Source organism: Macrotis lagotis, chromosome 4 (genome assembly GCF_037893015.1).
Source record: "Macrotis lagotis isolate mMagLag1 chromosome 4, bilby.v1.9.chrom.fasta, whole genome shotgun sequence".
Taxonomy (NCBI): Eukaryota; Metazoa; Chordata; class Mammalia; order Peramelemorphia; family Peramelidae; genus Macrotis; species Macrotis lagotis.
In genome coordinates, this window is record NC_133661.1 from 125,154,547 (window position 1) to 125,268,476 (window position 113,930).

Here is a 113,930-nt window from a genome sequence, read left to right on the forward strand (position 1 = left end):
TTTTCTAAATCTCAACTCCCTATCCTATGTAGTTTTCCTCCTAGGAAAACACCTCCAGTCATACATTATGGAGAAAAGGGAGGCTACCTATCTGCATCTCAAAATTCCTCATTATCCTCCATCCTTTCCTTCTTGCCATAGTCTTGGAGAAAGAGTTTGTTCTTCTCTCAAGGTCAACCCTTCTACTTGTATCTTTGTTCCTATCCTTTCCACCTCTATTGGGAGCTAGCCTACCTTCTCTTTTGCTAATCTGTATTCCCCGCCCCCCCCTCCTTCCTAGCTGTCTCTCCTATGCTTAAAAACAAAACAAAAAGCTTTAGTCTTGACCCTTCTGTCTTCTCAAGGTATTGCCACAGAGTTACACAATCACAGAATCTGAAAGTTGGAAGGGACTTTGGTCACTCTCTGGTCCAAGTCACAATCTAAAGTAGTGACCTCCAAATTTTTTGATCACATATGCCATCCGTTAAAATTTTTGATCTTGCAATTTCAATTTGTTTTTATTTACTTATTTGTAAATTAATTATACACATCAATTTCTAAACTAATAATTATATACATTAGAAAATATACATGAGGCAGAAATGTTATTTATCTTTAAATTTATTTTTGAAAAGTTAGTTTTCAACATTTTTTTCTGTAAGATTTTGAGTTACACATTTTTCTCCCTCCTTTTTTCCATGACAAGTAATCTGATATAAGTTATACATGTATAACTATATTAAACCTATTTCTGTATTAGTCATGTTGTAAAAGACGAATCAGAACAAAACCATGAGAAGGTAAAAATAACATCATAGAGCATAAAACAAATTTTTAAATGGAAAAGAGTATACTTTGATCAGCATTCAGATTTCATGGTTCTTTATTAAGAGACAGAAATTTTAATAAGATAATGTATAGATGAAGTAATACTTAGCCTTAGACCTGCACTTTAGGAAAATCAGTCTGGCAGCTGTGTGAAGGATGATCGGTAGAATCTAGAGTTGAGGCAGGGAGGCTAATTAGGAAATCATTGAAATTATCTTGATGAGAAGTGAGAAGAGTATGAAATACCAGGGTTTCTGTGTAAGTAGAGGAGACAAGATGCAGATAGAAACCACAGCACTGGCAATTTACTGCATCTGTGAGGTGAGTGATAATGAGAAGTGGAGGATGAATCTGAATGACTAGAAGAATGGTGATAGATTTGACAGAAATAAGGAAGTTCCAGAGAGGGGTGAGTTGGGGAAGATAATGTAATGAGATCTGAGAAACAAATCACAAACATTCCATGCCTATTCATCTTGTGAGACCCATTCTGTTCTAATCAAAAGGAAGGGTGCTTGTTTCTGACCAACCTTTGGGAACTTGACTGAACTCCTGTGACAGAAGGGGATAAGACTGGGAATTTTTATAGCTAAAGGCCTGAAAAAGTCTACTACACCCTCTCTCACTTGAGGTACATAGTACCCTAGGGGAGAGATAGATGATAGCATGTGTCAGGCAAGTCAAATCACCACAACCTTGAGGACTGACTTCCTTTGGACCTCAAGATAGTCCCTTACCCCAAAAGCCTGAGAATGGTACTCTCCCTCCTCCCCCGCCCCAGTCATATTTCTGTCTTGGCTCTCACAGTCATCTTTGAGGGGACTAGTCTCTATGAAGACCACCTTCCTCATGACCACCAAGTGGAAGAACTGCTACCAACTGGCTGTTGGAAGTTAGTCCAAGAGTCAAGGAGTTTAGAATCACACAGACCACCAGTTTTCCTTTCAGCCCGGGCTCCACAGCCAGCCATCATCAGGGAAGGAGCTCCTTGTGGGTAAAGGGTTGGCCAGCCATTCCCATGAGTCACCACCTTTGGGACAGGCAAGCCAGTCTAGCTAAAGCAGCAAGGCTCCTGAGGGAGAAAAATGAGGCCCCATGCACCAGACAAGTGAAACCGCCACCAGCATCTTGACCACCATCTTTTTTCAGACCCAGAGAGTGAGCTGGGACCCTGAATCCAAGAGCACCCATCGGTAATAGCAATGTTTCTTAGCTCAGAACCCACATTCTTCATCTGGGGAAACAAATCCTGTGGAAATTCAGTCTGTCGATTGTTTTTGTGGGTGACAGCTTCACCTATTGGAAGACCCAGAAGACAAAGTTCTTGACTCCAGAGTCCTTGGTACTGTCAAATGGTTCAGTGTTAGAAACCAATATATTTTATCAGTGGAAATGATATTAAAAGAGGAGGCATTACCATCTGCTTGACCACTACAGCTTATAGACTGAGGGGACCTTTCTGTCTCACAAGTGAAACTTTCCAAGTATTGCCTCCCCCATCAGGAGGTGAGACCCTCAAGAGCAGGAACTGTATTACTTTTTCTGTTTGTACATAGGAAGCATTTAATAGATTTTTCATTCATTCTTCCTTTTCCTGCTACTCACTTCTCAGCCTCATCATTTGGTTTCTTCACCACCCAAATAAAGTTATGCTATCTAATGTTACTATTGTGTTTAAAAAAATTAAACACTTCTATCATATTGCTCTCTGTCTGGAGGAGGGGAGAGGGAAGGGGCGGGAGGAAGAAAAATTGTAAAACTCAAAACCTTGCAAAAGAAATGACTGGCAGGAACTACCACTGTATGTAGTTGGAAAAGCAAATGACATAGTGATATAATAAAGTAAACAGAAATTTAAAAAGCAATACTTTTTATTGATAGTTTGCTTTTACATCTGTTCCCCCAGAGTTACCTCTTAAAACAAGTTTTTTTTTTCAAGAGGAAGAAAAAGAATCAGTAAAATTAAGCAAAATATTAAAAAAAATCTGATGTTATATGCAATGTTCTATACTCTGCAAAGGCACAAGAGGAAATGTTTTCTCATATATCTTCTTTGGAGCCAAGCTTGGTCTTTATACTTGTGCAAAATTAAGTGTCAAATGGTGTATTCTTAATTTTTTCTATTTGTGTTATTATAGTCATTGTGATTTTGGTTTTCCTGGCTCTGTTTATTTCACTTTGCATTGTTTCAAGATTTTCATGCTTCTCTATAGTCTTTAAGTATTTCTGACTACATAGTAATATTCCATTACTTTCATGTACTACAATTTGTTTAGTTCTTCCTGAATCAATGGCCATTCTCTGTTTCTGGTTCTTCATTATTATGGAAAGTCTGCCATAAATGTTTTGGAGGATATAGATCCAAGTCAGGTAATACCATTTATTAGATGCATACCATGTAGCATGTTTTATGATAAGTACTGAGGTTACAAAGAAAAGCAAAAACACAGTCCTCGTTCTCAAGAAACCTAGAGTCTAATAACAGAGACAATCTGCAAAAGAGCAATGGCCTTTTCTCAGTTCTCATTCTTTTTTTTTTTTTTAGTTTTTGAAAGGCAATGGGGTTAAGTGGCTTGCCTAAGACCACACAACTAGGTAATTATAAGTGTCTGAGGCCACATTTGAACTCAGGTACTCCTGACTCCAGGGCTGGTGCCCTATCCACTGCGCCACCTAGCAGCCCCTCATTTTTTTTTTTTTTTTGCACTAGGTAAGGAAGACCCGAGTTCAAACTTGCCTCCATGAATTTTATGGTGCTGGGCAAGTTACTTAACCTCTCAGTCTCAGAAAAGAGTAATAAAAACTACTTCATGGGGCTCTTCTGAGGATCAAGTGAGGTTAACATCTAAAGTATCTTATAAACCTTAAATGATTGTTAATCTGCTTTGTAGCATTTTTGTAACCTTTTTGTAGCATTTTACACTGTCAATAACTCCCTTCCCAATATTCTTTCCTCCCTAGATTTTTAGGACACCACTTGTGTGATCTTTCAATCTTTTTTGTTGGTCAATCAATTAACGAGCGCTTAGATCTCTGTGCTTGGCCCTGGGGATACCAAAGTAAAGTGAAACACAGTCCTTCCCCTTGAAAAATTTACATAGATAGGGGATAGACAACATAGACATGTTTATTATTCAAAATAAATATGAAGCAATTTTGAAGGGGAGAGGTTTAGTAGCTGGAAGGATCAAGAAAGATTTCTCTATGAGAGATGTTCCAAAGCACTAATAGTAAGAAAAATGTAAACAAAAGGCAATTCAGTTATTGGCTCATCCCCAACAATTTGGCAAAGACAATTAAAAAAAATGGAAAGAGGATATGTTAGAGAGGTTTCAAAATCCTGCATATAAAGTATTGGAGAAACTGTGAATTGGTCTAACTATTCTCAAAAACAATTTGAAATTGCACTGAAAATGACAAAAATAGTAATAGCTTTTGACATGAAGATTCTATTGCCAATGTATGAACCACAATGAGGTAAAAGACATAAAAAGTCCCATATATACCCAAATATTCATAGCAAAACTTTTTGTAACCAAAAAGAGGGGAAACTAAGTTAAGTGTCTCTAGACTGGAGAATAACTAAATAAAATATGGCATGGAAATGGATTATATTCAACTATATGCAATAATAAATATGCAGAATTCAGAGAATAATTTGAAAACATCAATTGATTCAGAATACAGTAAGCAGAATCAGGAAAGCAACATAAACAACTACAACAATCAGAGAGAGAGAGAGAGAGAGAGAGAGAGAAGAGGCTTAGAGGCTTGTTGTTTAGTTATATCTGATTCTTTATAACCCTATTCTCCCAGCTCATTTTACAGATGAGGAAATTAAAGCTAATAGGGTTAAGTAACTTGGCCAGGATCACATGCTTACCCAGAAAGTATCTGAAGTCAAATTTGAACTGACTCTAGGGCTAGCACTCTGTCATCTGTGCCACCTAGCTACCTTATTTACATCCATCTAAACATAAAGCATAGTAAAACAAAAATCTGAACATTGTTCAAACTTGGCCCTCAAGAAGAGCTAAGAAAATGTACCCCCTTTACCTTCTTTTTAGAGACAGAGGATCTTGAGTAGAGGAATTATTACCTATGCTACTAGACTTGATTGAAATGTTGGTTGATTTTGTTAAATGCTTTTTTCCCCTTTAAAAATAGTTTTCACGAAGGATGACTTGCTAGATAACAAAAGGGGAGAGAAATATTTCTAAGTGAACATGATGGAGCAATGAAAGGCATCAGCAATAATTTAGCAAAAGAAAAATTAAAAAAAGGTTTATCAAAGGAGATGAGACATAAGCTAAGCCAGGAAGGAAGGAAAAAGGAAGAAAAAGATTCAGGAACAGAGGTGTGGAAAGAGTGCTGGTTTAGGAGCCAGAGAACCTGCATTCAACTCCTGACCCTGTCACTTTACATGTGTGACCTTGGGCAAGTACCTCAACTTCTCAAAGTCTCAGTTTCTTCATTTGTAAAATTAAGGGGGTTGGCTTGCTAGATTTCTAAAATAGCAGCGTTGGAGAAAGCAGCTTTGTAAACTGAATCATAAAATTAGTACCTTTTTCAAAACATTTAAAGGTAGATAATATGATGGCAAAATTACAATAACCAGAGGAAGAACCAGGGCTATAGGTCATATTTCTGTAGGATATGTGTATGATGCTTCCATATCCAGAGACTCATTTCCTTATGATCTTAGATCTCTGGAACCATACCACTTTTTATAGCTGCTTTATAGAAATAAGGTTTCTGTTTCTCCCACTAGGTTAAACCATGATAATAAGATAAGTTAGCAATCTGTCCTTTGAACCCTGCTCTAGTCAATCCCTGCCCCCCCACCCCATATTTCATATCTCTACTTAATGAGCTCTGAACACATCGGAAGGCTGGCCAGGGCTTTGTAGTTTCTCCCTCTGTTGCTAGTGATATGAGCAGTACCATTTTTCTACACATTTAACTATGAAATGAAATTCTAAGTTGGAAATCATTGTATCAAGGAAGCTAAGTAGCCACCAATAAAATAAAACTTTTTTCCTAACACTTTTCTGAGGCTTCTGACATTTCACCTGAGAAGATACAAATGGGACACCTGGTAACCCAGGGAGAGGAAAAGAATTCTGGTAACCCAGGGAGAGGAAAAGAATTCTGGGATCCCCAGTTTACACGGGGGGGGGGGGGCTATTAACCTCAAATACTCTCAAAGTGCTCTGATCCAGAGTAAAATCTGATGGCTGCCCCCTGGTCTGAGAACTGCAAGCTTTTGACATGGGTGTGGGTAAAAGTGACAACAGAATGTTGGACTTAATCTCTACTGGCCAGCTGCGAAGCTCTTTGGCCTGAAGCTTTTGGCCTGTGTTCTTGGCCTGGTGACTCCTCTGGAACCTCCAGTGAGATTCTGCTCTGCACCTGTGGTCTAAGGCTTCTTTTTGTTGCAGGCTCCTCACCTTTGAGCACTGCTCCTGTTGGTCCCGTCCTTAGTCCTATGTGACTAGTTCTGTGATCCAGAACTGGTATGGTGACAAAGCAGCCAGTTGACACCTGTCTCCCCATACTGTTGGAGGTCCAGATGGCCTGATAGGGGTCTTTTGCTCCTACTGCTCAGCCTCTCCCTGAGCTGGAGGGTTCTATGTGCTGCAGATTCTGCCTCTAGTATTCAGACTTCTCTGTCTGACCATGGTGACTTGGGCTGGAGAAATGATTCACTGTGAATTTTTCTTGGATTTCCCAATGGGGAAAATGCCTTGACTGGTGCATTTTCTAGATCTGTTCGAAGGAGTTTTTGGGTGAGAACACCAAATTTCTTCCTGAGGCTCCATCATCTTGACTTCAAATCCAACCTTCCATTCAGATAAGATTCATGATTCATTCAAACTAGATTCATTTTATGATTACTATGCCAAAAGTTATATTTTGGGAGAGAATCATTGGCTTTTCTGATGTCACCATGAACAAATCAGAGAAGATACTTTGTGCATGGTAAAATAAATTGCTGTTCCCGAGTGTGTATGTTATTCCATCTTTGAGCCAATTTTGATGAGAGTAAGGTTCAAGTGCTCCATCCTACCACTCATCTTCCCCTCCACTGTAAAAGCTCTTTTGTACCTCTTTTATGTGAGATAATTTACCCATTCTACCTCTCCCCCTTCTCTCAGTACATTTCTTTCTCACTCTTTAATTTTATTATTTTTAGATATCACCCCACCATATTCAACTCATACGTGTATTCTCTGTTTACTATACTCTTCTAAATTGCCTAATAATCAAAATTCTTAGGAGTTATAAGTATCATCTTTCCATGTAGGATTACAAACAGTAACCTTTTTCAATCCCTTATGATTTCTCTTTCCTGTATGTTTCTCTCTTGTCTTACATTTGAAGGGCAGATTTTATATTCAGTTCTGGTCTTTTCAACAGGAATGCTTCATTGAATATCCATTTTTCTCCCTGAAGAATTGTACTCAGTTTTTCTGGGTAGGAGATTCTTGGTGTAAGGCCAAGAGACTCCTACAGCAGCCAGACCATCTCTAATAGTCCTGTTTCCTATTAATCAGACTATGGGGTGGAATGATTCTGGTAAAGGCAAGTGAGGATACCTGGCACAGTATACCCCTCACTATATTAAATATAATTGTACAATTCATGCCACTAATCACTTGGTTGATCAGTAGTATTGAAGCAGAATTCACCCTACAGAATATCATATTCCAAACTCTTGGATCCTTCAATCTAGAAACTGCTAAATCTTGTGTGGCTGACTGTGGTTCAATAATACTTGAATTGTTTCCTTCTGGCTGCTTCTCCTTGACCTCAGAGCTCTGGAATTTGGTTATAATACTCCTCAGAGTTTTCATTTTGGGATGTCTTTCAGGAGGTGAATGGTTGCTTCTTTCCATTTATATTTTACCCTCTGGTTGTAGAATATCAGTTTTTCTTGATAATTTCTTGAAAGATGATGCCTAAGCTCCTTTTTTGATCATCTCTAATCAATCTCAGGTCAGCTGTTTTTTAATGAGATATTTCATATTTCCTTCTATTTTTCAATATTTGATTTTATTGTTTCTTGATTTTCCATAAAATCATTAGCTTCCACTTATCCAACTTTAATTTTTAAGGAATTAATTTTTTTTTAGTGAACTTTTGTACCTCCTTTTCCATTTGACCAATTCTACTTTTTTTTTTAGGATTTTGCAAGGCAAATGGGGGGTTAAGTGGCTTGCTTAAGGCCACCCAGCTAGGTAAATTATTAAGTGTCTGAGGTCAGATTTGAACTCAGGTACTCCTGATTCCAGGGCCGGTGCTCTATCCACTGCACAATTCTACTTTTTTTTTCAAAAAAATTTTATTTATTCATTTTTTAATTTTACAGCTTTTCCCCTAATCTTTCTCCCCCCCCCACAGAAGGCAGTCTGTTAGTCTTTACATTGTTTCTATGCTATACATTGATCTAAGTTGAATGTGTTGAGAGCAAAATCATATCCTTAAGGAAAAAATATAAAATATAAGAGATAGCAAAATTACCTAAGTTATTTTTGAATTATAAAGATTTTATTTATTTTGATTTTTATAATTTTCCCCCTAATCTTACTCCCCCCCCCCCCACAGAAGGCAATTTGCCAGTCTTTACAATGAATAACAGTTTTTTTTAAAAAATTAAAGGTAATAGTCTTTGGTCTTTATTCAAACTCAGCAACTCTTTCTCTGGATACAGATGGTATTCTTGATTGCAGGTACCCCAATACTGTCCCTGATTGTCGCACTGATGGAATGAGCAAGTCCATTAACATTTATCATCAGCCCTATGTTGCTATTAGGGTGTAAATGTTCTTCTGGTTCTCTCATCTCACTCATCCATCAGTTCATTCAAATCTTTCCAGGCTTCTCTGAATTCCCATCCCTCCTGGCTTCTAATAGAACAATAGTGTTCCATGACAAACATACCACAATTTGTTCAGCCATTCCCCAATTGATGGACATTCACTCAATTTCCAATTCTTTGCCACCACAAACAGGGCTGCTATGAATATTTTTGTACAAGTGATGTTTTTACCCTTTTTCATGATCTCTTCAGGGTACAGACCCAGGAGTGGTATTGCTGGATCAAAGGGTATGCAATTTTTGTTGCCCTATAGGTCTAATTACAAATAGCTCTCCGGAAAGGTTAGATGAATTCACAGTTCCATCAACAATGTATTAGTGTCCCAGATTTCCCACATCCCTTCCAACATTGATCATTGTCCTTTCTGGTCATACTGGCCAGTCTGAGAAGTATGAGGTGGTACCTCAGAGATGCTTTAATTTGCATTTCTCTAAGAAGTAATGATTTAGAGCATTTTTTTCATATGACTATGGATCACTTTGATTTCCTCATCTGTAAATTGCCTTTGCATATCATTTGACCATTTGTCAATTGGGGAAGTGCATTGTTTCTTTATAAATTTGACTCAGTTCTCTACATATTTTAGAAATGAGTCCTTTGTCAGATATATTAGTTGTAAAAATTGTTTCCCAATTTACTACATTTTTTCTTCTCTTGTTACAGTGGTTTTGTCTGTGCAAAATCCTTTTAATTTAATGTAATCAAAATTACCTAATTTGTTTTTAATGATGTTCACCACCTCTTCCTTGGTCATAAACTACTTCCCTTTCCATAGATCTGACAGGTAAACTATTCCTTGATCTCCTAGTTTGCTTATAATATTGTCTTTTATGTCTAAATCCTGTATCTATGTTGATCTTATCTTGGTAAAGAGTGTGAGGTATTGGTCTAATCCAAGTTTCTGCCATACTAACTTCCAATTCTACTTTTTTTTTTTTTTAGGTTTTTGGCAAGGCAAATGGGGTTAAGTGGCTTGCCCAAGGCCACAAGCTAGGTAATTATTAAGTGTCTGAGACCGGATTTGAACCCAGGTACTCCTGACTCCAAGGCCGGTGCTTTATCCACTATGCCACCTAGCTGCCCCCAATTCTACATTTTAAAGAGTTTTTTTCTTCCATTAATTTTTTGACATCTTTTTCCATATGAAGTCAATTCTGATTTTTTAAAGTTCTTCTCTTTAGCTAAATTTTAGTAAGTTTTTCCATTTGATTAATTCTATTTCTTAGGATATTTTTCCTCATCAGTGGATTTCTCTTTTACCCTTTGACTAATTCTGTTTTATTTTCTCCATATTTTTGTGCCTCCTTTTACATCAAGCTGTGGACACTTTTTTTCATGATTTTCTTGCATCACTGTCATTTATTTTCCAAATTTTTCTTCAATCTCTCATTTCATTTTAGAAATTCTTTTTGAGCTCCTCCAAGAATCCTTTTTGGAGCCTGTGATCTATTTACAGTTTTCTTTGAGGTTTTGGATGTAGTAGTTTTGACTTTGTTGTCTCCTTCTGAATTTGTGTTTTGATCTTCTCTGTCACCACAATAACTTTCTGTGGTCAGGTTCTTTTGTTGTTTGCTCATTTCCAGTCTATCTTTTTGACTTTTAACTTTATGTTAAAAGTTGGGATTTGGTCCTGGGAAGGATGGACCACTGCTTCAGGATTTTTTTTTTGAGCAGCTGTTTTCAGAGGTAGTTCTGAGTGTCTGTAAGTTTTCAGTTCTTCCAAAGTAGTATGACCTAAGGAGAGATGTCTTTACTACTCTCATGGACTAAGCTCTGGTCTGTGATGACCACAAGCACTCTGTTCTGCCCTGGAAGCCACAAGCTCTGATGTACTAGTGCTCCTCATTGTCCTGAGACTGCAGTCTAGAACAGACCCAGCTCTGGGAATGGGCAATGCCAGCAAAGGATCTCCCATCATCTCTTTCCAAGTTATCTTACTTTTTACTGTCTGTGGCTGAGGGTTCTGGAGTCGTAGTGGCTGTCAATTCAGAGCCTATCAAGGCCTCTACTTCACCCTGGTGCAACAGACCTTTCCTGCCTACCTTCTAAGTTGTCTTGGGCTGGGAAATTGTTTTACCTCATCCTTTTGTGAATTCTGCTACTCAAGAATTCATTTTAAGAAATTTATTTCATTTTTAATTTTTTAAGGCATTAAAGTTGTTTGAAGGAGAATTTGAGAGAGGAGCTCAGGCAAATCCCTACCTTTCCTTTGCCATGTTGGTTCCATCCCTAGGAATATACCATCAAATATTCTATTGCTCCTAATAACCTATTTATTACTCTATCATTTATATATTTCATTTTTTGTAGTTTACATTTTTTAGTATGCACAAAAAGATAAGAACCTAGAATTCTATGAATCTTTTAGTCTTAGTATTTGTCCTAAATTTGTCCCTTCAACACTGATTTGGTGAACAAGTCTCTATACCTAATGATTTTGTAGAATTTATTGTCCTGAGAATACAAATCTTTTTTTTCTGTTTTATTTATTTATTTTTATAATACTACAATAGTTTTGCTGCAAAAGTAAACATAATCTCCCCTCCCCTGGTAAAGATAGAGGAATCACAAGAAAAATAAAGTGATATAAAATACTTCAGCCTGTGTTCAGATCAGCTCTGACTCTGAGATGAAGCACAGAGAATACAAATCTTTTAAATCTAACCTAATGCAGGAGCCTCTCTTGATCATTTAGCTTTTTTTTAAAGAAGTCACTTTTCTAGTAAGCCTTTCAAGAATTATAATTACCCAAATTGTACCAGAAGGTGGAAGTATGTTCTCTCTTGTATTAATATCTTTTCTATTGGTATACAGCATTTGTGTTGGCTTATTTGTCTGAAGGAGTGCACAGAAGATTGATGTCTTGACTTAGATACTGATTTATCTTCTCTCCAATCCAAACAAGAACCAAATCCAATTTGACAAGTGTCTTGATGACTATGAATTGAGGGTTTTTAATTAGTGTTGTGAAAAAATATAGTTATATCTCCAAAGAATTCTGTAGAATCCAATACTGTTAGGGTTTGCTTTTGATTTTGGACAAGAATTTACAAACCAAACAACATTTGGTGACTAGAAAATAAATTGCTCTTTATTTGTTTGACTGAGTTTATTTTCAGTACAATCTGTATAGATTAGAGAAGGAAGACCTAGCAGTTAGAGTCACTATAAGTAGTTTTTTACATTCTAATTGCTTCTACTTGTTGTGTCAGACTGATGTCCTAAAACTAATTTTTGGGAAAAATGTTCCTCATCTCCCGAGTACCATGCTAAATAAAATGTTAGCCTTTTGATATCATATTCTTTCAGCAATGAAGTCCTTCAGTAAGCAACTGTTTGTGGTGAGATAGTTAAATCATAAAAATAAAAAACAAAGTCTCTTGACTATGAAACCAATAAATTTCTGTCTAGGTGACCTACTGGGAACTATACAGCTGTAGTACCTTTCTCATAGGACCTTGAAGAGCAGGCGATCACCTCACTTTCTGCGGCTTTCTTTCTCTAGAATCATGGAGCTTTGCCGTAGTTGATGCCAGTAGTCTGACCTACGCTCCTGGCTATTTTCAGTTTTCTTAAGTCTGCCAACAATAGAACCATGGAAATGTGAGACAATTTCTTTATGTTTATATGCTAAATTTTGCTCATTCTGCAAGGTGATTATAAATTGGTAAACTGAATCTCTAATTCAGGCACCAGATGAAGATAGTCTTCAATAAGGTATGACACAAGTCAAAATCTATCAAATGTGAATGGATTCACATTTACAATGATACCCAAATTTTATTTTTTTCTATTTAAAAATACTAATAATTTTTTAAATTTTATAATTTTTTTTAACAAAAGTTGCTGAGTGGGTGGAACACTTTTAGGCAATTCAGGAAAATATTCAAGTTTGAAATTTTGACTGACACTATCTCCTACAATTCAATTCCCTTAAAAATTCACCTACTTTAGCCTGAAATGAAGTTATTTTAGACTTCAGGAACAAGGGAAAGCAAAAGATGGAAATGAAAACACACTGAGTCCCAAGAGAGTAGGTATGTACAAAATTTCCTCATGTGATAATGTACATTACTAATTTTCTCAAAGGAAACTAATGAAAAAATGAGGGACAAAGGTGAGAGAAATTAAGGCAATTTGTTGATCAAGGCCAAGGAAATGTTATTAGAAGGCATCAAGAATTAGAATCTATAATAAAGACTGGAGGTTGAAGGTAGTCAGTGGCACATATACATGTAATCTTTGACCCACAAATTAACTTCACTCTTCCAAGGCCCTTATCTTCCCAGCTGGCACTGAGAGACCTACAGCTAGGAGATCCCCTGCACCCCAGGCAGAAGGGCCTATTGCAGAGATTCTGTACTAATGGTGACAAGAGAAACAGTTATGGGGCACATAAATGTGTAAAGAACTCTGGATGGGGTCTAATAGCTTTCAACTCTCATCTGGGTATCTTCAATAGGACAGTATCTTAAATGGCCTAGTAAAGCCAATGTACTCCAAGGCAGTATCTGCAAGGCTTCCTAGGACTCTCAAAGAAGTTTATTGTAAAGTTTCACAGCTCCCTTGAAACAGCCCCATTAGCAGTTCTTCTAAGCCCAGGAACATTATGATCACATCTGAAATTTAGGAGAGAGGAAAAGGGAAGGACTAGAGTTATGTGGGCTAAACAGAGGTCTGGCCTCAGATACTTACTAGCTGGTTGAATCTGGGCAAGTGTATGCCTTAGCTTCCTCTATTACAAAATGGGAATAATTATTGTACCTACTTCTCAGGGTTGTTGTGAAGGTCAGGAGACATTTGTTTTAAAAGAAAAAGTTATAGAGGCAGCTAGGTTGTGCAGTGGATAGAGCACTGGCCCTGGAGTCAGGAGGACCTGAGTTCAAATCCAGCCTCAGACTCTTAATAATTACCTAGCCGTGTGACCTTGGGCAAGTCACATTTAAACCCATTGCCTTGAAAAAAATAAAGCAAAAAAAAGTTATTAGCACAATGAAGTCATATTGTAAAAGCTGTAGAAACATACCCTTCAGCCTTCTTCCTCTTTTTCCCCTTCCACCCCATTTGGGAACCTAATTATTTGTGATTTTGTTTGTGTGGAAAAAAATGTATTCTTAAATCAGTAAGACCCACTAATGATCCTGAGATGGACAGGGCAAGTTCATGACCGAGCAGCACAAAGGAGCCCTGGCTCAGCTCTGCCATTTTGTGCCCAGGTCTCTGGTTCCTCATGTCAAAAGTGAGAAGGGTGGGGAAGATGCTCTCTACAAGTCTCTCCCAGGTCTGGTGTTCCAGAGACCACAACCTCCTAGTATGAAATAAGATGAGCCACATGAAGGCTACCTGGCACCATCTACTGGCTGCATTGAGAAGGTCTGTATTGGGGCTGATTGGGACTCATGGGCAAGAGTCCACTTAGGGACAGAAATCTGTGCAGTCATTCTGGCAAGGTGATCAATTAGTTGACAAATGTGTAGATAGCTTATAGCGGAGTCTCTTAACCTTTTTTTTTTTGCGTCTCCTGAAAGGGAGAAGAGCGAGGGAGTCTTATAATTATCTCCATTTTATATTTGAGGAAATCAAATAAAAAAAGGTAAAGTGATTTGCCCTGGGCCACACAGCTAGAAAGTGTCTGAAATCAGACCTCAGAACTCTACTTAGCCTAGTCCATATCTGAACCAACAAACTTGATATATTAGGATTAGTCTTCTTTTTTCCTCTCTCAAGCTTTAGCCTTGATTATGGCTCTCTTTGAAGAGCTGCTCCTGGGGTTTATTTCCAAGGGGCCTGTGAGGCTTTATATTTACAAAAGTTTTTATGGGAATCGTAGGGGACTCAGAGAGCTCGATTCTGGTGGAGCCTTTTGTCAGAATAAAAAATGAATATAGAAGATTTCAATTTATATTGAAATACAATTATCAAATAATTTTTTAAAAGAAGGCCCCAAGGATAAGGACCATGGTTTAGATAATGGAAACAAATATTTTCTGAAGTTCCTGAAATAGGCCGTAGAATATTTTTCTTTAGAGGTTTTGAAAATAAACTTAATAAAGTTCTTTTTTTCCCCTATGATTGAATTGCATACAGCTTGGAAACTTTTTGAACTGGATCATAGGATCATAGATTTGGAGCTGAAAGGGACCTTAGAAGCGGTTTAGTCTTTTATCTTCATTTCGCAGATGAAGAAACTGAAGTTCAGAGAGGTCATGTAACTTGCTCTGGGTCACAACTCTGGGTCATAAGGGTATGAACAGGGTTTAAACCCATGTCTTACTGACTCTCAAGGATCTATTCTTTTGATTCTGTGAAAAATCAAGGAAGAAATCCTTAATAGGGAAGACTACTGTTAACATGCCATTTATGAAGCTCACAGAGTTGAGTCTGATTTTGAGGAAAATGTCAGCACAACTAAAGATATTCATTTTCTCTAAATTATTAAAAAGCGCTCTCGGATCATTCTCTTTAAAAATGTATAGCTCTGACTGGGGGCAGAACCAAGATGGTGGCATGAAGGCAGGAATTCCTAGAAACTCATCCCCCCCAAAACTCCAATAGTTGTCAAATTATGACTCCAGTCAAAATTCAGAGGGGCAAAACCCACAGAAAGACCAAATGATACAATTTCCCAGTTCAAGACAACTTAGGTTGGGAAAGGTCTATTTCACCAGGACTGGGGGTTGGAAAGAGCCACTGTGAGTGAAGTTGCAGTCAGGCCAAGTGCCTAGATCCCTGGTGGTGCCTGGGTCTGTAGCAGAGGGGACAGTTTCCAGACCTCCTGGCCCAGGGATCACTGGGAACAGTTTGAAGGGGTGGTGAGAGAACTTTGCTGCACTGCGCCAGGCTCAGAGCAGCCCTGCAGTGAGAATGTGTAACAGGAATAGAGGAAGCTAGCCCGTACCTACCACAGCTCACAGATGGTAAGGGGGTCAGGGACTGCAGAGGTTCCTCTGCTCTCCCTGGAGCAGGAGTCAGTTGTTTGATCACACCCAAATCCAGGTTGCAGTTTGGGCTTCCACACCACCATAGCTGAGTAGGGACCCCCTTCTCAGCTCCAGGGCACAGGGGAGGGCCTGTGGTCTTCCACATACCAAAGCACAGGCAAGAGAGCAGTCAAAGCTTCTCATAAGACCTTGGAGGAATTAAGGTCCCAGTGGGGTATCCCAAAAATGTCCCCAAAACCCTCCAAAGCCTTGGAAGCGTGGTAAATCAGTCATAGGCTGAGGAAATGAGCAAACACTTGATCACAGAAAATTATTTTGGTCCCATGAAAGATTCAGACCATGACAAAATTGAAGCTTCTGTACTAAAATCTCCAAGAGAAATAGAAAATGGGCTCTGGCTATGTATGAGCTCAAAAAAGACTTTGAAAAGAAATTAAGGGAGGTAGAGGAAGAATTGGGAGGAGAAATGAGAGCAATGCAGATAAATCATGAAAACCAAGTCAGCAGTTTGGTGAAAGAAACAGAAAAAATACTGAAGAAAACAATATGTTAAAAACCAATAAAGAACAAATGGAAAAAGCAACACACAAGGCAAATGAGGAGAAGAATGTCTTAAAAAGCAGAATTGGTCAGCTGGAAAAGGAAATAAAAAAGCTCTCTAAAGAAAATAACTCCTTCAAATGCAGAATGGAACTAAAGGAAGCTGATGACTTTGCGAGAACCCTGAAATAAATAAAACCATTCCAAACACTCCCCCCCAAAAAATTAATTCATTTTTTCAAGAAACAATACAGCAAAATTGCCCTGAGATCCTAGAAGCAGAGGGTAAAAATAGAAATTGAAGGAATTCACCAATCACCTCCTGAAAGAGATCCCAAAAGAAAAACTTCCAGGAATATTATAGCTAAACTATCAAACTCTCAAGTCAAAGAGAAAATACTAAAAACTGACTGAAACAAACAACTCAACTACTATGGCTCTAGAGTCAGGATTACACAGGATCTGGCAACATCTACATTAAGGACTCATATTGGAATATGATATTCCAGGAGGCCAAAGGTAACTACCCAGCCAAACTGAACATCCTCTTTCAGGGGAAAAGATGGACTTTCAATCAAACAGGGGACTTTCAAATTTTCCTATTGAAACAACCAGAGTTGAACAGAAAGTTTGATCTCCAAGTAAAAGACTCTGGGAAACCATAGAAAGGGTTGGCAAGAAGGACTAACTATGAGGAACTTAATGATGTTGAACTGTTTGTCTTCCTGCATGGGAAGAAGATACTGATAATTCATGAACTTTCTCATTTATAAGAGCTGTTAGAAGGAGCATATATAGACAGGACATAGGAAGGAGCAGAATATAATGGTATAATATAGTAAAAAGATGTAGTCCATGGGTGATAAAGGAAAAGTACTAGGAGGAAGGGAAAGGAGATGAAGAAGAAGCTAAGAAATTTCACATAAGAGTCAAGAAAAAGCTTTTTCAATGGAGTGGGAAGGGGGAAGGCAAGGGGGAATGAGTGAGCCTTCATTCTCATCAGAAATGACTCAGAGAGGAAATAATGTACACACTTAATAAGTATAGAAATCTATCCTATCCTAGAGAAAAATGAGAAGAAAGGGATTGGATAAGGGGGAATGGGGGGAGGGAAGGAGGGAATAGGTGATAGAAGAGAGGGAAGATCATGGGAAGGGTACTTAGATACAACCCACTTCTGAGTAGGTACAGGATGAAAGGAGAGAGAATGGAATAAATGAAGTGAGAAGGAATAGAGTAGCGCTAGTAATAGCAACTGTGGGGAAAATATTGAAGCAACTTTTTTGGTGGACTTATAATAAAGAAGGCAACTCATTCCAGAGACAGTCATTGGAATTTGAGCACAGACTGAAGTACATTTTTTTCCTCTCACTATTCTTGAGGTTTCTCATCTTTTTTGGGGGGAGTGGGGCTTACTCTCACAACAAATTTATTGTAATAATATAAAATAAATAAACCAAAAAAACCCCTGCATAGCTCCCTCAAAGAACATTTAAAAGATGAGAGAATATAAGAGATAAGGGGTGGGGGAGAAAAGTCCTTCACTTATACTCATTCTTTTTTTTTTTAGGTTTTTTTTTTTTTTTTGCAAGGCAAATGGGGTTAAGTGGCTTGCGCAAGGCAATTATTAAGTGTCTGAGACCGGATTTGAACCCAGGTACTCCTGACTCCAAGGCAGGTGCTTTATTCACTACGCCACCTAGCCACCCCCACTTATACTCATTCTTAATACTCTCTATTCACTAACCTAACATACACAAGATATGAGAATAAGAGTATAGAGTTGGGGCCTGGAGGGAACTGGTGATATGCTGAAAATGCTCCTCCCCTCATACAATGTTTAAATACATTGTAAGTTCAGGCTATCGCTATGAGGAGATAGAAGGATGTTACTTTGGAATTATTTACCGGTTCTGGAGGAAAATTTCACATCTCTTATCCAAGGGAAAGTTCTGGGAAATGTTGATAATTTCTGATGAAGAAGGTTGAGAAGATTCATCTTTAGATAAGGAAGGCTTTAATAGTTGGTAGGAAGCCAATTTAAAAACAAAAATGCAGTAGTTTTCCTTCGGATGTAGAGCACGATCTTGTTTGTCTCCTGGAAAAAAAAAAAGAACAAAGGAAGACCATGTTGTCTAAGATATACTATAAGGTCTTTGCAATGAAAGACATATAGGTGGGACACCAGCAGGCACACATGGTCCCTCTTCTAGCAGGGGTTTGGTTCTCCTCTGGGACTTTTTCATTCTGCTTGTCAAGATATGGTTAGCTGTGTTTCTTGCCTCTGAGGGCCTGGTTTATGCAGAATAGAATGACTCAAGAGTTGCTATGGGCAGCAGTGGTACAGGGTACAGAGCACCAGTCCTAGAGTCAGGAGGACCCAAGTTTAAATCCAGCCTCAGAGACTTACTTCATGCCTGTGTGACCCTGGGCAAGTCACTTACCCTGGACAGTCTCCTCCCCCAAAAAATAAAGGGGGAAAAAAAAAGAAAAAGTTACTGTGAGATATCCCAAATTTTAAAAAAAATTTAAAATTTCATCAGGAAAGACATTAGGAGATGGTCTAGTGACTAGAGAGCTACTTGACGATCAGCATCAAGTTGATACAAGGTAGGTAGATATTATTAAATAGATTGTCCTGGGCTTTTGTTTCCTCGTGTCTTGTTGTAAGTATGTGTTCAGTCTATTAAGTAAATTAAGTTTTGTTTTTTCCCCATGGAAACAGAAATCCTAGTGTCTGAATTATCTGGAGGTAAGAAAAAAAAGGTGAAATAAATTAGGCAGATCTCATTAAATGATTTCTTTTTTTTTTTAATTCTTACCCAATTTTATGTTCAGTTTCAGATGTTCTCCCTCCCTGCATCCTTTCTCTATTTATTGTTAAGGCAAGAAATACAAAATTCATCCCTCCCTGCATCCTTTCTCTATTCATTGTTAAGGCAAGAAATACAAAATTCATTACAGATTTTTAAGTTACACAAAACAAACTTCCATATTAGTTATATTAAAAAATAAAAAAAGAAAAAGGCAGCTAGGATGGAGTGCTAGGCCTGGAGTGGGAAGATTCATCTTCATGAGTTCAAATTTGTTCTCAGATACTAGCTGAGTGACCTTGGGGAAATCATTAACTTTGTTTGCCTCAGTTTCATCATTTGTCAAATGAAATGGAGAAGGAAATGACAAATCACTTCAGTATCTTTGCCAAGAAAATCCCACATAGGGTCACAAAAAACCGGATACAACTTAAATGATTGACCAAAAAAAATAATGATAAAAAAAGAAAAAGAAAAAATTCTTCAATCTGCACTCTGAATTCATTGGTTCTTTATCTGTAAGTGGAGAGCATTTTTCATCATCAAACTATGGTAGGTATTAGATTTCGATCTTACAAATAAGGAGTTTGCCACAAATAGTTAGTTACTAGGACTAGCCAAAGAATCACCTGAAGGAGAATAAAGGATTGTAGAACTTATTTTAAGCATTATGTAGTGAAGAGGTTGTTTCTGCTAATATTAATTAACACAATTAATTGACTTGTGCAACACAAAAGTTCAAGTTGGTTTCCAACTTCAAGAGGAAAGTGAAAGGACTGAAAGTGCACATCCCCTTTCTACAGGTTATCAAGGAGAATGAAGATTTCCTTGAAAGAATGGAGATATTTCAAGGAGGAAGCAAAGAAGAAAAAGAATGTGAAGAAGTTGGGGGTGGGGATGGAGAAGGGGGAGAAGGCATTATCTGCTGAGATATAGAAGGATAATAGAATATGACTCAGACAAGGAAGTGAATGAAGCCACTAAACTTTTGAATTATGTAGCAGGTAATTAAAAAATAATAGCAGCCCACTTTTGTACAGTGGTTTAAGGCTTGCAAAGCACTTTATAGACATTATACCATTTAATCAAAATACAATTATGAGGTTCCTTTCTAGTGATGTGGGAACTGGAGCTTCCTTTTCAACAGGAATTTATGATGTTGATCCACAGGTTGGCTGCCACCATGAAGAATGGATAAAGAATAGACAGGGATAAGTTGGCAATTCCCTGCTAAAACAAACTGAGATAGTTATAGTTATTTTTCTACCTAATTTCTTTTTTTTTTCCCCCTACCTCAGTCTTCCTGGTCCGGAATCTTCCTGGAGCATGCATCTGGTACATAACACAACACCTGAGACTTGTCAGACTTGACTACCACTACCTGCTTCTGGCAATTCATGAAGGAACTCAACAACTAGACTAAAGACTATTGAATCCTAGAAGGAAACTGAAGATCTTAGAGAGCATATTATTTTCTTTTAGCCAATGCACACAGCTGGCTGAGAAGATGGTACTTAAGGAGACATGGATTTCTGAAATGTAGCTTAAAAATATGGAAAGGATGAGTTTTTAACTAAGGATGGAGTACACCTAAGTAGAATTTTTAAAGTAAGAGTATTCATAATTTAATAAAGAAGGCTTTAAACTGAGAAGGGATGGAAAGGAATAAAATTATCCACCTCAGTTGAACACAACAGATTCTATATAGAACAGCAACAGGAGGAAGAAGAGCAGATTCATAGAAGATAATATCTAAGGATAATATCTAATAATTTTAACTCAGGTACTGCCATAAATATGCACAGAGTAGGAGCAAGGAACCATTAGTCCCCAAGATCCTCATGCAAGAAGACAAAATTAATCTTGATGGGATCATTCAAATGAGGTGAGATAGAATTCATGATGGGGCTATGTTTCTCTGAAAGGTATACTTTAATCAAAATGTACAAAACAGATAAAATGGATATATGTTAGCATGGAATTATATATTAAAAAGATTCACATGAGGAAAAATCCTGTAATTCATGGGGGAACATTTAGTAATAAGTACTGGGGAGGCCCAACGGAGGGGAAAAAGGAGGAGTGATTTTGTTGTGAGATTGAATTAAAAGCCACTTAGAAGGATGAATTAGACAACAAGTTAAGAAACATCATAAACTTAGTACAGAAACAGAATATTTTAGTGATGTAGAACTGCACTATTTGTATTATGCTAAAGTTTTCCTTCTCTGTCAAAAGCAGAGATACTTGACCCATTTGTGTTTTATTGTGGTGAAAATTTCATTCTTTAAAAGCAATGGAAAAAAAAACAGCAGTCTGACTCAGATTCTGACTAACAGCTAAACATTTTCGTGTTGGGATTGGGCACAGGATTTAAAATTTAAGAAAACCAGTTCAAATTCACCCCAAATACTTACTAGTTGAGTGACCCTGGACAAGTCACACAATTTTTTTGTTCTCAATTTTCTCACCTATAAAATAAAGGATTTGGATTCAGTGGTCTCTAAGATCTCTTCTAGCTCTAAATCTGTAATCATCTCATTTTTGGTGAACTGGAAGTGAATATTCATAACATAGATTCATGACAGAGAAGGACAAAAAAAGCCAGTCAGTCTGACCTGTTCCTTAGATTTTGTGATAGCAGATTTCAAAAGAGTCAAATAAATGATAAGTGGGAACTGATGGGCTCATATTTTACATGAAAAGTAGGTCCAAGAGAGATAGGAAGCTCTTTCAAGAATGAAATTCAAGAATTATTCCAAAAGGAGGAAAAAGACAGAGCTATCTAAACAGATCATTGTTGCTCCTAAGGGAACTCAATAGAGAAGTTAAATTTTTAAAAGATATAGACAGGAGATATAGGAATACAGTCTCTGTAGAAATGATCACTGGTATGTTATAGTATGTGTATGAGCAGGCTGGAACAAATAACCAATGAGCAAATGAGGAATTTCAAAGAATGAGAGTAAAAGATGTCATCAATGACCAAAGGGCAATAAAACTCTGCATACTTTTTTTTTTTTAAGGTATCAGGATTAAACTTGCCTATGGTCACACAGCTAGGTAATTATTAAATATCTGAGGCCTTGAACTCAGATCCTACTGATTCCAAGGCCGGTGCTCTATCCACTGCACCACCTAGCTGCCCTGTGTACACCCTTTGATCAACAATATTACTACTGGGTCTGTATCCTAAAGAGGTTTTACCCCTAAAGGGTAAAAATCTCAGAAGTGAAAACATATTCACAGCAGCTCTTTTTGTAGTGGCAAAGACTTGGAAATTGAGGGGATGCCCATCAGTTGGGGAGTGGCTGAACAGAGTGTGATATATGTATGTGATGGAATATTATTGTTCTATAAGAAATCATGAGGGATGGGATTTCAGAAAAACCTGGAAAGATTTGCATGGATTGATGCTGAGATAAGCAGAACCAGAAGGACATTATACACACTAACAACGACATAGGTATTGATTAACCATGATGGACAATAGTCCATAATCAAAGGCAATTTTACAAGACTTGTGATGGAAAATACCATCTGTATCCAGAGAAGAAATTGTGAAGTTTAAATGCAGACCAAAGCTTATTATCTTAAAGTTATTTTATGTATTATGTCATTTTTTTCTCTCTTATGTTTTCTTCCATTTTAATCTGATTTTGCTCACAACATTATCAGTAAGGATCTATGTTTATTATGGATTATATATGTAGAACTTATATCAGATTTCTGATGGGAGAGGGGAGAGGGAAGGAGGGAAAAAATGTAAAATTCAAAAGTTTACAAAAAACTACTGTTTCATATAATTGGAAAAATAAATGAACAAAATAAGAATAAAAAAAGATGACATCAAGGAATTCTATGAACAGAAGAAAAAAATGGGCTAGTCAAGAAGTAACAACAAGGAATAACAGGTGACTGTTCCCTCATGGGAGGAAGTAGGCGAATGTTGTTTTGGACCAGCAGTGTGGATGGCTTATCCTTTACATTATTGGAGGAAACATTCAATTCAATGAGATCCCAGTTGCATTATTCATTCCCTTCACTAAATGTCTGCAAGCAAAGGCTACAGTGACTGCTAGTTGAGTATGTTGCAGAAGGGATTGCTGGCTAGCTAGGGTTTGTACTAGATTGTCTCAAGGTTCCTTTCCATTTATGACATCCTGTGATTCAGTGAATGTTAAAAAGAGAAGAGGAATTCATGAGGGGCTTATAAACATAGAGGCACACCTTCTTTACGAATGGAACTACAAGCTAAAAAGAGGATCAATGTGGCCATAATGCTTGGGTTTTCAAGCTATCTCCTTTCCTTAACTGTCCTTAGTAGAACAAAAAATTTTCCTTTTTTACCCCGTATGAACACTTGCTGACCATCTGAAGACAGTGCAAACACAGGCTGCCAGGGATTTCCCAAACAATAAGTAGGAGAAGGACCCAATTCACAGATGATCTGAGACTTGGTCATATCCATGATATACACTGATCCATCCCAAATAAAGAGAAGTATCTGGGGAAGCAAATAGATTTTGAAGTTATTAGAGGATTGTAGATTATATTGCCAGTGTTCTTCACTCACAGAAAGAACTCTGGGGACTATGCAGTGAAAATAATTGGGAATCCTAGGATAGAATAATGGTAACCATTGGATAACAATCATATCAAAGAAAAGCTTATATTGCTACTCCTCATCCAGTACCTTGAACCAACAAGAGCTTTAAATTAAAACAAGAAAAATAGAAAACAGTCCATTAAATAGTTTGTTTGCTGAAGAATTATTTGTTAACTCATGATATTTGTTAACAATGAAAGGGGCCGTGATTTCAGGCCCCAGTCCTAAGCTAGGAATCATTTACATCCTAACAGAGGCCCAGGACCAGGACTAAATTAACCCATTGAGATTTTAGAAGAGTCCTCCAAAAGGATGAGCTCTTTTCCTATAGTCTTTGCTTATTTGGGGTGTTTACCAAATTTGAAAATTGAAAGTTACTTACCATAGAAGGTAAAAATGGGATGGGAGCCAGAGTACAAACAGTTTCATTTGGATTCTTTACAGGTCTATTAAAAAAAAAAGATATTGTGGGTCTTGAGAAATTCACTAAGGAATAATGACAATTGGAAGAACCCTGCAGTTAATAGGCAGAGACCTGTAGGCATCTGCTTTAGTCAGTTATGAAATTCCACATGCCCTAAAAGGGTGCTTGCCATTGTACATACCTGTATGAAAGAAAGTACATGCACACTGGCCTGAGCACATTATTCCATTTCCATTTATATTTTTATCAGAAATAATAACAAGAATACCATGCAGAAGATATTATGTTGCAGTTGCTTTTTTTTTAGGAAAACAGTAAAACACAAAAAATGTTTGTCATAAAATATAAACATGTTTCTCCAAATCCTTAAAATACACAGACACAACAAATTTTGTTTAGCTCACTAACCTCTCCATGACCACACTGATGCTTGGATTCTTCGATTTTTCACCTTTCACCAGATGAAGAGACCCATCGGTGCACAACACCAGAACCTGCACTTCACTGGAGTATCCAACTTGTGGAAATAGGCATTCGTTGGGGCTTCCAATATTTTTCAAGAAGTGAATACTTTTGCATGAACATCCCTCTGGGAGGGAGACCACACCAAGTAGGAATCCTGGAAAAGCAAATACCCATAGTCTAGTCAAAAAAGAGCTTGTACAGAATGGAAGATTCTTTATAAGAGAATCAGAGGGGGCAGCTAGATGACCCAGTGGATAGACTACTGATCCTGAAGTCAGGAAGACCTGAGTTCAAATCCGATCTCAGACACTTAAGAGTTACTTAGCTGTGTGATCTTAGGAAAGTCACTTAATTCCATTGACTTGCAAAAACAAAAACAAACCAAAAAAAAAAAGACAATCAGGATAAACACCATATAGAAGGCAGTGCTTGAGAGAAATTATGAAAGAAATATAAAAGATAGGTCTTGATTAATGCAGATTTAAATAATGTGAAATTGGTTTAGTGTGAGTTATAAAATGATACCAGGTCACATAAAATGTGAGTCAAAGATATGAGAAAAATACCTATTAGTAAATCAGGGTATACTAGACTAAGGAAGAAATATGTCTAACTATCTTAAGAGAGCTTTTAGGACTAAAGAAGGGGTTGTGACCTCATTCATCAGTCAATCAGTAAATAAGAATTTATTAAGTGCCTCTTTTAAGTCAAGTGCTGAGCCAGGCACTGCAGACACAGAGACAAAAATGAAACCATTTCTGTTCTTAAGGTATTTAAAGTCTTCCAAGGGAGAACACATGGACCTCTATCACCATATGCAGAAAAAATTTTTTTAAAAAGGTTATTTAGGAAGGGAAGGAACTAGTAATAAGGAGAACCAGGATAAGCTTCATGTAGAAGGAAGCAGTGCTCGAACTAAATCTTTTTTTTAGGTTGTATTTTTTTTTTTGCAAGGCAAATGGGGTTAAGTGGCTTGCCCAAGGACACACAGCTAGGTAATTATTAAGTGTCTGAGACCGGATTTGAACCTAGGTACTCCTGACTCCAGGGCCAGTGCTTTATCCACTGTGCCACCTAGCCACCTAGTGCTTGAACTAAATCTTGAAGGAAATAGAGATAGGTCCAATATTCATGCAGGTATTAATAATGTGAAATTTGATTTAGTATATAAATGTGACCCAAAATTCAGTGAATGAGATGCCTGCAAACTAAGGAAAAGTTTTAATATGCTACTGTTTCTTCAGACTATACTTGCCTATTGTGACCATATTGCCATATGTGAACGAGACATCCTGGACATCAGATTGCTAAAACTTAAATGAATTTTTTTTAAAAGAGCCCTTAATAAAATGAACAAAAAGAATAATACTTCAGCTGGAAACACTAACAGTTGAAAAAAGATTAGAACCAAAAAACCCTGATATTATTGAGTGGAATAAATGTGGTTATCGTAACTCTAAAAATAGAATATGGCAGAAAGATTATTATAAAACATGCAGGTAAAAAAAGCATTGTGTTTTTTTGTGGTTTGCAAACAATTATTAGGAAGAATATTCTTTCCCTGTTCTTGGAGCTGTGAACTCATCCATCCTTTCTGGAGAGCAGTTTGGAATTATGCCCAAAAGGCAACAAAAATGTGCATATCCTTTGAGCCTGCAATACCACTACTGGGGCTATACTCTGAAGAGATTATGAAAAAAGGTAAAAACATCACTTGTACAAAAATATTCATAGCAGCTCTGTTTGTGGTAGCAAAAATTGGAAATTGAGGGGATGTACATCAATAAACTATGGTGTGTGTGTGTGTGTGTGTGTGTGTGTGTGTGTGTGTGTGTGTGTCTGATGGAATATTATTGTTCTATTAGAAACCAGAAGGGATGGGAATTCAGGGAAGCCTGGAGGGATTTGTATGAATTGATGCTGACGAGATGAGCAGAACCAGAAGAACATTCCACACCCTAAGACCAACATAGGAGTGATGATCAACATTAATGGACTTGCTCATACCAACAGGACAACAATCAGGCACAATTTTGGGGTATCTGTGATGGAAAATGCCATCTGTATCCTGAGAAAGAATTGTGGAATTTGAACAAAGACCAAAGCCTATTACCTTTAATTTTATTAAAGATATTATGTAAGTTTTACAATTTTTCCCCCAATCTTACTTCCCTCCTCCCACCCCCCCATGGAAAGCAATCTGTCAGTCTTTACTTTGTTTCCATGTTGTACATCGATTCAAATTATTACCTTTAATTTTTAAAAAAATGTTATCTTATTATATAATTCTGCTATATCTCATACTTTATGTTTCTTCCTTAAGGATATGATTTCTTCTCATCACATTCAACTTAGATCAATGCATACCATGGAAACAATATAAAGACTAACAGACTACCTTCTGTGGGGGTTGGGGGAAGGGAAGTAAGATTGGGGAAAAAAATTGTAAAATTCAAAATAAATAAAATCTCACAAAAAAGAGGAAAAACTACCATTGCATGTAGTTGGAAAAATGAATAAAATATTAGGAGAAGGAAAAAAATATTCTTTCCCTGTTCTAATCTACCCTTCACATAACTGGTAAAGTGATCCTCAAAGTAAAGGTTTGACCACATCACTTCTCCCTACTCCATAAACTCCATTGGCTCCTTATCACTTCCAAGTTATAAAATATTCTGCTTGATGAATTCAAAGCCCTTCCTAACTTGGCCCTCTCCTAACTTTCCAGTGCTTCTATACTTAACCTACTTCATTGCTCTCTTGAGATCCAATGGGACAGGTCTCCTAATTGTCCTCAAATAAGAAACTCTTCCAAATTCATCCTTTTTTTTCTGGCTGACCACTCTGCTTGTAATTCTTTCCCTCCTCATCTTGACCTCCTGACTTCCCTGGCTTCAGGTCCAAGCTGAAATCTCATTTTTTTTTTTTTAGGTTTTTGCAAGGCAAATGGGGTTAAGTGGCTTGCCCAAGGCTACACAACTAGGTAACTATTAAGTGTCTGAGGCCGGATTTGAACTCAGGTACTCCTGATTCCAGGGCTGGTGCTCTATCCACTGCACCACCTAGCCGTCCCTGAAATCTCATTTTCTATGGGAAGTTCCCTTTAATTTTAGTTCCTTACCACTATTGATTATTTCCAATTTATTTCATTTATAGTTGGTTTGTACATAATTGCTTGCAAGCTGGTTCATCATTAGACTGTCTTTATATCTCTAGTGTATTTAGGAAAATATTTGACACATTGTATTTAATAAATGTTTACTGATTGAACTGATTAATAGTATTGGAAATGTATTCTCTTTTTACTGGATAGATTGAGAATCACAAACCCATAATCCAAGCCCCCCCAAATACCAACCCTATTACTTTACCTAGCAGAGCAGCTACTTAAAGAAAAAGTTTATTCAAGTTTACAGTATCGAGTTTGTCAGTTTCACAGCATGGATAGTGAAGTAAAATAGAAATAAAGCACACAGCGAAGAAATTTTTACTGCAAGAAGCAGTTGGTACATTAAACATTGAGGTTAGTGGCATAATGTTAAAATTATTGGAGAGGTGGCTAGTGCAGACAAGGATGTTTTGCAGAAAATAAAGAAAGTAGACACAGGATCAACACATTTTGATGTGACTGAAATGGACTTATTCTAGAGCTTACATTTCTTTTTAAAAAAAATTTTATTTTTTCCAATTACTGGTAAAGATAGTTTTCAACATACTTTTTTTGGTAAGATTTTTAAGTTCTACATTTTTTTTCCCTCCTTTCCTTCCCTCCTCCTCCCCTTGACAGCTAATAATCTGATGTTATCTACTATCATGTTAAATGTATTTTCCTATTAGTCATGTTGTGAAAGTAGAATCAGAACAAAAAGGAAAAAAAATGTGAGAAAGAAAAAAACACAATAAATTTTAAAAAGTGAAAATAGTATGCTAGGATTTGCATTTAGGCTTTATAGTATTTTCTCTGAATGTCATTTGGTATATTCCATCACAAGCCTTTAGAATTGTCTTTGGTCATTGTTATTGCTGAGAAAACTAAGTCTTAGTGGATCATCACATAATGTTGCAGTTAAGGCATACAATGATCTCCTGGTTCCACTACCTTTACTCAGCATTAATTCATGTAACTGGTTCCGCTACCTTCACTCAGCATTAATTCATGTAAGTTTGCATTTATAAGAAAGAAAAAATTCAACCTATATTTAAAGTGTCCAAGGATTGATCACCTGCCCATTTTTTAAAGAGTTGTAGTGCATTAGATCCTAAAGCCCATCCTCACTGGTTTCCAAATTCTCTTGCTCAAAGAGGTGAGGCTCCAACTATCCATTCTTTGGAGAACAAATAAGGAGGTTGGATGACTAAAGCTGTTTTCAAAGTCTGGTTTCCAAGTTATTTTAGGACAGCTGTTGAAGAACATTTCAAGGATAACAATGTGGCATTTGAAGCATTACTGATTTTAGAAAATGCTCTAGGTCAGGGATCAGCAAATTATGATTTGAAGGTCAAATCTGGTCTGTTGTCTGGTTTTTATATTTAAAAGTAAAAGTTTTATTTTATTTAATATAAAAACCATTCTTAGCTGGGGGTGCATAAAGGTAAGTGTGTAAAAGCAGCAGGGGCAAGATATGATTCTCCAGATCCTAGTTTGCTCAACTCCTCCATTGCTAGTACCCAAATACTCTTGGGTGATTTTGTGAAAATGTTAGCATGTGAATTCTTTGAGATGTGGATAAACCTTTCAGTATTTATCAGTATATGTTTGAAAATTTAAAGAAAAAAATACTTCATTCTATGCAGCTAAAATATTTTAAATGAATTTTGATATTTTCGTCATAATGACATTTTCACCATATTGTCTGTGAAGGTTTATCTTTAGGTACCATATTCAGCAAGTAAAAAAAATAATAATTTTGCTTTTTTATAGACTCATTACTTTGTTATAAACTGAATCAGAAATATATATTTAGCTGTTATTAATAGATAAACTTTTTTGTAAAAAAACTTATTGTATATTTCGACTGGGCTAGAACCAACAGTCATATTTTAATATGACTGTTAGCTGTGAAAAGTGTGATTTCACATGATGCTATGACTTCATGGGCTTTATTATTCACACCAACGGGGACCTAGCTTTAAGTTATTCTATAAGGAAGAAAAGCATTTCCAGTATGGATGATGATATGGATTGGCATGCATAAGGAAAAAAGCAAGAACAGATTTAATTAGATTGTAGATGCAGGAAGAGAATTAATGTATAATAGGGCTAAAAATTAGGTTGGAACTAGATTCTGAAGAATTTTAAATTTAAAAATTTAAATTTAAATTTAAAAAGAGGCAATAAGGAATCATTAGAGTTTATTGAGTAGAGAAATGACAATGGTCAAGTCTATGCTTACAAAAAACAATTTTTAATTAAATTTTTCTCAGTAAGCAAAAATCTGACCTCTCCCTTGCTCTCTACTTCCCCTACCACCCTCTTTTGAAAAAAAAAAAGAAAAACAAACTTGCTATTACAAATATGTAAAAACAAAACAATTTCTGCATTGGCTATATCCAATAAATCAATAAATGTGTGTGTGTGTGTGTGTGTGTATAAATGTCTCATTCTCTACTCTTTTTTTTTGCTATCAAAAGGTGGTTAGAATTTTTTTTTATCACTAGTTCTCTGTAGTCTTAGTTGGTCATTACTCTGATTAGAGTACCTAAGTCTTTCGAAGTTTCTTTTTTTTTTTTAAGTTTCCATAATCACACTAAGAGGAATGTTACTGTTTATTCTTGTTATTAATCAGATACAATTGTAGCAAAGCTCCAGTCTTTTAAACTCTAATATCTATAGATGTAGGAAATTAAAATAACATTTCAGGGAAATCTTAACACATGAAATAGTTAACCATCCATTTATACTTTTTTTATTTGGAAATGTTCATATTGATGCAGAGAAATTGGATTTTAGAGACACAAGATATCCATTTATTATAAAACAAGAGACCTGGAAATTATTTACATGATGAAACAAAGATTTCAGAACTTCAGTGGGATGGGCAACTTTTAGAGGCCACTTCATTAGTGATTTCAGTCCACATATTTCCCCAGAATGTCACTATCTCTAAATAACAAATAGTCCTTGTCCTCTATAACTACTTTGGTGCCACTGTATTCTGGAAGAAGAACTTTGTCTCCAACTTTCACACTAACTGGCTGAATCTCTCCACTCTTTCCTTTGGATCCTGATCCAACAGCCACTACTGTGGCTTGTAATACTTTTCCTTGAGACTTCTCTGGAAGCATGATACCTCCCCCTTGGTAACAGTCTCAGCAGCACTCCTTTCCACCAAAACTCGGTCAAGGAGGGGAAGAAACTTTCTAAAAGCCTGCCCTTCCATGACTCCCACCGGGGCCTGCAGCTCACTGTCCGGCTCGGTGTGTCTGCTCCGTCCCAAAGTTTCTTTAAAATAATGTTATATAAATTGTTTTCCCAGTTCTGTGCTCACTTAAACTGCAAGTCTTCCCAGATTTCTCAGAAATCATTCCCTTCATCCTTTCCTGTCCACAAGAGTTATTCTTTTAATTGAAGAATATTGTAAAGATAAACTTGTTGAGACAAGTGTTCCCTCTGAACCCTAATACTCTTTTTGGTCATGACTTTCAGTTACTTCAATCATTCTAAAACTTTCTCTTTTCAGATTGCTTGACAGACTAGATGTTTCTGTTATACAATACTTTACATTTTCTTCTATTTTTCACTCTTTTTTGACTTTGTTTAAATATTTCTTGTTGTCTTATGGAATCATTAATTTCTATTTGGTTCATTCTGATTTTCAGGGAGTTTGTTGATTGAGCAAAGTTCTGTATCTCTTGTGCTAATCTGTTAATTCTCTTTCTAATACTTTCTTCCACAGCTATCACTTTCCATTTTTCTTCCTTCTAGCACTCTCATTTCACTTATTAAAAAAAAACTTTTTTATTAAGATATCTTTTTTTTATTAAGATATCTTTTTTTTTTTTGCAAGGCAAATGGGGTTAAGTGGCTTGCCCAAGGCCACACAGCTATTAAGTATCTGAGACTGGATTTGAACCCAGGTACTCCTGACTCCAGGGCCGGTGCTTTGTCCACTGTGCCACCTAGCTGCCCCTAAAAAACTTTTTTAAAAAACTCTTTTCCTTTAAACTCTAGCTTCACCTCTTACAAGAATTCTAGTTGAATTTGTGCCCAAGATGTGCTTTCCTTTAAGGCTTTGCTTGTAGTGGTTATGGGAAATGAAGTGAAAGTAATGAATATGGACAGACTTTTTCTAAAACTTTAACTATGAAAGAGAAGAAACAATGGAATGATTATCTTGATTGATGGTAGGATCTAGCAAAGATTTTTTTAAGAATGGAGGAGACTTGGGGCAGCTAGGTGGCAAAGTGGATAGAACAGTGGCCTTGGAGTCAGGAGGACCTGAGTTCAAATCTGACTTCAGACACTTAATAATTACTCAGCTGTGTGGCCTTGGGCAAGTCACTTAACCCCATTGCCTTGCAAAACAAAACAAAACAAAAAAAAGAATGGAGGAGATGAGCATAATTTAGGCAGCAAGGAAGAGAAACCATAGAATAAGAGATTAAGGATTAGAAGAGGGATGACTGAAGAGGCAATCTACTGGAGAAGGGGGGATAGGATCAAAGGCAAAAAACCCCTATATATCTATGGGTATAGATGAATTGATCTATCTATCTATCTAGGGAATGATATGGAGAAGGATTATCTTATTAGAGACTGATGTAAAGGAGGAGAGAGTAGAGGAATAATGTCAAGGGGTTTTGAGATGATGAGAAGGGGAGAAAAGGGTTCTTGAATTGCCTCTATTTATTTAGTAATATACAAAGCAAAGCCTTCAACTGAGATCACAGAGGAAAGGTGAGTTAAGTCAGGTTTGAGGAGAGGTGAGAGGATCTGGAGCAGCCCCTTGTAGAATGCAGAATAAAGAATCAACTAGGGAGGGGTGAGGGAATTGCCTTGCCAGTCAAGAGGGGGGCCCATTTAAAGTCAGATAATAATGTGCATTAATGGTGGACCTGGTCAGCTTGGTTATATGACCTCTAGATCTGTTCAGCAGCATGTGAGTGGGAGAGAAGGGACAGAATGTGGAAGTAATCCAGAGCTGGATTCAGGCTTGGTAAAGGGGTCAAGGATTCAAGAAGAGATAACAGTGTGAAGTTGAACTGGATAACTACAAGATAGAAACTAAGAAAGGTATAGGTGTAGTGTTTGTCCTTTGTTCTCAAAGAAGATCTCAGCATCAAGGAGTGATGTCATGACAAGCACATGAATTGGATTTGAGTGAGAGAAGCTGGGCTAATTCACCAATCTCACTTTCTTCTCTGGAATCATTTGGGTCCAGGGGCCAGATATGAATCAGGACAACTGGAGGTTGCCAGGATACAAGGCAATCAGTATTATGTGACTTGCCCAAGGTCACAAAAGTAGTGTCACATAAGTGGCAAGTGTCTGGGGCCACATTTGAACTCCTGTCCTCCTGTCCAAGGCTAGTGCTCTATTCACTGCATCACCTGGCTGCCCTAGGAAGGGAGTAATGTGAATTGAGAATAGGGTCCATGGCTTGAGAAAATATTGATGTATAGAAGGCCTGGTGGTCATGATAAGGAAGGAGAATAGGTTTAGGAGGGATATGTTATAGGAAGAGATAGAATGATAGGAGTAATGATATACTGGGGGAAAAACAGGAATGACCACATGGCATACTTTTAAGTTAAATCTGTATATTAACATTTTCTCCATTACTTCTTTAGTTTGGATAAAGAATAAAACAATAAATCAAGTCCTGATTTTATAGTTTGCCAATTTCTGGGGTATAAATGCTCACATTGAAAATTTAACAATTGGTTCTTATGAGCTGGTTTGCACCAGCTCCAGCATAAGAAGTTATGACCAGCTAGAGAAATGTCCATTTTTTTTTTTCATCACAGGAGTGAAACATTTATGGGTGATGATGTCTGGGACATAGTTAGCTTTGTGTATGGCTTAGGTGTAGATGAAGGAACTGAGAGCTTAAGGTGTTTGAAGGAAGCATCAATCTGTAGGTTGATGTCCCCCAGGATTAGGGCAGGTTGATCTCCCCCCAGGAATTGGGAGGAGAGGACGAAAGTGATCCAGGTACTGAACTCCTTGAGAATGGAAACTATTTCTCAACTGATATATGGCCAAAGAATTTGTATAGAAAGTTTTAAAGGAAGAAATGGAAACTATCAACAATCAACAATAAGGAAAAATGTTCTAAATAACAAATAATGAGAGAACTGAAAGTAAAAGCAACTCTAACATTCCATCTCACACTCAAGAGAATGTAAAAGTTGACAGAAAGGGAAAATGACAAATGTTAGAGGAGTTGTAGGCATACAGGCACAATAATGTAGTTTTGTGGAGCTATGGATTAATCTAGGCATTCTGGAAAGAAGTTTGAAACTAAACACCCCCAAAATGATTAAACTGTGCCTACACTTTGATCCAGTGATACAAATAAGAGGTATCAAAGAAAGAGAAAAAGAACTTAAATATATGAAAGTATTTATAGAAGCTCTTTTTGATAGAGCCCCCCCCCCAAAAAAAAACCCCAGAAAACTAAGCAGGTAACCATTTATTGGAGAATTGTAATGGAATACTAGTGGACCATAAGAAGTGCTAAAAAGAATGGTTTCAGAGAACCTGGAAGGATTTGTAGGAACAAATGCAGAATAAAGGGAGTAGAACTAGAAAAACAATTTATATAGAAATAACAGCATTGAAAAGACAATTGACTTTGAAAAACACAAGAACTCTGACAGATGCAATGTTGACCAATTCCAAAGGATAAAGATAAAGCATGCAACCTGCTTCCTGACAGTTTATGGTAACCATTATTTATTTCTTTATTAAATATTTTTTATTTGCTTTTTCAACAACATGAAGAGGTCATTTCCACCAGTCTTTTTTTTTTTTGGCAAGGTCTTGAATTTTACATTCTTCTCCCTTTCTTCCTTCCCTTCCCCTCACTCTGACAAAAAGCAATATAATAGAGATAGGTTCTAAATATGTAATTATGCTAAACAGAGTATGGTGACTATTATCAAAGGGCCTCCAAGCTCCTCCTACTTAAATGTAATTTTATTTTACTTTTTAAAAATGAACAACCATTTATTTTTCTCTCTTTCATACAACCCTTCCAAATGAAAAAAGAACCCTTGTAACAAACATAAGAATTGAGAGAGAAGTTTTATTAAGTAAAAACATTTACATAGTGAAATAAGATTTGCTTTTTTTATTCTTAAATTTTAAACTTTAATATAACAATGAGAAAAGAAAAAATATTGCCACGCACTCAGTAGAATGCAAGAGAGAATTCAATATAAAACAATGAAGTTCCTTTTCAAGAAAATCTATATAATAACTACTACATACTTTTTTCAAAGCTACCTAGCTTTTCTTAGCTTCCTTGAAGGTTTTCTTTTGTTTTCTGCTGTACACTTTTTTACTTTATTTTTCACTCCCTTAATTCCCCCCTCCCCCAAGGAAAGCAAAATTAAGCATGGATATATATGTGTGTGTGTGTGTGTGTGTGTGTGTGTGTGTGTGTGTGTGTGTGTGTGTGTGTATCTGTAAACCTACACATATATGACAAATATATACTCTCATAAACATTTATATAAGCTTGTACTATGCTTATTTCTACTTGTCATTTTTTCTCTTAAGTTGGACAGCATCTTTCTTCATATATGCCATTTTTTGCCTGTTTTTCTAAATTGACCAGCTTGTCATTTCCTTCACCATAACAATATTTCAAAGCAATCACATTCTATCTGAGAGATTGTCTGTGGAAGTTTTTTCCAATTTTCTACATTCTTTCTATTCTTAGCTGCATAAATTTTATTTATACAAGAAAATTTTAACCTAAAATAATTAAAACTACCCATTTTATGCTTCAACAATGCTCTCACCAATAATAGACTTAAGGTTTGATATTATGGAATTTGTTTTCCTTCATCTTTTTTCCCCTGGTTTCTTTGAAGTTCCAGACCTTTTGTTTTCCAAATGAACTTTGTTATTATTTTTTCTAACTTGGTAAGATAACTTTTTAGTAATTTGAGATGGCACTAAATAAATAAGATTAGTTAGATCAAATTATTATATTAGCTTTATTTTTCTATAAACAATAAATATTACTTCAATTATTTAGATCTAACTTTGCATAAAGATGTATTTTATGTTTATGGTCATATAGGTCCTATGTCTGTTTTGGCTGGTACACTCTCAGGTATTTTATACTATCTATTTCAAATAGTCTAAAACAATATTCAATAATTTTACTGACACAGTGTAGTTTCCCTATTTTTCTTTTGATTAAATCTAGTTTAGCTTTAACTTTGTCTGAGATCATGATTATTGCCCCTGCTTTGTTTACATAATAAATTTTACTCCTGACCTTTTTTCTTTTTTTAAGTTTTTGCAAGGCAATGAGGTTAAGTGGCTCGCCCAAGGCCACACAGCTAGGTAATTAAATGTCTGAGGCCTGATTTGAACGCAGGTACTCCTGACTCTGGGGTGGAGTGGTGCTCTATCCACTGTGCCACCTAGCTGCCCCCTACTCCTGACCTTTTTAAAAAATCTTTGTGTGGATCTCTCATTTTTATGGCACTCTTTGAAAGCATCATATTTTGAATTCAAATTTTTTAATCTGCTATCAGTTTCCGTTTTATGAGTAAATTCATCCTATTCACATTCTAAGCTATAGATGATATAAGGTTTGTAAAGTACTTGATTTCATTTGATCCTCTCAACAATCCTACAAAGGGGGGGTGCTTATTATCTCCATTTTACAGATGAGAAGGAAGCAGATGGGTAAAGAGACTTGTCAAGGGTCAAACAGCCTGTAAGAATCTGAGGTAGAATTTGAATTCAGATATTATTAGGTCCAAGTACATCACTCTATCCACTGCTACCACATAGTTGCCCCAATTCTGAACTTCAAAGAGGGAGAGATTTCTGAGTGATGGAATCAAAAGGAAAAATGAGGAGTATTACAATGCTCTCTTCAGGACCAATGTGATGAGTATAGAGAGGTATGAAAGAAAGTGCTGTTGAAGATGGCCAGGAAAATAGTCTTGTGGAAGATAGATCTCTATGAGTACTAGAGATGGAAGGATCATAAGAGGAAAAGATACAAAATGAGGAGTTTTGGAACAGGAATTTCAGAGAATAGAATTTCAGAGGGTGGGCAGAGAGGAAATAGGATGTGGTTATAGGAAATGAGATATAGAGTTGAAGAGGATAAAAATAAAAGAAAGAAGTAGGGATTAAGGATAGAGATGATTTATCATTACAGGGATTGGGGGAGTTAACAAGTGATTGGTATTATGGTAGCCTTTGGGAATAGGAGGGAAGTAGAAATAACTTTTGAAGATAGCAGAAGTATTAGAGAATACTACTTAATGGCAATTGATTGATTCTCTCCCTTTTCATACATTGCTGTCCCCTTTTTAAATGTCTTAATTGTTTTTGAATTCACTGGTCATTCCCTTAAAATAGATGACAATGTTTAAGCAAGATTTATAAAAATTCATGACTGAAAGCCTATTTGACATTGCTTTCCTGCAGATACCCATTTCTCTAAGGAGAGGGGGTTATAAGAACATTACTTTATTAAGACAATCCTAAAGGCATGTATTCTATTTCAAATAATATTTTATTTTTCCAATGATATGTAAAAACAATTTTAAAAATCTTTTCTTAAGCAATCTTTTTTTAAATTTTAAGTTCTAAATTCTCTCATTCTTTCACTCTTTTCCCTGAGATAGCAAGCAATTTGATATAGGTTACACCTATGCAATCATGCAAACATATTTCCATATAAGTTAAAGGTATTTATTCTAGCACCTGGCAAATAAGTATATACAGGTGTTTGATAAATATTTGCTAAATAAAGATGAATAAGTGAATAGTGGGATAGCTTGATTGGCTCAGGATGGTAGTAGCAAAAAATAGTGTGGAAAGAAGGCTGGATTTAGAATCAAAAGACTTTAGTTCAAACTTACTCCTTGTGTGGTCTAAGACAAGCCACTTTACTCTCTGGGCCTCAGGTTCCTCAAGAGGGTTGGACTGACCCCCTTCTATCTAAAAATCTATGACCCTGTGATCTTAATAAAGGTCAAGTTCCATTAGTAAGCTAGCACCAATTAGCTTTCAGTAATTTTTAAGAATATTCAGATCTTTTCAATGTATATCATGGAAACAATGTAAAGACTAACAGACTGCCTTCTGTGGGGGTTGGGGGGAGGGAGGCAAGAATAGTGGGAAAATTGTAAAACTCAAAATAAATAAAATCTTTCTTTAAGGAAAAAAAAGACCATGGCAGCTAGGTGGTACAGTGGATAGCCACTTAACCCCATTTGTCTTGCAAAAACCTTAAAAAAAAAAAAAGACCATTCAGATCTTGGGGTAGCTAGGTGGTACAGTGGATAAAGCACTGGCCCTGGAGTCAGGAGGACCTGAGTTCAAATCGGACCCCAGACACTTTTTAATTACCTAGCTGTATGACCTTGGGCAAGTCACTTAATCCCATTGCCTTAAATAAATAAAAATTAAAAAAAAGAATATTCAGATCTTTTCATTTTGAGGCTTTCTCACATATCACTATGACAAATATCACCGAGAGCCCCCAGAATGGCTACTGTCTTTGGTAATAGGATGGAAACTTAAAAATGAAAAACTCACCGTTGGCTCGATCCCACAACATAAGCACTCCATCCTCACAAGCCAGCAGCAGGTAGGATGTGCAGGGGCTGAAGGCCGAGTTGGTAATTGGAGCTGCAGTTGGCCACACTCCATCAGGTTTCTGATCAAAATCTAAGGGAAGAGATGCTCCATTTACTTCAAATATTCATTACTAACAGTTTCTCTAATTTTTCAGTCCTTGTATGATAAATTTTTAAAAATTCAGCATTCTGGGATTTGTTCTGAATTTAGGTAAATTCAAACATATTGTCCTGAACAGGTAGTATTGAATGATAGGGTTAAACAAGTAGATACCAAGTGATAAGGGCAGTAGGGATCTGATGAAAATAAAGTTTCAAAAGTTTGGACCTTTCAAGCTCAATTGTTTTGATAATCTCTCAAGAATGGTCCACTTTTCATTGGTCATTTCCATGAAGACTTGGCCTAGTCCCTACACCTCTTGTGCCTTCTGAACAGATGGAGGTAATAGAAGGGCTTCTTCAGAAAAATCTCCATCAACTAGTTACAAGAATTATCAGAAGAAAGGGGCTCTGTGAACCAACCCTGTTAATTGGTCTTAGCTTCAAGAAACATCTCATTTTGCCATCCATCTGCCCTGCTAGTGATCCACTTAGGTCCAGAGAGCAAATCCCACCCACTTCCTAAGGAGTTAAAATCTCCTCAGTTTTGGAATTCTGCCAGAGGGTTGAGCTGTCCTGATTGGTCAAGGAGTGAAAAATCCTCACTTCCCCAGATGAGGTTTATATCCTATCCAATTATCCCCCAGGGAAACCAGGGTCTTCTTCAGGCATTTTGCTCTCTACCTTAAGTACTACCTCATTCCTTGTCCCTAAAAACAACAAAAATGAAATCCCATTTTTCCTGACAAGGGTGACAATCAGCTGCCTATGACTCCCCAGAGATCAACATTCCCTTCTCTTGACCACCATTCCTCATTTGTTGTTTTTGTTGTCCTTCATTGTCCCCATGGGGACTAATGCCATCATGAGTGATGTCTTGACTTGCATATAAATTTGATTTACATGAGTCAGCTTCACTCTCTTCCAGAGTCATCAAAATCCAATAGCAAGACAAAAATCACAATGATTGGCAATAGCTCGCCCAGGATAAGTGGGTCTTTGATATCTGACCAAGCTCCTTCATGGCTATTACAACAAACTGTTCTCATCTACCCAATCCCTAGGGGAAGACTTTATATGCTTGGGGTGATTCTAAATCAACAATAGCTTAAATGGGCAGCTAGGTGGCACAGTGGATAGAGCACTAGTCTTGGGAGTCAGGAGGATGGGAATGCAAATTAAATCCCAGATACTTGCCACTTAGTAGCTGTGTGATCTTGGGCAAGTCACTTGACCCTGACTGCCTCACATCCAGGGCCATCTCCAGTCATCCTGATTCATATCTGGCCACTGGACCCAGATGGCTCTGGAGGAAAAAGGGAGATGAGTGACTTAGCCCAGCCCCCCCCCCAAATCTAATTCACGTGCTTGTCATGGCATCACCTTCCAGATGTCATGGTCTTCTTAGAGAATGAAGTACAAAAACATCAATGGGTTTAAGGTCTGTCAGTTACCTTCAACCTGGTTTAGTCTGCATGTTGAGATGGTTTTACTGGATGGTGGCCACTGATCACACCACAGCTTTTTGGAGCCACAAGTGAGAGTCGGGTGATAGGTAGATACCAAAAGGGTATGACCAGCCCTGAAAAGGTTCAGCAAGACTCATAGCAGTGGGGCTAGACCTTCCTGAATACACCATAAATCTATGTGTAGTTTTCTCCTATTAGAATGTAATCTTCTCAAGGACAACTAACTGTTTTTGTATTTCTTGCCTATCATGTATAGTATGGTATAATGCTTTTATATTCATGATGATACAAGGCCAAACATGTTCTACCCAGCCACAGATGGCCCTAATTACTATTCCTAAGAATTTTAAATGATAACTGGAAGTTAAACATCTAATAAGACACTAAAATTCAAAGAGAAATTAGTTTAGATTTAAGCTTCTTCTCAGCAGCAAATTATCTTACCCATTTTCTCTTTGTCTTTGCCTTTCTCAGTCTCTTTTTCTTTTGGAGATCGGAAAAGTGAATAGAGGAAGAAATTATTATTTCCAGGCCAGTGTATACCTAGAGTATAGCACATATCTGAGAAATGCAAATGGGAAAAGGATGTTAAAGCTGGCTCTCATTTCCCTTGATGACAGTTAAGTTTTTACCCTTATTTAAAATAAGTGGTAGCTCATTCTAATAAATACTGCCTATCCTGCTTATGAAGATGAGCCAGATAGTATCTTGAGTATTGAAGCATAAACTCTCTCAGGTGGAGTATGCTGAACTTGTGTTTAGTTTGTTGGTCATTTCTGTACTTCATGCTGCTCTTGAATCTTTCTATTATGTAATTCCCAAGGAATATTTATTTTGGATTAATTTTTCTCAAAATATTTTCTTATGCTTTCAGTTTGCATCTTATATATCTCTGGAAAGTACATTATTTTCTAGGTTTAGAAAATATATAGCATGTGGTAATGTACTACTATGACAGCACATCTCTCTATGAGACCTGATGCTGAATCTTAAGTTCTGAGTCCTTGGTCCTTTTTCTTCTTATATAAAAGAGACAACGAGAGATGCCTGCTCTTTTATATGGAGGTACTTAGACAATATTTTGGCACAAGGCTCAATGTCCTTATTAGGTGGGTAAAGAGTTAACACTAGAAAGGAGGAACCTAGAACAGCTGGTATTTTGTTAGTGATACAAGTATAAGATGAAATTAAGAATGTAGAAAAAGAGGGAGCAGCTAGGTGGTGTAGTGGTCCCTGGAATCACAAGGACCTGAGTTCAAATATGACCCCAGAAACTTAATAATTACCTACCTGTGAGGCCTTGGGCAAGTCACTTAACCCCATTGCCTTGTCAAAAAAAAAACAAAAAAACAAAAATATAGAAAAAGAATAACTGAGGAAGCCCAAGTAGAAGAGATTAAGTCAGTGTTATACCATGCACTGCCCAGGCTGTTCATCCTTTTGAGAGTGGGAAACATATAAAATATTTCACCTTAAAGCAAGTACACAGATTTGTCTTCAGTTGTTATATTAACCAACCAGCAGGATGTTTTAGTATTACAGAGAAATAATCTAATCAGTCTATATCTATTCTAATCAGTAGCTATAGAATAATCATGTTATTTCTGTAGTTTTGGCTCAAAAAAAATGTATAACACAGGATATTCATCTTTAAATAGAGAGCTCATTCTCTTTTTCTTTTATATTTATTTAAGGCAATGGGATTAAGTGATTTGCCCAAGGTCACAGGGTTAGGCGATTATTAAGTGTCTGAGACTGGATTTGAACCAGATCCTCCCTCTTCACTCCAGGACTGGTGTTCTATCCACTGCACCACCTAGCTGCCCTTGGGAGCTCATTTTCAAAGAGCAGAGGGTAAAGATGTTAAGTTCCACTTTTCAAGGAATACAATGAACAAATGGGAACTATGTTAACAAAGTTAGTATTGTTATCTAGAAGCTGTGCTTCTCAAGGAAGTTCTTCTGCAGCACTGATCAACAATAGTAGGAACTAATAGGGAATCTTTCTGAAAAGGAAAGCTTAGAAGATTTTGAGTATCTGAACCCAATGTTGGCAGAGTTTGAGCTTTATACAAATAAAGTCAGATTTAAATAACTGGAGAAATATTTATTGTTCATGGGTGGATCAAGCTAATATAATAAGAATGTTAATTTTATCAATCTACTTATTCAATGCCACCCCAATTAAACCACCAAAAATTACTGAGTTGGAAAAGATAATAACAAAATTAATTTGGAAGGGCAAAAGCTAAAGAATATAAAGGAAATTAGTGGAAAAAAGTGAATGGAGGTATAGTAGTACCAGATCTTAAACTGTATTATAAACAGTAATCATCAAAACTATCTGATACTAAGAAATAGAACGGAGGATCAGTCTAATAGAGATGTACAATACACAGTAGTAAATGAATATGTAATCTTCTGTCTGATAAAAACAAATCTCTAAGCTTTTGGAATAAGGACTCACTATTTGGTGAAAATTGGAATGCAATCTGGCAGAAAATTGATATAGACTAAAATCTTATATTGCTTACCAAGATAAGATAAAAATGGATACATGACCTAGACATAAAGGGAAATATAAGTAAATTAGAGAAGTATGGAGCATATTACTATCAAATTTATGGGTAAAAGAAGAATTTATGAACAAGAGATAGATTATGGGTTATAAAATGGATAATTTTGATTATATTAAATTTAAAAGATTTTTGTACAAATAAAACCAATGTAGCCAAGATTAGAAGGAAAGCAGAAAGTTTGGGGAAAGATTTTATAGTCAGTTTCTTTTATAAAGGGTATCATATCTCAAAATTATAGAGAATTGAGTTAAATTTAAAGAATATGAGTCATTTCCCAAATGAAAAATGATCAAAGATATGGAAACAGGTTTTTAGAAGGAAAAAATCAATTATATAGTTATCTAATTATAGATAGTTGTACATATTTTTATGTTATATAAAATATTCTAAATCATTTTTATTAGAAAAATGCAAATTAAAACAACTCTGAGCTATTATTTCACACTTAGCAGATTAGCTAAAATGATAGAAAAAGAAAATGACAGTGCTGGAGGGGATGTGGAAAAATTGGGACACTAGTGGAATTGCAAACTGATCCAACATTTTGAAAAGCAATTTGATATTAAGACCAAAGAGTTATAACTGTGACTACCTTTTGACTACCTCTATTAGGTCTGTTTCCCAAAGAGACAGGGAGAAAGAAAAAAGAAAATGATTGACAGTTTTTTTGTGGTAGCAAAGAAATGGAAATTAAGGGCTATCTAACAGTTGGGGAATGATTGAGTAAGTTGTGGTATAAGATGGCGGCAGAGTACTGCTGTACTATAAGAAATGACTAGCAGATTGGTTTTAGAAAACAGAGAGATCAAGAAAGAAATAATAGAGTGAAACTAACAGAACCAAAGGAACATTATATACAGTAATAGCAATATTGTTTGAAGAGTAACTATGAATGATTAAGGATATTTTAAGTAATATATCATTCAAATCAACTACATGTCTTATGAAGGAAAATGCTATTGATGTCCAGAGCACAAACAGGTATGCTGGTTTTCTTAACATGTGGGGTTTGGAAAGGAAGATGAACTGAGACTCAAAACGTAACAAAAATAAGTGAATGAATTAATGGATTTTTGTTTCTTGTTTTTTTTTTTTAATTTAAAGGAAAGGTTGGAAGATCTCAAGTATCTGAAACCAATGCTGGCAGAGTCTGAATGGTGGATATGACCTCTATGGCGTTTGTAACAGTATTAGTTGGGAATGAGCTTGACATTTGATTCCCAAAACTAACATAAATTTATACAGTTTTAAGACCCCAAGATGACTGATTAATAGACTCTAAACTACTAGAGATATCATGGAAAGAAGCTAGGGTTCTCTTCTGAGTTGCCCTATCCCTGATTTTCTTATACTGCTTTTCTCACCAAAAATGAGCCCTCAAGGAAAATTCTTTATTCAGTCTTTGTTCATTCTCTAAAGTAGAATCCACAGCTTTAGAATATGAAACATAATCTAGCTTTAGAGGTAGCTGACTGATGTCAACTTGTAATAATAATAATAATAATAATAATAATAATAATAATACCAAAAGGGTAAATAGTACAAACAGTATTATTAGTAGAACAAATTTTATTATTACCACCATTTTTGAAATAGGGATATTAGGAAATTAAGGAATATGAAGAATTAAGACTTAGGGAGTTGAAAATTATTTGCTCAAAATCACACAGAGATAGTAAATGTAGGATTATTTAAATCTTATTATTCCAAATCCAATGATCTCTGCTCTACAACTTGTTTCTTCTCCCTAGGTCCTACCACTTCTCATTTCTCCTTCTTCTGAGAGACATGATCTTTAAAGGAGGCATTCAATTGCAATTTTGTCCCTCAATCTCTTGCTGCTTTTGAAGCAGCTTATCTCATAACTCAAGGTATTTTTTCCCTTTATGCTTAATGGATTCTTTGTTCTGAAGTTAAAGAGACACTTCTGATCCACCCCACCCCTGCCCAAGTTGATAAATCAATGCCAACAATTGACTCATTTCCATTTTTTCTTCTTTCCTTTTCAAGAAAGGAAGGTACTTGCAATACTTAGCCAGGATAGTGGGGCTGCAAATATAAAGTCCCTTTTCACTGATTCGCTTAAGTGATTGTTCAAAGTTGCAACTTCTACAAAATAATTATCTATATTTAATTTACCTGTAGAAGCCTTGGTTTCAATTGGCAACATCATCATACGTCCAGGTAGAAGAAAATGGAACATTGCAATACTAAGGAGAGAAAAGTAATCAACAATGAGCCTTGGCAGACTACCTGGCAAAGATAAAATTTTCTTTTTTAGGCATAGGGATGGATCATGGATAGAAGAGATTTCAAGGCTCTATCTAGAGATGTGAGAGCTAGGCAAATTATGCTGTGTACCTTGGCAATGACAAGGAAATTTATGAGCTGATTTGTATGTATTCATATTAATTTCAGCTGTCAGTCACTCATATTGAAGACTAAAAATGATGTCAAATGGTATTCCCTTTTGCAGAATGGGATTCCCTTTGCAATCTTCAGAAAGAATGCCTATATTACTGAAGGAATTTATATAATTGAATAATAATAGAATACAATAATTGAAACATCTTTTTTTCCTTTGTACTAATCTAAACTCATTCATGTTCCATCAGGAGACAATTGTGATCTTAATAATGGCTCAGCCCTATGGGTTGGCATTCCGAATAAACCAGGGAAAAATTCAAATTCAAGGTTTCTGTATAGTAGGCAAGGAAGTATTTGGTTTCAAATATGAATATTAAAGTGATCTTGTGATCTAGCTGTTTGAGTACCAAGTGAGTTTTCTGTCAAAGATATGTCAAATGACTTAAGCCTAAATTTTTTCAACCATAAGATGAAATTGCCTCTGTTTGTGCTGATATGGACCAATGACTTCATTTTAACATGAATTTAATAGAATTTAGTTGCTAGATGACTTAGCCCAAGTCACTGGTCCCATCCTATAGTTACTGAAACACAGAAAGTTACTCAATAAACATTTAAATGCTTAATCCAGGTACAGATAGATACAAAGAAACGCAAAAGACAAAAGTTCCTGTTCTCAAGGAACCTAATGTCTAACATGGGAGACATGATGTTAATAACTATCTTCAAACAAGATAGACACACAACATAAATGCATATGATTAAACTAGAGATAATCAACAGAGGAAAGGTACTAACATTAAAGGAAACCAGGAAAGACGTCTTCCAGAAAATAAAATTTTACCTGGGAATTAAAGGAAATTTTGGAATTAAGAAGGCAGAGATGAGAAGGGAGAGAATCCCAACATGAGGAACAGTCATTGAAAATGTATGAAATTGGGAGTATCTTGTTAAAGAAACTGCAAGGAAGCCAGTTCACTGTACTTCAAGGTACAAGAGGATGAATAAAGTACCAAGACTGGAAAAGGGGGAGGGAGGGAAGGATAGTTATGAATTCTCCAAATGCAGAATTTTATAGTTAATCCTGGAGGTGATAGGAAGCCAGTAGAGTTTACTGAAAGAGGAGGATGACATGGTCAGACCCATGCTTTAAGACATACACTGTTAGCAGGTATGACCAGGAAAATGATCAGCCAAGGAGACTGAGAAGAATGGTTAGAAAAAGTAGAACTAGAACAGAGAAGAGTCATGAAAATCTAGAGGGAAGAGAACAATCCACAATATCAAAAACTAAATATAGATCAAGAAAGAGCACTGGACCTGTCCTTGGAGAGAGCAATTTCAGTTCAACAGTGAGTATGGAAGCCAGGTTGTAGAGAGAAGAAAGGAAATGAAGGCATCAAATATAGACACCTTTCTCAAGTTTAGTCACAAAAAGGAGGAGAGATATGGAACAATAATTAGTGAGGGTAGATGGATTAGGTGGAGTTATTTGGTGGAGGAGGGAGATGGTAACATGTTGGCAGTCAGTAGGAAAGTATGTTAGAAGACAGGGAAAGATTGAAGACAAGTGAAAGAGGGGGAATGATAGAGGGGACAGGAGAAGACAGAATGGAATAGGACTATTAGTAATTATAAAGATTCCCTCCCTTGCCCACCCCAAGCCTACTCCCACAAATACATACTGAAGTGGAGCAAAGGCAAGACATTAAAGTACAATGTAAATGAGGTCCACTTATGGGATACATCTCTGGAATGGCAGGTCATTATGTCCCTTCATTAAGAGTCCTCATGAGGTTCACTAAAGATGGGGGGGGTCTTTCAAGATGAGTTAGCTTCTCAAAGGGCTGGCCCAGCTGAACTCATATAGGAGACAGATCCATACTGGATGGAGCCAAGGAGCTTGCTCAGCTACTGGAATGGCCCCTCTTTGGGCTGAACCAAGTAAGATGCTCAGCTTCTAGGCTCTACTGGTGCTGGGCTGAGTCAGGCAAGACTACTCCAACACTCCTCCTAATGTGCAAAGTCTCTACTACATGATCTCTTTGAACTTGCTCTTTGATGGACAGCTTCAGTCTTCACCACTCCAGGTTCGAGATCTATGGAGGGTTGCAATGTGTTACTCTAAGCCTAAGACTAGTAGAAGCTTCTTCTCTTTGACTCCCTAAAAGCCAGAGTTCTGAGCTCATTATCTTCCAAAAGGAAGGAGAGATATAGTTTCTGGTTAGATCAGGATTACATTAGTGAGGGACTCTACCTTTACTTAGAGACCAGCCCAGTTTTATTTCTGATTCTGTTGGTTCTTATGCAGACAGAGGCTGAGGATAAAGGTATGGAAGAAATCTGTGTCCTAGAGTCAAGTTCATTGTTTCTGCTGGTATTTTCATATTGAGTTGAGCTATTTAAGCCTCAGACCCTTTCTAAACTTGTCCTTCATGCTCAAAAAGGATCAGAATGTCATTACTATGTTGGAGTGAAGGTTCAGTGTATCTGATTGTGGTTGATCATACCAATACAAGTCTGGAAGGCTCTACCACAGGCCAGGCACAAATAGTTCATAATGTCCTTATGAATTTGCACAGTTTATGTTTTTGTAATGAATACAGCACCTTTTTTGATGTGGATACTCCATGCAAGGTGGGCCTGTGCCAAGTGTTTCCTAGGTCTCAAAACCAATTCCAAAGTTCTTTAAAGCGATTTTGAGAATGTTCTTGTAGTGCCTCTTCAAACCTCTAAATGTGAGTTCTCCATAAGACAGTCTTTTAGGTAAGCATACATTTGACATTCAAACAACATGGTCAGTCCATCAAAGCTGTGATCTCTGTAGTAGAATCTGAATGTTTGGCAGTCCAGTTCAAGAAAAAGCTCAGTGTCTGATACCTAATATTGCAAGGTAACCTTCAGAATCTTTTTAAGACAAATCAAATGGTAGCAATTCAGTTTCCTGGCATAGCACTCACTGGTAGACTATTCAGGTTTCACAGGCATACAACAATGAGGTCAGCATAATAGCTTTGTAGATCTTTAATGTGGGAGGTAGCTTAATACCTCTTTCTCTCCCACATTTTTTTCTTCAGAGTCTTCCAAACCCTGAATTAGTTCTGGCAATACATGCATCAATCTCATCATCCATGTATAGATCCCTGGAAAGTATACTGTCAAGGTAAGTGAACTTATCCACAGTATTCAAAACTTCTTCATCTACTGTAAACAATGGTTCCATGAATGGATGGTCTAGTGCTGGCTGGTACGTGTTTTCTTGGTTTTAATTGTCAGGCCAAAATTATCACCAGCAGCAGAGAATCGATCCATATTCTGTTTCACCTCAGCCCCAGAGCTTGCATGATCATCCTGCCAACAAACAGTCATGCATCAACTCTCCCTTCACTTTAAACAAGTCGTCAGTGTGGTAGCTGACTTGATGCCATTTTCATCCTCGTTAAAGGGATTTCACAACATTGCTGAAAACATCATTCTAAAAAGCACAGGAGCAAACACACAGTCCTGCTTCACTTAATTGATGACTGGGAAAGCCTGAGGATAACATCTGTTCTACACAGCCTGGGTAAACAAGCACCATGAACCTGATGAGTTTCTCCAGGCCACCCAATTTTGCATGATCTTCCACAAGTCCTTATGAACGACAGCATAACAGGTCTTGATCAAATCGATGAATACTGTGGACAGACCTCTGTTCTGCTTCTTCCATTTCCCTTGTTGCAGGGCAAGCAAACACCATATTGACCATTCCTTGGCCCTTTTCAGAAGCCACACTGGCCCTCAGATAGGTGACCATCTTTCAGGTAAAGGCTCAGTCTATTAAGGATGACCCCTTATGACAGTCCACCTATTTTCTTTTCCAAAGGAAAGGGAGTCCCCTTTACATTTCAATATGTTTCTGTCTTTTGTTTGGGCCAACCTTCAACTTTGCTGAAGGTCAAGGAGGAAAACCCCAGCACTTATTGGTGCACATGGAATGTATATAGTATGATATATATGTGGCAAACTTGGTATTCCCTGAGAAGAATGTAAGATTCCTGAGAATAGAGGCTGTTTCAGATTTGTCTCAGCTTAATATAGCTCTCACCATATAGGTACCTAATAAATGCTTTTTTGTCATGATATTCATCAATTAGATGCTAGGTAAAATCCTACCTTGTTTCTTATTTAGTAATCAATTAGTGATCAAGTTTTCTAAATTTTTTATTTTTATTTTTAGGGGAACAAGGACAAAGTCTGAACTTCTATTTTCATGAGTTCAGAGACCTTCTGGGTGAGAAGACACCTTTTACTCATTTATTCATGTAGGAATATATGGACACATTCACTCATACATTAATTTGTAAGACAGGATGGATCTCTCTCAGCCTGGAAGAACAGGAACCAATCCTAGGCCAGTGCCACTGTGAGTCACCTGAACTTAGGCAACCTGGAGGTCTCTAGGTGTCACTGTATCAAGGCCAGATTTGCATAGCTCAAGAGCTCCCAAGTCCAAGAGATTCATCAGCCATAGTTACCCTCCTCTAAACTGGGATTATAGGGGCATGCCCCCATATTCTGTGAAATTCCTTCTACCAATGCTGGTCAGTATCTTCTCATTATCTTCTCATCTCTGCAAAACATATAAAACACTCTCTTTTCCTCCTGTGCCACTGCCACCATCCTGTAACAGACCCTCATCATCCAGGCCATTCACCACTCAGTTATCAAAATGATGTCCCTTAAGTGTAGGTCTAACCCTTCCCCTTTCCTATATCCAATTCAACATATGCCGATAATTTCCTATTATCTCCAGGATAAAATATCAAATTCTCTCTTTGGCTCCTGAAGTCCTTTGTCACCTGGCCTCTTAAAGTTTTCCCATTTTTATTACAATGTACTTATCTCCACATCTTCTATAATCCAGCATCTTCTGGATGTTCTTCACATTCATTGGCTACTCTCAGGCCTGAAACTCCATCCTTATCTTCACCTCCAAGATTCCCTGGCTTTCTTCAAGTCACAGTTAATGTGCCACCTTCTGCAAGAAGCCTTTCCTGATCTTCCTTAAGGATAATACCTTCCCTTTGTGGAATATTTTCATTTGATCCTAGTTTTTTTTTTTTGTACATAGTTTTTGAAATTGTGTGTCCCACATTAGATTGGGAGAAAAGACTATCTTTTACCTTTCTTTTTATCTCCAGCACTAAGCTACAAATCATTACTGAATTCCTTGCTGATTAAGTTTAATACTCTCCAATTGCACTGGAAACAGTTGCCCTTCTCAGGATCCTCCTTGACAGTGACCCTAAAGTATACTGACAGGACTCCTCTAAGCCAATCTTCATATTGCTCCTAGAACAGTTTTTCTAAAGCATAGATCTGACTACATCACTTTTAAGACTGAAATCAAAGACTTTCAGTAGTTTCCCATTATGTTAGATGAATATATGTACCTTAGTTTTATATTCAAGGCAAAATTTAGCTCTCTTCTGCTTTTCTAATATATTTCCTGAGAGCCCCACCAACACTCTTTACACTCTACCCAAGCTGGACTTCATATCTCTTCCCAATTTTGTCCTACCTTCAAAGCCCATCCCAGGTACCATCAACAAAATGATACATTCCCCCATTTCCCCAGTTAGAAGTTGAATTCTCAAGCCCCTCTAATTTAACCTCTCCAATGCATTTAATCCTTTAACTAACAAGTACATGTTCTGTCCATTTGCTATGGGGTAAACTACTTGGGAAAAGACTTATATTTTATCTTTGATTACATGATACTCCAGTCAATGTCTTTATACATAGTGACTATTTAACAAATTCTGGCTGAAATGAATAAGATTAAGGGGCGGCTAGGTGGTGCAGTAGATGGAGCACCAGCCCTGGAGTCTGGAGTACCTGAGTTCAAATCTGGCTTCAGACACTTAATAATTACCTAGCTGTGCAGCCTTGGGCAAGCCACTTAACCCCACTGCCTTGCAACCCCCCCCCCCAAAAAAAAACCCACTTAATAATTACCTAGCTATATGGCCTTGGGCAAGCCACTTAACCCCATTGCCTTGCAACCCCCCCCCCCCAAAAAAAAGAATGAAAAGAAATGAATAACATTTCTAAGCCATGGAAGATGATTAGAAATCTTATTTATGTAAAGTTTCTAGAAATTATTAAAACCCTTGTAATTTTCTTCTTCATCTCACCTTGATTTTTTCTCTGGGCATTCCACATGCACAAACTTTTTAAATAAAATTTCAAAGACTGCTGTCTGCTGCTCCAATTGACTATCTTTAATCAAGTGGTTTTGCCCAGAGCCCAGCCCAAATCTATCATCCATCTTTTGAAAGAATTCCAATGGGCTTTTAAATGGAGTACCTGGGTTGAAGAAAAAAACATTATTTGCACCATCTAACTTTATTTAACAGTTTGAGGACTAGATTAGCTATACTCTTCCCCTCTTCTACACTTCTCTTTTTTTTCTTTTGCCTAGATTTCTAATAAACCTTCCTTTTTTTGTCACTTTTATTTTCCTGAAATTTCATGAATATTGTATATTTTATACCTTGAATTTTTTTTATTGGTTTTGAATTTTACAATTTTTCCCCCAATCTCACTTCCCTCCCCCACCCCCTACAAAAGGCAGTCTGATAGTCTTTACATTGTTTCCATGCTATGCATTGATCAAAATTAAATGTGTTGAGAGAGAAATCATATCCTTAAGGAAAAAAATAAAATAGAAGAGATAGCAAAATTACATAAGATAACTTTTTAAAAATTCAAGGTAATAGTCTTTGGTCTTTGTTTTAACTACACAGTTCTTTTTTTTGGATACAGATGGTATTCTCCATTGCAATCCCTGATTGTTGCACTGATGAAATGAGCAAGTTCATTAAGGTTGATCATCACCCCCATTGCTGTTAGGGTGTACAGTGTTGTTCTGGTTCTGCTCATCTTGCTCAGCATCAGTTCATGTAAATCCTTCCAGGCTTCTCTGAATTCCCATCCCTCCTGTTTTCTAATAGAACAATAGTGTTCCATAACATACATATAACACAATTTGTTCAGTCATTCCCCAATTGATGGACATTCACTCGATTTCCAACTTTTGCTATCACAAACAGAGCTGCTATGAATATTTTTGTACAAGTGATGTTTTTAACCCTTTTTCATGATCTCTTCAGGGTACAGACCCAGTACTGGTTCTAATATACCTTCTAACAAAGGAATTTGTTAGGAATCTAAAATTCCTTTCTCCTGACATTGACATCTACTAAATATTAAAAACTTGCACTAAACTATCTGCCTATGACTCCAAAATTATATATTCCCTTTTTCTTTGGGATGCAAATACTAATTGTTCTTCTATGTTTTAGTATCCCCATTATCTTTATCTACTCTGATCCATGGTTAAATCATCTCATAAAGTAAATAGAAAAGACCCTCACAATGCCTGGCTAGGGACTATGGTCGTTCACTGCTATTTAGAGGACTGAAGGTAAATATTAGTAAAACCACACCTTCCTTCTTAATATTAATCCTTCATTCTTCTCTTCTCTTATTTGCAAAATCTTTGTATCTGCAATACTAGAAATTAAAAGGCTATTCATTTTCTTCATGACACTATGTCTACAATCTGAATAGTTTGTCATAAGGTGGTGCAGAAGGAAGGAACAAATCGATATAAGTTGAATGTTACTTACCTGTAACTGGTTTGGGTGGTTTAAGTTTCAATATTAGAATTGGACTACTTAATTTAATATCTGCTTTCACAGAATAATTTTCCTGTAAGAGAGAATTATAGAGTTTTACAGCAGAAGGCAGATATTTCAAGAACTATAAGGCATAGGGACATGTGACCCAAACCCACCAGCCTGATATAGAAAAGACTCTAAAGGGAACTTTGCATTTTGGAAATTCACCTGGGACTATGCTGAAATACCCCTGTCAGACACAGAAAAGGATTTAGAGTTGTACCTACTATATATCTTTTTGTAGGACATACTACATATTTTTGTTACTCAGGGTTCAAGCTCATTTTCATTAAGAGTCTCCTCATTGATGGAAATTGATAATTTGATGCTCCATGCCTATGGGAGGGATGGAGTCAGTAAGAGCTTGGGAGAGAAGACATATGAGTTCTTCTATCTTTAGGCTTTAAGAAAGGACACATGTAATTCCAGGCTTTCTTCAGGGAGAGGTTTTTCTCTTAGAGGGTGAGAAAGATTCTAGAAGAAGGCAATATATAGAGAAGCTGGCACTAGCTCAACCATAAGAAGAGAGTCTTCAATCTCACCCAAAGGGAAATCCCCCAATTTCTCTACTGTGATAAATTGGGAATAGAGACATGATTGAGATGCTGGCTCCTCTACATGTTGGTTTCTTCTTAGAGTCTTTCTCTCCCTCCAGGGACCTTTACCTGAAGACAGCCTAGAACTGAATGGAGAGCCTAGATCAAACAAAAAATGTGATACTAAAGGTAAATCTTCCAAGTAAATCTCTAAAATACAGCCCAAATTTTGGAAATTTTCCTTAAAGCTTTTTTTTTTTTACCATATCTGAAAGATCTGATGCTTCAATGGTTTTCTGCAGGAAAAAAAAACAAACAAAAACAAAACAGAAATGTATTCACCTTTGAGATACTAACACTTTGCCCCTTCTGATTTCCCAATATGGCCCATGGAGTCTTAGATGCCTTGGGGACCAATAAGCATAATCATTCAACAAATATTTAATGAATACTGTCATGTGCATAAAAGGTTTGTGAAAATATACAGTTACAAGATAGATGGTCTTTGGGAGACTTTGCAATCTAATTGAGAAGACATGAAACAACAAAATAATAATAAAAGGTAGCATGTGATTAAATACCATAAGAGTAAGTAGTTGTTTGGTTGTTTTAGTTATGCCTGACTAAACCCATTTGGGGTTTCTTGGAAAAGATACTGGAGTGATTCGCCAAGTTCCACTCCAGATCATTTTACATACTGAGGACCTGAGGCAAACAGGGTTAAGTGACTTGTCCAAGGTTACACAGCTAGTAAGTGTCTTAAGACTAGAACTGAATTTAGATCTTCTGGACTCCAGACCCAATATTCCATCCACTGTGCTGCCTAGATGCCCATAGGAATAGTATAAAAAAGAAAATGCTATACGAGTTCAGAAGAGGAAGAAATAACTGTGGAGTGGAGTGGTTAGGAAAATCATGAAGTACTCATGAAGGAATTGAAATTTGAATCTTGGAAGGATGGATAGAATTTTGAATATTAAAAAAAGGATAGGGCATCACAAGGATAATGGGGAAAGAGAGGAAAGAAGGGGCATAGCATGAATAAAAACTGAAAGATAAGGATGAATATGATGTTCAAGGGACAATGAGAATATCTTGGCTGGGACAGAGCATTGATATCGTTGAATAATGGTCCTGAATTTTAACCTAATTTAACCTAACCTGAATTTTAACCTAATTTAACCTGAATTTAACCTAATTTTAACCTAATTAGTTTGGACTTTATTTCCTAAGTATTATGAAGCCACTGAATAGTTTTGAAACAAAAAGAGCTATTTTGGGAAATTAATCTGCTGGTATTAGATCAAGATGAATAGGAAGCAGAAGACATAAGAGATGAGCAGACTAGTAAAAAAGTGACTTAACGCGAAGTCAATTAGTTTTGCATTCAATAACTATTTCAATGGGATTGTAAAATTTTTTTAAAGACTATGTTAATGGTGTATGTCTACAATAAGAGAGAACTGCCACTGGGACAAACCTAGCATCTTAGCATAGAGACTGAATTACTTAGAGTGAACAAACCTCTATTCTGAAGTTGTATTCCTAAGTAGTAAACCAATAAATATTTTCTGAGCACCTGTTATGTGCAACTCATCATTCTATGGCCTGAGAGAAATATAAAAAAGATAAAATAAGATGACTACACTCTTATGATCTAGATGAGGAGACATGAGTGATGGACATAAAAGGTTGACACTAATGACAGTATATGCCAAGTTCCAAATGAATGGTACAGAGATTAAAGGTTAGAGTTCAGAAAAGGAGTGGTACCACGTCAGACCTATGATTAAGGAAAATCACTTTGACAGCTATATAAAAGTTGGTTTGGTGTAGGAAGACATTTGAAGCAGGAAGACAATTAGGGAGCTATTGCAAGAATCTGGTCAAGTGATGAGGAGGGCCTGACTTAGACAGTAGTAGCTGTTTTAGTTAATGAGAAGGTACTCCTGTGAAATGTTGTGAGGGTAGAAACAAACCAATTAGGTAGACAAGGTGAGGAAAAAGTATGAAGCTATTTTAATTTCACACCTAGGAAGATTAGGAGGATCGTGGTACCTTCAAAAGAAATGGGAAATGAACAAGTTCAGCTTTGGAGAAAGCAGATGTTCAGAGACATCCAGCTTGAAAAGCTAATTTATGATATGGAATGGAGTTTAGGAGAATGAATGGAGCTATATATGCATATCTGAGAGTGACCCTGAAGAGAAATAATAAATAAATGTGTGAGAGATCTCATGAGAAGGAAAGATATAAGAAAACAAAACTGGTTGATTCAGAATACAGCATGGAAAAAGACTGAAAAGAACCTAAGAATAAAAGTGAGAAAAATAATAGGAAGCTTAGATGCAAACCCCAGGAGGAAACCAGTTACACTGGCAAGAGAGGTAGGTGCAGAGAGAGGAGTTTTAACTAGAATTAATAGAGGAATGAGAACCTGGAATCAAACCAGAAAGAGATCCTGTAGTAAAGTGGGCACCAGATAATGAATCAAATAACTTGGGTTCACTGAACCCTAATTATACTACTGTGACCTTGGGCAAATTACTTAACTCCTGAGTCTCAGTTCTTTTGCCTACTAAAATGTAGAGGTTGAACTTGATGGCCTCTCTGAGACATTTAAGCTCTGAAACTAGCATCTTATTAATGATATTCTAATAATGAGACTATATGTATGATTTACTTTAAATATGAATATTTCCCCCTCTAATTTTACTCTAATAAAATGTGATGCTGCATTTGAATCATTTGTGTGTTAGCTCACAGCATTCTTTGGTGAAAGGTCGGTCAAGATTTAGATATCTGGAAAAGAACTCCCTCCCTTTTTACCTATGACTGGCAAAACTAAACTGAGAAATGCAGACCCAGGACAAAATGTCTTGTCATGGAAAGCAAACACACACACGTGTATATGTATTATGTATGTATATGAATGCATGTATTATCTCTACCATTAGACTACAGAGATTGTGCATCATGCCTCCCTGCATACCCCTGTAGCAATTAGCACAGTAGGGAGTTCAAGACAGGGAGCAGACCTGTGATTTCATTGGTGCAGGTTAAGTCTCCTTGCCAAAGCAGGCTGGCATGTTGTCTGCATCTTATGGTGTTAGAGAAACCTAGAGCACTGAGAGGTTGTGATTTGCCCAAGCTTTCATAGCCTATATATGGGTCTTCCTGGATTTGAGACCAGTTCACTCTTCATCATATCACACAACCTTTATTAGGAAGATATCTATGGATGAGAATTGAAATTTTGAAAAATGTTCCTATGTTGGAGTTAAAAATTCTATCTAATAATAATAAAAAAGATAAGTATATATTGAGGATTTCCCATATGAGAACTCTTGTGATTCAAATGTCAAATTCCAGTTAGAGAAATAGGAGTTGGTAGAGCCAGGCTGGAAAGTAACCAGTTGGGTATAGACCTATTTTTCTAATCATTTTCTTTCACTTTGGTATTCAGTCTAGAATGTGGTGAGAATCTGGGGTGCAGATATAGACCTAGAGAGAAACATAAAATTTGAAAATGAAATGTTTTCTTACTAGATGCAAATGACTAGTTTTCTTCTTTGATTGCAAAATTGAATGGAAATTCGCCACCTCCTTAAGCCAGGCATCCTTGGGCAATCGATATACTTCTAGCCAAACGTCCCCAGTTCCTGCATTGGGAAACCAGTCATTGAGTAAGTTCAATTAGGCAAAATGTCTTTTGTAAAAGAGTCTGCTTTTTCAGAATTTAATAGAAGAGGGATATTTATATCCTAGTAAGATGGAGGATGATGCAATCACTGTTGCAAGCTGTGACCCTTGAAGGGATTGTTCTACTGAGAACAACAACACTTTAATAAGACTCTTTAGAACTGGATACTCAAGCATACAAATCTTCAACTGTCATCACCAAACTATTGAGGTTGGCAGGCTAAAGATTAAGGACAATTATATGAAGAAATGGAGCTTTATGAGAATGTGATCCCTTCTACTAGAGTAGTGGAAATTTTGTTCAACCAGTCTTGGTGTTGGGCCCTTATCTCAATGTTTTGTGTTTCAAACTAAATCTTTGTTTTCTACTTTTAATATTTAACTATGAAAGAAAGAAGTCTGTTATATATGAGGAAGGGGAAATAATCACAGGATCTCTGAGCAGTTGTGTTCCTCTAAACCCACCTGTTGAAATTGAGGGAATATAAAAAGCAGGTAATGGAGACTATGAAGTGTAAAGGTGTTTGATGTTCAAAATCTTTGGAATTTTCCTCAATTTTCCAAAGTAAATACAAAGAAGTTTGTCCCTTTGCAAAGTATAAAGAAGCTCTTTCAATTAATATGACAGAAATATAGGACAGTTAAGACATCATTCGACAGAAGACCAGACTCAATAAATTCTGGAAGCTCCCCATTTAACTATAGGATTCAATATATAACCCTCTGACACTTGATGTTCTTCACAAACTGGTCCTTCCTTTCTACTGGATCCTCTTGCCCATTCTTCTCCTCTATACACTATACCATCAAGTCATACTGGCTAGCTATCTTCACACACTCCATCTTCTCCATCTATACTGGCTGTCCACCATGCCTGAAATGCTCTTCCTCTTCACCTCTGCCTCTTAGATCCCTTGTTTTTTTAAAAACTATTTTAATGACACCATCTACATGAGATATTCCCTAATCTCTCCAGTTACTAAAGACATTCTAACTTTTCATTTTATATTTATTTATATATCTTTATCTACATGCACACCCATATTGAATGTGCACCTGTAGGCTAATACATGAGGCAAGACCTGAATCAGGAAGATTTCAGTTTAAAAGTGGATTCCAGGGGCAGCTAGGTGGTGCAGTAGATAGAGCACTGGCTCTGGAGTCAGGAGGACCTGAGTTCAAATCCGACCTCAGACACTTAATGATTACCTAGCAGTGTGGCCTTGGGCAAGCCACTTAACCCCATTGCCTAGTAAAAACTAAAAAAAAAAGTGGATTCCAATACTAAATGTGTAATCTTGGGTAACTCATTTAACCTCTGTTCTTCCCTATGTAAAATGGAGATGATAGCATCTACTTTCCAGGTTGTTGTGAGGATTAAATGAGGTAATTTTGTAAAGTACTTTGCAAACCTTAAGTTACTACATAGATACTTATTATAAGTGGTAGTAGTGATGAAAGTATAAGCTTCTTGAGGGTAGAGTCTGTTTCCCTTTTGTCTTTCTATTTCATAGTATCAGGAACCTAACAGATACTTAACTATTGCTTATTGACTGGTTAACTAACTGACAATGAAAGTTTGTTGGAGTAGGAGGATTTTGAAAACATAGAGTCTCTACATCAAATACCTGCTAATGTGGAAACAAGAGATTTCACATTCCTGACAGGAAGCAATATCAGGTTTGAACTGCTGCTCTTATGTGGGGTGAGATCTCATTTGAATGCTCCCTAAGGAAAAAAAAATATATATATCTGAAAGAGATGGCAGGTCTGCACACTTTAATAATGGTCCTTAATCTCTCTTGCCTTGGAGAAGTATGGCCATAAAATGCCCTACAGGAGAAACTTGCAAATTCAAACATGTAGTCTGCTTGCTAATATCTTCCTGAAAAAAAAAGAAAAGAAAAAAGATAAATATCACTACAGATTAGACTCAGTTCAATGAGAGAGAAAAATATTCCTGTATTTGTTGGTTGATGTTAGAGAAAACAAGTTACTCATATTTGTCACTCATATTAAAAGTATTTCACAAAAAGCATTTGCTGAAAGAAGCATACCTATCTAGACATTACAAAAAACACTTAGAAGTCATTTCATTTCAATTAGAGAATAAGGCAAGAGCATGTATCATCTTGATGTTCAAAATCTTTGGAATTTTCCTCAATTTTCCAAATTCTCCTAATGGTTTGGAAAGATTTCATGCCATCTGATACCCTGGAAGATGAGCTGACATACATAGTCATCTAAGTCACTCTGTGGAACTGAAGCAGGTTCCAGTTGACACTAAAAATAAGACAGTTTTGCTAATCGATAGCACATAAAATGAATATGTTCTACTGAGTTTCTCTGCATCTTTGCTAAATATCATGCATCGGGGGCGGCTAGGTGGCGCAGTGGATAAAGCACCAGCCCTGGAGTCAGGAGTACCTGGGTTCAAATCCGGTCTCAGACACTTAATAATTACCTAGCTGTGTGGCCTTGGGCAAGCCACTTAACCCCGTTTGCCTTGCAAAAAAAAAAAACAAAACTAAAGGATAAATATCATGCATCAACATTTTTAAAAGACAAATTTGTATTAAAACCAGATAGTGTCAGATGTGAGAAAATTAGTATCTAATGCACTGCTGGTGGAATTGTGAACTGATCCAACCAGTGTGGAGAGCAATTTAGAACTATGTCCAAAGGGCTATAAAGCTATGCACACTCAATGATTCAATAATACCACTACTAGGTCTGTTTCCCCAATGAGATCAAAGGAAAAAGAACTTTCTGTATAAAAATATTTATAGCAGTTCTTAGTGGCAAAGAATTGGAAATTGAAAGAATGCTTATCAATTGCAGAATGGCTGTACAAGTTGTGATCTATGATTGTCCCTGATATGTACAAGTCATGGTCTCTGACTGTCACTGATATGTACAAGTTGTGGTCTATGACCGTCACTGATATGTACAAGTTGTGGTCTATGACTGTCACTGATATGTACAAGTCGTGGTCTACAAGTTGTAGTCTATGCTGATGATATGTACAAGTTGTGGTCTATGATTGATACATACAAGTTGTGGTCTATGATACAAGTTGTGGTCTATGATTGTCACTGATATGTACAAGTTGTGGTCTATGACTGTCACTGATATGTACAAGTCACTGATACATATAAGTTGTAGTCTATTGACTGCCACTGAGATGTACAAGTTGTGGTCTATGATACAAGTTGTGGTCTATGACTATCACTGATACGTACAAATCTTGGTCTATTATTGTCACTGATATGTACAAGTCGTGGTCTATGATTGTCATTGATATGTACAAGTCATGGTCTATGACTATTGCTGATATATACAAGTTGTGGTCTATGACTGTCACTGATATGTACAAGTTGTGGCCTATGTTTGATACATACAAGTTGTGGTCTATGATACAAGTTGTGGTCTATGACTGTCGCTGATACATGCAAATCGTGGTCTATGACTGTTGCTGATACGTACAAGTTGTGGTCTATGATTGATACATACAAGTTGTGGTCTATGACTGTCACTGATACGTACAAGTCGTGGTCTATGATTATCACTGATATGTACAAGTCATGGTCTGTGACTGTCGCTGATATGTACAAGTCGTGATCTATGACCGTCACTGATATGTACAAGTTATAGTCTATGATTATCATAAATATTATTATGCTATTAAAGACATAATGAACAGAAAAACCTGGAACTTATATGAACTGATGCAAAGTACAGTGAGCAGAACAAGGCAATGTTAACAGCAATACTGTACAATGATCAATTGGGAATGACTTAGATATTCTTACCACTACAAGGATCCAAGACAATTCCAAAGTCCAAAGAACTGATAATGAAAAATGTGATCCACCCCCCCCCCCGAGAAAGAATTGATAGAATCTGAATGCAAATAGAAGCATACTTTTTTTTTACTTTCTATGTTTTTTGGTGGCTATTTTTTCCTTTGGGTCTCTATCTTCCTTGACAACATGACTAGAATGGCATCATGATTGGCAAAACTGAACATATATAATTTATATCAAATTGTTTACCATTTCAGAGAAGGGGGAGGTGAGGGAGAGAAGAAAATTTGGAAGTCAAAATTTTGAAAAATTGTCTTTATGTGTAAATGGGGAAAAAAATAAAATATTTTTTGTCCATTTTTTTCTTTTTTTTTTCGTGAGGCAATGGGGTTGTGATTTGTCCAAGGTCACACAGCTGGTAAGTATCAAATGTCTATTTGAACTCAGGTCCTCCTGACTCTAGGGCTGGTGCTCTAAATCCCATGCCATTTAGCTGTTCCCAAAATATTATTTAAAAAGGCAGTATTGCTATTCAATAGGATAAAGACAGAATATATAGCCCCACTATAAAGTCTGTTCATTTTGCATCAAAGATCTTTTAAGACAAATTCCTACTTAAAAAAAAAAATCACACTTTTCCCTTCCTAAGACCACTTTGGAGCAAGACTGGCATATTTGGTTTGGGTTTTTTTTGAACAGTTGGGTTAATAAGAAAGATTCTTCTCTCACTCTTCTTCAGAGTACAGTATATACTCTCTGATTGGTGTGGAAATCATTGTTAATAGAGGGGATGGGATCTTTAATAGGGTAGGTCCTCTTTGGTCTCACAAGCCCATTTTTCCTCCTGGCCCAAAACATTCCTCCAAATGTTCCAATGTATGAGTGCCAAAAATAGAAGACTCACCACTTCATTGATGCCTTTGATTAGGTAAAGAAATTCCTTGTAAAAATAAAAGACATGGACAACACCTGAAATAGAAAACAAGTCATATAAAAGGTAGTCTTGTTTCAAAGTCAGGTTTCCTACTTATAGGGTTAAATTCTTGCCCCAATTTGTGTTATATTATCTCAAATGGGCCCTTCCTGCACATTAATTATTTTTTCTGATAATTTTCTGTTGCATTCCCCAAAGCTTTTGTTTCTCCAGCCTTCTCTCTTCAAATCACCTACAAAACATTATTCCCTCCCTTTCAGCAGAGAACATGAATGTATTTCCCTTGCAAAAAAGCAAGCTCTGGGTAAAGGATGTCTCACTTTTTTATATTATCAGTGCCTAAGAAAATGGTTGGTATATAGCAGGCCTTTAATAAATGCTTGTTGAATTTAAACTGAAATTTAATTTGAATGACAGGACAATCCCATGCACTAACCCATCTTTCCCCAAGTTCCTACAACTTCCTCTAACCTAAAATGTTTATATCATTTTCTTCACTTGAAATTCCCCTCAAGGTTCTCTCTACCTCTCTGAATTCTATTCATCTTTTAGGTTTCAGATCCTCTATGAATTTTCCTTAACTGTTCTAATCCATACCCATTTTCCTTTTCTAAAATCCTTTAAAAATTATCACTCATTGGGTGGCTAGGTGGTAAAGTGGATAGAGCACTGGCCTTGGAGTCAGGAGTACCTGAGCTCAAATCCAGCCTCAGACACTTAATAATTACCTAGCTGTGTGGCCTTGGGCAAGCCACTTAACCCCATTGCCTTGCAAAAAACTAAAAAAAAAAAAATTATCACTCATTTTTTACTAAATCACGAATGTTTTTGCCTCCTCAATAAGACTGCAAGTATTTGAGAGTAGGGATCATATAATAAATTTTATATATTCTCCATAGAACTTCACTGCAATACTCATTAGAAGCATATACTTGCATATATATATATATATATATATATATATATAATTTTTATATATTTATAAAGTATATATGCTGAAGTATCATAGTTTTTTTTTGCATAACCTAACATTTGTTGCATGCCATAATTTCTCCTCCTATAGACCTGGGTACCTATTTCTAATCTGTTCTCAATCCCCACAATATAAAGTTTACAGAGGTAACTGGCACACCACAAGGAACAGTGAAGGAAGGACTAAGTCTCTAGTGTGTTGACCAAAATATGTACAAACTTCAAAACAAGAGGTTAAAATAAAAGCAGTAACATTTATTTCTGAAGCTCTAATGTGAATATCAATAGAGAATAGGTTCAGATAGGTCCTAACACACTGAAAAGGCTTCAAATATGGGCCCAGGTGTATAAATACATACATACATACATATATATATATATATATATATATATATATATATATATATATATGTATATATATCTGTCTTACAGACAGACATACAGAACCAATCTTATTAAATTCAAAGACGGGGGGCAGCTAGGTGGCGTAGTGGATAAAGCACTGGCCTTGGAGTCAGGAGTACCTGGGTTCAAATCCAGTCTCAGACACTTAACAATTACCTAGCTGTATGGCCTTGGGCAAGCTACTTAACCCCATTTGCCTTGCAAAAACCTAAAAAAAAAATTCAAAGACAGGCATTTTCAAGCCTCAATAACTTTTTAAGACCTATAAAGGAATTGACCTCTCTGTCAAAAGAAAGACTACTTACTTAGATGAAATCATGAATTCTTTAGGTATAAAGGAAGCACACCGTGAATAATTTTCATATGGGCACCAATGGGTCCCCAAAGAAACTTTTTTTTGTAGTCTCACAACTGCTATATACTATTCAAATACTAACATCTGTTTAAATTCACGTATCCATGCTTAGATTTAAAGAGAAAAGAAAAATCCAGTGGAGCAATATAATTCCACCCATATAGAAAATATATACAACCCTATCAGAAGGCAAGGTTGTCTTTTCATTCAATGTAAACCTATAAGTATCTCTAGAATGAATTAAAAAGAAAAACAAAAAGGAAGAGTAAGTACCCATTTCATCCAGAGTAGCAACAAATACTTCATTCTGAAGTTTTCTGGCCCAGATGGACATGATTTCAGATTTGCTTGTTTCCCAACTACAAATCTGTGAATAATTGAACAATGCATTGAAGATTTTCAATCCGCTTGATGATCCAACAAACACATGATCTTTACAGAAGGTGATGCAGTTTGGTACACTTGAAAGCTGTGAAGACAAATCAGGGTACAACATTTGATCGATCATCAGTTTCATTATTCTCATGTTTAATACTCTAGAACATGAGCTGCTTCCAAGGAGAGAAGAAACTTCACCAACTTGATATATTTTTCCACCTCAAACCCCTCACATTTATTCATTCTAAACTTTAAGAATCAATAATGATTTAATTTATGAAAGTATTCCTTAAGCTCTATAGGGTACAACTAAAAAGCTGGGGATAAATAGAGGAAGAGACTGCCTTCACTCAAAACTCCTGTCTTTTTATAGAGTTCAGAGAGAAAACTGCATACCTCTTGGTTAAAATCCTTTTCTACAAATCTTTAAGAGATAATTTAAAAATGTATCAAAGGGCTTATTCCTTTCAGGAAAAAATTCTCAGGAAGATGCTTTCCGGGATCAGTGAAGAAATAGGGAGATTATAGTCAAGAGGAAGTGGGGAAGAGAATAATCATGCAATAAATCTAATGCTTTTGACAAATATTAATCTCATTTAATTCTCATAATAGCCTTGAGAGGTAGTTTTGTAATTATCCCCAATTTTATAGATGGGGAAACTGAGGAAGGAAGAGGTTTAATGATTTGCTTAGCATCATACAGTCTGAGTCTGGATTTGAACCCAAATCTCCTGGACTTCAGGTATTATACTCTATCCACCAAGCCACTCTATCCACCAGATACTTCAAGTAAGCTGGCAAAGGGTAGGTAACCATCAAAAAGAATTCAGAGCGGTCTAGAGATAAACATGTGGGGAGAGGATCAATAAAGCAAAAGGATCCCTTTTGGTTTGAAGCTCATGACAACCTATCTTTTCAGACTTATTTCATACTTCACATTCCAGTCAGATTCTAGTCTTCACCTTGCCTTCTATTTTTGTGCATTTCCATACAGTGAACATCACCTACCTTCTGCCTCTGAAATCTTTGTCTTCAAAACACTATTTAGTGCCTACCCTGATACATCCAGTCTGAAACAATTTCTCTCTCCCTAATATTTTTTCTTTTTAAATTGACCTCTCATCTACTTATAATTTATATCTTAGCACTTTGGGGAGATGTCTTGTTCTCTATACCAGCTTAAACCCTTAGAAGGCGAAGACTGTGTTGTTTGGTTAGGGTTTTTTTTTGAGGGGGGGGTTATATCCCTGGGTCTGACACACTGTCCTTTACCTAGCAGATGTTAAATAAATTTTACTGAATTCAATCATTGATTCTCACAAGGATGGGGACTGGACTTGTGATTTTACTGGTACTAGGAACTCCCAAGATTAGACACTCCCTTTACCCATAGGATCCAAGTGGTCTTTTCATTAACATGGCCTCAGAGGGTAAGGACTTGTCCAGAGGTTATACAGTCAATCTGTATTAAAGTCAAGTCTTTTGGGTTCCTAGACCAACTCTCAAAAACACTACATATGCTGCCAAATAAAAAAAAATCTAATACTATCTCTGTAACACAGGGAAACACTTGCTTTCTACAATCTTGGGAAACTGTCTCTCCGAGACTAGATTTGCTTTCCTCCTTCCTTTTCCCACTAATCAGAAGTGAATAGATGAGAATCTTAATTGTCCCCAAGATATATTTCTTTATTATTACATTAAACTTAATATAACATTTAGGCACCAGAATGTTAGAACTGATTTCAAATTCAATTGCTGACATTTACTACTTGTATGACTGGTCAAAATTCACTTGACCTCTTCCTGCTTCAGTTTCTTCATTTGAAAAATGGGATAATAATTTCCCCTCTGTCCCAGGGGTGTTGTGAACAGAATATCATGAGATCATATTTTCAAAGTATTATAGAAATGCTATTATGATTAAATGTTGGGGTACCTATTGTACCAGCCTAATTTCAATGAATTTATATACCTGTAATTTTTGAGTTGGTAAATAGACAGTTGGCTGAATCTTACGTATTGTAACTGCCTTTCTTGCTTGTTTCTCCTCAATGATTTCCCATGCCCGGTCAAAGATTAAGTTCACTAGTTTATTGATCATCCGGAAGGGCTGAGGCAGGGAATCAAGGATTTGATCTGGATCCTTTAGGAAATAATCTCCTTCTTCATCCTTAATCCAATCCTGTTCTTCATAAGTAGGGATCTCCAAAGGTCCTTTCCGGATATATACTGGCATCTTGATCCTACTGGTACCTGTTGTTCTCAAAATAAGTTTTCTTTGAAAGATATAATGGTAGAAAGTAGCAATTTATTTTCCAGACATTTTCTGCAACATTCTGAAACTTTGTTGAAGGAATAAGATGCTTTAAAAGAAATTTAAAAGTAGTTTTCCAGAGATAACTCATAATTTATATTAGCCTGATTTTCTATGATTTCAAACACGAGGAGACTATTCCCTCTGAAAACCTGGACTTTCATTAAATCAGGCTCCTGACCTGAGATGTCAGGTGAGAATTCCTCTGCTGATACTTAATAGCTTGCCTCATACTTACTATTAAATCCTCAGACATTTTTTAGGTACTACTTAGGCATATTTCCTATCTTGAACCCACACAATGTGTGATTATGAAAGGAGAATGATTTTGTGTATCACTTATAGAAATTCTTTTTACTAAATTATCTCTAGGGTTGCTTCAGCTCTAACATTCTATGATACATTACTCCAATTGCATTGAGTCTTAGAATACTATAAAATTTGCTTGAATAAAGCAATATATCCATTTAAAAGAATTCATTCAAGTATTTATAATAAAAAAAGAAAATTTAGAATTCACATTGCAAAGGTTTCAACATGTAGTGAGAGCAGTAGTCCTCTTAGTCCATATAACTTGGGCAGCCCCTGAAGACAGAAAAACAAGCTTGGCCCGGATCTAAGTAAGAGGATGAGAATGAATTGAATTTTTTTTTAGGCTTTTACAAGGCAAATGGGGTTAAGTGGCTTGCCCAAGGCCACCCGGCTAGGTAATTATTAAGTGTCTGAGACTGGATTTGAACCCAGGTACTCCTGACTTCAGGGCTGGTGCTTTATCCACTGTGCCACCTAGCTGCCCCGAATTGAATTTTTAAAATGGAGAATCACATTCAATAATACCAAACACTCACTGTCATCTTACAAAAGTTGCAAAGAAGCAAAGATATGTATTGGTAGAGGAGTTCTTCATAAGGAAGTCATAATTAATATAAAATCACAGGTTAATTAAAAAAAGAAATGAAAAAACAAAACTTCCAGGAATGATATAAGGCTATAAACAAGGAAACACCACAATCTCAGAAGAATCACATCTGGAAGTGACCCCAAATCTAAGGTTCTTGATAGGTATGAGTATGAAGCAGAATCATAACATTGATGACTTATAGACATGTAGGATAGGAAAAAAGTTGTTGAGGACAGAGAGGGAGAAGTAAAATATGTTCAGCCTGAGTGATGAAATAACCACAAAACATTTTTAGAGGGCAGTCTCTCTAAAGTCTAGCACATTGGTTGGATCTCCCATAAAAGGAATAAAATAGATAAAAATTGCATAAGACAGGAATCCTGGAAAGAAGTCACGATGAAAGTAATCCAAGAAATAGGTCTCCTGGCATCAAACAAAATAATGCAAATAAAGAGACACACAATTACAAAGAAATCCAATAAGAAGAAGAAGAAAAGTTAAAGAAGCTGTCAATGCAATTCTTAACTAATGACAAACTCACCAGCCTGTCTCTCCTGGTGCTCCTGTCCTTAGTTTCTCCCTACTCTCATGGCCCTCTATGACCCAGGGCAAGGAAAGACAGTTTTAAACACTTGATTTTGGGGATTAACTTCTTAGCAGCATTCAAAGGGAATCCCTGTTGCCAAGATGAGATCAGGTTCATGAAAAAGATCAGTCTGGAGATTGGAGAAGAGAAAAAAGGGGGGTAGCCATGGAGTAGTCTGAAGCTTTAGGAGCAGAAAGGGGTGAAGGAAGGAGACAATAATTGAGAAAACTCAAAGAGAAGAGGTGGGTGGAAGGTTTTTAACCTCTTCCCCTGCACTTGGGGTGGTGAGAAAGTAAAGTTAGAATACTAGAACCTGATCCGAAAGAAGAGATGAGAATTGGTACGGTGAGAAGAAAGGGAATGAATTCAGAAGAGCATGAAGTGATCCCACGGAAGCTAAAGGGAGTGAGAAAAACTCTGGTGGTGGGAAGGATTCAGATACTTCAGCTCAGCTTCTGGAAGACATGGTTGCACATCTCAGTATAACTCCAATTAGGGAGGAGAATTTGGGCACTCAGGAAGGAAAGCCTTAAAGCGTCTTAAACTGTGGGTCATAAACTCGGAAGGGGAATGCCATGATATCAACAGGTATAAACTAAGGGCGGCTAGGTGGTGCAGCGGATAGAGCACCGGCCCTGGAGTCAGGAGGACCCGAGACACTTAATAATGACCTAGCTGTGTGGCGTCGGGCAAGTCACTTAACCCCATTGCCTTGCAAAAAAAAAACAAAACCTGTATCGGGTCGGACTTGGGCTCTTTAGCCACAACATTTCTACTCCATGACGTGGTTAAGGGAAGTTATTGGGAGAGGAGAGGCGGGGAAGACGCACCTGAGAAGCCCGCGGAGACGAGAGAAGTCTCAAGCAGCCGCGGATTCTTCCAGGTCCTCGGTGGGGCCGAAGCGTCTTAACGACAGCCCGTCGCCTCGGTAACCTGCTCTCCCTTTTCGGCGTCTCCATCCTGTTGCCGCGGTAACCTCTACTTCCGGGTCAAGGCTGGAGACGGCGACCTCTTCCGGACTCTCCCGGAGGCTCCTGGTTGGGCGAGGGAGGAGGGGGCGGAGGGGGACCTGGGCTTCCTTCCGGCACCGCCCCCGCCGGGGGCGGGGCCCGGAGAGCGCCGGCACTGCGGCGGCGCGGCGGCGCTCGGAGTCTCGTCCTCCCCGGGCCGCTGGGGGAGGGGCGGGCGGGATGGACGCCTTCACTCGCTTCACCAACCAGACTCAGGGCAGGGACCGGCTCTTCAGGTGAGTCTGGATCTGGCGCCCGCTCTCGGGGCCACCTGGGCCCGGCCCGGCTGAGGCCCGGGGACGGGGAGCGGCCGCCCCGCTGCGCCTTGACCTTGTGCCTGCTCGGTCGCCCGATGCCCCCGTCACGGAGGGCGCTGAGCCGGAGAAAACACGGGCTCCCCCGGGCCCCGCGTCGGGGCCCCGCCGGGCGGACTCGGCCCCTCTGGAAGAGCGCCCGACGGGAGGGGAAGCCGAGACCCAGCCCCCCAGCCCGCCCTCACACAGAGGGCCTGTTGTCCAGCCGCCCTCGGGACTCTCGGTTCCCGGGCCGGATCTGCTGCCGTTATCCTCGGAAAAGGAAAACCCGTGGCTTCGTTTCTTGAGAATTTTTTCCCAGCGAAAGGAAACTCCGGACAGTATCCTGGAGAGGATACCAAAAAAGAGAACTTTAGGATTCACCCTTGTGAGAAAGGGGTCAGATGGCCTAAAAAAATAACGATGATGAATCCCTTTTTAACATATATTTAGAAATGAAATGCCCCCGATAGTGCTCCATTTTCTCAGTCTTTAATGATAGATTTAGAGTTGTAAATGATTTATGGTTATTTAACCTCAAATCTCCAAGATGAGGAAACGGACACCCCCTGGAGCCTTAAATGGTTTGCCCAAGATCAGCCGGTAAAGTGGCAGAGCAGCAGTTTGAACTCAGGCCTTCTGATTTGAGATATAGTACTTTTTTTCACTGCAACACAGGATTTGACAGTTCTTTGCCTATATAATGTTAAGCACATATAGTTAAGAAGTATTTCCACAACATTTTTTTTTGCCCAAGGCCACAACAGCTAGGTAATTATTAAGCGTCTGAGGCCTGATTTGAATCCAGGTACTCCTGACTCCAGGGCCCATGCTCCATCCACGGTGCCATCTAGCCGCCCCTAGTTAGAAAGGTTTTCATTGTACTTCATAAAATCTTGGTTGGTAATCAACCTGCTCAAAACCTCAAATTCAGGTAGTTACATTTACAATTTCATTTAACTACTTTTCCTATTTTGCTAATAGTCTCGACTTCTATAATGAGCTTCACAGTCGGAAATGCTTCTTTTTAGTACACTTCAATAAAATATAAGCATGCAGAGAATGGATGTATAGATCTCTGCTCTATCATTTTGTACAACTTTATCTTTTTTTTTCTTAACAATAGGAGCAGATTTCTTTAAAATGACAGGGTCTTTAAACTTATCTTCAGGGAAAGTATCTTATTTTTGAACTTCCTCTAAGGTTAGCTGAGTACTTATAGCCAGGGAATACATATATGAGTTTACTCAACTATACAGTAAAAATCTATAATACTATAAAGCCTTTTTCCAGCATAATTTGTTAGTATGTGTATGGGACTTAATTCTATTTCTTATTTTTCTTGATCTACTTTCATATTTATCATTCTTTATAGCAACGTCATAAATATTGCATTAATATACCATGGTTTGTTTAGCTATTACTAACCAAACACAGGACATTTAGGTGATTAGATGATTAGGTGACTTAGGTTTTTTACTATTATAAATAATACCATTATTAATATATTTATATAACTAAATATATTTTTGCTTAATTATTTAGATTATATTCTTAAGTCAAAGGGTTTAGTTCTCTTGTGTACTTCCAGATATTTAGAAAGGACATTTCTTTTTTTTGATGAAAAGAAAACCCCCCTAAATTTATCATCTTTGGTTCCCAAATCACATTCTGAAAATTATGTTAAATTTTGGTCAGAATGTTTAATATGTGAATATTAAAAGATGATTACAGAAATACAGTATAGAAAAAGACATACTTTGAAGTAGTTAGTTAATCATACTGCTAATTCAACAGGGTTTGTGAATATCTGTGATTCAAGGTTACTGATTCATTGTATCTGTGTTAGGAAACAATGTTAGGAGATGTAGATTGATACATGGAAATAGGATGAACTGAATATTAAAATGGTATAGTATTTGTTAAAGTCAATTTCTGGTATTTTATATCTTTTTCCTATTTATTACACAAGCCTATTTGAAAACTGCATATATGAAAATATCTCTTCCTGTATATATAATACTCCATCTTGTTTTGCCTGGGTCTATCATTTAATCAGTGTCAGGAACTCACTAGTTGGGGAACTTCCCAATGCAAATCAGTTAAGATAGTTACTATGCTTACAGAGCTAGTGTATTCTCTGGGCTTTAAGCTTGGTCTTCCTGATGCAAAGACCAGTCCTCTTGAGTCATTATACTACCTGTCTTATACATAGTTTCTTGTCCTTTATTTGTATCTGATAACTCTTTTGATTTAAACTTGAGATGGCTTTTAAAGCTATTTCTCTCCTTGATTCATGGCCACTTTTATTCCCAACACTTTTTTTTAGGTTTTTTTCAAGGCAAACAGGGTTAAGTGGCTTGCCCAAGGCCACACAGCTAGGTAATTATTAAGTGTCTGAGACTGGATTTGAACCCACATACTCCTGATTCCAGGGCTGGTGCTTTATCCACTACGCCACCTAGCCACCCCTATTCCCACCACTTCTGACAATAGAAGGACTTCTTTTTGCCATTTACTGAATTATTTCAAAGTCCTTTGTCGTCACCTTTGTGCTGCTGCATTTTCATTACTTGTGCTACCTTTTGGCCTTGTGGACCTGGTGCAGAATATTCCTCTTATAAGGTCTGCTTGATTAAAAATTATCACTTTGTCTTTAGTGATGTACCTTTCGCTTTCCCTCCTGATGACTTGTTTTGCTTAACTTGTAAATCATTCTCCTCACTTTTTTTCCATTCCAGAGCCATTCAATACACATGCATGTTGCTTAGATATTTATTAGAGCCTAAGGCTGATAGAGAGAAGGTGGTAATGAAGCTCAAGAAACTGGAATCCAGTGTGAGCACTGGCCGTAAATGTAAGTACCCTGTCCCTTGAGGAACAGAGACTCCTGGTCTAGAATCCTCAGCCTCAGAACCTTTGGTGTTCATGCAATTTCTACTCATAATTTGTATTTGATAGTACTTGTTAATGTTATTCAAGTACTTGTTAATGTTAATGAATAACCTCTTTTTTGTGAATGGGCAACTGAAAGAGACAAAGAAATTAAATGATTTCATAACGAAGGACTGTCATCCTGGATTTTTTGGTGCTTTGTCATTTCTTTCCACATAACCAGAACCATTAGGACCAGTTCAGCATGTTTGCTCATTTTTACCTTAAAATCATTGATATGCTTTGACAAGTCAAAAAAGATCAACAGCTTTTTCATATTTTTCTGTCTTCCAGGAGCTGTATTCAGGCCCTGAGAAGGAGTAGAACAGTCATACCCTTAATTTTCACCCTTATGCCTTCTACTACATGTTTCTGAATTCCTGTTTTCTTCTTCCTTCTACTCTTCACTGGAGTGAATAACAGAGAGATGAGTAAATCTATTTTTAGGCTTTTTTCCTAGCTGGTTTAGTATGAAATGCACAAGGTTAAGTCAGCACTTTATACCTGGTTTATGTCATTGACATCATAAGTAATGATAGAAAAAATTGAATATTGTTGTGTGTGATGTGCTAGTTAGTGACAGGTATGACTAGAACCAAGGATTGTTAATTTCTATACAAGTGTTTTGTTCCTTTGTTTCTCTCAGCTTTGAGAGAATATTGGCAATTCTGAACAAAAATATTATTTTGGAAAGATTGATCTGAATAACAAAAGGTCAAGAATATTAAGGGAATTAATAAAAATGTGAAGGAAGGCAGTTTAACATCTCAAACCATATTACAAAGCAATAATCATCAAAAATTGATAATGTCTAAGAAATAGAATGGTAGATCAGGAATAGATTAGGTACACAATATACATTAGTAAATGACTATGGTATTCTAGTGTTTGATAAACTCAATCTTTGAGAGTAAAAACTCACCATTTGACAAAAATTGCTGGAAGATTGCAGAGCAGGTCAGCAGAAATGAAGTACAAACAACATTTATTTATTATTTATATTATTAGGAAATTAGGGGAACATAGAAGATTTTTATCTTTCAGATCTATGGATAAGGAAAGATTTATCACTAAACAAGAGTTGGAGAGGATCAAAGGAAATAAAATGGGTAATTTTGGTTAAATGAAATTTATGAGTTTTGAACAAACAAAATCAATGTAGCCAAAATTAAAAGGAAACCAGAAAATGGGTGGTTGGGGGATGGAATTTTTATAGCCGATATCTCTGATAAAAGCCTCGTTTCTCAAATATACAAGGAACTGAGCCAGCTTTATAAAAATTAGAGCCATCCTTCAGTTGATAAATGGCCAAAGGATAATGAATAAGCAGTTTTCAAAAGAAATGAAAGCTACCAGTAGTCACATGGAAAAAAGCTCTAAATCACTTGATTAGAGAAATATAATTTAAAACAACACTGAGGCTGATTCACATTGATTAACATGAGAGAAAAGGAAAATGATAAATACTGGAGAGAAGATCGAAAAATAGGGATATTAACATTCTGATGGTGATCTTGTAAACTGGTCAACCATTCTGCCAAATAATTTGTTACTACCCCCCAAAGAACTATGAAATTGCTCATACCCTTTGACCCAGCAATACCACCGCTAAGTCTGTATCCCAAAGAGATCAAAGAAAAAGGAAAAAGATGTATTTGTACAAAAATATGGATTGTAGTTCTTTTTGTGATGACAAAGAATTGAAAATTGAGGTGATACCCATCAATTGGGGAATAGCTGAACAAGTTATAGAATATGATTGTGATGGAATATTACTGTACTGTAAGAAATGACAAGCAGAATGATTTCAGAAAAATCTGGGAAGATAAGTATTGAACTATACACTGTAACACCAATATTGTGATGGTTGATCATATGTGAAAGACTTAGCTATTGCAATCATTACAGTGATCTAAGAAACTTCTGAAAGTCTTATGATGAGAAATGCTATCCACATCCAGAGAGAGGGCTGATGAACTTTGAATATAGATGAAAACATACTTTTTTCACTTTTATTTTTTTTGCTTTTTTTTTTTTTACAACATGACAAATATGGAAATATACTTTGGAATACTTCACTTGTATATATTGCTTGCTTTTTCAGTGGGGGAGTGGGAGAAAAGATCAGAATTTGAAAATAAAATAAAAAAAATAATGCTGTAAATAAATAGGGGAACAAAGAAAGATTGTACTGTCAAAGTTGCAAAACATAGATTGAAGGCAAGAAACCCTGGAAATAAGTCTTAGAGTAATTTAATTATAAAAATTAGAATTCTAAAATTCTAAAATTAAATTACTCTAAAACAGCAGCTCCCCCAAAGATTGTGGTAATTGCAGCCAAGATTAGAAAGTAAGAAAAGGAAACTGGGAGAAAAAATGTTTTTACAGATTTTGCTGATAAAGGCCTCATTTCTCAAATATATAGAGAACTGAGTCAAATTTATAAGAATTTGAATTCCCAATTGATATAAATGATCAAAGGATATGAACAGAAGTTTTCAGAAGAATTCAAAACTATAGTCCTATGGAAAAATATTCTAAATCACTATTAATTAGAGAATTAGAAATTAAAACAACTCTGAAATACCACCTCACATCTATTAGATTGACTAATATGAAAGAAAAGGAAAATTACAATGTTGGAGGGAATATGAAAAAATTGAGACATTGATGCACTGTTAGAGGAGTTGTGTACTGATCTAAATGTTTTGGAGAGCAATTTAGAACTTTACCCAAAGAGTAATAAAACTGTACATATCCTTTGACCCAATAATACCATTGCTAGGTTTCTATCCCAAAGAGATCATAAATAAAGGAAAAAGACCTATTTGTTCAAAAATATTGATAGCAGTTCCTTTCATGATGGCAAAAAATTGAAAATTGAGGGGATATTCATCAAGTTGGGAATGTTTGAACAAGCTGTGGTATGTGGTGGTGGTAGAATACTATTGAGCTATAAGAAGTGACCAGCAGGATAGTTTCAGAAAGACTTGGGAAGACTTATATGAACTGGTTTTACAAGAATTTATATGAATGCTATGAAGTGAATTGAGCAGTACTAGAAGAACTTTGTTCACTATAACAGCAATATTATATGATGACCAACTTATGTGACTTAGAAATAATACATTGATCCAAGACAATTCCAAAGGACCTTTGAGGAAAAATGCTATTTACCTCCAGAGAAGGAACTGTTGGAATCTGAATGCATATTGAAACATAACCTTTTATTTTTTTATTTTTTATTTCTTTTTTGCAACCTGGCTAGTATAGAAATATGTTTTGCATGATTTCACATGTATAATTGATATCATATTTCTTGTCTTCTCAGTGAGTAGGAGAGTGGGAAGGAGGAAGACATTTCACAACTCAAAAATTTTAAAAACAAATATTAAAAATAATAATTATCAGGGGAAAAAAAGAATCAACTTCTTTCTATATGAGGTCTACATTTCAGCTACTGGTGCCTTCCTTCTCAAAGTTATTTTGTATTTCTTTTGTATAAAGCATTTTATGTGTGTGTGTGTGTATGTTTTTTCTCTCATTTATTTGTTTTCTTTCTCTCAACCTGGAGCTGATTCATTATGTGTTCTTTTGTGTTTCCAATGACTGGCCAAAGGCATTTAATAAATGCTTGTTGAATGAAAAAAAAACTGTAGTAGCTGAAGGTTATGATAGTGATAATTCAACAACTCCTTCATTCCAGAGAAATGTTTCCATATAACCCAGGCATTGCAGTCTTTGTGAAGGGCCTTGAATTGAAATAAGGTATCCATTGAAGTGATATAAGATAGGCACATACAAAACACTTTAATGACTTTCATTATCATTCTAGCTACTCATTTTATACTCTTCAAAAGTTATCTCTCAGTCAGTGTGCAGAATCCAAAAGGCCTATAAATTGATGAAAAGCCAAATCAGACCACAATGAAAACCTTTCCTTCCTTGGGGTTTCTGATTTTCCATTTCAATGTTAATGAGAAGCTATGCTAAAATCATGGGTTTTTCTTACAGGGTTCAGATTAGGTAACGTGGTACATGCTATCCAGGCAACTCAGCAGAGCATCCATGTATCTGATCTCGTGCCCCGAATCTGCCTAACAATAGCCAACCTGAACCGGGTGATTTACTTTGTCTGTGACACGGTCCTTTGGGTGAGGAGTGTAGGACTCGTCTCTCACATCAACAAGGAAAAATGGCGAAAGTGGGCTGCACGTTATTACTACTATTCTCTCCTGCTACACATCATCAGAGATGTTTATGAGGTCTCCCTCCAAATGGAACAAGCTGCACAGGAAAAGGCAAAAAAAGAGAAATTAATGTCCCAGAATGACCTAGGACCTTGTATAGCTGATGAAGAAACAGAGTGGCTCCAGTCCTTTTTCCTCCTCTTGTTTCGATCTCTGAGGAAGCATCCCCCCTTGTTCCTGGACACAGTGAAAAATGTCTGTGATATCCTGAATCCTTTGGACCAGCTTGATATTTATAAATCTAATTCTGGAATCATTGGACTGGGTGGCCTCCTGTCCTCCATAGTAGGCATTATAACAGTGGCTTATCCACAGATGAGGCTCAAAACTTGCTGAAATTATTTTGTTGGGTATTAATACCTATTTGAAAAGTTGCCAAGAGTGAGAAAATATAACCCTTAATACATTTAAACTAGTTTTTTGCAAAAGTGTTCAATTCCCTACGCTTATGAGGGAACACACACTCTATGTGTATGTATTCCTCTGTCCCTTTCCCACTGTGCTAAAAAAAGTTCAGGTAGTTTCTGAACCTACCTGGAAGAATTGTTGTGAGTATCCAAGGTGATAATATTGGTTAAAAAGTACTTATCAAAGTCCTTAGCACATAGTAGATACTATATACATGTTTGTTCCTTTCCCCTTTCCCCCACCTCCTACTAATGAGGGAGGACAGAACTGAGTTTCCAGTTCTTAAACCCTCTATGCTTCCCATCTGTAGTATACATTACGTCCAGGGAATAAAGCTTTTAAGTAGTACATCTACTGTGTAAGAACTAATGATGGTAGACTGTTGATGAAGTTTTTAGGATACTCTTTTTAAAACTTCTGGTCCTTTATCCCACAAAAAGTAAACTCATTTATTAATTTTAGACATCCTTTAAAACATGAACTCGGGACAGTCATATCTAAGTTGCCTAACTTCATAGTCTGATGTTTGGTTGGTCTACAAATGACTGCTTTCACAAAATGAAATTCTATTCATGTAGGTGAGCCACCCAGTTTTCTATAATAATCAGGTATTTAAACTTATAGGGTGTGGAGTATAGGTTATCCCTGGGGGAAAGGGAGGGTTTAGAGAACAGGAAGAAGAGGGAAGAGTGTTGAGAGTAAAATGATGAAGAAATAAAAGACAATCATTAAAAAGTGTAATTTGATCAGATTTGGAGTATTGTTATATATAATGAGAAGCAAATTTTGTTGCCATATTCTTACTCTATAGCAGCTACCTTCCTCAGTCATTGATGGATATATGCTAGTTCTGCTCTTGCAAGTATCCCAGGATGAAAGTGAATTAGAGAGGTTCATCATCAGTTGAGGCTTGGTAAGTAGTTTTGTCTAGTGGTCTAGTTTGGTCCTTTGAGTGGTTCTCAAAAACAAAACGTGTTTAGTAGGCTAATAGATCATATGAATTCAACTTCCAAAAGAAATTTGACTCCTACTCTTAAAGACCATACTCAAGTCCATATATGGAAAAGAGATTGAATTTAGGAAGAGTTTAAGTAAAATGGAAAATGTCAGGCCAAAATAAATTTTCTCAATGATCCTATTTTTAAATCATTATGTTCGATTGTAATGAAATTAAATATGTCCAATAAATTGTTGGAAAGATTTGAATTGTATTTTTGTATGTGTTTGGAGCATAGCAAAGGAAGGTGAAAGTAAAGGCGATAACTCTCCATAAATTAGGCTCTTTCCCTTACATGGGTAAATCGGTAGAGGAAAAAGCCAGAGCTAGATAAAATCACTATCCATAGGAAGAACCTGGTCGTGAAAATTAACCTCAATTGAGCCTAGAGCAACTGATAAATGTTTACCTTGTAAGGCTAATGAAATTAGCTTGGGTAAATTAGCTTAGGTAAGGAAAAAAACACTGTTTTGCCAGAATTATCAGAACTAAAAGCGTCCTAGACCCTAAAGCAAGGAAGCTGCTCTTCCCAGAAGGGTTTTTAGAACCAAAGAAATATAAAATAGATCTGTAGACCAGTTCAGGAGCTATCATTATGGTAGCAGCTGGTGCCCTTCAGCCTGGGGGAAGGGGAAAGGGGGGGAAATGAGACTCTTTCATAACCTTAGTAGCCTTCCCAGGACCTTTTACCAATCTTTACCTCTCACTTGCATTCTGGACTCTAAGCTCTTTCAGAGCTTGATCTTTACAAATCAAGCCCTATACTCCCTCTGGCCTCAAGCCATTACACTAAATATTTAAAAACTGACCTCTGTCCCTGTCTAGTTGCAGAATTTGTCCTGCAACTGGGAGTGTGATCAGAGGGCATTTCCTTCATGCCTTTCACACTTTTATAAACCAAAGATTTAAAAACTCTGGTTATGCAGATATTTGCAAACTCCTTTGGAATTCTGTGTAATTGAAGCTTTAGTTTGAGGGTCACCCGTTCTGCTTCCTCTGTCTTCTCATGTGCTAACACCAATGACTTGTCACAGATCACTGAGGCTTTGCTAACTCAGCAGTAGTGAGATAATTATATTTCTGTTAATATCAAGAAAAATAAATTTTTATCCTCCAGCCTTACAATCAGGTTATAAAGGTTATAAAACCAAATACTTAAGTATCTTCTGTGAACTTAACTTTCTTGTTTGTCTCCCTGGGGCCTGTCCAGTATTAGCTCCTTAATATTATTTTGCATGCTTTGTCCTCTTATATAAAGACTTATTTGTCTGACTTCTATTGTTAGAACAAACTACTCAAAATTTACCTCTCCAAACTTGGTGGGGGGGGGAAGTCATTCCTGCACTATACTTTGGGAACATCTTATACCTTCTGTCTTAAGAATTACCTGGTGATTTAAGCCCAGCAAAATATGTCACTGAAGAGCAGTCATAAACTGGAAATCATTTGTCCACATGGTAAGTTTCGTGCTAAATAGTTTAGTTCCATATTCACAAGCAGAAGTGCTTAAGACAAAACACATTAGGAGGTATCTGGAATAAATCTGTCAAAATATCTAGCTTCAGGTTTTCCTTTTTTAGATCAAGGAGTAGTTTACTTGTCAGATCTATGGAAAGGGAAGCAGTTTATGACCAAGGAAGAGAAGGAGAACATCATTAAAAACAAACCTGATAATTTTGATTACATTAAATTAAAAAGCTTTTGCGCAGATAAAAATCACTGTAACCAAGATCAAAAGAAATGTAGTAAATTGGGAAACAATTTTTACAACTAGTATTTCTGCCAAGGGATTCATTTCTAAAATATACAGAGAACTGAGTCAAATTTTCAAAAAGAAGATAAGCCATTCCCTAATTGACAGATGGTCAGAGGATATGCAAAGGCAATTTATAGATGAGGAAATCAAAGCAATCCATAGTCATATGAAAAATTGCTCTAAATCATTACTTATTAGAGAAATGCAAATTAAAACATCTCTGAGATAGCACCTCACACCTCTCAGACTGGCCAATATGATCAGAAAGGACAATGATCAGTGTTGGAAGGGATGTGGGAAATCTGGGACACTAATACATTGTTGATGGAGCTGTGAACTCATTCAGCCTTTCTAGAGAGCAATCTGGAATTATGCCCAAAGGGCAACAAAAATGTGTATACCCTTTGATCCAGGATTACCACTACTGGGTCTATACTCTGAAGAGATTATGAAAAAGGGTAAAAACATCACTTGTACAAAAATATTCATCCTATTTGTGGTGGCAAAGAATTGGAAATTAAGTAAATGTCCTTCAGTTGGGGAATGGCTTAGCAAACTGGTATATGTATATCATGGAACACTATTGTTCAATTAGAAATCGGGGGGGATGGGAATTCAGGGAAGCCTGGAAAGATTTGCATGAACTGATGCTGAGCAAGATGAGCAGAAGAGAAACAACTGTATACACACAACAACATGGGGGTGATGATCAACCTTGATGGACTTGCTCATTCCTTCAGTGCAACAACCAGGGACAATTTGGGGCTGTCTGGGATGAAGAATACCATCTGTATTCAGAGAAAGAATAATGGAGTTTGAACAAAGACCAAAGACTATTTAGAAATCAATTTAGAAAAAAAAGTTAGCTTATTATGTAATTTTGCAATCTCTTATACTTTATTTTTCTTCCATAAGGATATGATTTCTCTCTCATCACATTCAAATCAGTGTATACCATGGAAACAATGTAAAGACTAGCAGACTGTCTTCTGTGGGGGCTGGGGGGAGGGAAGCAAGAATGGGAGAAAAATTGTAAAACTTAATAAAATCCTTTTAAAGAAAAAAAAGTTTCCCTCTTGAGCAACCGAAAGAAATCACAAGAATTGGATTGGTCAACTGGAAACTGGTACACTGAGCACCTTTTATGGAAGGGAAGCTAGATTAGGAAACTGGGCTTTATCTTGAAACTCAGCCTTCAAAAAAGTATGGCGTGTGCATCAGAATACTTGTCCTCCAATTCTAAGCTTGGAAAGCAACTTCTCTAAACCTGGATTCCCTTCAACTTTAGGACCCCCCTCTCCCCTCCTCCCCCAACAGTCTAATCATCCATGTAAAAGTTAGAATTTGTCCAGGGGGACCATTGGTCAAATTATCATGGCAGCCAGCTGACACGCCTCTTTTGTCCCTTTTCTCCTCCTTTGGCTGGAGAAGTGATTAGAATTTCCCAAAACTTGACTCCCTAGAGCTATTAGAGATATCTGTGTGAGAAGTTGTCTACCCTGCAAGTTCTGCTGTACTGCTGTCCCACTTACCTAGAGTGAGTTGGAGGGGCAACAAGTAGTGAGGTCTGCTGGGAGGGGATCTACCTTCTTTGAGCTGCTTCCATTGCTTAGGGAGGAACAGAGCTAGTGGTAAGTTCTCTACTGTCATGATAACTCTGGAGGAGGGCACTGATTGTGAAGCAATTGGGATTCTGATAGAAATGGATTTTCAGTTTGTGGCTGCAACTACAGTGGAGCCAGGCAAAAACCCCTCCGTTCTGCCTTCTTTTCAGAAGAAAGACTTGCTTGGTTGTAGATTAAATACTTTCTTTTTAATCTGAGTTTGGAAAAAAACCTTTAAGATCTGTTAATCTGTAAAAAAGAATCCAGTGCCTTTTATGTTAAAGCCAGAAACTGAATCTTACACTATTTGCTTTCTTTTCTCCTAGTTTTACTAACATAAGACCCAAATCTACCACTTTGCTAATTCCCCTTATTCCCTCCCTGATACTTTCCATTTTTTTACCTGGACCTTTTGCTTTGTGCTGTTCTTGCCAGCTACAATGAACTTAGAAGCCTTGATGTTAAGGTCTACAGGATGATTAAAGTTAACCTTTGTAGTGGTTCTGTGCCATGTTTCCTGTGCCAGAAACCAGAACCATGCCAGCTACCTACTGTAGTGTTCTATCCTCAAGGATTGGGGGGATTGATCTTTAGAGCATAGGACTGGACACTGATAGTCATGGGATACTGTGCTTTGCAGACTGAAGTGTTGAGATGGCAGACAACAAGAACCCGAACATGATGGATGCAAACTACCCAGTAAGTTGTGCATGTTTGAGGCAATTAATGGGGACCTAAGGGAGGGGAAAAGGGAAGTTAAGAGAGTATAGATTTAGGGATTCCAGAAGAGAATATACATGGGTTACACCTGTATACCTTTATCTTAAGTTGTCCTGATTTTCAAAATAGGTAAAAGTGAAGATTTTAGAAACTACAGACTGGTAAGCTTGATACAAATTTAACAAAATTAAACAGATATTGTGAGCATTTAGAAAAGAATACACTGATTACTAGAATTAATAGCATAGATATTCACTGAAAACAAGCCATGTCAAACTAACTTTTTTTATATTGCTATTTTATTTTTTCCAATTATATGCACAGAAAGTTTTTAACATTCATCTTTTTTGTAATCTTTTGAGTTCCATTTTTCTTCCTACCCTCCCTTCTCTCACTTATCCCATGGCAGCAAGTAAGCTGATATAGGCTGTACATGTACAATTGTGTTACATAGTTCCATAGCTGTCATGTGCAAGAAGAATTAGAACTAAAGGGGTAGGGGAAGACCATGAGAAAGAAAGAAAAAACAAAAAAACAAACATTTCAATTGGTAAATTCAATTGTTGGTAGTTTAGGGATATATAAGAGATGTAGAACATTTTAATTACATGTAGATAAAATAGTAAATTGTGGAGTACATGATAGTGATGTTAACTAGATTCACAGATGATTGAATCATGGGACTTGAGGAACACTGTGGCAGGGTCAATTTAGGATGAGAATTCTTTTTTAAAACTTTTTTAAAAATGTTTTCCCCTCAGCTACATGCAAAAAGCAGGTTTCAACATTTACTTCCAAAACCTCGAGTTCCAAATTCTCTCCTTTCCTCCCACCCCACTCCCCACATTGAGAAAGCAAGTTATTTAGTATAGGTTAAAATGTGTGGCCATGAAAAACTTTACTACAATAGTCATGTAAAAGTAAATATATATACTCCCCCACACACACATACAGAAAGAGAAACCTCAAGAAAAATAAAGTGAGGGAAAAAAGTATGCTTCAGTCTGAATTCAGATACCTTTAGCTCTATCTTTGGGATGGATAGCATTCTTTATCATAAATCTATAGGATGAGATTTCTAAGGAAGTGCCAGAGTCCTTTGCCTTTTATCCAGTACCATTTAATATTTTAGTTATGATTATCAAATTTGCAGATGACATAAAACTAGGAAAGACATCTAATGGAACAGAAGACTGAATCGATTCAAAATTAACTCTCCAGGATGGAAGACTGACCACAATTAACAAAATTATATCTAACAAGTACACATATAAAACTTCAGTTTTAGATCACAAAATCATTGGTACAAGTAAAGGTTAGGGGAGTAGCTTGGCAGAAGTTCATTTGAAAAAAGACAAGCCAAGGGTCAGCTAGGTGGTGCGGTGGATAGAGCACTAGTCCTAGAGTCAGAAGAACCTGAGTTCAAATCTGACCTCAAACATTTAATAATTATCCTGCTGTGTGACATTGGGCAAGTCACTTAACCCCATTGCCTTGCAAAAAACCAAACAAACAAACCAAGAAAAAGATAAAGTTTTCTATCAATCTCAAGTTTAATGTGAACCAATAGCATGATGAAACTGCTAAAAATAATACTAATCTTAAACTACATTTTAAAAGGTATATGGCATATATATTATGTAAAATGATTGTTCCAAGATAATCTGTTTGATTTTCTGGGTCACATCTGCAATATTGTATTTAATTTGAGGTGAGAGACACTGACAAATCAGAGAAACAGGATGGTGAGGGACCTAAAAACCATGCCAGATTAAGAAATTAGATGTAAAAAGTAAAGAAGATGGAGTAAGTAAAAGTATGTAGTAAAAAGATGTTGTTAAATAAAAATATGTACTAAAGTAAAAGTAGTAAAAAAGATGAAGAATAAATATGCTATTAGTCTTCAGCTTATCTGTATTTCAGAGGTTATTACTATTGGCAATAGATAACAGTTTTGATGAAAAATCTACATATATTCAGGAACTTTTTAGTATTTTAGTTGGAAACATCTAGTTAAGGAAGGTCTGCTTTGTAAAGTCATTAGAAGTATCCAAGCAACAGATCATTTTCTATCTAGTAGTTATTTCATAGGTGGAATTCTTGAATTGACTGGGACGTTGGCCTAGATAGCTTCTAAGGTCCTTTTTAACTCAAAGCTTCCATTTTTTTCCCTTTTTAATCTTATAAGCTAAATTTATGTCCACCATTTTAAACAATTGTAACTGACATCAAAAGTCAAAAAAATGTTTAGGACAATAGAGACAGGATGGTTTAAAAGTGTTTCAAGAAATGAAACAGACAAATTACTTCCTGATAATTTAAGGCAGAACATTTTGCTAGTGAATTGGAAAGTTGGGTGTTGTTGGTCATGGGAGGGTTTCTGGAAAAAAAATGTAGCTTGGCTATGAGACAAAGAGAGGCTGGCTTTTGTTGAAAACCTGGGCTAACAGATTCTTTACATTCATGTGCATCATCTTACTTTCTCTACACATGATCTTCCTCCATGTAAAGAGTGGGTTGTCCAGAGGCCTCTGGCATGATAGCATTCTCTTTTCCCTTGATTCTGACTGTGATTCTTAAGTTTAACTCAATCTTATGTAAGGAAAATGCAAGGTGGTAAGAGAGAAAGAGGAGGAAAGAGAGGGGAAATATAGGAAATTCTTAATACTTCCTTTCCTTCTAGGAGCAGGAAAATGTAATCCAGAGAGTCTTTCAGTTGCCTGTGGTAAGTGGCACCTGTGAGTGTTTCCAAAAGACTTATACCAGCACCAAGGAAGCCCATCCTCTTGTGGCATCTGTATGTAACGCCTATGAGAAAGGCGTACAAGGAGCCAGCAATCTGGCTGCATGGAGCATGGAACCTGTGGTCCGACGGCTGTCAACACAATGTAAGTTGCAGGGATCTGTGGTTATCTATCCTTCTGAATTTCCTTATTCAGTCTTCAAAGAACCCTTCATTTCCACTAGATACACTGAGTAGAAGAACATGCCAGGAACAAAATATTGACTTAAGCAATGCGCCCATTGAGAGCAATGAGACAGTGTGGATCTGGCATAGATTTAGGGTCTATAGTTCCAGCCATAGAAAATTTAGAAGTTATTTCAAGAAGAGGTCATTCTTCTCTATACATTAAACAAAATATTCACTTAGATTTCAGTGAGTCTTCCACTCTCTTAAGGAGAGATATATATCTCTTAGAAAAAATATATCTCTTAGAAAGATTTTATTTATTTTGAGTTATACAATTTTTCCCCTAATCTTGCTTCCCTCCCCCCTCCCCCACCCCCCACAGAAGGCAATCTGTTAGTCTTTACATTGTTTCCATGGTATACATTGATCTAAGTTGAATGTGATGAGAGAGAAATCATATTCTTAAGGAAAAAAAAATAAAGTATAAGAGATAGCAAAATTATATAAGATATAGGGTTGTTTTTTTTTTAATTAAAGGTAATAGGGACGGCTAGGTGGCATAGTGGATAAAGCACCAGCCTTGGAGTCAGGAGTACCTGGATTCAAATCTGGTCTCAGACACTTAATAATTACCTAGCGGTGTGGCCTTGGGCAAGCCACTTAACCCCATTTGCCTTGCAGAAACCTAAAAAATAAAAAAAAAAATAAAAAATAAATTAAAGGTAATAGTCTTTGGTCTTTGTTAAAACTCCACAGTTCTTTCTCTAGATACAGATGGTATCGTCCATCGAAGATAGCCCAAAATTGTCCCTGATTGTTACATTGATGAAATGAACAAGTCCATCAAGATTGATCATCACCCCCATGGGTGATGCTGTTGGGGTAGGAGAGATATATCTTAGAGACCTTCAGAAGTCAGGAATAAGAAAAGTCAGCTCTTGGCCCTGAGCCCAGGCCTCTATGATCTTGTATAAGATTTTTTGGAAAGATTTCATAGTTGAAGGACTGGAATTTTAGAATACTTCAAATGATTAAGCAAATTTTGTTTCAATTGATATAACTGGTCCAATGAAGGATTCCAGAGCACTGTATTAAATTCCTTCACTCCTAGAGGAGTATAGAACCCCTGAGACCTCACAAGACAATAAAAAGAAAACTTGCTAAAGGAAATATGTGTTCACTAACTTTCCTACTAGCCTTCAATCCTAGGACATCACTACAGACTACACTACAGACAAAAGACCTATTTTTTTTTTTTTGCAATTTATAGTACATTCCCAAAGCTGAACTAGAAGTGAAATAGCCTCAGGATGGTCCCTCCTGGCCTCAGGTCAATCTCAGCCCAAAGAATTCCTAGGAGATGTTGTTGTTTCTTGGAATTAAACTCTAGGGATCAGGTCTATTCATGAAGATGACAACATGTATTCTGTGAAAATGTGATTTGGCAATGTTTTGAAGACTTATTTCTCTCTCAATATATCTCTCAAAGAAAGATAGGTTTGTTAACTTCAGTGCTGTTCTTTACTTTCAGTCACAGCTGCCAATGAGCTAGCCTGCCGTGGATTAGACCACCTGGAAGAAAAAATTCCTGCTCTCCAATACCCTCCAGAAAAGGTCAAGAAGTCTTTCCCCCATGCTTTGTCTCTCACTGCCTGCTTCCTTTTCAGGCAATCAGACCACCCCCCACTTCCCTTTAGGCTCATAATTACTTTCTTCTACTTCTGAAGAACTCATAAAATGATGGGGGGGTTGGGGGGTGAGGAGAATGGCTTAAAAATTCAGTTCTCACTGAATCAACTCATTGAAACCTTGGACTGGGCCCTAATGGTTTTTTGATCCTATTTTTCTCAGATTTAGTGTTCTTTTTAAAAAAAAAATATTTAATTAAGGCAATGAGGTTTTTAAGTGACTTGTCCAAAGTCACACAGCTAGACAATTATTTAATATCTGTGGTCATATTTGAACTCAGGTCCTCCTAAGTCCAGGGTCAGTACTCTATCCACTGCACCAGATTTAGTGTTCTTGTGAGTTTTCCATGGCTTCCTATAATCTTGTTTTGCTCCATTTAGCAGAGGGCATTAGATGAGTTTGACTGAAACAAAGGATATGTGAAGGAGTGTACTAGGGCATCAGTCTAGAGTCATAGGGTAAAGCTAGGTTGTGAGACCTTGAATGCTGGGATCAAGAGTTGAAAAGTACTTAATAGATAATTGGGGGGGGGTGGCGGCTGGGTGGCGGCTGGGTGGCGCAGTGGATAAAGCACCGGCCCTGGAGTCAGGAGTACCTGGGTTCAAATCCAGTCTTAGACACTTAATAATTACCTAGCTGTGTGGCCTTGGGCAAGCCACTTAACCCCATTGCCTTGCCAAAAAAAAAAACCCTAAAAAAAATTGATAATGGAGAATCTCTGAAAGTCTTTAAATAGAACAGAGGCAGCTTTTAGGAAGATGACTAGGGTCATAATTTGAAGGATGTATGGGAGAATGGATAGATGGGAGTCAGGAAGGCCATGAGAAAGCTCTTTTAAAAGTCTCAACAAGAAGAGATAAAGTGTAAGAATGAAGAGGAGAAGCCAGACTGTGCAGATGTTGCAGAAATAGAAATGGTTGAACTTGGCTACTCCTTGTCTGGGAATGAAAGCTAAGGATACAGAGTCAAAGGTGATTCAAATTATGAGCCCAGAGGCCTGGGGTGGTAATGGCTCTTTGACCTATAGCTTAAAATAGGCAAGATCCCTTTAAAATAGGCATAGCCATGTTCTTGAAATTTGGTTCTTTGGGGTTCTAGGGAAAAAGAGCAAGAAGAAAGTCTATCTACAGTTGTTCTTAGAGAGGGATGGATCCATTCTCCAGCTAAAGCCGCATGTCTAAAAGTTAATCCAAACATTAGGGTCCTTGAAATATGGAAAAGATCAGATATGCTCTGAACCTTCAGTATTGGGACCTTTACAAAGAAATCCCTCCTCTATTCAACCAATAGATATTATGACCATCTGCAATATGATACAGGTTATGTATAGAGCAAGTACAAGAGAACTTATTATCTAGGTAACCCTGGGTCAACTGCTTAACTTTCTCTGCCCCGATGTTGTAAAATGAATGGGTTGGATCTGATTGCTTCTAAGTTCCCTTCCAGCTCTAAATCCAATGATCTAACAATGCTTGTTAATAGAGATAGAAAGAGGGGTGGTTAGGTGATGCAGTGGATAGACTGCTCTGGAATCAGGAGGACCTGAGTCCAAATCTGGCCTCATACATTTAATAATTACCTAGCTGTATGACCTTGGGCAAGTCACTTAACTCCATTGCCTAGCAAAACCAAAAAAAAAATTATAGACAGATCAGGCATAATCCCTCCCCTAAAGGAGTTTACACCCTAGTATGGGAGTTATGGTAGGTAGCTACATGATCAATACAGCACACATCAGGATTTGACAGGTACATGAAAACAGTATAAAATGCTCTGAACTAAAATTTAAAAAAATATATTTGTGAGGGTGATTTCTGTTGTCCTTTCATCTACTTATAGATTGCCTCTGAACTAAAAGACACCATCTCCACTAGGATTCGAAGTGCCAGAAACAGCCTCAGTATTCCCATTGCCAGCACTTCAGATAAAGTCCTGGGGGCAGCTTTGGCTGGCTGTGAGCTTGCGTGGGGCATGGCACGGGACACAGCTGACTATGCCTCCAGCACCCGAGTGGGTCAGCTGGCAGCTGGAGGAGCAGATTTGGCCTTAAGCAATGTTGAAAAAGTGGTGAACTATTTGATGCCAGCACCCAAGGAGAATCCAGGTATCCTAAGTCCAGAAAACTGAGCAGAGCAAGATAGAAACTAAGCAGAAACATTCTGCTGGAGAATGCCATACTCTTTCAGCTCCCTGAAAATCAGCAATAGTGTGGAAAGGTGTTGGAAGATGGAGAGGCCCTTAACTATCACCTCTCATTTTATAAATGAGTTCATCTATTCTATTAGCCTGGATTCCATTGTGACATTGTGATGAGGCCAGGGAAAGAGGGTTTCAGAGAAGAATCAGAATATATTAGAGAGAATAGAAATCTGGGGCCCAAGACACATTGTGCTGTCATTGGGGCCCCCAGTAACTGTGTTAATTTCTTGGACCTCAGCCTCTTCATCTGCAAAAATTAGGGAGTTGGTCAGCATAACCTCTAAGGGTGCTGCCAGCTCTCAAGATCTATGGTTTTAACTTGAGAAAAAGTGGAGTCTTCAGAGCTTTATCCATGAAAATGATAGAATATTAAAGTCTAAGGAATTTTAGAAAGTTTCTAAATCGAGCAAAACCAAAAAAAAAAAATAGAGATAGAAAGATAGGGCATAATCCCTCCCCTAAAGGAGTTGATTTTGCAGATGAAGGGCCATAATGAGAATGATCTGAGGCCCAGAAGGTGGAAGCGAATTGTCTAAGATCACATCCTAAATTAATGGCAAAACAGAGACTTGAATCCAGTATCGGATTCATCAATCTTTCCCTCAGAGTGAAGGTTTTTCTTTTGTATCATTCATTGATGCCTTGACAGTGGATGCCTTATTAGAATAATGTTTTCAAAATATAAAATCATTGACTTATGAAAGAAACTAATCATACTGAAGTAGTTATCAAAATATTTTTTAAAAATTTAATATAGCAATATTTCTAGCAACAGGTTTAATAACAATCAGTAATTTTTAAGTAGCAACAAGTTGTGTTATTTGAGATATCTGCAACTACATTAATGTAATATAAAATTATTATTATAGTTTGTTTTCTACATTCATAATAGTTGGAAATGCTAAACCTAGAGATTAGTGAAATAAATGTCAATTTTTTTTCTGATACAGGTTCATAGATGATCAGATTCTATCCATAGACCTAGTGAGGTCTTAGTATTTCTAGATATCATGGATCCACTCCTCACCATTTATTTGGTTTTTCTTTTCCTCTTCCTGCGCTATTTCCAATCCAGCTCCAGTCCTAGCTCACCCTAGTCCTCACCAAGTCCAGCAGAAGTTGCCACAACAAAAGCCCAGTTTGCTTCAAAGAATTGGAACTTTAACCAACACTGTCTCCCAGCACACCTTTCAGGCAACTGTCCAGACTCTCCGCTGGGGCCATTCAATAGCCAAGTGGATCCCAGGTGTGGCTCCATTGGTGAGTCTCCATTTGATCTCTGAAGAATTGGGGTGCATTATTCTTTTCTCTGTTTCTCCATTGCTTCTGCTTTCTACCCCAGCCCCTCAATCCTAGTTTGATTTTTCCAAAATAGAAAACTCATTCTCTAGTATGGACTGGGAGCTTCTAAGCACAAAGCTTTGTTGGTATCCTAAGAGCAGAGGATTTAAAATTGGAAGGAATCTTGGAGTCCAAAACTCTCATTTTCACAGTTGAGTTAAGTTCTTCAGGGTCCCTATAGTAGTAAGCAATAAAGGCAAGATTTGAACCAGGGATCTAAATATCACTTTATTTCTGATGTGGCACTCAAGGAGATGGCTGATAATCTGAGCAAGAGGAGGTACAAGAGGTGAATAAAGCTAGGGCACTTTACCATGGGAATTGATCATTGCTCACATTATATAATCCTTGATTTTTAAAAATGCTTTCATCTCAGTGACCCCATGAAGAAGACAGAACTGGTAATATTATCTTTAATTTATAGATCAGGAGCCTGAGGCTCAGATGAGGAAAGGGATTTGCCTCAAATCTGAATATACTTTCTTTTCTTGAAATCTGAACTGTCTTTGAAAATCTAATTAGATACAGTTGTATTACATACATATACATAGATTCTTGGCTGGTAGGTGGTGCCATAGTACATATGGTGTGAGCCCTGATGTCAGGAAGACTCAGAAAATCTCAAGTTCAAATTTGGCCTCAGACACTAGCTCTGACCTTGGGTAAGTCACTTTATTCTGTTGGTTTCAGTTTCCTCATCTGTAAAATGAGCTGGAGAAGGAAATGGTGAACCACTCCAGTATCTTTTCTAAGAAAACTACAAAATAGTGTCACCAATAGAGATGGACATACCTGAACCAACTGAACAACAAGAACAAATGCCCATGCCACACAAGGGAATATTTACTAGAAGCAGCTGTAGTTTTGATTCTGGGTATCAGGAGGACTGATGAGCTTTGTGTGCCTTGGGGGTTAGTGCCTCTTCCTTCTCTTCCCTCCTGACATCCTTTTCTCTTGAAACACATCCTTGCTCACCCACTGGTGTTTTTCCTCCTCAGAGCACTATGGCCCAGTGGGGTGTGTCAGCTGCCCTGCAGGTGGTGTCAAGACCTGGGTCCACATCAAGGGGAACATGGCAGTACAATCAGACTGAGGAAGAGGAAGATGAAGAGGAGGAGTCAGAGGAAGAAGAGGAGGAGGAAGAAGAACCTGAAGTGAGGAAGGAAGAGAATAAACTAAATGAGGTGAAAAGAATGAGCCAAGTACAGTGTTGGGTTTTTTAAGGCAGGTAAAGGGGAGGAGGAGGAGGAGGAGGAGTGGGAGGCCAGTTTAGTTGATTTAGGATAGAAGGAATATGGGTGGTATTTCAGATCTAGCTTGGTTTCCAGTCTACTCTAAACCACCTCAGGGTAAAAGTCTTCTGATTTAACCCTTCATTTCACAGATAAGGAACAATAAGCCCAGAAGGTTAAGTGACATGCTCAAAGACATGCCTGAACCAACTGAACATAATCCCTTCCACAAAGGAATATTTACTCTGGGACCTAAAAGTTGTGTGTAGTTCTAATTCTGGGTATCCAGAGTATTGGCGAGGTCTGTGTGCTTTAGACATCACCAGCAGGGCAGCTGACATATCCCAAAGGTAGTAAATAGCAAAGCCAGCATATGCATCCAGTCCCTTGACTCCAAAGTCGATGACTATTCTTTCCATGATTTTGTCTCCTCAAGTATCTCTGAAAACTGTTCTTTGCCTTCTGACCCAGAAATGGATTCATACTTCCCTTATCCCATAGTGAAATGTCCACAGAGTGAGGTGGGAGTAGAAGACCCAGTAGGTACAAGATGGGGTACATAAGCCTGGGAGCAAAACCAGTTATCAATAGCTCTAGTGAAGTTGTAGGTGACTGAAGATGGGATGGAGAGCAGTAGGATGTTTGGGGGTCAGGGGCTCACAGTGATGTCACTAACGAGTTCTTGCTCACAGGCCATGCCTAGGAACCAGAGCCTCCTAGGTAGTGTGGTTCAAACTTTGCAGTCTGCCTACCTGACCACTGTCACCACTGTAAAGTGGGCACCCTTTGCCATCTGGAACAATACTGCCGGAAGACTGTTTCACCACACTTCTGGTCAGGAGACCTTTGCTAAAAGCAGGGCAATGTCCTTATCAGATGCCCTGAAAGGTGTTACAGATAATGTGGTGGACACAGTGGTGCACTATGTACCGGTGAGTAGTCCCATGGCCGCCCCTAAGCCCAGGGGCCAATGTCTACTGGGAAAGTGAGTGGGCATGGGGGGAGAGAGGAGGAAAGGCTCTGAGCTGAGTGCTAAGTCTGGAGGGCAGGCTGGGCTCTAGGTCCTCTAATCAGACCTGGAGAAGTAAGCAGGAGGAAAGAAATTCAAGTCTCAGTTCTCATGAGCTGTTTTAGGAAAAATCTGAATTTTGGCAATATAGAATTTTGAAGCTAGAAAGGATCAATATTCTAGTTTAATTTTCCCTTTTTGAGTTTCAAATTCCTCATTTGTATAAGTGAGCCTAGATGATTTTAGAATTCTCCTCAGCTCCATGATACTATATTTAACAACTCCTCATCTTTAGATTTCCTTTTTTCCTTTTTCTTCTGACCCACTGAGCTGAGGATTATTTGGAGTGGTGGTGAGGGTCCCTCTGTGGAAATTTGAAGTCTTAGTTCTAGGAGTCTTTGGGCAAAATCAACCCAAACATCTTAGATCAGGGAACATCACAGAACGTGAGAGCTAGAAGAGATTCTACCATTGTCATTTTACAGATGGAGAAACTGAGACCCTAACTGAGACCCAAAGTCATCATGGGACTTGCCCATGACCATAGGAATATAAATTTAGAGCTGGAAGGGGCCTTGGCCCCTTTACATTTTACTTAACTAGATTTAATGTAGCACCTCCTGGTTCTTCTTTTCCCTAACATGGAAGCTTTTAAAAAAAATTTTTTTAATGCCATCAGGACATCTAACCAGAACAGCCACTTGGAAAGAGGCAACCCACTCAGCCTTCATTCAATAAAATGTCAGTAGTTATTTTTTTGATGTTGCAAGGAGCAGCACAGTTATTGGGCCACAACAAAAACTTCCTGAACTGTATGGCCCCTAAGCTCAGGTTTACTTCCCCAAGAAGCTCCTTTCCCAGCTCCTGTTGGAATGCTTTATAAGAAAAAGAAAATGAAAACCTGCCTCTCACTCATTGTTATCTAGAGTCATGCTGCCAGTGCTTAGATTCTTTAAGTGCACTCTGTTCCCTTCACCCTCCCCTTTGTTCTGATTCCCTTGTCATGGATTTATAATTAACAGCTAGCTCTGCCCTAGCACTTTAAGGTTTGCAGAGTACTGACACCTGTTGTCTCATTTGAGCCTCTCACTAACTCTGAGAGGTAGGTGCTAATTATTATTCCTATATTACAGATGAAGAACCTAAGTCAGAAAGAAGCCAAGAAAGTTGCCATTATTATAATTATTATTATTATTATTATTATTGTTATTAGGGAGCCATTAAGTGTATGAAGTAGAATTAGAACTCAGGGCTTCCCAATTTCTTGACTAGTCCTCTATCTCAGGCAAAACAGGGCCTTTTAGAATTCACATATAATTAAAAAGAAAAGCAGTTCACCCAGAGGTGATGTCAGTGATATAAATTCCTGGTATTATTAAGCTATCAGGAAATGCTACTGAGCTAACTATCCCCTCTGAGAAAAGCTCTGTTGTGACAGGAATGTCCTTACAGGTATATGGAGGACTCCTGAGGGACCTTATCTATCCTGCTGACCTTCAAGTTGGCTCCTGTAGAACCTCTAAGTCAGAGGGACTTTAGCTATCATCTAAGTCACAGAAGCCATTCAGGACCATTTTCAAGTTGTTCCTGCACTCCATAGGCATGGCCAGCCACTGTCCCTGGGGCCTCCCTGGTGTTTTCAACCCTTCTGTTGCTATTGATTCTTTTTTTTTAAAGGTTTTTTTGCAAGGCAATGAGGTTAAGTGGCTTGCCCAAGGCCACACAACTAGGTAATTATTAAGTGTCTGAGGCTGGATTTGAACTCAAGTACACCTGACTCCAGGGCCAGTGTTCTATCCACTGTGCCACCTAGCTGCCTCACTGTGCCACCTAGCCGCCCCTTGCTATTGATTCTTACCAGAAACCATTTTATCTTTGAGTTGATTTTCTCATCTGTAAAATGGGAATGTGAATAATACTGACCCTATGTACATTTGAAAGTTAGGAAGAAAATACTTTGTAAAGTCTGAAGTACTATAGATATTTGTGCTATGTACTCCATCTTGTACCTTACAGATGCTCAATAAATATATAGTGAATTTTAAAAAAATATTGGACCTAACATAACAGAGAGTATAAAGGGAAAAGTAGAGAGAGTGATGAATTAGGATGAGGATTATCAAATGAAGGTCCTTCTCACTCAGATCCCTGACTCTTCAGCTCCCCAGGTTATCTCTGATGGAGCCAGAGAGTGAGTTTCAAGACATAGATAACCCTCCATCTGAGACTGAACGAAGTGAAGGCACCAATTCACCCACCCATGAGTTCCCAAGTAAACTACAGCACCGGGGAAGCCTGAGGAGTACCCGGAACTCTAACGCTCTCTCCTTCCTGGGCCTGGAAGATAAACTCTTTACACAGCAGAAAGGGTTGGACCAGCGTAGCAACCTTCATCGTGGCCCTACCTTTGAGCCTGAGACACCTGCTACCGGCCGCTCCATGTTTTCTTCCTACCACCGGGAGAAACCTACACGCCGTGTCAGTGACAGCTTCTTCAGACCCAGTGTCATGGAGCCCATATACAACCGGATCCACTACAGTCAGCTTTACAAGAAGAATTGACTTGGGTCCAGGTCCCTGCAGGATCAGTTCTTCTTGGTGATCTCAATTGGTCCCACTGGTTAGTGCTCATGCCCTATTACCATTGCTACTCCCCACTCTGCTTCCACAGAGACGAGTAAAGGCTGGATTCAGAAAATTCAATCCAGTGACCTCTGTGTCTGCCTACAACCTACATACTTACTCATTGCTTTGACAGAATTCTAGATGTTCTAATAGATGTTCTAATGCTCCTCCTGTCCCTGCCTGCTTGCTAGAATCTACCACTAGCATTGAGATGAGCCGGAGGGCAAAAAACTGAGGGTTATTGGTTGGAATCACCAAAACCAGTGAGATGAGACCCACAAACTTATCACATAAAGGAACTCTCAGGATAACTGAACAGGTTTAAATATAAAGAATCAGATTTGGGGAGTGGGAATATTTGTGTTTTCAAACCTGCCTCAGCCATTTAAATTGAAGCTATGACCTTCAAAGTAGTCCTCTTGGGAGCTGATATACTCTTCCAGTGGTGAAATTCTTGCTTAGTCACATTTAGAACTTTTCTTTGGCAAAAGCTTCTAGGACCTCTTTGCAGCTACACAAGAAAACCAGTTTTCCTCTCTGAATACTCATGCCTCTTTAACAGGAACCTAGACAACACTTTGGAAATCATCTAGTCCAACTGCCTTGCCTTACAAATGAGGAACTGGAGGCCCAGAGAGATTGAGTTATTACAAGGTCACATAGGATGTAAACCTAGGTCATTTGACTCAAAAGCCACTTTTCTCTTACTTTTGATACCAAATTTGTATTTCCCAGATGAATCACCTATCAGACTGGACTCTGAATGACTTTTGGCTATTCCAAAAATGTAATCCATCCTTAAAAGAGGAAAGATTTGTCACCATTGAGATTATTCAAAAAGATGTGTTGCAAGCCCTGAAGAGAATTCTCAAAGAACTCATGGTGTTCTGAGTGATGGCAGCATGTGTTGGAATAAATAATAATTGTTGGAATAAAGAAGTCTAAGGGACTTCTTTGATGGAGACTGTACTCATTTGAGTATGTAAAATATAGGATACTAGTTTAAAAAAAAAACCCACCAAAAACAAAACCAGGACCATGATTTGATAGTTTCACCTTAGCTAGTAACCCTTACTTTCATTACATATGGATTGAATACTGTTTTATAGACATGTTTCTTTATCTATTAAAATAACCCTTACCTTCTCAAGTTTTCCATTTGCATTTTGATTTCAGGGTTATCCAAGGGCAGAACGATATAAGAGAGATGACTACTCTGGGTGCCTCTCCACTCTGTGCTTTTATTATGCACAACCACACTGAATCAAACCATTTTCTCTATTGTTATCTTAGGTATATCAATAGAATTTGAGCTAATAGTCATAGAACCTTCTCCCTAAGCTCCTTTTATGTTGGCCCTCACTACTGCCTCTTACTTACATGGATATACATACTTTGCTAAAAACAAAAGCTCCATCCCCATGCAACCCATGAGAATTCTCTGGTAGGAGGAAGCAGAATCTTTGTTTCAGAAGTGTGCTTGCAAATTGGCTCAGTTACTTGGAGGAGAGATTGGGTATGATAACTTTGTAGACCTTAATTCATTATCATTAGTGCCTCTCAGTCTCAGAGGTGCCCAGTTTGTATCCAGTGGTCTGGCCCAATGTCTATTTAATTACTTTTATGCAGGGTTCAGAGACAGAGAAACTATATGTTCTTGGTCTGTGGAGACAAGAAGCAGGGAAAAGGATAGATCAGAAAGTGTATGATCAGAGACATACTCTTAGTCTGATCCTAAGACAGATGGGGATCACTTCCCATTGATAAGTAAGTAAGGAAGAGTGTCAAGTAATCCAAATATGAAGAGGTTAACTTGGATAAAGGACAACAGAAGAAAAGAAAATGGGGAGTGAGAGAAGAGGAAGGCAAGAAAAACTGGAAGTCAGGTCATCTGGGCTTCTCTGAGACCCTTTAGAATATGAGAGAAAAGTCTCTATTGTACCCTGGTCCAAGCATGTGTTTCTTCATGCACAGTTGTGTCATACTTCATGGAAATAAATGCAACCAACAAACATTCCTTTGTTCTAGGGAACCCCTTAAAACTACTCTTCTATCTTCAAGCCACACTCTGTTGCTCCATCTCTTTGAGAAGACTTCAGGCTCCTCTCCTCCACTCCCTTTATCATCCTCCTTGGGTCAATGCCAGAGACTGTCCTGAACAGAAGAATCTTCCTAACTGTAACTACTCCTATGCCTCAATATAATAAGCTACTGTACAATAAATATTCATTTGGCTTGGCAGTGGGTCTCCCCTGTCTCTTTCTCCTGAAACTTACTAGAGTCAGTTAGGGGGTGCAGTGGATAAAGCACTTGGAGTCAGGAGGATGGGGGTTCGAATCCAGCCTCAAACACTTGCCACTTACTAGCTGTGTGACCTTGGGCAAGACATTTAACCCTGATTACCTTGCATCTAGGGTCTTCTCCAGTCATCCTTAGTCATATCCGCTTATTGCACCCAGATGGCTCTGGAGGAGAACGTGAGGCTGGTGACTTAGCACAACACCCCCTCACTCAAATCCAATTTGCGTGCTTGTCATGGCATCACCTCCCTGATATCATGGTCTTCTTTGAGAATGAAGGACAAACATCACTAGGGTCAGGCAAGCCAGTACTATAAAACTTATTCTCCTCATTTTCCTGAGCTGCCCAGTGCCCTTGGAAACCTTTCTTATTTGTAGGATTTGGATGAATTAATCTTTCAGAATCTCACCCTTTTGCTGAGTAAGACAAACCCAGAAGCACATGACTAAAGGACTTTTTCACTCTCACTGGGGACCTTGGCTGAGTTAGTATGAATGAGAATGGTGTCTGGAAGGCATCAATATTCTTCTGGTTCAGGTTAGCAAGATGCTTGAGGGACCTTAAGACCACTGTAAGTTGTGGGGCTACTGGAATTGCTGAGGGATCTGCTAAATAATTTCCATTCCCATCATAGAAATTAATTTCTTCACTATTGCCCTTTGAAAACCATAAGTATATCTAGTAGGTTTAGCACCTTAGAGTTGATGAGATTAGCAAGTAACATAATAAGGATCCCAAGGGAATGGCATACCACAATGCTAATTTTTTAAATGAGATGGAGGTGAGAACAGGAGAAGGATCCAACAGGGTGTGATTTTGGTGGGACTTGGCTATAAGGAACTGTAGAATGCAAGTGATAAATAACATGAAAGCACTGAGCAAGAATGCTCAGTCAAGAAATAGAGAATGAAAGATGACCAACTGGGAATGATGATGAAAATAAATTTTGTCTACTCCACAATTTTGCTAAGAGTTGGCCCTAACTAAAGAACTCTAGAATGGACAGTGGCTAGCTACTTAAGGGGTCCTTGGAGTTCTCCTTGATAGGAAACAGTAGATGCTGGGATATAGGCAGGCATATCAAGGCTGAGGGTCCTGTCTGTATTGAACAGTACTACTGGATTTACCAGCAAAAAGTGTTCAAATGAGTTTAGCAATAGAGGGGCAAAAGAACCATGGGAGATGCCAGATGTGTATGTGGGTATTAGATCTGGTCACCAAAAACCTTCTGAGAGAAAATTTTCCAGAGAATCCTGCTATAGTGTTATCCCCTTCCTCCCCAAGTGACAAGGAGAATGAACAAGTACCCATCATAGAGAATTTATTCTGCAATCACAAAGCACAACTTCACAAATATCCATATTCTGGAGACTTTACAAACCTACATCAGAACCAGAAGGGATGCTAGTGATTATCAGGACCCACCCCCTCATTTGAGAAAAGCAGAAGATGGCATTCCCAAGGTCAGAGAAGCGTGACCAAAATGTAAGATCCAAATTCACTTATTTTATTTTTTATTTTTTAGGTTTTTGCAAGGCAATGGGGTTAAATGATTTGTTCAAGGTCACACAGGTAATTAGTAAGTGTCTGATGCCAAATTTAAACTCAGGTACTCCTGACTCCAGGGCCAGTGCTCTATCCACTGTGCCACCTAGCCGCCCCCAAATTCACTTCTAATTCCACTGTGCCACATTGTCCTTGACTTCAGGGGAAGTCATGTTGAGTACCTGAGACTAGAGATGCTAGGTTACAAAGGATCCCTTAGATATGGGAGACCCCAGATAGGTAAAAACAACTGAAATGCCACCTCTCAAAAATTAGTTTTTGCTACAATTTAGGAAAATGGGACCATGCCTAGAGAGGATGACCCTTGGACATTATAACAGGCTCAGTTATGTGCCAAGCCTAATCTGGAAGCCAGTACTGTCTTGGTTGGAAGGATGACATATTAATTTAGGAGAATGTGTACTCCCTAGAGATGGTAATTGAGGGTGGTAGAATGGGCTCTGGGCAGATGAATTAAAAGCTCATTGAGGGCAGGGAATGAGTGCTCTATTTCTTTTCTACAACTTTATCCCAGACAGTGATCTCTACATGGAAGTTGCTTAATAAAAGTATGACTGGCTAATATAATTTACCAGTAGTAAAATTTGAGAATGAAGGACAAACATCACTAGGGTCAGGCAAGCCAGGGCTATAAAACTTATTCTTCTCATTTTCCTGAGCTGCCAGGTAAATCAGCTTAGAAGGAATCTGTTCTCTTTCGGGCAAATACTGCTGACATACTCTTCACAATGCCTCGGATCCCAATACCTCTTCGGGGTGGAATTCGAGCCTGCCAAAAGTGCTGAGCTAGCCCCTGGAACACCATAAGGGCTCCATGAGAGGCCTCAGCTGCTGACACCTCATAGAAGTCACAGTTCAGGGTGAGAGCCAGAAGCCGCCCTTCCTCATTGGAAACTGCCCGGTGGTGGCCCAGATCCCTCTTATTGCCCACAATGACAATAGGCACCTTCTCAGAACTCTGACCCTCCTTGGCCACCTTAATGAACTGCACTTTTGTGGGAAGGATGTGAAAACTGGCCCTGTCACAAATGCTGTAGACCAAGATGAAGCCATCTGCCCATTGGATCCTCTTCTCTTCAGTGGAGTGCTGGTTGACCTGACCCTGAGAAGAGGAGGAAGAGAAGTTGAGATTGAGTATTGAGGATAGAGAACCTCCAAGAAGGTGAATCTGTGACTCTAGAGAAGTCTTAGATGCTACAGTTCCTTCATATTTCCTGAGGCATTCCAAGGGTAGGTAGGCATTTCTAACCTCTTCTTTTCTTCTGTTACCCCTACCTGGGTTGATGCTAGGTGGTTCTGTGGATAGAGCCCTGACTTTGGAATCAGGAAAGCTCATCATGAGTTCAAGTCCTATCTTAGACATTAGCTATGAGACCCAAACCAAGCCTCTTAGCCCTATTTTCCTCTGTTTCTTCATCTGGAAATGGCAAACTGCTTCAGATCTTTGCCAACAAAATCACAAATGGGGTCACAAAGAGTCACACATGACTGATACCACCAAACAACAGCCTTGCCTGAGCTCTTTGGTTTTATGATATGCATACTGGGAAGCAAAGCCAAAACTAGATAAACTAAGAATATCAATCTATATTCTAAGAAATATCCTCCCCTTTCCCAAAACAAGGGAATGACCTTCCCAAGATCCAGGTTACAGAACTTTCTCTTCCAGTGCCCCTTTCTCTTTATGCTCTCTCCACTGTAAAGGCCTTTCCTTTGTAATTGCCTTCCTTTGCAATGCTTCTTATGCGTAGTTACATGATACATATTGTTATTGGTGGGTTGTCTCCCTCATTATAATGGAAACTCTCATGTGCGCTTAGCATAGTGTCTAACACAAATCATATCAAAAGCTTAATAAATGATTATTGATTGGCAGAATTTTAGAGTAGAAAGGAAACTTAGATGCATCTATTTGGAGAATTTCAGGGCCAGAAAGATTAAAATCATCCAGTCCAAGCTCCTCATTTTACAGGTGGGAAAATTAAAGCCAACAAAGATAAATGTCTTGTCCAGGATCACACAACTCTTTAGTATCAGAGACTAGAATGGAAACATTGCATTACATGGACCCCAAATCGGGAGCTGCCAGAATCTCTGGGAGGAAAACCTGCTGAGATGCGAGTGTCATGGAAACTTACAGCCCCAGCCCACCTCACTCAAATTTAATTTATGTGCTTGTCATGGCATCACCTCCTTGATGTCATGATCTTCTTCAAAAATGAAGTCCCACCTGGCTATCATCAACAGCCCCAGTTCCTCACAAGGCAGGACTAGTTGTTAGTTGAGGCAGGGAGGTAAAAGGGAATAATAATTGACATTTTTAAAGCGCTTTAATGTTTGTAAAGCACTTCACATATGTTTTCTCATCTGAGCCTCATGACTCACTTATGAGATAGGTATTATTACAAAATACCATTTTCCCCATTTTAGAGAAGAGTTTACCCATGATTTGCCCATGGTTACCAAAGTCTTTTTCACTCCAGTGTACTAAGCAAGAATTCTAGGTTGAAGAGATGGTAGATGCAATAGACCAGTCTAGTGGTCTCAGTCTCTTGTCCACCAGAGCCCAAAATGAAACCTCTGTTGACCTCTTGTTCAACCAAGAAAGTGCCGATTCCTACTTATGAGAGTATACTTACATGGGAGCTGGGGAAATCCCAGATGTGGAAGAGAATTTTCCTGCCCTCTACGTCCAGGCTTCGGCTGTAGATTGATTCTGTGCCGGAAAACAAAAGAGGCCATGTTTTTCAATCTTGGAAACCTTCTTCACCAAGCCCCTTTTCCTATTCTGTTGCTTTCTTATGCCTACCACACATATTCCAAGTTATCTCCAGTTCTGCCATCAGACCGAGGTTAGAGAGGTGAGCATGGAGGTAGCACAACCCAAACCAAGGTGTCTATAAAGTAAGGAGATACCTAGGGTTCCTAAATTTGTTCTAGTGGCTCCAGAAATGTTTAGTACCAGCTACTAAACATTGGAGAGAACCCATAACTTCTCTCTTTAAAGGATGACTCTGAGGAAGTCTTATTTGAATACGTCAGTTATGCTGACCAATCTTATCACCTTATACTCATGTCTTTTTCTTTGTCCTCTGCCCCCCATCCCCATGTCAAGAAAACCTTTATAATACTGGCTTGGGATTGATAACCAAGCTACTGAGGAAGAGTAGATCCTTCAAACTTGGATCCCTCCGGACATGTGTGATAAGTGAATCAAAGCTGAAGTTGGGTTTATAGAACTGATCATAAGACCAGGATAGAGGCAGTAAAGAAGGAACAGAGGACAGTCAGGTGGAACTGAGAATGCTGACATCAAATGAGAAGAGAGAAGGTTCATGTGTTTTTGGAAGTATTGAGCACTAATCTGTGGTAGATGGAATTGCCAGTCAAGAAAAATAAATGAGAGAATTCTAACCATGAAGAAAAGACAGAGTCAGGGTTAGAGCAGAGTAGGGAGTTGAAGAAAGACAGAAGTTTCCAGAGGAAATATAAAACATGGAGGAGGCTTCCTGAGCTCATAGAGGGAAGGTGACTTCTGAGCATGATGAGAAGCCTCATCAATCTCATTAGCAGCTTGGTCCCCAGGAGGGTCATAATTAGGACTGGACACTGGAGGCTGTGCCAATTATCACTTCTGTCACTTCCTCATCCAATTAACCAATAACTTCCATTCTGTTAAGTGGGCCATGTTTTCTGCCCTGAACATGAAGGAAATAATCAGCAATACTTGTCCAGCAACAGCCAGACCAGTACTCACCCAGGTCTCCATATTCTCCAATGAATCGTCGGGTCAGGAAACGCACAGTCAGGGCTGCAAGGCAAAGAGAAGCAGAGGGAAGATCCCTGGTCAGAGAGAGAAGACAGTCCTGGGAGAGTAGAGCATTGCTATTGCCTCAATGAGCTGAGTTCATTCTGATCTTAAACACTAAGAGATGCTTAAATACCTAGATCATCTTCACAGAAGGGCACCTGTTGGGTGCTAACTGAACACTGGTTCAAGTGACTATCAAGTGGGCTAGCCACATGGGCAACAATCAAGGCTTAACTGGTCCAGGTGGGTGCTGGGTTACATTTCTCTGCCAGAGGTACCAGGGAGATAGTCAATAATCTCACCCAATACCAAATGGTACTCAGTCAGCCTTCCCCTTCCCATGTTCTGCCTCTGACACCCCTTTTTGGAAGAGGCATAGGGATCTAGACTTGGGTAGGATGGGGGTTCTCACCTGACTTCCCAACGTTTTCAGCTCCCATCACCAACACATTGGCTTCCATGGTAAGAATGGTGGGGTCGGGTGTTTTAAACAAGGTCCTGCACTCCAGGGTAAAGCTGGCACTTCGGCGCAAGGGGAACCGGAGGACCATCGGGAGAGCCAGCCTTGCCCTTCTGCCTTGTGTGCCAAAGACACTGAAATGAAAACTCCTTTCCTGGCCAGGATACAGGTAATCAACATGGGTCATACCATTTCTTGGGGGGGGGGAGAAGTGAAGAGAAAACAGGGGGAGGACACAGAACACTTGATTAATAGGTAATATTCCTTCAGAGTATGTACCCAGAGGGTACAGCACCATGCAGAAGATACCTGGCAAGCATCCAACTAGATTGGGCACACATATACCAAGACCTCCCCCCACCCCCCATGGTGCATATAATCTGTAGTCCCAAGAATGCTGAAGGCTGAAGTCTCCTAAGAGAGGGGCACCAGAGAAAAGAGGGGACGATGCACAAAGCCATCTTCAGGGTTCTCAGGATTGGCACCATTCCTAGTGCCCTGTATTTTGAGGGATAGAAGACCTTGGGAGTGGAGATGAATGTGGTTCTGGCCTCTGACTAGCATCCAGAAAGGCAACTGGTAGGGAAGAGCAAAGGGGCTTATTAAAGGACTAGGTTTATATATATATATATATAATTTATATAGCTGTTTACATACATACAAACAAATGGGCGTATATTCTATCTAGAGATAACATCTATGTATCTACCCTCATTCAGGCAAATAGTCAGGACTATCCCTTTCTTCTCCCCTCTCCACTTCCTTGTGACTTTTTTTTCCCTGTAGTTTAGCTCTTGATTTTCATTTAAATATCACATTGTTCATTGTGAGCTATATAAAGATGGGGAAAGACAGATGCACAGTATACTTCATCCTGTGTCTCTGTCCCTTCAGGGATAACCTGGGGATACAATCATGCCACCAGCTACTTGGGCTCCTATAACCTGGGCCCATTACCTTTTCACTTGTTCCAACAATCCAACTATCCATGTGTCCCATATGATTTATGAAAAGATGAGGCTTTGGGGGTGGTATTGATGTTTGCTGGTGTCACCTAAAGAGGTACATTTTCTATGTTCATTACAAAGCAATGAGTTGAGCATTCTTCTTCTCCCTCTTCTCTTTTTATTCTATAAAAAGGATATTTGGTTTGGAATCAAATTACTTGGATTTGAATTCAAGTTCTGTTAGTTATTATGTTTCTGTACCTACTTTCAGGTTCTCTCCCTATTCCTCTCTACTCACCACAAGCTGCCAAAGAAGTTTCCGTAAAGTCTGATCATATCATGTTCCTACTCAATAAACTCCAGTGGCTCCCTATTATCTTTAGAATCTAATATGAATTTGTCTGATATGTGATGCTCTGGTTCTATCTTCTCAGTTTTATTACTCCTTTTTATGTTCTTTATGGTCTAGTCAAACTTATCTAAAGACTCATTCAGTCTCTTTATTTCACAGATGGAGGAGACTGAGGCTCAGAACTGAACAGAATATTCCAAATGAGATCTGACAAGGGCAGAAAACAGCGAACTATCATAATCCATATTTTAATGCATATTTGTATTTATTAATTTGTTCTCTAGAAATGGGTAATATTTTATAGTCGAGATAATCCATATTCTTTTTTTTTCAAGGCAATGGGGTTAAGTGGCTTGCCCAAGGCCACACGGCTAGGTAATTATTAAGTGTCTGAGGCTGGATTTGAACTCAGGTACTCCTGACTCCAAGGCCGGTGCTCTATCCACTGTGCCACCTAGCCGCCCCATCCATATTCTTTTAAGCTATATTCCCTGTCCCCTGCCAACCCCCAAGATCATATTAAATTTTAGCTGGGGCAGCCAAGTGGTGCAGTGAATAGAGAGTACTGACTGAACTCAGGAGGACCTGAGTTCAAGTCTAACGTCCAAAATTTAGTTGTGTGACCCTGGGCAAGTCCCTTAAATCTTGTCTCTTAAAAAATTGGTCACCACATCACACTGTTGACTCATTTTGACCTTTAAGTCCAAGTTCTTTTCCAGAGCAGCTTTGAGTCATCTACAAATGTGATGAGCATATCACAAGTGTCATTTTGCAAGTCACTGAATGATGGCTCTTCATTTTCCATTAGCAGCTCTGCTTGGTTTCTACTCTACAGAACATCATGACTCCTTCAGGGTAAGCAAGTCACCTAATATCTCATAACCATCCAGACTAACTCAGTTTTTGATGCTCAATACCTTCTCCAAGTCCTTTGACTGGAGAACTGGATGATGGAGCAAGAAACTCCACCTCAAGTTTTCCTTTATAGAGGCTTAGAACTATGCAGGTAACTACATTTTTCATCTGGGGCTCTGCTTTGTTCCACTCCATGGAATAATCATGCCCTAGTATCTCCCTGGTGATCCCACTCCTTTTCAACTTCCTTTTATATTGGTTTCTCTCATTAGATTACTTATAAACTTGTAAGCTTCTTGAGGGTAGAGAGAGAGAGAGAGAGAGAGAGACTCTTTTTTATCTTTTCTGTTTTCCTCAGGGCTTAGAATAGTGCCTGGTAGGTGTTTAATCAATATTTATTTAACTGAATTGATAAAATGTTAAATAGCATAGGAGCAGGCATAGATCCTTGAAGTATTTCAATAGAGATCTTCTACTAACTACACATTGAGCAATTAATAACTACTATTTGAGACTACTCGTTCAACTAGTTCTGAAAGAATTGGATTCTATTATTGCCTAATCCACATTTCTCCATCTTTCCTATAAAAATAATATGAAAAATTATTACAAGAGCTTTTGGTCTCTTATTAGTTTCTTCCTGAATAAGCCAATATTAGATTAGACAGACAGGAAAAATGTAATTTTTGCACTCAAGGTTGTGACACATAGACACACACCATCAGTAAGTGATAGAGATTTTAAGAAATTTTTAATTAATTTATTTTTCCAACTACATCATGTAATGGCAGCTTTCAACAATCATTTCTTTTTTTAGGTTTTTGCAAGGCAAATGGGGTTAAGTGGCTTGCCCAAGGCCACACAGCTAGGTAATTATTAAGTATCTGAGAGGGGATTTGAACCCAGGTACTCCTGACCCCAAGGCCAGTGCTTCATCCACTACGCCACCTAGCTGCCCCTACAATCATTTTTTTAAAAAATATTTTTCTCCCTCCCTCCTTTTCCTCCCCCTCCCCTGACAGAAAGCAATGTAATATAGGCTGTGTATATAACCATGCTAAACATAGATTCATATTAATCATATTGTGAAAGAAGAATCACATCTAAATGGAAGAAAAAGAAAATTAGAGTGAAAAAAATGACAATTCATAAGATAACTTTTTAAAATTGAAGATAGTAAACTTTAATCTGCATTTAAACCCCACAGTTCTCTGCTTATGGTTGATATTCTCCATCACAAGTCTTTTAATGTTGTCTTTGATTAGTATATTGCTGAAATGATTAAACAGACATTTGTGTCTTATTTTTCTGCAGGTGACATATATGTATGTGTGTATATATAATATATATATTTATATATAAATATATACATATTTATGTATGTATACTCAAGTTTTTTGGCATTGCACACATACACACACATACACCATCAAATTGAATGAACAAATTGTGGCATGTAAATGTAATGTTATTGTTTTGTTAGAAATGAGGAAAAAATGTATATGTATACACACACATTATATATAAATAAATATATATTATATCTGTATTTTTATATATATATATATAGGTATCTGCATATAAAGGTCTATTTGTTGTAAACCTTAAAAATTTAGGGTTAAAATGATAGAAAATATAGCTTAGACATGAAGTTTTATTCTCTAAGATTCACCAAAAACCTATAGGTGGAGGTCATCATGGTAATGGGGTGGGGTGGGGTTGGAGGGAGTGAATCAGGCAGAGAGAAAGAGAAAGTATTTATCCATAAACAAAGAATAAGGGAAATCATTATTGTTGCTTGTCCTTCATTCTCAAAGAAGACAAGGACATCAGGGAGGTGATGCCATGACATGAATATGAATTGGATTTGAGTGCATGGGGGAGGAGGGGGACTGTGCTAAGTCACCAGTCTCATTTTCTCCTCTGGAACCATCTGGGTCTAGTGGCCAGATAGGAATCAGGACAACTGGAGGTGGCCTTGGATGTAAGGCAGTCAGGGTTACTTGCTAGTAAGTGGCAAGTATATGAGGTCAAATTTGAATTCGGATCCTCTTGATTCTAGGGCCCATGTTCTATCCACTGTTATCACCATTAAACCTCTTTGTTATTGCACAATATTAGGTAACAAAATTGTTCCTTATACAATACTATCTGGTCTAAATGAGAATGAATCATTATTTCTTCCTGGTCTTAAAGTATAATGAGGACAGGACTGGTTTTTTGGCTTTTCTAATCTTTTCATTTCCTAATATTGTAATTAACATGGGGGAGATAACATTCCATTTCTTACAATAGAAATCAAACTTAAAATAATTTTTTTTATTTAGGGCAATGGAGTTAAGTGACTTGCCCAAGGTCATATACCTAGGTAATTATTAAGTGTCTGAGATCACATTTGAACTCAGTTTCTCCTGACTCCAAGGCCATTGCTCTATCCACTCTAGCTGCCCAGAACTCAAACTTTTGTATTTTAACCAGGAATATAGTTTAAAATACTTATAAGACTTCTTATTATCTATTTCACATATGTATGTAGATATTTGTGTAAAGGTAGTTATATACACACACATTTGAGATGGATCTATAGGTCTCTCTCTCACATATACCCTCACCCAGTCTAAAACACACCCAAACTCATACCTTTCCCAGACACATCCGCATCCACCTACACTCATACCCTTACACATACTCACACATACACACACACACATAAATACTCTCCCCCTCCCCTGCAGTGAGCAATGTCAGAGAGAGGATTTCTAATAAATCAATCAGTTTTGGTAAGAGAAAGTAGGAAAGAGAATGTAGGCAAGAAAAGATACTTTTTAAATCAGACAGTCAACAAGATTTGTTAATGGCCTAATAAGGCTTTTATTAGATAGGAAAGAGAGAAGGAAAGGAATGACTTCCTTGAACTATTGAGATCATCTGAGTTTTTGTGGTTGTTGTTAGTTATAAAGCTATTAGGAGGAAGGGAGGTATTGTAGGAGATATTCAATATACCAAAGGGGCTTCCAAAAGAAAGAAAAAAAGAAAAATAGTAAATATAGGACAAACTGGAGTCATATATCTTCTCCCCAAGATCAATGATCAACAATATAAAAAGCTTTGCTCAAATATAGGGAAACCTATATTCTCAGCATGCTTCTCATTAACTAGTTTAATAATCTTCTCCCCCCAAAAAGGGGAAGAGGAGAAATTGACTATGTCTAAAGAAATGAGTTGTTCTTAATGAAGCTATGTTGGCTCTTTGTAATGACTGGTTTCTCTTCTAGATGTTTGCCAATTGTCTCTTTAATAACACATTCTAGAAGTTTGCCTGGAAGTGAAGTTGAGTTCACCAGTAGTATACATTATTTGGATATTCTGCTTGCTTTCTTTTTTTCCCCCTTTTAAATTAAGATATCTGTCCTCCAACTTTGCAGTGCTCCCATTTTTTTATGCTCTTTTGAAGATGACTAACAATGACTCAATCAGCACACCTCCCTTAGGATGCTCTCTATTTATCTTGGAAAATCCATTCCCTATTTATCATTTTTTTTTGTCTTTTCCAGGTCATTCTTTTTTGGAGAGAACATAAAAAGGATGTAAGAATGGACCAGCTTTTCTCTATTGTCTCTGGGACATCCAATTAAAAATAGGCTCCTATCACTGATTTATCATGTCTCTAGGATCAGGCTCCTCATCTATTCCCTTTTTCATTAGAAAATGGAAAACAGGGGTGGCTAGGTGGTGCAGTGGATAGAGCACCAGCCCTGGAGTCAGGAGTACCTGAGTTCAAATCTGGCTTCAGATCCTTAATAATTACCTAGCTGTGTGGCCTTGGGCAAGCTGCTTAACCTCATTGCCTAGCAAAAACTAAACAAAAAAAAAATGGAAAACACTTTCCCCCTTCATTGACCTTCATTCAAATATTCTTCATATTTCTCCTTTAATAGTTCTTGGATTTTCTCACAAATATACTTACTTAATGTATAATGCAATCTTACACCTTCATGGGTTTCACTGATCAAGACTCAGGGATAGAAACTTTAAATTTGCACCATCTAGTTCTAATTTGTTCCCTAAGCTTTGAGTATTTGAATATAACATGAAAGCATGGATTTTTCTTCTGAATTTTTTTTGGATTTTATGTCCTATGAATTTCTAGTTATCTCAGGTGCCATTCTTCTTACATCCTTGCAGATACTCTTTACAGTATCTATTAAAATTTTTTTTAAAAAAATTAACAGAAATCTATTTTTTCTCCCCCATTCCATTTCATTGGGGGAAAAAAATCCTTGTAACAAATATGCATTGTCAAGTAAAATAAATTCCTTTAATGGACATGTTAAAAAAATATGTCTCAATCTGCTCCTGAGTCTGTCATCTCTCTGTCAAGTGGTGAATTAGTATGTTCCACTACTGGTCCTCTGAAATCATGGATGATCACTGTGTTGATCAGAGTTCTTATAGCTTTCAAATCTCTTTTGCTTTATTGTGTGAACTGTTTTCCTGGTTCTATCTATTTCCTTCTTCATTAGTTCATATAAGACTTCAAAACTGTTATTTTTACTTTTGTTATTTTGATGTTATTATATAAATCGTTCCTCTAGTTCAACTTATTTCCCTTTGCAACAGTTCATACATGTCCTTCCATGTCTCTTTAAAATCATTTCCTCATTTCTTACAGCATAGTCATATTTTGTTACATTCTTATGCCACAATTTGTTCAGCAATTCTCCAGCTGATGGTTAATCCTCCTCCAGCATACATTTTTAATTTTTGCTAATATTAAAAAACTTGTGCATGTGCATGTGTTTGTGTGTGTGTGTGTGTGTGTGTGTGTGTGTGTGTGCGCGCGCATGCGAGCATATATACATAAGCTCTTTTTGTGGTGGTTAAAATAAGTAAATAATTGAATTCACACATATTTAAATTAAATGTATGCTATATGTAAAATTATAGTGTATGGAATAAATATTGAATCTATTATGTTATATAATATGTACACCACAAATATAATAAAGCTGTACAACATATATTATATGGGCAGCTGGGTATCGCCATAGATAGAGTGCCAGGCCTGGAGTCAGAAAGTCTCTTTTTCATAAGTTTAAAGTCAGTTGCAGATATTTATTAGTTGTGTGACCCTGACCAAGTATCTTAACCCTGTTCGTTTCAGTTTTCTCATTTGTAAAGTGAGCTGGAGAAGGAAATAGTAAATCATTCTGATATTTCTGCCAAGAAAACCCCAAAATGGGATCATAAAGAGTCAGACATGAATGAAATGACTAAACACCCAATATAAAATATATTTGTACATATATTACTTTTTCCTTTTTTGTGGACTGAACAACAACATATATAATTTGTACATTTGGGACTTTTTCCTTCTTTGATCTTTTTGTTGTTGTTGGAGATTATAGGTCTAGCAGAAATATAGCTGGGTTAAAGGGTATGCATTGAGAACTTTTTGTGTTATGATTCAAATTGTTTTTCAGAGTAGTTGGACATATTCACTGTTTTTCCAAAGCCCTTCCAATGCTTTTCATTTCCTTTCCTTTAGTTATCTTTGCCAGTCTAATGAATATAAGGTAGAACCTCAGAATTGCTTTAGTTTTCATTTCTCTTAACTATAGTGATTTGGAGCATTTTTTCATGTAACTATACATCACTTGGGTTTCTTTCCTTGAGAACTATTTGTTCATGTCTTTAAACCATTCATCAATTGTGGCCGGGCCCAAATTTGAATTAGTTCCTTAGTTATTTTGGAAATGAGATCTTTATCAGAGAAACTTGTTGCAAAGACTTTTCCCCCAATTATTTCCCTTTGAATTTTAGTTTGTGTGTAATAACTTTTAATGCATCAAAATAATTCATTTTATCTTCTGGGATCTTCTCTACCCCTTGTTTAGTAATGAACTTTTTCTCTATACATAGCTCTGTGGATAATTTTTTTGTTTTTTTAAAATTTTTTTAATTATATAAACTTTTATATCTAGAATATGTATCCATTTGGAGCTTATCTTGGCATAAGGTATCAGATGTTAATTTAGTTCTAATTTCTTCTATAGTACTGACCAATTTGGTCAAAAATTTTTATCAAATAATGAGACCCTTTCCTAGTAGCTAAGATCTTTATATTGATTTAAAAAAAAACCCTAGGCTACTAGATTCAATTGCCTCTGTATGTTGTGTACCTAATCTGTTTCACTGATTTTTTTTTTTTTTAGGTTTTTGCAAGGCAAATGGGGTTAAGTGGCTTGCCCAAGGCCACACAGCTAGGTAATTATTAAGTATCTGAGAGGGGATTTGAACCCAGGTACTCCTGACTCCAGGGCTGGTGCTTTATCCACTGCCCCATCTAGCCACCCCTCAACTGATTGATTTTTAATTAGGATCAAATTGTTTTGAGAATTGTTTTGCAAGCATAGTTTGATTGAGTACAATAGGCCTTCTTCATTTCTAAATTTTTGATTTTTTTTTTCTCCTTAACATTCTTGATCCTAGGGGGCAGCTAGGTGATGAAGTGAATACAGCATCAGCCCTGGAGTCAGGAGGACATGAATTCAAATCTGTCCTCAGACACTTAAGTGTGACCTTGGACAAATCATGTAACCTCATTGCCTTGCAAAAAAAACAAACCAAAAAAAAAGATTCTTGATCATTTGTGTCTCCCTACGAGTTTTGTTATTTTTTTCTTGATCCCTAAAGTAAATCCCATGAATCATTAATTTGTCTTCAATTTTTTAGGCTTATCTTTAATTCTACAAATGGTGGTTAGTAGTTGTATTTATATAGTTCTTGTGTATATCTTGGCAGGTAGATTCCCAAGTATTTTATATCTTCTGTACTTATTTTAAATGAAATTTCTCTTTCTATCTCTTCCTGCTGGTTTTTGATTTAATTGAGGATTAAAGAAAAGACCTCTCCTTTTTTCTCCTTTGGGAGGAAATCTTTTGGGGATTTACACAGGCAATCTCACTGTCCTATTTTTTTTAAGCCTCTTTGATTGGACTTGCAAGACATCTGGCAATATTCATTCTTTGTTTCCTGGTCTTGCTTCTGTATTCTTGCCAGCCCTAGTTAAATGAACTCCACCTCTGGTCAAGACTCTTTCAATGCTGTACTGTAAAGCTATGAAGCAAAAGTCCACATCTCATCTCAGATAGCACCTTCATGGACAACTATTCACCTCCCAAATGAATTTTTCTCTTTTGTATCCTTTGCCTTCAATGATCAATGATGACAAAAACATAGTCTCTGTGTATCCTCTTGATCTTCAATTTCTTGCTCAACTTTTTAATTATTGACAACACTTTTTAGGTTCCTCCAGGAAGTATTATTAGTGCCCATGTGTAAATCACCAGAAATTGGTGGTTGTTGTCTGATTTTATTAGTCTTGATTTTTTGTATAATTGAGGATTAATGGTTACATGCACCAGAAAGACAATGAACCTATTAGGTAGGTTGACATATCCTGATCAGGAAATGACCCACTACTACTATTTATCTTTTTGTCCCTCTGCCCCTTTCTGATCTTTTTTCAGTTCATAACTTTTTGTGGCTATTCTAGATCATTCTTTGGAGTACAAAGAATAAACATTTATTGAGCTCCTATTATATGTGAGGCACCATCCTAAGAGTTGTACAAATATTGTCATTTACTCCTCACAACAATCCTATATATAGGTATTTGCTATTTTGGTCTTCTTTTACAGTTGAAGAAATTGAGACAGAGGTCAAATGACTGGTCTAGGATCACACAGCTAGTGTCTGATGTCAAATTTGAACTCAGGTCTTTTTGACTCCAGGTCCAGAGCTCTATCCACTAGTTGTGTTCAGTCTTCTTTTTCCTCTTCAGGAAGATCTTCAAATAAATTTTTAGTTTACTTTGTACAAATGTCCTTTTCCTTTCTTTTTTTCTGGTTTTCTTTAAGTGTCACTTCATGGTCCACCTTCTGCATGAGGTTTTCCACCTGTTTATATCTTCCCTATGCTCACCCACCCTACTTCCAATTTACCTTTTATCTTCTTTGTATTTGTTTTGTGTGCAACTATATAACAATGTCCCAGTCACAAAGTAATCACCTTGAAGGCAGGGGCTATTTTGCTTTTTCCTTGTATTCCCAGTGCTTGGAATTTATTAGGCATTTAATAATGACTTGATTGATCTGCAAAAGAGTGGATTAACTCAGGAGCCTGAAGTTATGACATTAATGACACTTAGGTTTTTCTCAGATTTTTTTGGGGGGCTGGTTTTCCTTGGATTATGAAAAGCTTATGAGTTATTATAGCCTTTACATTTCTTTATAATAATGATAATACAAAGCACTTTACATATGTTATCTCATTCAAACCTCTATCTGAAATGTCTGACATAGGGGCTATTATTATTTTATTTTAGGTTTTTGCAGGGCAAATGGGGTTAAGTGGTTAGCCCAAGACCACACAGCTAGGAAATTATTGTCTGAGTCTGGATTTGAACCCAATTACTCCTGACTCCAGGGCTGATGCTCTCTCCACTGCACACCTAGCTGCCCCCATAGGGGTTATTATTAAAAAGTTGAGGAAATGGGGATCAAATCACTTCCTGATTCCAAGTCCATGAATTTAATCACTATATATCCTTGTTCTTATCAGGAGCAGCACCAACTAACATTATTCAACCCCTATTTTTTCATGGTAATGTATTTCCTACCTGGAAAAGGTTTTATAAATAATCACCACACTGCTATTGTCTGACCATGATCTTCTTTTAAAAATGAATCAAAGAAGGGAGGCTAGGTGGCGCAGTGGATAGAACATAGGACCCAAGTTCAAATCCAGTTCAGGCACTTACCTAGTTGCCTTGGGCATGCCACTTAACCCCATTGCCTTGCAAAAACCTATAAAAAAAGAAAGAAAAATGAATCAAAGAATTTCCCAACCAGTGACTTGTGGAAAGAAAGGAGAGAATAGAACTGCTCCCTCTCCCTCCATGATTCACATTTTCAGGCTCCTTATAAAAATCCAACTATTTCTGGGGTCCATGAGGAAGGGAAAATGAGTTTTAGGGGTCCATGATGGAGGGAGAGAGTGTGTGTCCTCTACGGTTGGCAGACCCCCGCTCCCCCGATCTGGCTTTCTCCAGGCCTCGTCCGCATCCTTCCCCTATTCCTTACAGGCAGCTGGGGATGGCGGCCGGACCCGGGCCTCCCGGTCACCAGGTCTGGGCCGGGCCCGGCTCTGCCGCCTGCTGGCTGGGTGGCCTTGGCCGGGCCTGGGGGCCTTAGCC

The 113,930-nt window shown here is 37.6% G+C and overlaps 4 protein-coding genes and 1 pseudogene across 15 annotated transcripts; 2 read left to right on the top strand and 3 right to left on the bottom strand.

Annotated features, from left to right (window-relative positions):
• Positions 1-603: 603 nt before the first annotated feature.
• On the bottom strand, positions 604-68,846 carry WDR93 (WD repeat domain 93). Of its 7 annotated transcripts, XM_074234092.1 has the most exons (17): positions 68,232-68,846; positions 67,357-67,531; positions 65,573-65,876; positions 63,493-63,688; positions 61,458-61,522; positions 58,554-58,632; positions 56,592-56,710; positions 52,459-52,540; positions 50,962-51,133; positions 44,555-44,625; positions 40,282-40,398; positions 38,229-38,360; positions 24,428-24,638; positions 23,978-24,041; positions 23,337-23,493; positions 18,082-18,271; positions 11,757-12,270 (listed from the first exon to the last, which is right to left on the bottom strand). In XM_074234092.1, exons 3-17 carry the CDS (start codon positions 65,834-65,836, stop codon positions 12,171-12,173), a joined length of 2,019 nt encoding a protein of 672 aa, XP_074090193.1. In that variant the 5' UTR covers positions 65,837-65,876; positions 67,357-67,531; positions 68,232-68,846; the 3' UTR covers positions 11,757-12,170. The 7 variants fall into 7 exon arrangements, with proteins under 7 accessions (XP_074090195.1, XP_074090191.1, XP_074090193.1 ...); XM_074234090.1 differs by lacking the exons at positions 67,357-67,531; positions 68,232-68,846 and adding an exon at positions 606-2,106 and having other exon boundaries at positions 12,136-12,270; positions 65,573-67,349; XM_074234089.1 differs by lacking the exon at positions 67,357-67,531 and having other exon boundaries at positions 65,573-65,853; positions 68,232-68,845.
• Positions 29,431-31,365, bottom strand: LOC141521483 (10 kDa heat shock protein, mitochondrial pseudogene; annotated as a pseudogene).
• On the top strand, positions 68,495-80,053 carry PEX11A (peroxisomal biogenesis factor 11 alpha). 2 transcript variants are annotated; one of them, XM_074234102.1, is made up of 3 exons: positions 68,495-68,647; positions 71,446-71,561; positions 75,653-80,052. In XM_074234102.1, the coding sequence occupies exons 1-3, from the start codon at positions 68,592-68,594 to the stop codon at positions 76,222-76,224; spliced, it is 744 nt and encodes a 247-aa protein (XP_074090203.1). In that variant the 5' UTR covers positions 68,495-68,591; the 3' UTR covers positions 76,225-80,052. The 2 variants fall into 2 exon arrangements, with proteins under 2 accessions (XP_074090203.1, XP_074090202.1); XM_074234101.1 differs by lacking the exons at positions 68,495-68,647; positions 71,446-71,561 and adding an exon at positions 71,570-72,069 and having other exon boundaries at positions 75,653-80,053.
• Positions 80,054-80,132: 79 nt separating this feature from the next.
• Positions 80,133-96,872, top strand: PLIN1 (perilipin 1). Of its 4 annotated transcripts, XR_012477950.1 has the most exons (10): positions 80,135-80,680; positions 81,294-81,352; positions 84,057-84,261; positions 85,816-85,898; positions 87,813-88,077; positions 89,248-89,432; positions 90,512-90,697; positions 91,438-91,677; positions 93,915-94,374; positions 96,408-96,872. XR_012477950.1 is itself a non-coding variant. In XM_074234096.1 (9 exons), exons 2-9 carry the CDS (start codon positions 81,308-81,310, stop codon positions 94,314-94,316), a joined length of 1,611 nt encoding a protein of 536 aa, XP_074090197.1. In that variant the 5' UTR covers positions 80,134-80,586; positions 81,294-81,307; the 3' UTR covers positions 94,317-95,525. The 4 variants fall into 4 exon arrangements, 3 of the variants coding, with proteins under 3 accessions (XP_074090198.1, XP_074090197.1, XP_074090196.1); XM_074234096.1 differs by lacking the exon at positions 96,408-96,872 and having other exon boundaries at positions 80,134-80,586; positions 93,915-95,525; XM_074234095.1 differs by lacking the exon at positions 96,408-96,872 and having other exon boundaries at positions 80,136-80,680; positions 93,915-95,525.
• Positions 96,873-97,992: 1,120 nt separating this feature from the next.
• Positions 97,993-113,535, bottom strand: LOC141521480 (ras-related and estrogen-regulated growth inhibitor-like protein). 2 transcript variants are annotated; one of them, XM_074234099.1, is made up of 5 exons: positions 113,496-113,535; positions 102,470-102,711; positions 102,004-102,057; positions 100,886-100,962; positions 97,993-99,348 (listed from the first exon to the last, which is right to left on the bottom strand). In XM_074234099.1, the coding sequence occupies exons 1-5, from the start codon at positions 113,525-113,527 to the stop codon at positions 98,923-98,925; spliced, it is 831 nt and encodes a 276-aa protein (XP_074090200.1). In that variant the 5' UTR covers positions 113,528-113,535; the 3' UTR covers positions 97,993-98,922. The 2 variants fall into 2 exon arrangements, with proteins under 2 accessions (XP_074090200.1, XP_074090201.1); XM_074234100.1 differs by lacking the exon at positions 113,496-113,535 and adding an exon at positions 103,475-103,637.
• Positions 113,536-113,930: the final 395 nt, after the last annotated feature.

Coding starts and splice junctions, on each gene's coding strand:
- WDR93 (XM_074234090.1), bottom strand. CDS start 65,836: ATGCCAGTATATATCCGGAAAGGACCTTTGGAGATCCCTACTTATGAA. Junction 61,523..63,492: donor TGCTACTCTGGATGAAATGG/GTACTTACTCTT, acceptor TTTCTATTTCAG/GTGTTGTCCATGTCTTTTAT. Junction 12,271..18,081: donor GAAATTTTCCTCCAGAACCG/GTAAATAATTCC, acceptor TATTGTTGGCAG/ACTTAAGAAAACTGAAAATA.
- PLIN1 (XM_074234096.1), top strand. CDS start 81,308: ATGGCAGACAACAAGAACCCGAACATGATGGATGCAAACTACCCA. Junction 85,899..87,812: donor TCCAATACCCTCCAGAAAAG/GTCAAGAAGTCT, acceptor ATCTACTTATAG/ATTGCCTCTGAACTAAAAGA. Junction 89,433..90,511: donor TCCCAGGTGTGGCTCCATTG/GTGAGTCTCCAT, acceptor TTTCCTCCTCAG/AGCACTATGGCCCAGTGGGG.
- LOC141521480 (XM_074234099.1), bottom strand. CDS start 113,527: ATGGGGTTAAGTGGCATGCCCAAGGCAACTAG. Junction 102,058..102,469: donor TGAAAACGTTGGGAAGTCAG/GTGAGAACCCCC, acceptor TTTGCCTTGCAG/CCCTGACTGTGCGTTTCCTG. Junction 99,349..100,885: donor GGGATTTCCCCAGCTCCCAT/GTAAGTATACTC, acceptor TCCTCTTCTCAG/GGTCAGGTCAACCAGCACTC.
- PEX11A (XM_074234102.1), top strand. CDS start 68,592: ATGGACGCCTTCACTCGCTTCACCAACCAGACTCAGGGCAGGGACCGG. Junction 68,648..71,445: donor GGCAGGGACCGGCTCTTCAG/GTGAGTCTGGAT, acceptor TTTCCATTCCAG/AGCCATTCAATACACATGCA. Junction 71,562..75,652: donor TGTGAGCACTGGCCGTAAAT/GTAAGTACCCTG, acceptor TTTTTCTTACAG/GGTTCAGATTAGGTAACGTG.